This window comes from Clupea harengus, unplaced genomic scaffold, assembly GCF_900700415.2.
Source record: "Clupea harengus unplaced genomic scaffold, Ch_v2.0.2, whole genome shotgun sequence".
NCBI classification, from domain to species: Eukaryota; Metazoa; Chordata; class Actinopteri; order Clupeiformes; family Clupeidae; genus Clupea; species Clupea harengus.
The window spans coordinates 1-111,555 of record NW_024879657.1 but is presented as its reverse complement, the minus strand read 5'-3'; the positions used below and the strand labels follow the sequence as shown (position 1 = coordinate 111,555).

Here is a 111,555-nt window from a genome sequence, read left to right as displayed (position 1 = left end):
TTTACAATGATTTTTGGGCGGGACAACTTTATGGTAGGGGGGGACACGTCCCCCCTGTCCCCCCCGGAATCTCCGCCTATGGACAAGACACCGCACAACAACCTAACATAACATAACATATAAATACTCTGAAGATATATTAAACCTATAATAAACATATAATAAACCTAAACTAACGTAGAAAACTATAAATATGCTAAATATGCTAAATATACATATATACAGTGGCGTTTCTCCATTAGGGGCAGGTGGGGCACTGCCCCACCAGATCCAGATGACGCTGTTGTGCAGAAAGCTCAATACATTCGTACTTCGCGGCAAAATATACATATATTTTTTTTATGCAAAGTAGCGTGAATATGTGTGTGAATAAACTTGACTCACAAGCATTATAGTCTTGTTTTGGAGTAATTTGATTCGTGTGTTTTTTTGTCTGTGTGCTTGCTCTGTGGGATGCTGCTCTCTGCTGTCCCTCCCTTTCCTGTGGGCAACGGCCCAAGCTGCCCCACCGTTACCATGGAAACACCAATGAGCGTGAACCACACAGGCCAAAGTTAACATTGAGCGGTGGGGCACTTTCAGATGTGGCCCACGAAATCTGCCTGACAACTAGACTCGAATAATGCGAAAACCGCGAGATCTGTAAGGAAAAAATAAAATCATACAGTCAGATCAATGCCAATACGGGTCAGTTCGCTATCGCTAGATTTCGACAACTTTGGAAGAGTTTTTTAAGTAATACAATGAATAACATAGATTATTTGTTGAGGGTGCAATTTAGCACATTGCCGCTGGAAGAAAAATTGGAAATAAAACGTTTGCGGCCACACAGACGACTTGATCCTAGGGTTGCCACCTGTGTCTGACAAAAAACCTGGACATATCGATGACACGACATACCACGGCCCACCTGCATCTGTGCACTGACTTTGTTCCCACAGTCAGTTGACAGGTAGCTGTGACCATGTCGCACACCATGATAATTAGCTGTTAATTCGGCAACAGTAACTATGTGTAACCGGCAGAATTATGGCAGCTCCGGTCCTGCTCTTGCCACGCCCCCGAGTAGCACTCCGTGGCTGTTCATTCATTAGCCAAAGTGCTGCTCGTATATAACCAGCTCACCAGGTCTCTGGGTTTTCTGCCTTCTTACTCTCCATTTTTATGCTGCTGAAAGCCATGTGTGGGTCTACATAATACAGTGTATGGAAAAGTTACTGTAAATAAAACATGGAAACATTCAGCTCCACACACACATAATGAAAGGAGTAAAGAGGAAATAAATCCTTTATTTTCCAGGGTCTCTGAAACATATATTTTATGGTGTTTTTAATATTTATTGTTCGTTATTGTTCGCTTTTTTTTCTTTGTTCATTTATACTTAATATTGTATTATTATTAATTATATACATTTTCACCAACATTTTACATCCTTATACATGTTACCAGTGCGTAATGCAAGTCATTATTAGTAGGCCAAGACATTGTTAAACTTGAGAGCCTAACAGTGCCATGAACAACTTCTGATTAGCGGCTGATATTTTAATTAGACTATGTCAAGGACATGGTTTAGAAATTCCTAAAATTTTAAACATTTTATGTTATTTTCTTAATATCCACACCCAGTTCAAGGGCGTAGGTTTGCATATGGTCCATAGGGACTAGTCACAACCAAAGTTTGGGAAAGACACAATATTTTGTTAATTTGAATTGCCTGTTAGAAAAAATGATTGCGCCCAATATATTTGCAAACTCATTCTTATTATTATCTATACTATGTGAGTCGCAGACAAGAGTGAAAAATAAATGTCCAAGTTTTCCAATGCGCCCGCGAGCCTGCAAGACAAGATGCTGTCATTTCATTGGCTGAAGAGGCTCACGTTCTCAGCACGTGAAAGCAGAGCTTACGGCTCTGCGAGCAGTATCAAAGCGCTTTTTCACCACCTGGTGGCCATCTAAGGTCGTGGCAGAGTCAGAAACACCTTGTGAATCGTGACTTAAGCCTGGTTTATGCTTAAGCGTTTTCAGAGAAACGCACAGACACGCAAGCTTTTTCACCCCTTGCAAGCCTCTTGCAAGCTTTTTCACCCCTTGCGTGCGTCGACCGATTTTTCTAGACTCGCGTCAAAAAGCTAAACAAGCCTCACGCAGCCTGCAAGGCTGTGATTGGTCTGCTGGTCTGTTGACTACATCCTTTCGGGAGTCTCACATTTCTGGTTTTCATAGCATAATAACGCCATTTTTAAAAGCCAAGTTAAACCCAAGAAGAATTTGAATCATGAATAAGCAAGAATAGTGTGTGTCCGATGGAATGTGGATCAGGCTGAATTTTTCTGTCTGAAAGAATAGTGATCGAGCCCGACAGCCATTCAAATATATTGTCCAAACCCACCGGAGCCCGACGGAGTCAATGTCTCAACTGTTCATACTAATGACACGTTTTTTATGAATATTCTGCAGACTGTCTCACAAGCTTATTCTGGTTGATTATGAACAAACATAACAGAAGAGGTCTGAAGATATGAGCACCTTTACAACCCCTCCTTAAACACGTATAAGGACGTTCAAATGACAGCAAATTCATGGAGAGAATAGGCTACTATCCCATTTGCAGGAGACTTCACCTGCACAGCAATCGGGGCATATTTGTCAAACGCGATAAAAGATACTGCTCTGATCTATTCCCATTCCATACTGAATATTCTGTTTAGATCAAAGGTTTGTTTCGACATACCGTGATATTTCAGATGATAGAACAGTTGAAATGAATGCATGAATCGGAGGATTAAAGATGAGACGTGAAGGGTGTCAACAAATCCACATAAATTGCAACATAGCCTACTACCTTCTCAGAGGCTATTGTCCGACGATAGTTATGTGGTATGCCACTGTGTTGACATACAACTTTAACTGTGATGTGTTTTTGTTTCATTTCGCAACTTATTTACTGTATAATTAACGGTAGCAGGTGCCCGTTTGTAAACATTCCACATTTAATTTGCTTAAAACACACAGCAGTAGGCTACTGTCAAATTAGCTGTCACTTGGCTATTACCTGACCAATACCTTTCAAACTCGGTGATAGTAGTCACAACTAATTTGTCCTTCATTCTATCAAATATGATGAAATTTGGTATTGCACCCGTGAGGCAAGCGTGAGTAGTTTTGTTCGGTTATCTAGCGCTGCCCTCTAAAAATCGATTTTCCGTTTGCAATGCCTTCCTTTATAGACAATAATGATCATACACTCCCATTGCACTGAAACAACCACACTCAAACGAGGAGATATTGTATCAATTAGCCTATTAAGTATTGTATTGTATTAATTGCACTGAGTTCAACGTTACAGCAACATAACTTTGCTCTAGACGCTATCTGATTGATCCGTGTGCATCACCGTTCTCCCTCTTTCTCTCTCTGCCACATCCACCCTGTAACCTACGTGTTGCTCAATTATACATTATACATTATAGGAGCAAGACTAATATAGCCTACAACACTGTATTAACATTAGATGGGGGACCAGGATGAAAATGTGACCTGGAATCATAGTGCAAACATTTTGATTGACGTCGGCAAATTCATTGCAGCGGGACAACTTACCGGACTTTTACCGGAACAGGAAAGTGGGTGAAAGGCCAATATTGACGTTAGGATACATTTGTGACACGAAATACAACGGTTGACGATTCAGTAGGCTACAAGTGGCAAAAAGACAGCTGATCCACCAAAAAATCAACCTAAAAGAAAATTGACATGCTTGGTTGGTCAGTAATCAGTCTAGAGAGGGCAGATAACCGAACAAAACTCTACTGACGCTTGCCTCACGGGTGCAATTACATATGCCGTTTAATCATATTAGGTAGAATGAAGGACAAATTAGTTGTGAATACTATCACCGAGTTTGAAAGGTAGCCTATTGGTCAGGTAATAGAGTGACAGCTGATATTCTTTCTGATTTGACAGTAGCCTACATCTGTGTGTTTTAAGCAAATAAAATGTGGAATATTTACAAACGGGCACCTGCTGTCTTTATACAGTAAATAAGTTGCGAAATGAAACAAAAACATATCACAGTTAAAGTTGTATTAGTATTGATTGATTCACATTGATATGAATGGATGACATGAAGTGGCGAAAAATGAATATGAAAGTATTTGTTCGGTGAATTAGCGCGCGTTCTCTCCAAACAGACGCAGTAAAAGTTTTTTTAATGTCATCCTCTGAGAATGTAGTATGTTGCAATTTATGTGATTTCTTTGCGGACACACAAGTGGTTCCCCAAGGGTTGTGCGTGTTGCAAAGCAATTCAACGCAAGAACTGTAGGTTTTATTTTGAGTGAAGTAAGCATATTTATTGCAGCGGGAGAAAGGAAAAAACTTACCGGAGCATGAAAGTGTAGTGGGCGAAAGGCTTAATGTTATGAATAGGCTACATGTGTTACACGAAATACAAAGGTTGGCAATTCAATACCAGTGGCGAAAAAGGCAGATTACATGATGCAGAAGTTCGTTTATTGATACATGTTTTAATGACGGTGACAGCGCTTTAAAACGACGTGTTTGTAAGTTACATTATTCGAAGGTGAAAGATAGAAGGCGAGAGAATCGCCAGGTGTAGGCCTACCTGTGAAGTGGATTTAACTTGCGGCCCACACCATTGTATTACAAACACTGACAACACACACACATAATGAGAAGGTACACCAGGCGATTCTCGAGCCTTTTATCTTTCACTTTTGTATGTAACTTATAAACACGTCGTTTTAAAGCGCTGTGGCTGTCCTTAAAATATGTGTCAATAAACGAACTTCTACATCATGTGAAGCAGACATGTTGACTTCACTTCTTATTAAGATGTTTTAAATATGAAATGTTCAATGCCTTATCGTGCTGATGGCTGACCTGAGCCCTAGTATGATTTCTAAATATTTGTCGAAGACGGCCTGGCTGGTCGGGTCCAGTTGGAAGAGGTGAGGAGATATGAACATTTATACAACCCCAATGATCTCGGTTGCCATCATTCACTGTGTAAGTGGACAACAAGACCTAGTAAATAAACAAACCAACGACTTCCACACACAAAGACGTAATTCTCTAGGTCGTCTTCGACAAAAAACGTTACTCCACCTATTGTTCTGGCGGTGAATTGCTTTGCAACACGTGCAACCCTTTAGGAACCATGAATTGAAACGAGTACATCGACACAACAGCGTGAAAAGCCGCAGCCTTTGTTGCAGAAGCATGCTGGCGCCTTTACAGAAAGAGAGCTGGCAGTAGTCTGACACGGTAAGCTACTAAATACACAGGAAATAATAAAGCCTCATGTTAGTATTTCGTTTGGTCTCAGCATTGATATTTTTTAAACTTTTGTGCTTTGAAGATAGAAATATGCCACCAAAAAAGAAAAGAGACACTATCCGGAGAAGTAGCTATCAAGAAGCCCAGGTCATTGTTAGTAAGCTAGTAGGCTAACTACCCACACAGCGAAAACCTGCTAGCCTAACATCGCCACCCATTATACAAAACATGTTTCGAAAGTTGTTAGTGTACAGCATGTTCATTTTGCTTGTATTAAATCTATCCCTAGCGTCCGCAATCTTTCGACCAGTGTGTTAGCAGCAGCTGGTCTTGTTGAAGCCAGAAGGATAAAGCTAACCTGCCCACATAATGGTACCATTATCACCATCATATTAACTGCTGATAAGTAGGCCTTGTTGTATTTGAACTCATTCATGAATGTAATATTAAACAAGAACTGGACTGCGGAAGTTGGAACATGGAACACCTCAATAGACAGAAATAGTTACACAGAACGGCTGCCCATGTGGGAAGGCTGCCACAAGGCAGAGAGGCTTCTCAGAAAGGCCACTAGACATAGAGAATCTGTAGGCCTTCTCCTCTGAAAAGGTCAAGACAACCGTTTTCACAGGAGAACAGTCAGCAGTGTGAAAACTGTCCAGGCTCCTCTGAAAAGGGCAAGACGACTGTGGTCACAGCTGAACAGTCAGCAGTGTGACAACTGCCCAGTCTACAAATTGTTCAAAACTTATAGACAGTCAGCAGTGTGAAAACTGTCCAGTCTGCAAATTGTTCAAAACTTATCAGCAAAAGAGTTCGATGTGGTTAATTCTGAGAAGTAACAAGGACAGAGGTGCAAGGAAGAAGAGATGTGGTTTGTCCTCAGTTCATCTGCCTGATCGCTCTTGCCTTATGCTTAGTTTTTGAGATGCTCCATGGACCAGCTCAGCAGCAGTTAACTTCTCTGAAATAAACCGTTCAGTATCTTCACACCTGTTTGCCTTGAGAAGTTTCTTGAGAAGCTTTTAGAACATTTCCACGACATATGATATGATCTCTTGGATAGTAATAAGGCTATCTCTGTTCCCTGTAATCTCTCGACCAATGTCAGCATTCAACTAAGCATGGTTAGTGTCTGTATTAAATTGATGAATTACTGTGCAGGAAAAACAGCAGCCTGAAGCTACAGATGTAGAGCTGGGTGATGATTAATCAGCATCAGGGGTTCAGGTGAGACGTTGAATTGTCCATTTTGGTAAAGATTATGAGGGATATTTGTTATGTTAAGATGAACATGGATTAACTCCTCACTATGAAAGTCTCACTTTTGGAAGGCAGACCAGGCGGGAAGCAGTAACTTAGCTATTGACATGATTAACTGACGTTAAAGTCAGCACTAAAGACATGACACAGGCACATTCCAAGAAACCCCCAGTGAAGAGGGGTCTCAGGGGGGCCACAAACACACAGGGGTACCCAAGAGGTACATTGGTACCCAGCAAAGAGGGAATAGTTAATGCTGATTGGTTTTGGCAAACAGCCAAACAGAACAGACCACATGAAGATATGGGCCTTAAAAAGGCATGCAGGACGTTCACACAATGAGATGATCCATAGGCATCCCCTTATTGTAGCTTATCGATTACAATAAAACTTCAGATTCCTACATCCAGTCTCCGGTCTTTTAATTGAAAAAAAGGTGCAGGGAGACCCTGTCTCGCGGCAATAATTGTATTAAATTGCTGTTTTTTAAGGGATGTTTACACAATGTTACCCATGTTATCATTCACACTGGCTATTTTGAGAATAAATGTTATACTTGTAAGTAGTATAAAGGTGCTATAAATTGGGATGCCCAAACGTATACATCATATAATTCATTGTGATATTTCATACTTTATGATGAAAATGCAGTCTAAATCAAAGTCAAAGTCAAAGTAAAGTCAAAGTAGCTTTATTGTCAATTTCTTCATATGTTAAGACATACAAAGGAATCGATAGGACGTTTCCCACTCTCCCACGGTGAAACATATAAAAGTGCACAGGCACAACAGATAAGACAAGACATTTCCTAATACTAAGTAAACATAAAGATTCACGTACAGTTGTTTAAAATACTGTATATATAAATACTATAAATACTATATATATATAAATAATATAAATACGTAATACAATTTTAAACAAGTGAATACAAGTGATTAAAGTGCAGAGTCTTGAGTTATTTTTTAGGGGGGCGGGGGGATTTTCAGCTTCCTGTCAGACTGGAGGATATGGCTGGGGGGAGTGAGGGGAGAGAATTTAGCTTCCTGACAGCTTGGTGTATGAAGCCATTTCTGAGTCTGGTGGTGCGGCAGCGGAGGCTCCTATACCTTCTTACCACCATCCACTCCTCCATAGGTACGAGACACACATCATCATCACCATCCACTCCTCCATAGGTACGATACACACATCATCACCACCACCATCCACTCCTCCATAGGTACGATACACACGTAACCATCTGTGCCTCGGTAGAAACGATACATCAGAGAGGGGTCCTCTCATCACCTGACTTTATGACCCCCTGGCCAAAGAATCAGAAATCATCTGCATCCTTATTTCTTTATCGGCCAGATTTCACTGACAGCCCTGCCAATTTCAGATCTAGAGCGCTTAAAGATTAAAGACTTGTGCCTCATCTGCTGTGTGTGTGTGTGTGTGTGTGTGTGTGTGTGTGTGTGTGTGTGTGTGTGTGTATGCGCAGGCATGTACCTGGTGTCCAAGTTCATCCGTGAGAAGACAGACAGTGTGGTCATCTTCTCCGGGGAGGGAGCAGACAAACTCACTCAGGGATACATCTACTTCCACAAGGTACAAAGGAGACGCACACATTCAGACACTAATACACACATCCACATGTTGTGGTGTAATGGTGTGTGTAAGTTTTTTGGTGTAATGTATGTATGTGTGTGTGTGTGTGTGTGTGTGTGTGTGTGTGTGTGTGTGTGTGTGTGTGTGTGTGTTCTTCAGGCTCCCTCCCCTAAAGCAGCAGCTGAAGAAAGTGTTCGTCTGATGAAGGAGCTCTACTTGTTTGATGTGCTGAGGGCAGACCGCACCACTGCTGCTCATGGGTAAGAGGAACACACACACACTCACTCATACTGACTCATACTCACGCATACATACACACACACACACACACCATGTACAACACACACACACACACACACTCACTCATACTCACGCATACATACACACACACACACACTATGTACAGTACACACACACACACACACTCACTCATACTCACGCATACATACACACACACACACACTATGTACAGTACACACACACACACACACACACACACTCACTCACTCATACTCACGCATACATACATACACACACACACTATGTACAGTACACACACACACACACACATACACACACACACACTTACTCATACTCACGCATACATACATACACACACACACTATGTACAGTACACACACACACACACACACTTACTCATACTCACGCATACATACCATGTACAGCACAGCCACCTACTCACAGAAGACCCACACACTTAACGCTCAGAATGCTCTACACACACAACACACACCATGAATTCACTCATGCACACCTTTCTGTGTAATGAATAGAATAATGGCATGTATCGACCCCGTTCTCATTCCTTCTCTCCCCCCTGTGGTCCTCTCATAGGCTGGAGCTCAGAGTGCCTTTCCTGGACCACAGATTCACTGCCTACTACCTGTCCTTACCTGAGGAGATGAGAGTTCCCAAGGTGAGTTTTACCTGTCTTAACCATTAGAGATTACTAGTGTTTTCTCTGTATGAGAGTGAGTGTGTGTGTGTGTATGTCAAGTGTTTTATCTATGTGCGTGTGTCTGTGTCCCCAGGATGGTGTGGAGAAGTTTCTACTGAGAAGTGCCTTTGCGGGTGAGAACCTAATCCCAGGCGATATTCTGTGGAGACGCAAGGAAGCCTTCAGCGATGGCATCACATCTGTCAAGAAGTCCTGGTACACCAGCCTTCAGGAGCACATCGAGTCTGAGGTACACACACACACACACACACACACACACACACACACACACACACACACACACACACACACTCGTTTGCACACACGGCCTCATGTGTGAGTCCTGATAAACCAGGAGCACATTGAGTCAGAGGTTCATTCTCTCTCCCTTTCTGTCCACCTGTCTCTCTCTCTCTCCCTCTCTCTCTCTCTCTCTCTCTCTCTCTCTCTCTCTCTCTCTCTCACACACACACAGGTGAATGACTCCGAACTAGAGATGGCTGCAAAGACATTCCCCTTCAACCCCCCCAAAACCAAAGAGGGCTACTACTCCAGGCAGATCTTTGAGGAGCTCTACCCTGGAGGCTGCGAGTGGACTCCCCACTACTGGATGCCCCGCTGGATCAATGCCACCGACCCCTCCGCCAGAACCCTGTCCATCTACAAACCCAACAAGGACCAGTAGAATCCATATGCCAGAACCCTGTCCATCTACAAACCCAACAAGGACCAGTAGAATCCATATGCCAGAACCCTGTCCATCTACAAATCCAACAAGGACCTGTAGAACCCATACGCCAGAACCCTGTCCATCTACAAACCCAACAAGGACCAGTAGAACCCATATGCCAGAACCCTGTCCATCTACAAATCCAACAACGACCTGTAGGAACGCTCCACTAGAACCTTGGCCATCTACAATTCGGACTTTAGAACCCCCCGCCCAGAACCCTCTCCATCTTCAAACTAAACAAGGAGTGGTAGAGTCCACTAGAACACCCTTCATCTTCTCACACACCCGTGTTCCAGATCCCCTTCTTCTTGTCTGCCATCTTTTGTTCTTTTCCTAAATCACCTGTAAGATCCAGAGCTGTGCTATTGTGTGAAGGAGGGGATGAATCTGGACCTAAGCTGACTTAATTGCAGAATTGTAAATATTATATGCACTATTAAAACCAAGATGCCTCCAGGAAGTAAGGCATCACTCCCTTAATAAAAGCATAGTAAATGAATGTATTAATAATCAAATGTTTAGAGAGGAGGATGCATCTCCAGATAGAAAGAACATTTGGCCATGGAGATCTGTAGAAAAAAAATTTCTACATAGGAATGTTGTGGTGTCCACTGAAAAATAAATCGTTTTTCTGTAGCTCTCAGTGATGTCTAACGTAATTCTTACTAATGTAAACGTCTCTATAAACCAAAACCCGTTTTGAAAGGTTGTGAGAAGTGGTTTACAACAATGAGGTTTAGTTCCATGTTATGAAAGCTAGAGAGACCAGCAGCCTGTTTGCCCCCTACTAGAGGACCCACAGTTTTGCTGCTTATGGCCCTGGTGTCTCCTGCATCAATGCCACCAGCCATAAAGGTTGCGGTGTCCTGAACCATCTGGAGGTCTTCTGTGCCAATCTGTTCCTGTCAGGACTGCTGGGGGAAGAGGACACACATGACACAGGAGGCAGACGTAGGGCACACCCAGAAAGAGACTCTCTATTAAAGGAAGAGTAAAATAAACAAAAAGAGGAAGTGAAAAAACTCAAGTGGTCCACAGAACAAACAAGCAGGTAAAGCAAACGGGGGAAAACACAAACAAGCAGGTAAAGCAAACAGGGGAAAGCACAAACAAGCAGAAACTTTGACACAGCAGCGGTCAAAACAGACTAAGACTACATGAACTGAATGAGCACATGAAACGAGACGATCTGACTGAAGCACAGACAGAGCAGGCAGCGAGCCTAAGTAGACACAGACAGAGTAGGCAGCGGGCCTAAGTAGGCACAGACAGACTAGGCCAATTACACACAACAAGAAACCGGTGAGCACAAGAAATGGAGGGAAACTAAACAATGACAGTAAGTAAGGGCAGGGCAACGAACACATGGTAAACCAAAACAAATGAAAGCACATGTCAACGTAAACAAAGAGCACATGGAACAAAGTAACAAAACAGAGAAAGTCCCGTCTGGAAACGCCCTACAGAGACCAGAGACCTGAAAATCCAACCTGCTGCCACCTGAGGGTTCTACATGCCGCAGCGGTCGTCAGGGGGGCTCGTCTCCCCAAGACCTCAGAGACTTTGCCCGACTGTTGGCTGCCTTCCTCCGGTCCACAGGGGCGTGTGCTAGGGGCGACCGAGTCAGCTCCATCGTTCTGGGGTCCGCTAACCACTTGGGGTGGGAGGGCTGAGTGGTGTTGCAGCGCTGCACGCTCTGATGTTCGGGTTCCGTGGGTGGTGTGTTGCGGTGCGAGTGAGGGCTGTTTCGTTGTAGATCGGGAGTTCGTTTTGGAGTGAGCTTGTGTGTCCCTGCCTTTGTTGGTGTTGACATGCATCTTCTGTTGGTGATTATGAGGATGGGGTTGCTTCTGGTTGCTTCCACAGAAGAATAGCTACTTGTTTTGAGGAAAGGTGAGACTAATGCTAATGGTGTAAAAACATACTAAGTATAAAACACAGGAATAGATGTTAAATTCCTTATGCTATTGGTTGTGGATTTCCCACAGCGGCCAATCCTCTCACTGCCACATGCAAGTACTCATACCCAACAACCTAACCTGACCAATATAACAACTGACCAACCATAGATCCAGGGGGGTATTCGCCGTAGCTCGCTAAGCGGTATAGCGAGCAAATTTTCAGGCTAAGATAAAAAACGCCCCTCTTTTTGGTTCGTGGAAGCAACTTCCGATAAATCACCATAGTAAAATATCAATTACCACTAACCTGCTCCAGCGCAGGCTAACTTAAGTGTAGCTGGATAAGCTTGCCACACCCCCAGAAAAAGGAGGGATCCCATTGACCAAGGACTGATATTAGATAGTTAGATTAGCGTAGGGAGAGAGTTCTTTGCGATAGCCAAGATCCATTATTCCATCATGATGAGTTCTTGTATGAGCGCTACCGATTCAGCCGACAAGGAATAATTAATTTACAAGACCTTCTCAGTCATTTATTGCAAACACCACAGTCGAACATTGACTGTCTTGCGCTTTTTTGCGAGTGGTACATTTTTGTAGTGTCGGTGATGCGGAGAACAAAGCACTCATAATTATATGAGTGTTATTAGTACACCATAGCATATCATTAAAATTATTAAGGTGGACTCATGATAAGAATAGAGAGAAATACAGACAATTTATTTTCACTGCTTCAATTTATTGCATTTGTTATTAATACATTTAGTCATTTAACAGACGCTTTTATTCAAAGCGACTTACAAGGAAATGTAAAACTACAGCGAGGAAGGAGGTGAGGGGATTCGAACTAGCCACCTTGCAGTTACGAACCGGTAGGGGTATACTCTTTACCAGTTCACACTTGTCGTCAGGTATGCATACATAGATATCATCCTATAAACATCCCAACACACCTTGCTCTCACAGTGGTGGCGGTGTTGAATTGTGCCATGATTATGGTCTTGTATTCTTCATAAGTGTTCATGTTCATCTCCTGCTCGCCAGCGGAGAAAAAAAGAGCCCTTTTTTGAGTTTAGAACCATTATACCGTTAGAAAATCATTGTTTTGGTGATTGACCTTTCCTGCCTTTTGAAGTAGGACGTGCACACGCAATTGCCCTGATAAGTTTAGCCTGGTTGAAATTAACCACATGATTTGGAGGCGGATGAGCCGTTGACGAACCGATATTTGCTGTTCTCAATCAGCTCGCTAATGTTAACTAAAAGGACAATTGATTAACTTAGCTTCAACCCTTACGACGAATGGGGCCCTGAGCAGCAGGATACAACAACAACAACAACACACAACTGGCTTGTGACAGCTGCAACACATGCCACATGAAAAAGAAAAACTAAGAAATGAGCCAGTGAATAAAAGATGGCCGAAAGTAGACATAAATTCACAGCAGCACAACTGTCTCTTTTCTTTGAGCCATTAGTTCCTTTTATCTCAGCGATCCTTAGGCAGTCAGATGTCTCTGCATCTACAGAGAGTCCAAACAACAGAGCTCTCTTTTGAAAATGAGATACTTTGCTTCCCAATACTAGTACGTACCTGTGGTAGAAATACAGATTAACTGAATGCCTGATGAAAATAATATGTGTGCTTGACTAACTTATCTCAGTTGAGTTGACTGATTGGAGGAGGGGAAACTTCTGAGATCATGAGTATTGGGGGATTTAAAAATCTTGATTGGTAAAGGGGATTTGTTTTTTGCCTTTTCCATAAATGATAGATACTATTAAAAAAAAACTAAGAGCGAGCATGGTTATAAGTTAATTAAGTGTGAATAATTCATGAAAATAACCTTTTACTATTTTATTTAACAATCTGTTTTACATTCAACCACTGTCTAACCACATAAATAATCTTTAATCAATAAAATCTCAGCCTTGTTTTCAGGCTCACCATAGCACTGAAACAGCACAGCAAACAGCACAGCAAATGACCCTCTCCAAGGACTGTGTAAGGCTTTAGTGTTTCATTGAGCCTTTTTTAAAGTTGTGCTCCTACACAGTGGCGGCTACTGAAGAAATTCTCAGGGGGGGCAATTTTTTTGATAGTGATAAAGGCGACCCATTTAGTAGGTACATTAAGTTAGCTGATTAACTCATACAGCAATACCTTTTTGTCCACTATTGGCAGGACACAACAGTAATATGTCCCCTCTTGCTACATAGCTAGAGTAGCAAGTTACAGGTGGAAAGCTATGGAAGAAAGTTGCATCCAGGAGCCTTCATAAGCAAACATGATGTGGCTCCACATTAAATTATCCCACTTTTTCATTATCCACGTGTCTCAAATGTTGTATGATGTAAGTAATGCTTAAGTGATGCTTAACAGGACACATGATATGTCCAGTAACAACATAAAGAAGGGGTAACATAAGTCAAAACCAACAATATTTATTGACTGATCTTGAAAGTATTGGCTTACAAAAGCAAAATAAGTCATCATAACAAATTATTCAGTGTTAGTGCAAGAAGCGAACTGTGAAACACACTGTTAAACCTATGAAAAGTGACAGTGATATATGAACTACAGACCGCGTTAGCCACTTCACGACCGTGAGTTTCTTTCGTTCCAATTCTTGGATGTAGGATTTCCCTCCCTTTGTAGAAACCTGTTGAATGGATACATTTGGTCTAGGAAGTCCTAATTGTTTTGTTGTCAATGCATCTTCATTAGTATGCCGACTAAAAAGGCGTTTCTTTCACAGAGCGAATCGAGTTATTGCACTGAACAGAAGCCATCTTGACAGAATATGCCTCTGTCGAGCTGTATGACGTTCGTATAGGCTTTTACGTCCATTACTTATGACACGACATGGAGGGGCGAGCCCTCCCGGAAGCCATAGAGAATGCTGTCGCTACACGATGGTAGTCCTTTGGGGGATAGTAGTCCCTCACATTGCGCATGCTCAGACACAAACGGTTTATGGCATAAGGCTCAACATAATCGCGCATGCTCAGACAACAAAACGGTTTACAGCATAAGGCTCAACATCAACATCAACATATCTGGCTTGTCTTAACGCATAATGTAGGTTTATTTAACGTAATATTTAATAATGTTGTAAACGGTTTAAACGTCAACATATGGGGCTTGTCTTAACGCATAATGTGGGTATATTTAATGTTATATTTAATTATGTTGTAAACGGCTAACAGCATAAGGCTCTACGTCAACATATGAAACGAAACTGGGGAGAGACTTTTTGATCCTCCACCTCATCTGTTTTGTCCACTGTGACAACATCTTCTTTGTTTTTAAATAAATGGTCATGTTTTTAAAAAACTGGCTTTCGTCGCTTTTCGTCATGATTGAAAACGGATCTGTCGTTGTGACGCATGCGCGGCTTTGCTGTCGACAGCAGTCGACAGTGTCGCAAAATGACGCATGCGCAATGTGAGGGACTACTATCCCCCAAAGGACTACCATCGTGTAGCGACAAATGCATCTGTTTTGTGAAAAAAAAAGGATTTAACATGGGAGTCAATGGGAGAGGTCTGGGGCGATTTTCATTTCGCCCTAAATCGCCCCAGAAGGGGCGGGGCCATCTGAAGCACGACTTTAGGCTGACTGAATGACTGTTACCTGATTCGACAATGACATACAGAGGCAGATCAGACGGTCTAGTGGTAGAATCCGACAGAAAAAAAAATATTACATTTAAATTTACATGTTGTCATTTACGCGACTTACAAGGATATTGCGTTTATACATCAGGAGGTTTTTTTTTTTTTTTTTTCTTTTCCCCTAGGCAGTGCGTCGCCCCAATCGCCCTTATGGACAAGCCGCCCCTGCTCCTACACCTAAAATACAGGTAAAGTTAAGATGGTGGTTGACAACTCAGACAGCTTGAAAGGGGTGAGTTTGAAGGTGACATCGACCATCAATCGAAGATTTCTTTCCTTTATGGAGGCCCTACTGGTCATGAACCTTTCTTGGCAGATGTGTGTTGTGGGATTGACACACTCACAGGAATGCAGATGGGTGTTGTGGGATTGACACACTCACAAGAATGCAGATGTGTGTTGTGGGATTGACACACTGGCAGGAATGATTTGGAGCTGTTTTTGGAGAGGCTGAGCTGAAGGTGCAAGTGCAGCTAGAATACTATTGTACTGCTGGCGATATTGGAGCTTGCCTCTACACGTGCCTCTGTGAGCCTCAGGTTTCAATTATTATTCACTTAGACATAAACATAAGCCAGTCAACAGTCATTATGCGGCTTAACCAATTGTAGTTGCAGATACAATCACATTCAATAATCAGTCTCGTAATACTAATTGCACCTTATATATATTTAATTTTTTCAATAAAGGTCCTTTGAGAAGTTTAAGGTTGTGATAATGAGTGTATTATTCTTCCACTATGAGGAACCCATTAGTTTACGTTTTACCACTTTAGTTCTGAATTGAGAATGTACTTGTGCTTCCCCGTGGCATCGATATGACAACATTATTGTTGACAGCAGGGGGCTATCCGGTTTGGAGGCTCCACATCCCTGCTGCCGCCTGAGGGTTCTACATGCTGCAGTGGACGTCAGGGGGGCTCGTCTCCCCAAGACCTCAGAGACTTTGCCAGACTGTTGGCTGCCTTCCTCCGGTCCACAGGGGCGTGTGCTAGGTGCGACCGAGTCAGCTCCATTGTTCTGGGGGTTAACCACTAACCACTTGGGGTGGGTGGGGGGGGGGGGGGGGCGGCTGAGTGGCATTGCAGTGCTGCACGCTCTGATGTTTGGGTTCCGTGGGTGGTGTAGTTTTCCCATGGTGCAGTGCAAGTGAGGGCTGTTTCGTTGTAGATGTTGAGTTTGCTTTGGAGTGTGTTCGTGTTTCCCTGCCTTTGTTGGTGTCGCTGTGCATCTTCTGTTGGTGATCATGAGTCTGTGTGTTCTGTGCATCTTCTGTTGGTGATCATGAGTCTGTGTGTTATGTGCATCTTCTGTTGGTGATTATGAGTCTGTGTGTTATGTGCATCTTCTGTTGGTGATCATGAGTCTGTGTGTTATGTGCATCTTCTGTTGGTGAGCATGAGTCTGTGTGTTATGTGTCCTGTTTAGTTTTCCTGCTGTATTAGCGTCTGTGTCTACACTCACATTGCCAATTACCACTTATTCATGTGAAAGCTGTTTTTTGGCATTACGAAGGCTCAAACCCCGACCAAATCCAATCCAGCATGTCTGACGAGAGACTGTATAAGAGACTTGCTCTTATACATGCATACTAAGTATAAATACTAACATACTGAGTATACATTTTTTACAGTATTGAGAGTTTTTGAGTAAACTTTACTAATGACGGGAAGGATTTATCCATTCAGTGTTTGCTTATTAATAATACAAATAATATTAATAATGCATTTGATTTAATGACACTCAAGGTCACCTTACATCCCATAAGATTAATGAAACATACAATAGCCATCAATAAAACATACAGTAAGCAACAGATTATAGCTCAGCAATGATGTGCAGTTAGAGTAAGCTTGTTTAAAAACAGATGGGTTTTATTAGCAGTTTTGAATCGTGAGATGGAGTCCAGTGCGCATAGCCCATGTGAGGGGAAGTGATTTGGTGGGTTAAGGGATATCTTGAGGATTTAAGCACACACCCCCATGGATGTGACGAGCCAGCTGGATGTCCTTCGGCATGATGGTGACTCTCCAGGCATGGTTGGAGCACAGATTGGTGTCCTCAAACAGACCAACCAGCTAAGCCTCGCTGGGCTCCTGAGCAGCCATGACAGCAGAGCTCTGAAGTACAGATCAGTCTTGAAGTCCTGAGCGATCTCTGACCAGACACTGGAGAGAAAGCTCGTGGATCAGCAGCTCGGCGGACTTCTGGTAGCGACGGATCTCTCAGAGATATGGTACCAGTCTTGAAGTCACTCATTACGTCATTACAGTTAGTGATGGGAGCCCAAGCCCATCTCAGAGAATGCCACTGTAGGTTGAAGGCTGCTATCTCCACCTGAGGACTACTGCCCTTATGCTGTATCTATCTCAAATTGTCCCACAAGGGGTTCCAATATGTGTACATATACAAATTATTTGACTTATTTCAGTGCAGACATCTACAATATCTTCTGAATATTGTGAAGGCATGTTTCTCAGGGTTATGACTATCACAGCTATAGCTCTCCCACTGAGGACTGAGGTTTGGGTCAGCTATGTCTGGGCTCTTTAAACATCAGTAACAGATTACAGGATCACAAACAATAACAGTTTAATCATATTTCAGAGGCAGAGTCAGCAATATTTACAATCCACACATTTGCAGTAAGTGCTGTTATAATATTATAAACCTTTATCTGTTCAGAAAGATGTATCAGACACCGGTACCGTTGTCTTCTGGTAAATGGTCAATGGCCTGCGTTGGCCCCATCTGCCCCTGATGTAGAGACGCCACTGGTAGTGTCACTCTCTTGCTCTTCCTGGTCAAGTGCACTGCCACCATCTGCCCCTGATGTAGACACGTCACTGGTAATGTCACTCTCTTGCACTCTCTGAGCTGAGGAGTCAGGCTCCTGTTCTTGCTTTCCTGACCACAAACTGGTCACGAAACTCGAGACAGCACCGGCACCGGGCAAATTGGTCATGACATTCACTGCACCACTGGTAAGTGTTTTCAATAAACCATGGTCCAATCTGTAAATGAACAAAACAAAAACGATATTTCAACTTTTGTTGCTTTTTGATCATCTGCTCTTTAATGACATTTGTTGTTGTGTGTGTGTGAGACAGAGCATGCATTTTTATTGAGAGTGGGAGCATGCTATTGTATTAATATTGTATTGTGATTAACAGTCTCTAACAGTCCATATTCCAGGACAGATATTTCTATATTTGCTCTAAGGGATATCTAATTAGATGTGATGTGTGGGTAGTGATGATTTGAAACGATTGAAAGTGGATGCCTGCTTGTACAATTTAGGCAAACCAGCCAATTCACAAAATTATTAATACATATTTTTTTATTATTATTATAAATATTTTACTTATCTTTCAACACTGAAGCCCATAAAAACACATGGCCTTCATGACTGAGGTGAGTGGAGAATGTACTGTGATAATCTCCGTCATGTCTGAGGTGAGTGGAGAATGTACTGTGATAATCTTATGACTGAGGTGAGTGGAGAATGTACTGTGATAATCTCATGACTGAGGTGAGTGGAGAATGTACTGTGATAATCTCATGACTGAGGTGAGTGGAGAATGTACTGTGATAATCTCATGTCTGAGGTGAGTGGAGAATGTACTGTGATAATCTCCGTCATGTCTGAGGTGAGTGGAGAATGTACTGTGATAATCTCCGTCATGTCTGAGGTGAGTGGAGAATGTACTGTGATAATCTCCAGTATCAAAGGCAGGATGGAGCTGCTTTAGTTCACCTTAAGGAATAAGTTACTCACACTGTACTTTACCTGCCAGACCACTAGAAACTGTTCTTTGTTCTCGTATTTTAATATTGTCAAATCTGTCTTTCAGTACCAAATTACTGTATGTTCAAGAAATGCCCTTACGGATACAAATATCCTGTCCAGATATGAGTAATTCCTCAGCCATTAAACAGAAATGAGCTAAATTAGTATAATGCCCCTGGTGTTTGGGAGTTGTTACTGCCCTTGATCGTAAGAATGCTGGTACTACACATCCCTCTGTGTTCCTTGTGAAGTCTCTAATTCGTTTTAAGCTACTGAGCCATGTTGATCCTGAAAATATGTGTTCCTGTTTACTTCATTCTAGGCATCCCTAGGTCCTGTTTGGTTTCCTCTGTTTTTACCTTAGCCTGTTTTTTGTTGCTGTTTATCAACGTTCTTAGTCTTGCCTTCAGCAGTTGGGTTACTGTATACCCCAAATGGTCCATCTTGTGACTTGGATTTTGGATAAAGTTCCAGATTCAAATGCACATTCATCTAGCACCTCTCTGTATGAGACGTTAGTCTCTGAGCACTAAGTGGACTGTCCATCAGTCTAAGGTGGACAAGTGAAGACGTTAGTCTCTGAGCACTAAGTGGCCTGTCCATCAGTCTAAGGCATCGGTTCCCAAACTGGGGTACGCGTACCCCCAGGGGTGGTTCAGTGGGGTACGCGGGGAGAACATTTCCGCGATAACAGAAAACGGACGGAATTCGCAGAATGTACCGTTTGAAACATAATTGCAACTTTCAGACGGAAACATCCTTTTTCAGCTGGAGATTAAATGTCTGAAGGGGTACGGGACTGTAAAAAGTTTGGGAACCACTGGTCTAAGGTGAACAAGTGAAGACGTTAGTCTCTGAGTCCTTACAAAGCTATAGACACTAGACTGCATTTTTGCATCACGGTAATAAATGTTGTAAGTAAATATATTCTTTTACATATAAGGCACATATAGGGGAGAATTCCAATAAATTAGAATGGCATGTGTGGCTTGGGTGATAGAAGTTAATATCAGGGTTGACTAAGTCTTGTTACACAGGCAGCTGTGCTAGAGCCCTACAGTACTGGATGAAGAAATGTGAAACTCTGACTATAATTTTCACCTACTGTACTATTAAAGGTTATGTTTACATTGAGAATATAAACTGTCTTGCTGTTTGATTCACATATAGTTTCTGTCTTGCTGTTTGATGCACATATAGTTTCTGTCTGGCTGTTTGATGCATATATAGTTTCTGTCTTGCTGTTTGATGCAAATACAGTTTCTGTCTTGTCAATGTAAAATGTCTACAGAGATTGAGTCCGGGTTAAAGGGTTGTACACCGATCACTCTAAAAAATCTATTATCATCCATTTCTGTTCACTTTTCCATATTCCATTATATCAAAATGTTTTCACTCACTCCAGTTTCTCAAGTTTATAGTTTGGATCCACCAAAAGAGCAGACAGCAGCTTCACTGAGTCTCCTAGTTGATTCCCTTTCAGATGCAGCTCTGTCAGGTGTGAGGGGTTTGATGTCAGAGCTGAAGTCAGAGTAGCACAGCCTCTTTCTGTTATACTGCTGTCATTAAGCCTTTAGGGAGAGAGCAGGAAACTGAGTAAAGATCTTGAAATGAATCACCCTTAAGGACAACCTTATTCTGGCTTTGAGATTGAGATCAACTGCTGAAACGCCTAGGTACACACACACATATACCCAAACTTACACACGCACACTGAAAGACTCTTGCATGCACAGCTGTCTGTTATATCTGTGACATTGAATTGGTCTGTGAGAGGAATGACTGTAAAAATGCAATTCAGCTGACACCAGTGACCAAAAAACAGTCAATCCAGCAACTCATCCACTTTCTTACTGGTACCGTCACAGAAGTAAGGCTCCATAGAAAGTTTCAATCCTGCTCTGGATGCTACAGGGATAGTTACAGTTGTTATGTTATTAAATGGAATGAGAGAGAGACAGGGAATAATTATTTCTGTACTAAAGAGTGCAAAGAAACCAAAAAAAATGTTGGCTTGTTTTTTAATTTTAGTTATACACAGGAAAAGATGTTACATTCCTTGTGCTATTGGTTGGAGACTTCCCACAGCGACCAATACTCTCACTGTCACATGCAAGCACTCATACTCAACAACCTAACCTAACCAGTATAACATCTGCCCAACCATAGATTCTGAGCAGTGAGATACAACAACAACAACAATAAAACAATAGTTTTAACAGTCTGTTAACAAAAACTATTTCTCAATTATGACTATGCTTCATCATATACACTTTGTCAGTTTACTTACAGTAGTCTCTGTAGTTTACAGTTTGGATCCTGTAGTAAAGCAGATATATAATCCACTCCTGAGTCTCCTGGTTTATTCCCACTCAAATCCAGTTCTATCAGGTGTGAGGGGTTTGAGCTGAGAGCTGAAGTCAGAGCAGCACAGCCTCCTGCTGTTATACTGCTGTTATTAAGCCTGTAGGGATAGATAATAATAATAATAATTAATTTTTATATAGCGCTTTTCTGAATACTCAAAGACAAACACAACAATACAACAGCAAAGATATAAAAGACAGAGGATCAAACAAAACAAACAAACAAAGTAAAAAGCTGTGCGAAATGAGTCATGTAGTGGAGGGTATGGAGCAGGGGTTAGCAGGTGAAGGCGAGATTGAAGAGGTGAGTTTTGAGGGTTTGTTTGATTGATGCTATGGTGGGAGTCTGATGGATGTGGATGGGGAGGGCATTCCAGAGGGAGGGTGCATCAACAGAGAAGGCCCTGTCACCCCAGGTCCGGCACTTAGTCCTGATGGTCTTCAGAGTGTTTGCGCCGGCAGACCTGAGGCAACGGGTTGGGGCGTGGAGGGGGAGGAGGTCTGAAAGGTATGGAGGGGCCAGATTGTTTAGGGCTTTGTAGGTGGTGAGTAATATTTTGAAGTCTATCCTGTACTTGACCGGGGGCCAGTGGAGGTTTCGTAGGACCGGGGTGAAGTGTTCATAGCGGCGGGTGGAGGTGAGCAGTCGAGCGGCAGAGTTCTGAACATATTGAAGTTTATTGAGGACTGTGTTGGGAGAGCAATAGAGGATGCTGTTGCAGTAGTCGAGTCTGGAGGTTATGAAGGCATGGATTTTAATTTGGGTGGTGGCAAAGGACAGGGAGGGCCGGAGGCGTGCAATGTTCTTGAGGTGAAAGAAGACAGTTTTGGTGATGTGATTGGTGTGGGGTAAGAAAGAGAGGGTGGGGTTGAGGATGACACCGAGGTTGCGGACCTGGGTGGAGGGGGTGATGATGGAGCCGTCAATGTTGGGAGAGAAGGTCTGGGCTGAGCGGGTGAGGTGTTTAGGGCCGATTATGAGTATTTAAGATTTCAGATGGTCTCCATGGTGAGGAAAATATGGTATCATTTTCCTTGGTTAAATAACCCGGTTAGGTAACATTACGTAAGTACTGGTGATTGTTGAAAGTTGATATTAAAAAGTATCTGGGTTAATGTAGCACTGTATTAGTATTGATATATAGTACTGGACTAATATTCAGTGCTCTTTCATGCTAATACTTTATGTCTAATGCATATGAAAACCTGTGCCTGCTCTAACAGTGCAGTAATGCTTTTCTAGCCATCATTACATTAGAATTAAACACAAAGGAAAGTCCTCTTCTCGTGTCACATCTAGAATATTTTTCAATCCTAAGTAAAAAATAAAGAAATAAAGAAAGAAATCAAGACACTAACTTAAGTGTCGTCAGTTTGCAGTGAGAGTCCTTCAGTAGAGCACAGAACTGCTTCACTCCTGAGTCTCCTGGTTTCTTTCCACTCAGATCCAGCTCTGTCAGGAGTAAGGGGTTTGTACCCAGAACTGAAGTCAGATAATCACAGGCTTCCTCTGCAGCATCACTGTTCAACAACCTGTAGAGAGAGGAAGAATATTATATCAGTGTTTCCCCTACCGTTATATTAGGGTGGCGCCCCGCCCCCCCCAACGGCACCCCCGCCCCCCCTGGAAGGTCAAGTTAATTTTGTTCAATTTTATTTTCTATAAAGCGCCAGATCACAACGGAAGTAATTTAAGGTTACCTTTCCTATAGAACAGGTCTATAGCTTGTTCTTTTATTAAACAAAATAAATAGCCTTATGTTATTTATCTTATTTACACGACGGCATGTCATTTCTGTCTCTACATGGTCGCGCGTTACAATTCTCTGTATCACGCATGGCAGAGTTCCGCCGCGAGCACGCTCCCACCAGCGGACAGAATTGGGCTTAAGAACCAGTGCACAGCTACGGACACTTTTAAGCTTTAAAAAACTAATATCCAGGCGTTCATGAATCCGGCAGAGATCTTTTCCTTGGTAGGGTCGACAATGAGGCCCAATGAGAATGGCTACAACAGACGTGGAAACAGAACGTACGTACAGAATGTCCGCACCGAAAATTCAGAAATAGATCTGGCTTCCATTTTTTATCTTTTTCCGCGAGTTGTGCGTGGCCCTTTTTACATAGAGTCTAGTAATAAATCTATGAAATGTAACGAAAATTATTTATTTTGCTGTGAATAATGAAGGAAGCAATAAATCCGATTATTTGCCAAACCCTCAAGAGCTGTTGCCATGGAGATTTAACGTTACTTTCTGTTTGAAGACAAGGTAGCAGCTAGTGTTGAAGAATGGATGACTTGAAATTGGACGACTTTAAATTAATATATGAAATTGAACATCAACACCTATACGGATAAAATAAATAAACAAGGATAGCAAAACAGATTGATAAGCAATGAGAACGGCAGGACACACAGGCAGGACGTCAGATGACGAGACAGATCATAGTGACACAGGCTGTTTTTTTTTTTTTTTCGTCATATGAAGGCTGAGACATTCATAACATTTTATTCAGTCGTACTGGTCCTTTTGTAATGCCAACATGTGCACTTCGTTGTGGATAAGTAAAGCCTATTTTGCTACATTTTTGTAGTCCTGGTAATCTTTTGTTTGGCATATTGGTGAGGTTATTAAGAGGACCATTTCTCAATCGTTTTGTTCTTGATGAATTAATGTTTGTTTAATAATCAATTATTTTTCAACAAATAACTCAATTATAATTACAAAGAGGACAATTCATAACTTTTTATCGCAACTTTCACTTGTTTCGCCAATTTCATTGCAACAAAAACCTAAAAATAAAAACTTTCATCGCAACTTTTTGGAAAAGCTCCTGCGAAATCAGGAATTTTAGGCCGCAAATATCTAAAAAAAAAATCTTCCAGAAGCCCAGAAAGATACACCACTGCAGCGACAAAAGCTGCACACTTTGTGGATAATTGTCATAAAAAGACATGTTCCGATGTTTAGTTGTTATATTGACTGCTGTCATTAAAAGAAACACATGAACACCATGATTCCTTTAAGCGTTTGTGTCGGTGGCCACGCCACGCCGCGCCGCGTGCACCGTGCCGTGTGCACCGTGTCGCAGCCCCCCCCCCCCCCCCAAAGCTGTAAACCTAGGGGAAACACTGTATATGATGTTATAAGCGACTTTGGGTATATAGAAAAGCGCTATAAAAAATTGAAATATTATTATTATTATTATTATTATAAAATGGTTTATTTATGTGAAGTTATTATGACAAACAAAATTCAGCTCCTCCTGACCTGAGCACAGGAAACATTAGGAAATTTCAAACTGCATTAAGAAATGTTTTCACCTCAGTATCTCTTGTTTATATTTTGGATCCTTATACATGTAATTTTTATGTTGAAAAAATTAATTATAAATATGTGTGTGTGACTGTGTGTGTGTGTGTGTGTGTGTGTGTGTGTGTGTGTGTGTGTGTGTCATTGCTGCTCCTATCCCCTTTAGAGTCTCGGGTTTCCCCAGATTAGTTTACAATGAACATGACTAACTCTTCACTGGAATAACTGATGATTATTAACTCTAACCTTGCCAGTCTGGTGTGGAAATCAGTGTTCTATAGCCCTATTAAGGCTACAATAAATTAGATATAACTTCTGTCTTCTTCTCTAGATATGTATTAATGTATCATATATAATTATTTCAACAAATCAGATTCAGCTATTCAAAAGGTGAACAGAATGCTGGACACATGCCGAGATATTATGCTCTTTTGTGAAGTTCTCTCACCTCAGGGTCTGAAGTTTTTTAACATTAAGTAAATTATGTAAATCAGTGAGGAGCTTCACTCCTGAGTCTCCAGGGTTATTCCCTCTCAGGTCCAGCTCTATCAGGTGTGAGGGGTTTGATTTGAGAGCTGAAGTCAGAGTTGCATATCCCTCTCCTGTTATACCACAGTCAGAAAGTCTAAAGAAAAGAGAAGACATTGTTGTCATTGTTGTGGCAAAAATGCATCACTGGGAAAAAAACAGTTGATAACTTTTCATTTTGGCCTTACTGGAAGGAGTTTAACAGTAACATGATGAATGTCAAACATTTATTCACTTAATTAAGATTGGACTTTTATACCAACCCCTCCTACACTGTGTTAGTAATATAATCAAAATAGAAGAGATCTGTATGATTCATTCACAATATAATTTTTTATTTGAGTTCAGCTCCACATCACTTACAGCAGTTTCTCCAGTTTACAGTGTGGATTCTCCAGTAGAACAGAGATGTGCTTCACTCCTGAGTCTCTTAATTTATTCCCACTCAGATTCAGCTCTATCAGGTGTGAGGGGTTTGATCTGAGAGCTGAAGTCAGAGCATCACAGCCTTCTGCGGTTATACTGCTCTTATTTAGCCTGTAGAGAGAGAGAGCAGGAAACTAAATACAGTTTTAATTTTTATTAGTTTAGTTACATAGATGAACTACAACAGAAACAAGCTTATTTGGCTTCACTGAATTATTAGACTTGGACACCTTATTATGTAAACAGACACACACACTGACATAGTCATAGATGGATCCTCTCAGTGACTCACTCAGCACAAGTGATTAAAAAGAAAGGGTTTACTAGTTACTTATGTGCCTTATTGCTGACATTACAGAATTAAGACTAAACACTGAGACCCTATTCTGCCCTGGCTGACACTGGGACAGCTGTGCTTAAATGGAATAAGAATACATAAAGTAATGAGAAACTACAGAAAATGTGTAGGGAGTTAGATACATGTGTGGTCATTTAGGCTCATTAAACCTGAAGATTGAGAGAGAGAGAGAGAGAGAGAAAGTGGAAAATGTGAAATAGTTTCGATTGAAACAGTGTTCAATCTACTGAAGCACTATAGAGAGATTCATAAATGTGTATGTAGCATAGGTACCAGCCTCACACAGGCACCAGAATAATGTAGGTACCCTACATGTAGGTACCCTACATGAATAAATGTGGGTGCAATTGTGCATAAATAGTAAGAGAGGGCGACCAAGATAACATTGGTACCATCCTGACAACAGCACCAATGATATGTTGGTGATCTCAACCAATTGGATAGGCATCAACCATTCATGATGAATTCAGATTGTGGGGTCTACCATAGTGGTCAAAATAAAGATCAGTCACAAATCAGTCTACTGAAGCACTATGGAGAGATGTCATGATGGATTCATAAATGGTTGCAGATTATTTAATTACTGAGTGACTTAAGACCACCTCAGAGGAAAGAGGACTTTATGAAGAAGTATCTGGGAAAAGGCACTGGGCAAGTTGTGCTTAAATGGAATAAGAATACATAAAATTAATGAGAAATAATAGAATGTGTAGGGAGAATGTGTAGGCTCTTTGCTGACGTCTGGCGCTCTCGGACGAAATGGGTTGGAGAAAAATACGGAAAAAAACGTGTAATCAAGGGATCAGCCTAGGCCTAGTAGAAGGCTAAAATAACAGTCAATACTACTTATATTAAAATTACAAGGCTTTGTGGCAAATACGTAGGTATATCTGAGTGATTTAATTTAACTTTCTACCTCACTTGACTACGTATCCATAGCCTGCACAATATTGTTACATTCGCGGCTGGTTGCCAAGCCAATATCAAACAAAATCACAGATTCCCTACATTTTGGTCAACGAGAAAACTTTCATTGTTAAAGTTGATAGGCTAGAGAAAAATGTCGAAGAATGTGTTAGGCTCGTTAAACCTGGAGAGAGAGAGAGAGATGGAGATTCTTCATGTACTAAACTCAGATCTAAAACACAAATGCTGTTTTGTATTTAGAACAGCAGCAAACAGTTCTGGGAAACACAGCTGTTATACTGGTAATATAGTTGTGTATATTCCTTTACTTTATGTTACAGTTAAACTGTATTTTATAGAACATGTAACTCTGTGACTATTTTTTGTATTTTACTACATCACTAAACTGCACTAAAGGATAATAATCGGTTTACTTACAGCAGTCTCTGTAGTTTAGAGTGTGGATTCTGTAGTAAAGCAGGGATGTGCTTCACTCCTAAGTCTTCTAGTTTATTCCCACTCAGATTCAGCTCTATCAGGTGTGAGGGGTTTGATCTGAGAGCTAAAGTCAGATCAGCACAGCCTTCTGCTGTTATACTGCTGTCATTAAGCCTGGAGTGAGAGAGAGACAGAAGAGAAAAGTCGTTAATGTATTTGATGAAGTGTCAAACTCTTGTATCTAAAAGAGAAAAACTTTGGGTTTATCTCAACAATAATTTGCGTCAAATGCTTTGCAAACTGGATAAGCCCACCTTTTTACATGCTATGTACATCTGGCCATTACAAAAATATATAATAATACTACTAATGATAAATATACAGTATATATTATCCATATTTTCACAGAATGTGTGTGTGTGCGCTTCTTCAACGGATGTTCTTTTAGTATAGTTAAATGACCAACTCACTGAGAGCCCTACACTCTCCTAGCACCAGGGGGCAATAACACCTTCTATTGTGCTTTTGCTGATTCTCCATTTTAAAAATGGAAAGTCACACTGAATAGACGGGCAAAAATCCTTTAAACATTCCGGTGGCATGTAGAACGTTATCCTAGTTCACGACTAGTTTGTGCAGCTGTAGATATATCTATGTTGAACTGTATAAAGCACCTTATTTACAACCTAACTGATTTATTTACAGTAAATTCCCCCATATTAAAAGGAAATAATATAGGTTTGGGATGATGACCAACACAGCAGAATTGGGAAAGGGGAACGTTGCATTTGGGGTGGGGGGGTGAAATGTCCATGAAACACACAAAACCAGGCTGTCACGGCTAATATCAGCTCTCTGTAAACACCTTTTTTTCTCTATAATCATTCAGCATGTTTTTATTTTGATTGCAAAGAAATGCTGAATCAATTGAAGCCTGGCTGAAGGCTGGTCAAATCATTTTTTTTATTTGTTCATGTATTCATGTACTCAAGTATTTTCAGCATTAAGGATCTGATGGTGGAGAGAACAGGTGCACCTCATTCCCAACATTTCCCAGCACCCTTGAATGTATTTTTGTCTATAGTCCAGCACTTGAATCATTACCAGTCAACAGCTACAGGTCACCAAATCTTACAATTCTCCTATTTTTCATAGACATTTTCTAAACACACATCATATACTGTATATAACATATGACTACACTGTAAGCCCCAATAAGTTGAGTTTACTTAAAAAATGTGAGGAAAGTGGTTGCCTTAAAAACCTCAAGTAATGTGTAATGAAAACTTGAGTACATTTAACTTAAAATCTATTGCAATATCAACTGCTTTGCATAGTTCAAAGTTCAAAGTTCAAAGTACTTTATTTGTCATTGTCACAAAAACAACGAGACAGTAGAGGCAGCAACAGACAGCTAAACACTTAAGTTGCTGTGGACATTAACTGCCACAGCTAAATAATGATAAATAACAATTAATAAATAGATAAATAAATATCCCTGAGTAAATAAAAAAAAAAGAATAAGAAATATATATATAAATTGAGGTGCATTAATAGTTGCAGGGTAGAGTGTTAAGAGTGCAGTCCATGGGGGCGGGCCGGGCCGGGCCGGGCCGGAGGTCTGTGTATGTGTGTCCGGAGGGGGTGGGGTGGTTTTGGGTGAGCTGTTGAGAAGCCTTATTGCACGAGGATAGAAGCTCTTTGCCATTCTGGAGGTGCGCGCTTTTGTCGATCTGAACCTTTTCCCTGACGGTAGTAACGGGAACAGATAATGGGCAGGGTGGGAAGGGTCCGTGAGGATGCGATTTGAACGCTGCAGGCATCGGGAGGAGGAGATGGAATAGATGTCGGGCAGCTCTGCTCCGATGATCCTTCCCGCTGTTTTAATCAGCCTCTGGATGGCTGCCTGCTCCGCCTTTGTGCAGCTGGAGAACCATACGTTCAGGCAGTATGTCAGCACACTCTCTATAGCGCAGCGGTAGAAGTTGCTCAGTAGTCTCTGAGGAAGGTGTTCTTTCCTCAACTTCCGGAGGTAGAAGAGACATTGCTGGGCTTTCCCAAGACGGAAGCTGTGTTGTTGTCCCAGGAGAACTCCTCCGTCAGCGTTAGACCCAGAAACTTAAAAGAGGTGACTCGCTCAACCTCTTCACCGTTGATGTGGAGTGGGAGATGGTGATTGTGCTGGGCAGACTTCCGGAAGTCAATGATCATCTCTTTTGTTTTCTTTAAGTTGAGACTGAGGTTGTGCTCAGAACACCAGACTGCCAGGTTTCCCACTTATGGCCTGTAGGCAGCCTCATCGTTGTTGGAGATGAGGCCAAGCACTGTTGTGTCATCTGCAAATTTGAAGATGTAGTTGGATGGGCAGGAGGGAGTACAGTCATGGGTGTAGAGAGTGTATAATAGTGGGCTGAGCACGCAACCTTGTGGGGCGCCAGGGCTGATGGTCAAATTCGACGAGTGGTGCTTCCCCAGTTGTACTCTCTGTGTGCGATTGGTCAGGAAGTCCAATACCCAGTTACACAGTGTAGCATTGAGGTTTAAGTCCTGAAGTTTGGAGATGAGTTTGCCTGGAAGGATCGTATTGAAAGCAGAACTGTAGTCTATAAAGAGAATACGGATGTAAGTGTTCTTTAGCTCCAGTGCAGTGTGAAGCAGCAGGGCTACTGCATCCTCTGTAGATCTGTTCGCTTTGTAGGCAAATTGGTGTTGGTCAAAGGAAGCTGGTGTGATGCCTCTTATGTGTTTCATGACCAGCCTTTCCAAACATTTAGCAGGTATGGGGGTGAGAGCCACTGGCCTATAGTCATTCAGGCATGTGACCGCAGTCTTTTTTGGCACCGGTATGATGGTTGATACTTTGAAACATGGGGGGACATGTGAAAGGGCTAGAGAGCGGTTAAAAATGTCTGTAAAAACCTCTGTCAGCTGGTCACCGCAATTCCTTAGTACGCGGCCTGCCACACCATCTGGTCCTGCCGCTTTCCTGGGGTTGATGGTTTTCAAGCAGAGTCTGACCTCGTGGGGGCTCAGAGTGGGTGCAGCATCGTCAGAGGGTAGGGGCAGAGGCAGCTGACCACTGTTGTCCCTGTCAAACCGTGCATAGAACTGATTCAGCTCTTCAGACAGGGTAGCACAGCTGGTCGGGGGGGATGACGCAGTCCCTTTGTAGTCCGAGATTGCCCTTATTCCCTCCCATACTTGTCTCGGATTGGTGTGAGTGTGGAAAAGTTGCTCAACATGTTGCCTGTGATTTTATGCCTCTCCTCAGTGCTGCCCTGGCTATGCTGTACGCTGGTGCATCACCTGATCTGTAGGCTGCATCTCTGGCCTTCAATAGTGTACGCACCTCTCTGCACATCCATGGCTTTTGGTTGGGGAACACTCTCACAGTCCTCCTTCTTGTGACATTGTTCACGAAGAAGTTGATGTAGTCCATAACTGAAGATGAGTATTCCTCCAGTGCCATTTTTGGGTCAACAGGAGCTTCCAGGCTGTTAAATATCGTCCAGTCCGTGCTGTCAAGTCCTGTAGCTGAGGGATGGCATCCTCATTCCACACTGTTATGGACTTGGTGGCAGGCCTTGTCGCTTTGATTCTTTGTTGGTATGAGGGGTACAGGAACAGTGAGAGGTGGTCAGACAGGCCTAGGTGGGAGTCAGACTGTACTTTGTAAGCCTTAACAACATTAGTGTACACCTGGTTTAGTGTCACACTGCCTCTTGTTGCACAGGTCACGTTTGGATGGAATGTGGGGAGCACAGATCTGAGATTAGCACGGTTAAAATCTCCTGCTACAATGAAGGTGTCAGGGATTGAACCCAGGTCGCTGGATCGGTAACCCCGCGCTCAGCCCAGTGAGCTAGTTAGGACTCAGTTGCAGAGTAGTGTTTCTTGATTTGTTTATTCTTGAAACAATGATATTTCCATACAACGGGAAATGAACACACAGAAGATAATCCAAGGAAACAGAGGATACGACCGAACAGATTACAGTCCAAAAACACAGGAGATACTTGCAAATGATTTAAATCCAAAAAACACCAACGGTGTATGGTAATCCAAAAAGGCAAACTAAAGTGGCTACTAAATGGCAGCGTGAGAGCTGCACAAAGAACCAACCTTAACTCGTGCTAGGCCTAGGGGAATACTCGTGATTGCTACTCTCATCGAGTTAACGGAAATGACGCAATAATGTGCCGACCAACATAGCCGGGTATTTATACCCTTACTAATCAGAGTATAAATGGGACACAGATGAGTAACACAGTTAGTGAAGATGGGACACAGATGCGTAACACAATCATTATAGATGGGACACAGGTGAATAACACAATGACACTTGTATAACGATAAGACTGTCCAATTGTCCTTTGGCCAGCAGATGGCGCCAATGTCCCCAAACTGTGACAATCATAGTCCAAAGTCATGACAGTAGGCGCTGTCTGGTTGTGTGGCCAGTCTTTTACTTATGTAGACATGTAGCTGTGCTAATGCTAGTTTAGCATTAGCGTCCAGAGGGATGTACACAGCACAGATGTAAACAATGCTAAACTCCCTCGGTAAGTAGAAGGGCCTGCACTTCAGAAGCATAAGTTCCAGTTCGGGGCAGCAATACTTTTCGACAATGCGTGCACCGGCAGTTATTTAAGAATACACACAGACCGCCACCAGACTTCTTATCCGAGTCAGCTGTTCTGTCGGCCCGGTAGACGGTGCGGCCTGCAAGCTGGGTAGCTGCGTCTGGTGTGGTGCTGTCTAACCATGTCTCCGTGAAAATCATTCAGCAGCAGCTTGTCAATGTCCTCTGTGCCGTGAGTCGTAGTCTGATCTCATCCAGTTTATTTCGTATTGAGCGGACATTGGCGAGGAAGATTGAAGGAAGCGGTGGTTTGGATGGGTTAGCCTTTAGCCGAGCTCGTACACCGGCCCGCTTGCCTCGTTTCTGCTTCCGCTCACAGCGTCTCCTCTGCCGGCCTGTTGAGGCAGAGCTTTCGCTGGGTAAACTGTGGATCTCGGGAGGAATGGATATCTCGCTTGACAGTCGATGTAACTCGCGATTTATGTCCAGGAGCTTGGCACGGCTGTACTGTTGTGCCAGTGCAGGGCACATGAGTGCTAACAAACAAACTATTATTAAAACTATTATTAAACAAAATCTGTTAGTCTGGAGAGCTTTGTATGCGTCGCCATGGCAACCCAACTAAACAATTTCACTAAAACTAAATTAAAACTATAACTATACAATTACTGACAAAATCCTATGGTCTGGAGACCCCCGAGATGCTGCGTGGCAACCTACTACACAATTAAACTAAAACTAAACTAAAACTACAACTAAACAATTACTAACAAAAACCTATAAGTCTGGAGAGCTCCGAGCCGCTGCGTGTGTACGCGCCGCCAATGACTACACTTAAAGCATTAAGTTCAATGATCATTAAAATTCCAAGTTGATTTAACTTAAAATCTATTGCAATACACTAAGCCTAGATAAATTGAGTTTACTTAAAAAGTTTGAGGAAAGTGGTTGCCATAAAAACATCAAGTAATGTGTAATGAAAACTTGAGTACATTTAACTTAAAATCTATTGCAATATCAACTGCTTTGCATAGTGATTAAACTTAAAGCATTAAGTTCAATGCACTTAATTCGGAAGAAAATATTTTGCAATAATAATATAATAAATATAGCTGCAAGCAGCGATGCGGATTCCTCCAAAGATTGCAAAACCAGGGGAAAATGTATATTCTTCACAATTTTGGAAAGAAAAGTAAAAGAAGGAAAGAAGAGTGGAAGAAGGAAAGAATAGAGGAAATAAGAGTGAAGAAGGGAAAGAAGAAAAGAAAGAAGTGTCTTGCTAAAGGACGCTTTGACAGGGAATTGAACTAACAACCTTCTGATTAATAAATTACTTCTCTACCCCTGTACCACTGACGCTCAGGTTTAAATGTCAAAGATTTGCATAGATATTACTTCACTTCCTGTTTTGGCGGCTTTTTTCTGCTGAATTTGAGTGGCTGTACCGGACAAACGGTTGTGAGGATCAAAATTGTATTTATACGTTTTGTGAGGCTTGGTCTGAAGATCATCTCTAGTGATTTTGAAGAAGATTTGACCAAAATTGTAGGAGGAGTAGGCTTTCAAAGGTTTTTTGATAAAACCCGGAATAACAGAAAATCTATACAACCGAAAATTGTCGCCATTGAACGTTGAATTCGTCTTTATCCAAGGAATCCAATGGTACCTCATTTTTGAAAATCGGTCAAACGGTTCAAAAGTTACAGTGTTAACAAAAGTCAAACTTTGACCCGTTGGTGGCGCTAGCGTGGTCTAGTGGGAGACATGAAACTTGGTGTGAGTAAAGAAGGGACTGTCCTTAATGAGTGTGCCAAATTTCAGAAAAAGTTACCATATGGGATTTGAGAAAAATTGTAGGAAGAGTAGGCTTTCAAAGCAGTTTGATAAAACCGGTAATAGCGTAAAATCTATACAACCGAAAATTGGCGCCATTGAACGTCGAATTCATCTTGATCCAAGGAATCCAATGGTACCTCATTTTTGAAAATCGGTCAAACGGTTCAAAAGTTGTGTGTGTTAACAAAAGTCCAACTTTGACCCGTTGGTGGCGCTAGTGTGGTCTAGTGGGAGACATGAAACTTGGTGTGAGTAAAGAAGGGACTGTCCTTAATGAGTGTGCCAAATTTCAGAAATAGTTACCATACGGTTCTAGGGGCTGCCATTGACTCCCATGCCATTGACCTCCCTGACGGAGGAATCCTAATTGCCAGGTTTTAATGGCACACACTGGAACACACACGTGCATATATATGGAGGCGACACAGGACACACAAACGCACACGCAGGCCTGAGGTCGCGGTGAATTTATTCTCTGCCTTTTCCCATCCTGGACCGTCCTTCCTCTAGGACCCCCCAGGAGCAGTGGGCAGCTTGTAAGCGCCCGGGGACCAAGTGAAGTGAACTGTCCATCTTTGGTCAAGGATGGACATGTGTTCTGTTCTTTTTGCATGTTTTTCTGTTGGGGTTCTTAGTGGAGGAAACCCCTTGTGAACACGGGGAGAACATGCAAACTCCACACAGAAAGGCCCGGGAGATTGCCCACCTGAGCACTGAAGGTCTGGGGAGGACCTGCCCCCCAAAGCCAACGGCACCCCATGCGGGAATCGAACCCATGACCTTCTTGCTGTGAGGCGACAGTGCAAGCACCTGAGCCACCGTGCCATAACAATTGCTTTGCATAATTACTACACTTAAAATGTGTAAGTTCAATGCACTAAATTACAAGTTCAAAATCACTTGTAATATTAATTTCTTTCCTTATTGTCCAATTCATATTTTGAAAGGGTGAACAACATGTATGTTATTTCTATTGTTTTTATTTATCATTTCTGTAACTGATGAAAAAAGTGAAAAAAAGAAAAACAGAAAAATCCTTTTTTTCATTGCAACCAGTTAGCACCTACTCGCAAGCTGCAAGTTGATTTTTCAGCGTCTGAATTTTTGGTGGCAGCTTGCATTTCCCCAAATTAAGCATAACCTGAACGTACACAGACATTCCTGATATAAACAGGGAAATGGCCCTGTTCTCGCATAACTTCTATGTTTCAGTCTATAATGTTTAAATAGCTGTGCTCTCTTTTCACAGCTATGAGGACAGTACTTGCACTTCCAAAACATTGTACAACAACAAGAACAGCGAATCAATTTAACATGCTCCGCATTTACGTTGTGACCACGTTAGGTTAACCACGTTAACCACGGCTGATTTGTAATTCGTTTCTTAAGAGTATCCACATAAAACGTCAGTATCTCTTACTATGTTCAGCTGGAGTAGATCAACACATGATTTGAAGTGTTTCTTTCTCCACTCTCCATGCTGTTCAGCTGTCAAGAGCATTCACATTCCCATAATGCACTTTGGTCATGACTGAAACTCAGTAATTGAAAGCCACTTAACTTAAGTTAACGTCTCGGTTACTTACGTAACCTCGGTTCCTTAAGCAGGAACCAGATATAACAGTATGGTACATGACACTAGTCATGGGCCTAAATCGAAGCATTTATCCATTCACGCCTGAAAGGCCGCGGGATTTGTCTGCGCTTACTCCTGAGCCCGCCCCCTCAGGAGTCTATAAATGTAATCAATCACGCAGCACAAATCACCCTTGGAAAGAAAAACTGAGCAAGAATATCAAACCAAGGTAACACTGTACACGCCAACTTGGTTACTTAAGCAGGAACCAGATATAACAAAGTCGTTCCTTATCGCAGTTTACTGCGATATAACAGTATGGGACCCTATACATTCCCGCGTGATAATACAGTGGCAGCCAATCACACACACCAGCTTTATTGAAGCCTTTGCCCTCCTAGAGGTTCATACGGCAGCTGGCGGTGAACATTTTAACAGGGCAACCTTTATCATAGGCGGCATGGATCCGTGATCCTGCGCCCGTAGGAAACCACCCTGGAATGTTTCAAGTGCAACATAACATGTAGACACCAATGAACACACTCATCATATATATCGTTCTCAGGCCAGAGGATTCAGAGATCGCTCGCCTGCAGAACGCCATGTAGAAAACTAGGTTCAGCCACATCTAACATATAGAATCTAATGAAAGTGTGGCGAGAACTCCAGCTTGCAGCTTTGCAAATATCTTCCACTGAGACGCCCTTTAGTAAGGCCCAGGAAGACGAGACCCCCCGCGTAGAGTGCGCATGCAACTTCTCCGGGGGATCTAAAGACAAGCTCTTATAAGACAACACGATAGCCTTTACTATCCAACGGGAGAGGCTCGGTTTTGATATAGGTCTGCCTTTTGCACGTGCACCAAAGCACACAAATAGCTGATTTGACTGTCTGAAAGCTCTAGTGCGCTCTACGTAACAGCGGAGAGCGCGCACTGGACAGAGCTTATTCATACGTTCTTCCTCTGCAGACGCCAAAGGAGGAGGCGAGAAAACTGCTAATTCAATCACCTGATTGCGGAATGGGGTTACCACCACTTTAGGTGTGTAAGCAGCATTAGGTCGCATAACCACTCTGTCACCAGCGATCGAGAACTGAAGGCACGATGGGCTGACTGACAGGGCTTGCATGTCACATACGCGCTTTGCTGACGTTAACGCCAGTAGCAGCGCGGTCTTTAAAGAGACAAACTTTATGTCCACCGTCTCCAGGGGCTTGAACGGAGGCCCTGTGAGAGCACGTAACACAACCAGCAGATCCCAAGAGGGTATGAGGTGTCTCTCTGGCACCCTGAGCCGTCTCACCCCCGCCATAAAGCGTGACGCTAGCGGGTGACTGCGAGGAGAACTGCCATTAATGCCTGCATGGCAGGGTGAAATGGCAGCCAGGTACACTTTGAGAGTGGAAGCCGCCTTCCCCTCATCAAATAACTGCTGTAGGAATTCTAGAATAACGCCCAGCGCGCAGTAATGGGGTCATGCTGACGCGCAGCACACCACCGTTCAAAACTGCGCCACTTCAGCGTACACAGAGCCCGTGTCGACACAGCTCGGGCACTCTGTATTGTAGCCACCACCGCATCCGACAAGCCTGACGATATGAGCCTGCACCTTTCAGGTGCCAGGCTCTGAGACGCCACCACTCCGGATGGGGGTGCCACACTGTCCTGTGCACCTGCGTTAGGAGGTCTCTCCGCAGAGGCAGCTCCCAAGGCTGTTGCACTGACATATTGACTAGATCTGCCGCCCACGGCTGATTGGGCCAGTGGGGGGCTATCAATATCAATTCTCTGCCCTCGTCCGCTACCCTGCACAGCACTTGCTGGAGGAGCGGAATCGGGGGAAAAGCATATAAGCGTAGATCCGGCCACTGGTGGCCCAGCGCGTCTATGCCCAGTGGGGGGTTTTCTCCCCCTAGCGAGAACCAGAACGGGCAGCAGGTGTTCTGCCTGTTTGCGAACAGGTCCACCTGCGCCCTGAAAAAACGCACCCAGATCTGTTCTATCACCTGTGGGTGTAGACACCAATCTGCTGCTCGAGGATCGCCCCTCGATAATAGGTCCGCACCGTAGTTGAGGTGACCTGGAATATGAACTGCCCTGAGGGAAAGGACGTGACTCGCTGCCCACAGGAGCAGGCGAGTCGCCCAATGGTGCAGTGACTCATTTATATGAGACACGGCCTCTGTCACAGACCAGAGACCGTTCACGCCTCTCCTCTGAATTGGTACGCTATTCCTCCGAATGCATACCTCAGATATCTCCGATGTCTGTGGTGGATCGGAACGTGGAAATATGCGTCTTTTAAGTCTATCGTGATAAACCAATCGTTTGGCCTTATAAACTGCACAAGCCGGCGTGGGGTCAGCATTCTGAACCGTAGCGGCATGAGTGCTTTGTTTAACACACGTAGATCTAATATTGGCCGATAATTCCCGTCCTTTTTGGGGACCAGGAAGTAACGGCTGTAGAAGCCTGAAGCTTCCTCCTCGGGAGGAACTATGCTTATCGCTTCTTTTCTGAGCAGGGAGACCATCTCTTCCCGTAGGAAGTGAGACTGTCCCCGCTGCACCACGGATTGGATCACTCCGCTGGATGGCGGAGGGGGACGGGCAAATTGCAGCACGTACCCCTTTGTGATCGTTCTCAGCACCCATGGTGAGACTGCGCATGCGCGCCAACTCGCCGCACAACCAGCCAGGTTGTGCTTTGAGTTGAATTGGTCGGGAACTAACCCACTCATGGTCAATGAGTCTAAACCTAGTGCTGGAACACCTCCCTGCTTTTCTGCTGCTCCTCAAACCTGGCAGCCATCGTGTCCACTGCTTCGCCGAAGACGCCCTGGACAGAGACCGGGGCGTCGAGGAGCGGTGCTTTCTCTCTGTCCGAGAGTTTAGCCAGTGACAGCCACAGAGACCTCTGGGTAGCCACTGCGGTACCCATCACCCTCCCCAGTGCCTGTGAGGTGCACCGGGTCAGTCGGAGCGAGAGATCCGTCGCCCGACGGAGCTCCGCAACCGACGGGTGATCCTCCCCCAACGACAAGGCTAGCTCAGTCAGGAGCTTCGCCTGGTAGCACTGTAGCAGCGCCGCCGTGTTGGTCGTGCAGGCAGCCTGCCCTGCAGCCAAGTAGGCCTTTTCCGCCAGCTGAGCCTGGTGCCTGGCCACCCACGTGGGCAGGAGAGGCTTCTGGCCGAGGCGCATCGTGGGGGAGGCGGGCGAGAGGTAGCCCGCTACTGCATCCTCCACCTTAGGGAAGGAGAGGTAGCCGCTCTCACTAGCCCTGTGGAGTTGCATGTATGGCGCGAACCTCGGCACCGGGTTAGGGGGTCGCCCATGTCGCCTGCAGTTCCTCGTGCACCTCCTCGAAGAAGGGGATGGAACTAGGAACTGGTGCGGCGGGGCCAGCGTAAAACTCCCCGTCCAGCAGCGAGGACTGCACACTGGGAGGGGGAGGGAGAGGGAGCCCGAGGCAGCTGGCTGCTCTCAGCGCAACCTCGTGGAGTTGCTGGCCCAGAATCCGTGATGTAGTCGGGGGTGTCTCCCCCCGCGGCTTAACGTCTTGGCTAGTCTGCATGTCTTCCGCGACTGAGCTGTGCTCGTCGGAGTAGTCCAGCAGGCTATCATCATCATGACCGAGATCCAGCTCCAGTTCGGGCAGGTCTACGTTCAGTGGTAGCTCCACCGCCTCTCAGCCCGCGGGCTATGGGTGAAGCTGCGGCTGCAAAGCGGCTGCTCACACTCACAGTGCCCACGGCTGGAGGCGCACTCGGTCCTACAGGGGCGTTAGCCCCGGATGGATCCGGTGCAGCCCCCTCAGCATTCTTGCGCTCCCATAGCGCAAGGCGCCTGGTAGCCTTGGCTAGCGTCAGGCTAGCACAAATGCCACAGACAGGGTCGGCGCCTGAGAGCGCGACCTCTGCGTGGGTCCTGCCGAAGCAGGTCACGCACCGACGGTGGCGGTCACCCTGGACACGGGTGTGCCCGCAGTCGGGGTAGTGTCTGGACATTTTTTATCTGAAAGTAGAAGAAAGTATTAATATACAAGCACACTATTCGCAACGAACACGTTGTTAGCAAGCTAGCAGGCTAGTCAGAAACTTAGCCAGCTAGGCAGCTATGATAGCGGCTACTACTTCCAAAATTAAGTTGAGTCAACAAATTTTGCAGCGCCCTGAGCTAGTGAGCGTTAAAGAACCCGAATAACTCACCAACCCGTAGAGAGCAAACAGCACACAAAACTCTTTGACTTGTTAGCGTAGAGGATGTACTCGGAGCTGGCACTTCGTCTTGCGAAGTTTTTCAAAGAGGGTGATTTGTGCTGCGTGATTCAATTTATAGACTCCTGAGGGGGCGGGCTCAGGAGTAAGCGCAGACAAATCTCGCGGCCTTTCAGGCGTGAATGGATGAATGCTTCGATTTAGGCCCATGACTAGTGTCATGTACCATACTGTTATATCGCAGTGAACTGCGATAAGGAACTAAGGTTATTTACTCATTCGACTATATCTACAAAGTAGTAGAATATACTTAGAATTTAGAATTTAGTAATGTCATCACACTTAGTAGAATATACTTAACATTTAGTAGTAAGTTCATAAAACTTAAATTCTTTAAGTGAATAAAACTCAGTAATTGAAAGCCACTTAAGTTAACACTTAGGTTATTCACTCATTCGACTATATCTACAAAATTTTGTAGTAATGTCATCACACTTAGTAGAATATACTTAACATTTAGTAGTAATGTCATAAAACTTCAATTCTTTAAGTGACTAAAACTCAGTAATTTGAAGCCATTTCACTTAAAGTTATTCACACAATCGACTATATCTACAAATTGGTAGAATATACTTAGAAATTTGTAATAATGTCATCACACTTAGTAGAATATACGTAACATTTAGTAGTAATGTCATAAAACTTAAATTCTTTAAGTGCATTGTAATTAAATTGTTTAAGTACAGTAGACTGGATAAGAAATCGGGGCTAACAGTGTAGTGACTAGTGTGATAATAACTTCCAGCAAAACATATTCAAAATGTCACTTTCCAAGTAGATGGATGAAAACATGGCAACACTCACTTAAGTTTCTTCAGTTTGCAGTGTGAATCCCCCAGTAGAGCACAGAACTGCTTCACTCCTGAGTCTCCTGGTTTCTTCCCACTCAGATCCAGCTCTGTCAGGAGTAAGGGGTTTTTACCCAGAACTGAAGTCAGATAAGCACAGGCTTCATCTGCAGCATCACACTTCAACAACCTACAGAGAGAGGAGAAAACTATTTATATAAATAACAGTCTACTGGTACAATATGCACAAATATTTGGGAGAGATATCGGGCCAGGTAACAGAGACTACAATGTGTTCAACATAAAACCTTACATCATTTAATCTACAGTGACAAGAAAAAGTAAGTGAACACTTTGGAATTACCTGCCTTTATGTATAAATGGGTTAAAATATGGCCTATATTTATATATATATATGGTGTTTGTGTGTTATCAGACCATATTTTATATATATATATATATATATCTTACATACTGCCATCTAATTATTTTCTTAGAGATCCTTCTTCTAAAATAAAGAAATAATCTCAAATGTACTTTTCATAACTAAAACTATGTGTTTATTTCTTTATTTTTAAATCTGTTTTCTGTCACCACAGTGTCATACATTGTACATTATTAATTTGGTTTATAATTTCTAGTAGTCATATTCTTTCACCTCAACGACTGAAGTTTACATTTTTGATCATCAAGTAAATTATGTAAATCAGTGAGCAGCTTCACTCCAGAGTCTCCGGGGTCGTTCCCTCTCAGGTCCAGCTCCACCAGTTGTGAGGGGTTTGATTTCAGAGCTAAAGCCAGAGCAGCATATCCATCTCCTGTTACACTACAGTCTGACAGTCTGGAGAGGGGAGAGAACTTCTTATTGCTCTTTTATTTTCAAACATTCACTTACTGCTTATTTTAAAAGCTGCTGATTTATTGATTACTTACTAAGGTAACTAATGTGCAATTATATCATGTGAAAAGTACTAGTATCTTTTCTGTCCTTTAATGTTTTTCAGACAGAGAATACCTGTGTCATCAGATCTTCCAAACAAAGAACATAAATAACAGCCGATAAAACAAATCCCTTGGCAAGGATGAATATCCAAACTACAATGCCGATTGTTTAGATGATGCTAATAATCTGATTGCTATTTTACTCCATAACTCACTCTAGTTTCTCCAGTTTACAGCGTAGATTAGTCAGTAGGGATGAAATCTGTATAACTCCTGAGCGTCCTAGTTTATTCCCACTCAGATTCAGCTCTATTAGGTGTGAGGGGTTTGATGTCAGAGCTGAAGTCAGAGCAGCACAGCTTTCTTCTGTTATGTTGCTATCCTTAAGCCTGTAGAAAAAAGAGCAGCGAGAGAGAGAGAGAGGGAAATGTCATTCATGTCTTTAATACAGTGTCAAACTCTTGTGTCTCAAGGAGTAAACACTTTTTTTCTGTCTGCTCACTCATCTTGTTTTTTATTCTGTGTTGGTACACCTGGAATTCATTCATTGTGTCATTTATTCAGGAACTTCCGTAAATTGTCAAACCTCTCCTGTAGTGGCACTCCGTTTGGTTCAAAGTCTTCTGTACCACAATTTTGAGATCAGTCTAAGCAACTAGTAATTGAAACGCGAGTGAGACAAGAAAATCTTCTATAAAAAATCTTTACTTCAAAAACGTAGAATTACAAGTTCACACGGTCAAAAAACTATGTCGCTTCCAACATCTCTGAGCTCAAATCTAAACTAAAAGTCCCATACGCAGGTATTACAGCATCATCTGATTGGAAGCTTACTGTAGGTGCCATATGCGTATTTAATGATTTTGGGATACAGGCCTCAATACATGATTGTTTATGAAAGGTATTTAGTATTAAGTTCATCATTTGATAATCGTTATTTACATTATTGTATAGTAATTGTACTATTCAGTATTAATTCATTTAATTATTTACCTCCATTGATATATAGATTTAATCGATTAATTATATGTGCCTGTAGCTTTAAGGGCATTGTTTTGGGTTAACTGCGCTGCCGTAGCTAGGCAGTATATGACCTGTGGATGGCACGAGAAGTGAAGGAGTCTCACGGTTTTCTGACCGTGTCGTGTGAACGTGTCTACGTGTTAAGATAGAGTTAGTCAAGGATACAAGTTTTACATTACATTAGGTGGATTATTTAATGTTTGTTAATGTCTTTGCTACAAATAAATATTCAAAAATCATCTCCGTTGGAAGACACACCTTCTTTAGATTAGAACACGCATCAGACATAGCAACTCTAGCAACTCTCTGGCAACTCTAAACAGCTTTTTACCACCATAAACCCTCCTGAAGCCACAACCATCCTCTTCAACTGAGGCTACAGAGGAGCAATGCAACAGCTTCATTGACTTTTTCAGATCCAAGGTCAACAACATTCGCTCTCTGATGTCCAGCTCTCCATCTGCCACCAACACCTTATCTGCAAGTGTGCTGTCTCCTCTACATCTCGCTGAGGTTCGGGAGAGCCATGTTGAGGAAATCCTCAGAAAAATGAAATCCTGTACCTGTACCCTGGACCCCATTCCCACTGCTCTGCTCAAGTCACACATCCCCACTCTCAGTCATTTCATCACCAAAGTTGTTAACCTTTCCCTTCAGTCTGGCTATGTCCCACCTGCTCTCAAGGTTGCTGTCATCCGTCCCCTTCTCAAGAAACCCACCCTGGACCCGGAGGTTCTAGGCAACTACAGGCCTATCTCAAACCTTGCCTTCCTGTCCAAGGTGTTAGAGAAGGTAGTTGCTTCTCAACTTCAGGACCACCTCAAACACAACAACTTGTTTGAAAAATTTCAATCAGGATTTCGTTCAGCCCACAGCACTGAAACAGCTTTGCTCAGGGTGACGCATGACCTGCTGATGACAGCCGATGCAGGATCACCCTCACTCCTCATCCTCCTGGACCTGACTGCTGCATTTGACACAGTGGACCACACTATCCTCCTAGAGCGCCTCCACACCACCATTGGACTATCAGACTCTGCACTCAAGTGGTTTCAGTCCTACCTTTCTGGCAGAACTGAATATGTCTCACTGGGAAGATGCAAGTCCAGACAGCTCCCTGTCTCCTGTGGTGTTCCGCAAGGGTCGGTCCTCGGCCCCATCCTCTTCATTATTTACATTGTCACCCTCGGTCGTGTCATCAGCAGATATGGGATGTCTTTCCACTGTTATGCTGACGACACACAGCTTTATATCAAAACTGCCCTAAGCCCCACTGCAGCCATGTCATGTCTCACCGCCCGTCTTGGGGAGATAAAGGCATGGATGAGCAACAACTTTCTCCAGCTAAACAGTAGCAAAACCGAAGCCCTTCTTGTTGGCACTCCACACCAGGTTCAGTCATCCTCCTTAACTCATCTCACCTTCGACAGCCAGGTCATCCCCCTCTCCTCCACAGTCATTAATCTCGGAGTTAGGTTTGACCCTCACCTGACCTTTAATGACCATATAAAACACCTGTGCAAAACCTCCTTTTATCATCTAAGAAACATCTCCAAACTCCGCCCCACTTTAACCCTATCAGATGCAGAGAAGCTTGACCACGCCTTTATCTCCTCAAGACTGGACTATTGTAATTCGCTTTTCTATGGGATCACTGGCAAGAACATCCAGAAGCTGCAATACATCCAAAACAGCGCTGCCAGGATCCTGATGAAGGTCCGGAAATATGAGCACATAACACCAATATTACACTCACTACACTGGCTCCCTGTCTCTTTCTGGATTGACTACAAAGTCCTTATACTCACCCATACATGCATAAATGGGCATGCACCTCCTTACCTGCAAGAACTAATTACTCCCCAAACCTCCACCTGCACCCTCAGGTCTTCAAACAGCTCTCTCCTCCGCGTCCCCAAAACCAAGCTCCGCACCATGAGCGACCGGGCCTTTTGCTCGGCAGCACCACGCTTATGGAACAGCCTCCCTGACCACCTAAGGGCAACGCAGATGCTGGACTCCTTTAAAGCTGGACTAAAAACATTTTTATTCAGGAAGGCATTTCTGGCCTTGTGTTAAATCTTATGTTAAAATGTTAAAAAATTTCAATTATGCTTATGTTAACTCATTTTTGTTTTATTGTATTATTATAGTTCGTTTCTAATATGTTGGCACTCTGAGATTCTTCTGAATGAAGAGTGCATTACAAATTAAATGAATTATTATTATTATTATTATTATTATTATAGGCTCCATTAAGAAAATAAGAAGAGTTTTACTGGAAAACCCTACACTTACATTCTAAAGTTCTTCAGCTTTTAAATACAGTACTAAATTATATATTTTAACCTAAACATTCTTTCAAATCATAATGAAATTATTTATCTTCAGTTACCTTTTTTAATCTTTTTCAACTAAAGTGAAATCATGAATTTGGCTCTTACATCTCCTCTAACTGTAGCTTGATGTTACCTGAACTACGCCTCTTTTTTTCTCTCTGCTCTCAGGAGCTGCAACTCTCTCTCTCTCCCTATTCTCACAGAGCAGGCCCTTGCTCTCTCACTTGCAGACGCAACAAACTATTTGTCTTACACCAGCGACTACCTAAGATTTCTCATTAGCCAAGAACGCATCGATAACCGAGAGTAAACAAGTTTAGCGTGAGCAGCTGCAACAGAAAGTCTAGAGGAGCAAACAAAGCATGTAATTGTGAAGACACTCCACGCACTCTGAACAAAAGGAGCGACTGGTTTCTCTGATCTGCACAGCAACGACGATATTCGACATTAGAGCTACAGCCCTTCATTCACAAACTCTCTTCAGCCTGGCTTATCAAACATCGTAAGCCCCTTTCCCCCAAGGACTGGTAACTTTGACCTTTGTCAATGTACATGCATTGATTTGATTTGTTCACTGAACATGACTTTTGGGATATATATTCATGGTTATTTGGTAGTTGGCTTTGCCACACCATACAAGTGTTAATGTTAGTGATGCTTCCCAGAGACATAGGGTCTTGCATGCATTACTAACCATTTTCCTCTTCTAACTTGGGTAATCACACCAATTACAAATACATTGACCCTAAATAAAGCCACACACGCAAAGAGAAGACTCAAGCTTCACGCTTCACAGAGGCTGGTTCTTTCTGGTGTGCACACTCGAGCACACACGCTTGAGCACTCGCACACACTCACTTTCTCTCTCTCTTTCACACATACACTCCCATTAAGTTCATTAGTTAGGTACATCTAGTTAGATTACATACTGTGTGTTTTACTAAGGATGATTTTGCAAATACATTCATTTAATTGTATATGCTGGTATATTTAATGTTGCACAAGAGTGAATACTGCCACCCTCTTCTATTCAGAACTCCTAAGACCTTGTGGTGCCGCCATGTGTACAACTTAATTGATCTGCTGTTGTGTTGAATGGTTGATGGCTGTCCAATCGGGTGAAATCACCAACATATTATTTAGGGTTCTTGTCAGGATATTATCGACGTTATCTTGGTGGCCCTCATGAGGAGTATTACTATTTATGCACAATTGCACTCACATTTATTTGCCGCCCGTTCACAAGGTAAGGTACCTACATTATTCTGGTGCCCCGCTGCAAGGATAGTTATTCTGGTGCCCGTGTGAGGATGGTACCTATTGTACCGACATCTGATAGCAAAAAAACATGTTAATGCCACAGTTCTCAAACTAATTCTAACCCAGGGTGACCCCTCAAAAATGTATTTTTTAATACCTCAATGTGTTAAACATTATTTTATCTTAATATTAATATCAATGCTCTGCCTTTGGCCTGCTTAACTGAATTTACACAACATTTCATTCTGAAGTTACACTATTCCTAAAACACTCTCATAAAAGACATTCAGAACCTATTTGTGGAATGTCCATGTCAATCAATCAATCTTAATGATCTGAATTCAATGTGTCCTTTGATTCAAAGCCTGTTTTGTAAACCTGTGTGCCAGCAGCCAATCACATGACATAGCTCAATAAAACTGATGTGGTAAGAGAGGCAGCCAGCCTAATGCTTCTGAACGGACAGTCCTCTCTTATGCTCCTGCAGAGTAAATGTCACAGGATTTCTGCCAAATTATTAGAATAGGGTACCCAGAACTTAACAAGAGAACCCTATTATTGCTCCTCCCCATAGCCTACCTCTGAGAGTTATCATTCTCTGCTATGACGACAATCAAATCAAAGTAGGCGGACATTTAGCGCCACTTAAAAAATAAATTAAAAAGTAAAGCTATGGTATGTTAAGGACAAAAAATCCAGAACTAGTAGCAGGTTGTGTCCATGGAATATGCCAAAAGACAAAAAAAAAGCCATCGGTTTGGGAAGGTATGGATGGATGAATATGTATGGATGTTTAATTACTATCAAATTCAGAATGGAAGATCATTGAAGATAATTCATTGCAAGGAACAATTGGCATGTTATGCTAGCCCAACTCGACTGTTGTGCTTTGAACATTTATTTATCTCAGCTATTTATTTAAATAAATGAGATGCATTAGCTTGCTATGATATCTATAACATTCTTGGCAGGTTTTATGCAATTTATTGCAGAGCTATCGACCCGATAGTGGAAACGCAAGTGTTTATTGTTCTCGTGGCTTGAGGCCCCAGGCCATTGGCCCTGGTCTGCCTAGCTCACACGAGCTGGTCACTGCAAAGTTCTCATCCAACAGATCAATTAAAGTTCCTGCACTCTCATTTATGCATTAACTCCTAGAAAGTTTTCAGACAGACTATAGATGAGCAGATACAATTATAATATTATAACTTAGTCATACATTTTAACTATGAATGCAAAAAATAACAGAAAAAGAAAGAAAACGATCTGCCTAAGATAACCAATATTAGTTGTTATGAATAAAAAGGAAATGTAATTTTCCAAGTAGAGATATGGAAAACATGGCAACACTCACTTAAGTGTCTTCAGTTTGCAGTGTGAATCCTCCAGTAGAGCACATAACTGCTTCACTGTTGAGTCTCCTGGTTTCTTCCCACTCAGATCCAGCTCTGTCAGGAGTAAGGGGTTTGTACCTAGAACTGAAGTCAGATAAGCAAAGGCTTTCTCTGCAGCATCATTCTCCAACAACCTACAGAGAGAGGAAAAAATATTTATACTCAATTGTACTTTCAGTATTGAAAGATGCATGTAGTTATTTGACTTCTTTCTTTATTTTCAAATCCGTTATGTCACGAGCAGTGAATTTTTAAATTTTGTATTAAATTTGTTAAAATTCTCACCTCAGTTTACAATGTGTTTTATTAAGTACATTATGTAAATCAGTGAGGAGCTTTACTCCAGAGTCTCCAGGGTCATTCCCTCTCAGGTCCAGCTCCACCAGGTGTGAGGGGTTTGATTTCAGAGCTGAAGTCAGAGCAGCGTATCCAACTCCTGTTACCCTATTGTCTGAAAGACTGTGGATTGTAGAGATGACATGATGGATTCATAAATGGTGATCATTTAATTACTGGGTGGCTCAAGACCACCTCAGAAGAAAGAAGAGGCCAAGAGGGAGCATTTTATGGTGTTAAATTAAATATGTTTACGATATGTTAAACTTAGGAGAAAACATTTTACCTCATTCCTGAACGCAGTTAAGAAAAAGTTAAGAAGAAATTTCCTGAACGCATTTAAGACATTTCCTGAACGCAGTTAAGAAAAAGTTAAGAAGAAATTTCCTGAACGCATTTAAGACATTTCCTGAACGCAGTTAAGAAAAAGTTAAGAAGACATTTCTTCTTAACTCCACTTACGAAGTTCCCGGAAAAATTCTGGCATTTCTGAATGGTTTTACACCTGGGATTCGTTCTTAGCTAAACGTGGAAACGTGGAAAAGCAGTTGTAGATTGGAGTGCGCCCATGTTCTTAAGGGCTGAATTTGTGGGAAATTATTAGTGATTGCATTCACATCAATTGTACAGACATCCTGGGAGTTCAATAATTATAATAATAATAAATACGAGAATATTTGTATCATTAACAATTACGTTTCACATTTAAAGTTATGATTCTACGAGGCATCGTGATGTCCTAAAATAAATAAAAACACTACACGAATACTGCAAATGGCAGTAAATAAATAAATAAGCACTAAACTCAATTGTGTGGATATAGCCATAGTGGAATAGAATGGACACATCTACATTCTGTAAATAAACATGTGAATATCCATAACTAAAATATATCATATGGGCCGACATAATATAGAAAGGGTCTATCAAGATCCACAAGTAGTCTACTCATTAACTCAACTGTACAATTTAATCTGCTCTCAGCACATCCCTTTCCTTTCATGTAGGCTATATATTTGCCATTTTCTATTAATAGTCCATATACTGTCTTGTTCTCTATTGTTATTTTTAGTGTTGGTTTTATTTTTTCACCTTGCTTAGTGTGCACATCATAAGAGCCAGTGGAGAAACATTCCACTGCTCATCTTCAACTTGAACTTGCTTTTGCATTGCCTGTGGATTCTGTGTGCACACGGTCCTGTGGTTGCATGCCCTTATAAGGAGCTGGCGGGGCGTTTATGTATGCAAAATCAGGTGTACGAGAATGCGCGTTTTATTTAAATATCAGTGGCATTCTTCATTCAGGGGAGCACAGCTGAGAACACTTTGTCGGATTAAGAACACATTTCCACGCGTTCATGAATCCGGTGGGGATCTTTCTTAGGGTGGTCTTACGAAGTTCATAAGAAGACACTTTATAAAATGTTCCAGAATGAGGTCCAATGCTTTTTTCTTTTTTGTAATAAAGGTAATTAAGATAAACTAACTTAAGTTTCCTCCACGTGCACTGTGAGTCCTCCAGTAGGGCAGAGATCTGCTTCACTCCTGAGTCTCCTAGTCTTTTCCCACTCAGATTCAGTTCTTTCAGGAGTAAGGGGTTTTTATCTAGAACTGAAGTCAGATACGCAGAGGCTTCCTCTGCAGCATCACTCTTCAACAACCTGTAGAGCAAAGAGATGAATCATATATGCATGCTAATAGCCATCACACCGCTGCTGCTTACATTTTCTTCCTGAATGCTGTTCTCACTATCCTCAATCCACTATCCTATTCCAGGACAGTATCATGTGGTGTTTACAAACAACTTCATGTAGCACATATGTGTTTCCTATATTTCCTATAAAAACACCACTGTGCTTTATGTATATATTAGTTAGTCTCACCTTAGTCTCTTCAGTTTACAGTCAGGATCCTGTAGAACATCAGTGAGGAGCTTCACTCCAGAGTCTCCGGGGTTGTTTCCTCTCAGGTCCAGCTCCACCAGGTGTGAGGTGCTTGATTTCAGAGCTGAAGCCAGAACAACGTATCCATCTCCTGTTATTTTACAGTCCGACAGACTGTGAAATGGAGAGATGACATGATGGATTCATTAATGGTGATCATTTAATTACTGGGTGGCTCAAGACCACCTCAGAAGAAAGAAGAGGATGGATTACAGTGATACACAGCAACAGCTAGTTCAGCTCGACATTAGCCTTGTGTTGTGGAAGTGAGTCCCAGATCTGTTAGAGAGAGCAGCCAGCCCGGTCACAAGCATCGGTTCCCGGATCATCAGTACCCGACACAGCTGTGGACTGCCGCAACGACATCTCCACTCCAGCCTCGCCAACACCGCGAGGAGGACGACGCGTGAGTTGTTTCTTTTGTGTGGTGCTTTGGGTAAGGTGACCAGACGTCCCCGGTTTCAGGGGACAGTCCCCGTTTTTGGTGGCCTGTCCCCGGCTGGAGCTGTCCCCGGAAATGTCCCCGGTTTTCACTGTGACCAACAACAGACCCGGGATACAAATTAAAAAAAGAAAGAAAGAAAACAATGACCAAACGTTTAGTTGCGTAGTTTAGCGAACTGTGTTTATTGTAGGTGTCATTGTTTATCATCTATGTCATATATTATTTAACCTATAATATGTATGTAGCCTATGATCTACAATTTGCAACAATGTGAGTGTTAAGCAGGAGCTATCTGTCGGTCAGGTGTCAGCCACAGCTCTACTTGCTAACTAACTTTGTTAACTTTTTAACATTAGCAGTGATACTAACTACAGTACTATGACTGTGGCGTTCGTCGCCTAGACGAATAACAGGACCCAATAGTCACTGTGTTTCAACAATGAATGGCTATTTATTCAGAACATGTGTAGCATCTCTTAAGTGCAATCAAAATTGTCACGGCGCGTACATGCGCATATGGTTTATATAGTGAACGTAACAATATCACGCATGACATCACATGACAATGACATTTCCGTTTCATTAGACTGGGTTACTATTGAGAGGTAGTTAGCAACTTGTCAATAAATTAAACCACTTGAAAGCAAGACAATACTCCTTGAACTCGCTTTCCGTACATCCTGTTGCGCTTCCCGCTTACGTCTGTCTCGTTGTTTGTGTGACAATGACAATAAAGTACTTTGAACTTTGATAATTCTGTGGAAGCAAAAAACACTCTCACCAGTTCAATGTTAAGCAGTGGGTTTCAATGTGCTAAAATCTTTAAATGAGTCATGTGCTTAGGCTAGATAGATAGACAATTAGAGGTAGCCTAGTGTTCTTGTGGTGGTCTCTTAAAAGACACTAATGAAATGTCTTTTTCCCACATTAACTTCACATATTCTTTATCAACAAATATGTCAACTGGTAGTGTGTCACAGAACTTGTTATTTTTTAGATTATTCAGATCTCCCTCCCTCACCTTGACATTGCTTGGATTTCATTACATTTTTTACTGAAATTGTATTTTGAATCTTTTTGTTTGTTTGTTTGTTTCTTAAATCACGTTTGGTATAGTAATACCTAAAAAACAATTCCAAAGATCCTGGAGTCTATGGGCCTGATCTGTATGTTCATAGTTCCAGCTGATTTTCACACAGAATATAGGAATACAATGCATTCAGTTGCCTCAATGGCCTTAACATTTTCTATGCTAGAAAAACTACACCTGTCACCCATCCGTGCAGACCAGTCACTTATCAGCCAAACACAGAGGTTAGGCCTACTGGGAAGCTTGTGCATGACGTCAACAAAGTTCTTATCACTGATATTGGTTCTTATTATCTGGCAAAAGGTTGTTATCTTTACTACTCTTCATTTCAGCCACTTTGTAATTAGTTTTAAGAAGAAAACTCAAACTTGACATTCCCCTTCTGATTTACAAGAACAAGGGTAAGATAAACTGCTTTTATGAATAAGGGCCTAGTCAGTGTCCCCGTTTTTCGATTACAAAGACAAAAACATGACATGTTTTGGAGGTGTTAACGTGTCTGAACTGAAAATGTCCCCGGATCTGGTCACCTTAGCTTTGGGCGCGAAGCAGCCATTTTTTCAAGGCTCCACCGCTCTCCAGCAACAAAACAGGCCTGCAACGCTCATGGGACAACTGGTTGGGTACCCACAATTATTGTACATGTTAGGTTATTTACATGCCGGCCTAGGAATAATAGGTTTAAAGGAGTGATTTGGTGTGTATGCTATTGGAATGCTAGGCTATACTATGCTTGTGTGTATGCTATTGGAATGCTAGGCTATGGTATGCTTGTGTGTATGCTATTGGAATGCTAGGCTAGGCTATGCTTGTGTGTATGCTATTGGAATGCTAGGCTAGGCTATGCTTTGCTTATGTGTATGTTATCTGAGGTGATCTGAAGTGACTGGATGCAGTAATACATAACGTAGTTGTTTGTGATTTATATTCTGGGTACCTGTAAATTTATACTCTTTTCAGAATCATATATTCAAGTAAATGGTTAAATGTATTTCCTGGTATATTTTTGCATTCATCATGTTTGTTAAGGATAATAGTAGCCTACCAGGTTAAGTTTAAAATTGATAGGCATTCAAAAGTTAACCTAAGTAGATGTGTAAAAAGTTAGACACTTAATTGATGTAATTGGTATTAGGCTATTGAACGGTATTCGTTATCTGCTTAAATAATAGTGTTAGCTGTTTACTTTGACCTATCATTAATTATATATGAATAAACAGTTTAGGAATTCGGGACTCCGCACTCCAATAAAATAGCCAGGACTAGCTATGGGGGGCTACACACTCATTCACGGTACAACACGCTTTGTCTGTAGCCCACTCCTGCTACACACAACAACATGGCAAGCAAGGAAAGGTGGAGAATGTTGCGATAGGTGGTTTTTTGATGCATTATTCATGACTATGGGATGCACTAAAGAGGAATGTCTCCAGTCTTCTACCGCTGCACCATCGAGAGCATCCTCACCAACTGCATCTCAGTCTGGTATGGCAGCTGCTCTGTTGCAGACCGCGAAACACTCCATTATTATATATAATTATTATAATTATTTAAATCTGAGGATGTCAGAAGAATTGATCACGCAATCAACAACGATTTCTCTTCCATGGCTGAAGTAGCTAGTATAGCATTGGCCATTGAAATGAATGGCGTAGTTAGCATAGCATTGGCCATTGAAAGGAATGGGAGTTGTAATCTGTCATTCTCTCCAGGTCTATATAATACATCCATGTACCTCGGGGCGTTTTTTGTGAGAATACAGCCTGATTGGCGTTTTGCTATGCAGGCTTTGGCCAATGACAAGCTGTCATTGTTCTGACTGAGATCGAATGCACCAGGTCAGCGAGTGAGTTTTTTGCGTAGCAACTTAACGGAGAGACAAACGCTTGTGAACCAGTTCCTAACTTTTAATCCGGGGCAGCGACCGGTTCATGTCATTTTAATACCGATACGGGACTTCACGCATCGATGTAGACGTATCTTACACGCTAAAAACGGATATCGATACACTACCGTTCAAAAGTTTGGGGTCACTTAGAATGTTCCTTATTTTTCAAAGAAAAGCACTGTTTTTTTTCAATGAAGATAACATTAAATTAATCTGAAATACACTCTATACATTGTTAATGTGGTAAATGACTATTCTAGGTGGAAATGTCTGGTTTTTAATGAAATATCTACATACTGTAGGTGTATAGAGGCCCATTTCCAGCAACTATCACTCCAGTGTTCTAATGGTACATTGTGTTTGCTAATCGCCTTAGAAGACTAATAGATGATTAGAAAACCCTTGAAAACACTTGTGCAATTATGTTAGCACAGCTGAAAACTGTTTTGCTGGTGAGAGAAGCTATACAACTGGCCTTCCTTTGAGCTAGTTGAGTATCTGGAGCATCACATTTGTGGGTTTGATTATACTCTCAAAATGGCCAGAAAAAGAGAACTTTCATGTAAAACTCGCCAGTCTATCCTTGTTCTTAGAAATGAAGGCTATTCCATGCGAGAAATTGCGAAGAAACTGAACATTTCCTACAACGGTGTGTACTACTCCCTTCAGAGAACAGCACAAACGGGCTCTAACCAGAGTAGAAAGAGAAGTGGGAGGGCCCGGTGCACAACTCAGTAAGAAGACAAGTATATTAGAGTCTCTAGTTTGAAAAATAGACGCCTCACAGGTCCTCAACTGGCAGCTTCTTTAAATGGTACCCGCAAAACGCCAGTGTCAACATCTACAGTGAAGTGGCGACAGGATGCTGGCCTTCTCGGCAGAGTGGCAAAGAAAAAGACATATCTGAGACTGGCCAATAAAAAGAAAAGATATGGGCAAAAGAACACAGACATTGGACAGAGGAAGATTGGAAAAAAGTGTTCAGACGAATCAAAGTTTGAGGTGTTTGGATCACACAGAAGAACATTTGTGAGACGCAGAACAGGTGAAAAGATGCTGGAAGAGTGCCTGACGCCATCTGTCAAGCATGGTGGAGGTAATGTGATGGCCTGGGGCTGCTTTGGTGCTGGTAAAGTGGGAGATTTGTACAAGGTAAAAGGGATTTTAAATAAGGAAGGCTATCACTCCATTTTGCAACGCCATGCCATACCCTGTGGACAGCGCTTGATTGGAGCCAATTTCCTCCTACAACAGGACAATGACCCAAAGCACACCTCCAAATTATGCAAGAACTATTTAGGGAAGAAGCAGGCAGCTGGTATGCTGTCTGTAATGGAGTGGCCAGCGTAGTCACCAGATCTCAAGCCCATTGAGCTGTTGTAGGAGCAGCTTGACCGTATGGTACGCAAGAAGTGCCCATCAAGCCAATCCAACTTGTGGGAGGTGCTTCAGTAAGCGTGGGGTGAAATTTCTACAGATTACCTCAACAAATTAACAGCTAGAATGCCAAAGGTCTGCAATGCTGTAATTGCTGCAAATGGAGCATTCTTTGACGAAAGCAAAGTTTGCAGAACAAAATTTATATTTCAAATAAAAATCATTATTTCTAACCTTGTCAATGTCTTGACTATATTTTCTATTCATTTTGCAACTGATTTGATAAATAAAAGTGTGAGTTTTCATGGAAAACACGAAATTGTCTTGGTGACCCCAAACTTTTGAACGATAGTGTACGTATCAGTTATTTTTTACACCCCTATCCGAGAGTTATCATTCTTTGCTATGACAAGAATCAAATCACAGTAGGATGACATTTAGCGCCACTTAACAACAAAAACTCCAGAGCTAGCAGCAAGTTGTGTCCGTGGAATATGCCAAAAGGGTTGAGTTATGTGTTCTCATCCATTGTTTTTGTACTATATTATTATTTGTATTATTTTGTGTTGCTGATTTGTTTCAGCTATTCCCATTCTGTGTTATGTAAGCTAAGGGGAAATACACCTATGAAACTCCTGTTTGTTTCCTGCGTTATTAGAAAGTTTTGAGCCTGCCACAGATACTGATGCTCTGTCGGTACTGTGAGATTCAGTAAGCTAATAAACAACTCTTAATGTACATTTCTACTTGAGTGACCTTTATTAGTTATGAATGGATGACAGAAACATACTCTACATCAATATGGATCGAGTGGAGGAGAACTTAACAAAAAGACAGAAATTGGCTGTGGCAAAATCCTGTGCGACACTATTCCTAGAAGAAACCAGTTATGAAAAAGTAAGAGGGTTATTTCGTCAAAACAGATTGTTGGCATCCAGAGAAATTACCCTAGGTCAGCTTACCTAAAGGGTAGCAATATAACATTAAAAACCAAGAACTAAGGCTGAGTTCCTAATTGAGTGGACTAATATTAATTAAGTTTTACCAAGACAGGGTTATGCAGTTAGCTGGGTCATGTGATATCGATTGCTAAATGAACTATCCCAGTACATTTTAAGCGATAGAGGAGTCTGTTTACATTATGAAGGATACGTTTTATTTGTGTTATAGCATTTAGCATTCCACCAAACAAAGATCAACAACAGCAAACTAACAGCCATCATATTCCTTTTCTTAACTCAGTACTTTTGCTGTAGATCGTAGGTGCCTGGCATCCAGACTTTATCGCATGATACCAGTTACATCTGTCTGACTCTCTTATAACATCTCTGGCAGGTTTTAGGCAATTTACTGCAGAGCTATCGACCCGATAGTGGAAACGCAAGTGTTTATTGTTCTCGTGGCTTGAGGCCCCAGGCCATTGGCCCTGGTCTGCCTAGCTCACACGAGCTGGTCACTGCAAAGTTCTCATCCAACAGATCAATTAAAGTTCCTGCACTCTCATTTATGTATTAACTCCTAGAAAGTTTTCAGACAGACTATAGAACATGTGAGCAGATGTAATTATAATATTATAACTTAGTCATACATTTTAAATATGAATGCAAAAAATAACAGAAAAAGAAAGAAAACGATCTGCCTAAGATACCCAATATTAGTTGTTATGAATAAAAAGGAAATGTAATTTTCCAAGTAGAGATATGGAAAACATGGCAAAACTCACTTAAGTGTCTTCAGTTTGCAGTGTGAATCCTCCAGTAGAGCACATAACTGCTTCACTCTTGAGTCTCCTGGTTTCTTCCCACTCAGATCCAGCTCTGTCAGGAGTAAGGGGTTTGTACCTAGAACTGAAGTCAGATAAGCACAGGCTTTCTCTGCAGCATCATTCTCCAACAACCTACAGAGAGAGGAGGAATATGTTTACATCAGACAAACAAATCAGACAAAATAACAGTGAATGTAATGCATTACACATTTAACCCTCAAACCATAAAAACAAAATCAATCAAATTCAGTCTGTAATCTCAATTATACTTTCAGTATTGAAAGATGCATGTAGTTATTTGACTTCTTTCTTCATTTTCAAATCCGTTGTTCACTTTCTCTCACCATGGTGTCACGAGCAGTGCATTTTTTTAATTATTATTTTAATAATCGGTTAATATTTGTTAAAATTCTCACCTCAGTTTACAATGTGTTTTATTAAGTACATTATGTAAATCAGTGAGGAGCTTCACTCCAGAGTCTCCAGGGTCATTCCCTCTCAGGTCCAGCTCCACCAGGTGTGAGGGGTTTGATTTCAGAGCTGAAGTCAGAACAGCGTATCCAACTCCTGTTACCCTATTGTCTGAAAGACTGTGGATTGTAGAGATGACATGATGGATTCATAAATGGTGATCATTTAATTACTGGGTGGCTCAAGACCACCTCAGAAGAAAGAAGAGGCCAAGAGGGAGCATTTTATGGTGTAAAAGTAAATATGTTTATGATATTTAGGAGAAAACATTGGACCTCATTCCTGAACGCAGTTAAGAAAAAGTTACAAAGAAATGCCTTCTTAACTCCATTTATGAAGTTCCCGGGAAAATTCTGGCATTTCTGAATGGTTTTACACCTGGGATTCGTTCGTAGCTAAGAAGAGGATTTAAGAACTTGGAAAGCAGTTGTAGATTGGAGTGCATCCATGTTCTTAAGGGCTGAATTTGTGGGAAATCATTGGTGATTGCGTTCACATCAATTGTACAGACATCCTCGGATTTCAATAATTATAATAATAATAAATACGAGAATATTTGTATCATTAACAATTACGTTTCACATTTATAGTCATGATTCTACGAGGCATCGTGAAGACCTAAAATAAATAAAAACACTACACAAATACTGCAAATGGCAGTGAATAAATAAATATAGTGCCCTCCACAATTATTGGCACCCTTAGTGAATGTGACCAAAACAGGCTATGAAAAAATATGTCTTTGCTGTTCATCCTCTTGGTGTTTCACTCAAAATATTCACAAAAATCTTACCTTTTCATTTAAGGAAAATTATTGAAAAGGGTTGAAGCTAAGTTAATCAATTGTCCTTTTAGCCCGTTAACATTAGCGAGCTGATTGAGAACAGCAAATATCGGTTCGTCAACGGCTGATCCTTATCCAAATCATGTGGTTAATTTCAACCAGGCTAAACTTATCAGGGCAATTGCGCGTGCACGTCCTACTTCAAAAGGCATGAAAGGTCGATCACCAAAACAATGATTTTCTAACGGTATAATGGTTCTAAACTCAAAGAAAAGGGCTCTTTTTTTCTCCGCTGGCGAGCAGGAGATGAACATGAACGCTTATGAAGAATACAAGACCATAATCATGGCAAAATTCAACACCGCCACCGCTGTGAGAGCAATACAAGAGGCGGTGTGTGAGGATGTCTATATGCGATGATATCTATGTATGAATGGGGGACAGTAAGTGTGACTTGGTACAGAGGATACAGCTGCCGGACAGTATCTGCAAGGTTGCTAGTTCAATTCCCCTCACCTCCAAACTTGGTGTAGTTTTACATTTCCTTGTAAGTCGCTTTGAATAAAAGCATCTGTTAAATGACTAAATGTAAATGTATTAATAACAAATGCAATAAATTGAAGCAGTGAAAATAAATTGTGTGTATTTCTCTCTATTCTTTCATTTTCTACAATAATTATATGCTATGGTGTACTAATAACACTGTCATATAATTATGAGTGCTTTGTTCTCTGCATCACCGACACTACAAAAATGTACCACTCGCAAAAAAGCGGAAGACAGTCAATGTCCGACTGTGGTGTTTGCAATAAATGACTCGAGAAGGTCTTGTAAATGAATTATTCCTTGTCGGCTGAATCAGTAGCGTTCATACAAGAACTCATCATGATGGAATAATGGATCTTGGCGATCACAAAGAACTCTCTCCCTACGCTAATCTAACTATCTAATATGGCTCCTTGGTCAATGGGATCCCTCCTTTTTCCGGGGGTGTGGCAAGCTTATCCAGCTACACTTAAGTTAGCCTGCGCTGGAGCAGGTTAGTGCTAATTGATATGTTACTATGGTGATTTATCGAAAGTTGCTTCCACGAACCAAAAAGAGAAGCGTTTTTTATCTTAGCCTGGAAATTAGCTCGCTAAACTGCTTAGCGAGCTACGACGAATACCCCCCAGCTCTTCCCACAGATTTTCTAGGGGTTTAGGTTGGGGGACTGTAATGACCATGGCAAAACCTTTATTCTGCGTTCGGTGAACAATTTTTGTGTTGATTTTGAGGAGTGCTTCGAAACATTGTCCTGCTGGAAGGTCCAACCACGGCCCATTTTAAGCTTCCTAGAGGGAGCTGTTAGGTTTTCATTTAATATCTGCTGGTATTTGATGGAGTCCATGATACTATGTATCCTAACAAGATGTCGAGGGCCTTTGGAAGAAAAACAGCCCCACAACATCAAAGATCCGCCACCATACTTCACAGTGGGTATGAGGTGCTTTTCTGTATGGCTATCTTTCTGTCTACGCCAAACCCACCTTTGATGTTTGTTGCCAAAAAGCTTTATTTTGGTCTCAACTGACCATATAACTCGGTCCCATTGAAAGTCTGACTTACATTTGGCAAACTGTAGGCGCTTTAGTTTGTTGTTGATTGACAGCAGAGGCTTTTTTTCTAGCAACCCTTCAAAACAACTTGTGGTGATGTAGGTGGCTTCTGATGGTAGTTCTGGAGACTTTCTGACCCCAGGACTCAATTTGCCTCTGCAATTCTCCAGCTGTGTCCTTGGAGATTCTTTTGCCAGTCGAACCATCCTCTTCACGGTGTGTGGGAACAATTTACAGAGAGGTCCTCTTCCAGGCTGATTCCTTACATCTCCTGTCGCTTTGAACTTCTTAACTATTGCCCTGATTGTGGAAATGGGTATTTTCAACTGTTTAGATATTTTCTTATATCCTTTTCCGGATTTCTGCAGCTCAACAACTTTTTGGCGCACTTCGACACTGTGTTCTTTTGTCTTTCCCATCTTGATGAATGACTAAGGGTATTCGGCCTGTGTCACCTCATATTTATATCCCAGTGAAACAGAAAGTCATGGTTGACCACTAAAGAGTTCCTAATCAAACAGGTGAACTTAAAAATGTAAAACATGACTGGTAATTTACTTCAGTTAGATTTCAATTATAAGATTTTCTAGGGGTGCCAATATTTGTGGCACCCATGTTTTGGAGAAAAATATTTTATTTAATGTCAAAAAAATAAATCTTTCAATAATTTTACTTCAATGAAAAGGTAAGATTTTTGTGAATATTTTGAGTGAAAGACCAAGAGGATAAACAGCAAAGACACATTTATCATAGCCTGTTTTGCCAATATTCACTAAGGGTGCCAATAATTGTGGAGGGCACTGTAAGCACTAAACTCAATTGTGTGGATATAGCCATAGTGGAATAGAATGGACACATCTACATTCTGTAAATAAACATGTGAATATCCATACCTAAAATATATCACATGGGCCTACATAATATAGAAAGGGCCTATAAAGATCCACAAGTAGCCTACTCATGTATTTAACTCAACTGTACAATTTAATCTACTTTCAGCACATCCCTTTCCTTTCATGTAGGCTATATATTTGCCATTTTCTATTAATAGTCCATATACCGTCTTGTTCTCTATTGTTATTTTTAGTGTTGGTTTTATTTTTTCACCTTGCTTAGTGTGCACATTATAAGAGCCAGTGGAGAAACATTCCACTGCTCATCTTCAACTTGAACTTGCTTTCGCGTTGCCTGTGGATTCTGTGTGCACACGGTCCTGTGGTTGCATGCCCTTATAAGGAGCTGGCGGGGCGTTTATGTATGCAAATTCAGGTGTACGAGAATGCGCGTTTAATTTAAATATCAGTGGCATTCCTCATTCAGGGGAGCACAGCTGAGAACACTTTGGCGGATTAAGAACACATTTCCACGCGTTCAGGAATCCGGTGGGGATCTTTCTTAGGGTGGTCTTACGAAGTTCATAAGAAGACACTTTTTTTAAATGTTCCAGAATGAGGTCCATTGCTTTTTTCTTTTTTTTAATTAAGGTATTGAAGATAAACTAACTTAAGTTTCCTCCACGTGCACTGTGAGTCCTCCAGTAAGGCAGAGATCTGCTTCACTCCTGAGTCTCCTAGTCTTTTCCCACTCAGATCCAGTTCTTTCAGGAGTAAGGGGTTTTTATCTAGAACTGAAGTCAGATACGCAGAGGCTCCCTTTGCAGCATCACTCTTCAACAACCTGTAGAGCAAAGAGAAGAAGAATATATGCATGCTAACTAGGGATGAGAATTGATAAGATTTTAACGATTCCGATTCCATAACGATTCTTTCTTATCGATTCGATTCCTTATCGATTCTCTTATCGATTATTTTTGGGCAAGGAAAAAAAAAAGAGTACAAACGAGTTTATTTACATTAATTTTCTTTTATATAACATTCTCTACATATACAGTATGTAAGTATACATTTACATGTTTTAAATAACCAAAAACAAACCTAAGAATAGGTCAACAAACTCTCAAAGTAAGGTCCAGAGACCCATAGCCTAAGGATCCTTTTCCTTGATGGGGTGCCAGGGGGTCCCAACAAATTTGACTATAATTCCAACCATAAGTAATAGAATGTATGACTGATTTGGTAATGGGTTTCATACAATTTTTGTAATAAAACATCTAAACTCAAAAAATCTCATCAGATGGGGGAGCCTGGAAAATAGTCTTATCAAATAGGGATCCCTCCCTGGTCTAATTTGTGGCAGTTTAGGTGTCCTTGATATACCAAAGTTTGAGAACCGCTGTGGTAAATAATATTTGAACATGCCAATTACAGTGGCGTTTTTTTTTTTTTTACAAGTGTATTCACCTTGAACTGAAAATAAAACTGACATAAACAAAAAGTGAAAGCTGGTTTACACAATGAAACAAATGGCACTAACACAATAGACTGTTCGAGTTTACCTTCAATATTAACAGATGAAGCGCTAACGTTAGCCGCGATGCTGTTGCTTGGTTGAGATTCATTAACGTTATCTTCACTCCATAGCGCTCAAAAACGCGACATTCCTGCAAAGTTATTGCATGCAGTATGGAAAAATGTTTCGGAGTAATGGTAGTTTTCCCCCCTTTTGATGAAAGAGACGTTTTGCAAGCACTGCAAGTGTCCCTGTGGTCGTCTTTTTGCGTGAAATATAACCACACTTTTGAACGCCTCTGCCTGGACGCCATGTTGGCTGCAGTCTAAAACAAAACAAAGCTGCGTGCGCGTGACATACCTAAACTGCACTTACATCGATACTGGAATCAAAAAAAAATCTAAAAATGAATCATTTTTTAAGGCTGTAGCGGAATCGGAAAAAAAATCGAAAAATTAATATTTAATTTTCAAATTTTTTTTTAAGTATTGATAGCGGAATCGAAAAGGATTTTGGCTAACGATTCCAAGGAATCGGTCTCGATTCCCATCCCTATTGCTAACAGTCATCACACCGCTGCTGCTTACATTTTCTTCCTGAATGCTGTTCTCACTATTTCTCACTAAATGTACCTAAATTTACCTCGGGATTAATAAAGTATCTATCTATCTATCTATCTATCCTCAATAGTCCAAGACAGTATCATGTGGCATTTACAAACAACTTCATGTAGCACATATGTGTACTTCTTTCCTATAAAACCCCCACTGTGCTGTATATGTATATTAGTTAGTCTCACCTTAGTCTCTTCAGTTTACAGTCAGGATCCTGTAGAACATCAGTGATGAGCTTCACTCCAGAGTCTCCAGGGTTGTTTCCTCTCAGGTCCAGCTCCACCAGGTGTGAGGTGTTTGATTTCAGAGCTGAAGCCAGAACAGCGTATCCATCTCCTGTTATTCTACAGTCTGACAGACTGTGGAACGGAGAGACGACATGATGGATTCATAAATGGTGATCATTTAATTACTGGGTGGCTCAAGACCACCTCAGAAAAAAGAAGAGGCAGAGAGGGAGAATTTGACGGTGTAAAAGTGAATATGTTGTCATGAGAGGCTGCCTTGCAAGGTGTATGGGAAGTTATTTGCATTTAGTTTTGATGAGTTATGTTGAGTTATGTTGACTGGCTTGGTGCATTGGGGAGTTTTAGTTATACAAGCATAGTAAGGGTGGTAGGATAAAATAGCAGTGCACAACTGGCTGGCAACAGCTGCAAAACGCGCCGTATGCTGTACCCGGGATCCTTCACGGTACAACATGTGCTGTCTGTAGCCCACTCCTGCTACACACAACAACATGGCCAGCAAGAACAGGTGGAGAATGTTGCGACAGGTGACAGGTTTTTGATGCATTATTCATGACTATGGGATGCTCTAAGGAGGAATGTCAATAGTCTCGATTTGAATATGGAAAGGATGTCTGCATCTCGGATGGAAGCAGGAAGATTATTCGACAGGAGGTGGGCTCGATAGCTGAAGGCTCTGCTTCTTATTCTGCTTTTTGATACTCTTGGAATTACCAGGAGACCTGCACTGTGGGAACAAAGTGATCTTGGTGGGCAATAGGGGACAACTTATTCCTTGAGGTACCTTGGAGCTAAGCCATTTAGGGCTTTGTATGTTCCGGTGGCTGGAAACCATCAGGAACGAAGATCTCTGGAGGTGGGCCGAGCAAGAACCGGTATAGAAGCTGATTTGTAAATGGAAGTGGACATGGATTAGGCACACACTGTTAAAGGGAAGTAGCAACATGAAGAAGCAGGCTTTGGAATGGAATCCGGAGGGTAAGAGGAAGCGTGGAAGACCCAGGCACACATGGAGAAGAGGAGTGGAGGCGGAGTTGAGGTCAGAGGGACATAGCTGGAGGACTTTGGAAAAACTTGCACAAAATCGAGTCCAGTGGAAACGATCAAAGCGTGAATGCTGCCAACCTCTTCTATTTGCTGCGCTGCCATGTGTTCAACTGTTGATCTGTTGTTGTGTTGAATGGTTGATGCCTATCCAATCAGGTGAAATCACCAACATATTATTTGTCACAACCTCTGCTGCACACTCCTCTGTTCCTGTTCCTGCTCTTGCTCCATATGCTACTCCAGTCCGTTCATCCTCTCCTGTGTTTTAGTATTTCCCTCACTTCTTAGTTTTCCCTCCATGTTTGGTTCTCACCTGTAGCCAATGTGTTAATTGAATTTAGTTCTCACCTGTAGCCTATGTGTTAATTAGATTTAGTTCTCACCTGTAGCCAATGTATTCACTGAGCTCATATGTAAGCCTTGGGCTTTTTCCTTTGTCTTTGTGTGTAATTGTTTGTGATCAGCAAGATGTACTAGTCTCCAGTCCTGTGATCTCTGCCTTGTTTGCCCATCGTGGCACTTTGATTTATCTCAGTAAAACACGCCTTGAGCGTTTGCATCCTATTTCTTTGTTTCAAGTCTCCAGTTTGTGACATTATTGGTGTTCATGTCAGGATGGTATCAACATTATCTTGGTGGCCCTCGTGAGGAGTATTACTATTTATGCACAATTGCACTCACATTTATTTGGCGTCCACTCACAAGGTAAGGTACCTACATTATGCTGGTGTCCCGCTACAAAGATAGTTATTCTGGTGCCCATGGGAGGATGGTCCCTATTGTACTTACATTTGATAGCAAAGAAACATGTTCATGCCACAGTTCTCAAACTGTCGTTCGGTGTCTGGCCTCGTTGGACAACGGACGTGCAATCCTGCGACAACGGCTTTTGACGATTCCTTGCTCTACTCAACACTCATGCTTGATCCCCAGTTCCCGTCCGGTATTGTACCGAGTATTTTCTGTTCTGCGCCCCCTGCTCTTTTGTCTTCCTGAATTTTGACTCTTAGTTCTCAGTTCCGAGCCCCTGCGCTTCGTTTTCCAGAGTGTGACTCTTAGTTTTCTGTTACGCGCCCCTCTGTTTGTTTTCCCAAAGTAGTATTCTTAGTTATAGTTCATGACACTGCTTTGAGTCTGAGTATCCTCTGTTTTTGGTTTGTTTATATCTTTTGAGTTATCCGCTAAACTATAGTCCAGAACGTTACCCTAGTTAGTTTGTTTATCCACCTTGCCTGTTTTCCCATATTCCCTTTTCCCCTGGCTGTATCCACAATAAGAACTACATCTGAACTAACTTTACCTCTGCGTCCTGAAGTCCTGTGACACCTGCAGAGTAAATGTCACTCTGGGCACCCAGAACTTAACAACAGAACCCTGGAAATGTTATTACTCCTCCGCACACCCTACCTCTGAGAGGCATCATTCTCTGCTATGACAAGAATCAAATCACAGTAGGATGACATTTAGCGCCACTTAAAAAATAGCTTAAAAAGTAAAGATATGAAATGTCAAAAAAAAAAAAACTCCAGAACTAGTAGCAGGTTGTGTCCGTGGAACATGCCAAAAGATAGAAATTGGCCATGGCAAAATCCTGTGCAACACTATTCTTAGAAGAAACCAGTTATTAAAAAGTAAGAGGGGTTTTCGTCAAAACAGATTGTAGGCATCCAAAGAAATGACCCTAGGTCAGTTTACCTAAAGGGTAGCAATATAGTAACATTAAAAACCAGGAACTAAGGCTGAGTTCCTAATTGAGTGGACTAATATTAATTAAGTTTTACCAAGACAGGATCCTTTAATAAATATTATATTGCAGCAAAGCGCTGAGAGACGAACACACAGAAACCTTCGTCCACGCTCAGTTCAGCCATTGGTTTGGGAACGTGCACAAGCACAATATGTACAAGCACAATATGTATGGATGTTTAATTTCAATCAAATTCAGAACAATTAGCATGTTATGCTAGCCCACCTCGATTGGTGTGCTTTAAACATTTACTGTATTTATCTCAGCTATTTATTTAAATAACTGAGTTGTATTAGCTTACTATGATATCTAACAGCAAACTATGCCTATGCAGTTAGCTGTCTCATGTGATATCGATTGCTAAATGAACTATCACAGTACATGACAGTTTTAAGCAGTAGGAGTCTGTTTACATTATAAAGGATACGTTTTATTTGAGTTACAGCATTTACAGCATACAGCATTCATCGCATGATACCAGTAATATCTGTCTGACTCTTATAACGTCTCTGGCAGGTTTTAGGCAATTCACTGTAGGGCTATTGACCCGATAGTAGAAACACAAATGTTTATTGTTCTCGTGGCTTGAGGCCCCAGACCATTTGCCCAAGTTGATCCTAAGATATCTCTAGCTCACACTGGCCCGATAGTGGAAACGCGGCTATTTTGTTCTGAGCTGGTCACTGCAAAGGTCTCATCAAACAGATAAATTATAGTTCCTCTCATTTATGCATAAACCTCTCCTAGAAAGTTTTCAGACAGACTACAGAACATGTGAGCAGATACAATTATAATCATTAGTGCTGTCAAACGATTGAAATATTTAATCAAGATTAATCACATTTATGTCATAACTCAAAATGAATCACAATGAATCGCATTTAATGCTCTTATCAACATGGAAAAGTGGATTGGCTTGCTTTATGCAAATTTTTAATTTTATTGAAAAACAACTGCCAAACAGGGCGGTACAAAATAAAATTATAAAGTGCACATTTCAGGTAAACAAGGACTCAGCCTATAGTGCAGTTAAACCATGGCTTAATATTTTCTTTTTTTCAAGTCAAGACACATACCACTTTGGTCTTGTCAAGGGAACCATCTGACAACTTTTTGAAAGTAAACTTTCCATTCAGAAGCTTTTTATCATCCATTTCGCCGTATCGCGCTCACCATTCACTCAAACCGTAACATTAGCCTACTACTATTGGCCGGCTTCCAAGCCCAAACAGCGTGCCTATTGTTTTGCTTCCGGTCTAGCTAGATCCGGCGTGGTGCTGTCGTTTTTCTAAGGTTACTAGTTGTTGCAACAGCATGTGAAAAAAACGACACAGTTTGCGAGGCCAAAAAGAACGTTAATCTCGCGAGAAAAAAATTTACGTCGGTAAAATGGGTTTGCGTTAACGTCGTTAATAACATGTTTAATTGACAGCACTAATAATATTATAACTCCTAGTAGTACATTTTAACAATGCATGTAAAAAAAATAAGAGAAAAAGAAAGAAAACGATCGGCCTAAGATACCCAATATTAGTTGTTATGCATAAAGAGGAAATGTAATTTTCCAAGTAGAGATATGGAAAATATGGCAACACTTACTTAAGTGTCTTCAGTTTGCAGTGTGAATCCCCCAGTAGAGCACAGAGCTGCTTCACTCCTGAGTCTCCTAGTTTCTTCCCACCCAGATCCAGGTCTGTCAGGAGTAAGGGGTTTGTATCTTGAACTGAAGTCAGATAAGCGCAGGCTTTCTCTGCAGTATCACTCTTCAACAACCTACAGAGAGAGGAGGAATATGTTTACATCAGACAAATAACAAATTAGACAACATTTACAATGCATTACACATTTAACCCTCCATAACCTCATCAAACTATAAAAACCAAATCAATCAAAATCAGTCTGTAATCTCAGGTATACTTTCAGTATTGAAAGATGCAGGCAGTTCTTTGACTTCTTTCTTCATTTTTAAATCCGTTGTTCACAATCTCTCACCATGGTTTCACGAGCAGTGAATTTTTTATTATTATTTTAATAATCAGTTGTATTTGTTCAAATTCTCACCTCAGTTTACAAGGTGTTTTATTCAGTAAATTCTGTAAATCAGTGAACAGCTTCACTCCAGATAACTTCTTTCCTATAAAAACACCACTGTGCTTTATAAGTATATGAGTTAGTCTCACCTTAGTGTCTTCAGTTTACAGTCAGGATCCAGTAGAATATCAGTGAGGAGCTTCACTCCAGAGTCTCCAGGGTTGTTTCCTCTCAGGTCCAACTCAACCAGGTGTGAGGGGTTTGATTTCAGAGCTGAAGTCAGAACAGCGTATCCATCTCCTGTTACACTATTGTCTGACAGACTGTGGAATGGAGAGATGACATGATGGATTCATAAATGGTGATCATTTAATTATTGGGTGGTTCAAGACCACCTCAGAAGAAAGAAAAGACAGAGAGGAAGCATTTTATTGGGTAAAAGTAAAAATGTTGTCATACATTTTTTTTAAAAATCACTGAATTTAGAAGAAAACATTGGACGTCATTCCTGAACGCAGTTAAGACAAAGTTAAGAAGAAATTTCCAATTCCAATTCTGGCATTTCTTAATGTTTTTCATCTGGGATTCGTTCTTAGCTAAGAACTGGATTTAAGAACGTGGGAAAGCAGTTGTACAGTGCCCTCCACAATTATTGGCACCCCTAGTGAATATGAGCAAAACAGGCTATGAAAAAATATGTCTTTGCTGTTTATCCTCTTGGTCTTTCACTCAAAATATTCACAAAAATCTTACCTTTTCATTGAAGTAAAATTATTGAAAGAAAAAAAATTAAATTAAATAAATATTTTTCCCCAAAACATGTGTGCCACAATTATTGGCACCCCTAGAAAAATCTTATAATTAAAATCTAACTGAAGTATATTTCCAGTCATGTTTTACATTTTTAAGTTCACCTGTTTGATAAGGAACTCTTAAGAGGTCAACCATGACTTCCTGTTCCACTGGCGTACAAATATGAGGTGACACAGGCCAAATTCCATTAGTCATTCATCACTATGGGAAAGACCCAAGAACACAGTGACGATGTGCGACGGAAAGTTGTGGAGCTGCACAAATCAAGAAAAGGATATGAGAAAATCTCTAAAGAGTTGAAAATACCCATTTCCACTATCATGGAAATAATTAAGAAGTTTAAAGCGACAGGAGATGTTAAGAATCAGCCTGGAAGAGGACGTGTGTGTACATTGACCCCACGCACCGTGAGGAGGATGGTTCGACTGGAAAAAGAATCTCCAAGGATCACAGCTGGAGAATTGTAGAGGTGAGTTGAGTCTTGGGATCAGAAAGTCTCCAAAACTACCATCAGACGCCACCTATATCACCACAAGTTGTTTTGGAGGGTTGCCAGAAAAAAGCCTCTGCTGTCAATCAACTACAAACTAAAGCGCCTACAGTTTGCCAAATGTAAGTCAGACTTTCAAAGGGGCCGAGTTATATGGTCAGATGAGACCAAAATAAAGCTTTTTGGCAACAAACATCAAAGGTGGGTTTGGTGTAGACAGAAAGATAGCCATACAGAAAAGACCCCCATACCCATTGTGAAGTATGATGGCGGATCTTTGATGTTGTGGGGCTGTTTTTCTTCCAAAGGCCCTGGACATCTTGTTAGGATACATGGTATCATGGACTCCATCAAATACCAGCAGATATTAAATGAAAACCTAACAGCCCCCTCCAGTAAGCTTAAAATGGGCTGTGGTTGGACCTTCCAGCAGGTCAATGATCCGAAGCACACCTCAAAATCAACACAAAAATGGTTCACCGACCGCAGAATAAATGTTTTGCCATGGCCATCACAGTCCCCCGACCTAAACCCCATAGAAAATCTGTGGGATGAGCTGAAGCCGAGTCTACAAACGTTGACCTCAGAATCTGAAGGATCTGGAGAGATACTGCATGTAGGAATAGTCTCAGATCCCGTGCCATGCGTTCACCAACCTCATCACGCATTATAGGAGAAGACTCAGAGCTGTTATCTTGGCAAAGGGAGGCTGCACAAAACATTAAATTAAGGGGTGCCAATAATTGTGGCACACATGTTTTGGGGAAAAATATTTATTTAAATGTCAACAGTTTTTTTTTCTTACAATAGTTTTACTTCAATGAAAAGGTAAGATTTTTGTGAATATTTTGAGTGAAAGACCAAGAGGATAAACAGCAAAGACATATTTTTTTATAGCCTGTTTTGCTCATATTCACTAGGGGTGCCAATAATTGTGGAGGGCACTGTAGATTGGAGTGCGCCCATGTTCTTAATGGCTGAATTTGTGATAAATCATTGGTGATTGCGTTCTCAGTTCTACAGACATCCTTGGATTTCAATAATTATAATAATAATAATAAATACGAGAATATTTATATCATTAACAATTACGTTTCACATTTATAGTCATGATTCTACGAGGCATCGTGATGTCCTGAAATAAATAAAAACACTATACAAACACTGCAAATGGCAGTGAATAAATAAATAAGCACTAAACTCAATCGCGTGGATATAGCCATAGTGGAATAGAATGGAGACATCTACATTCTGTAAATAAACATGTGAATAACCATAACTAAAATATATCATATGGGCCTACATAATATAGAAAGGGCCTATCAAGATCCACAAGTAGCCTACTCATATGTTTAACTCAACTGTACAATTCAATCTGCTCTCAGCACATCCCTTTCCTTTCATGTAGACTATATTTGAGCCATTTTGTATTAATAGTCCATATACCGTCTTGTTCTCTATTGTTATTTTTTTGTGTTGGTATTATTTTTTTACCTTACTTTGTGTGCACATTATAAGAGCCAGTGGAGAAACATTCCACTGCTCATCTTCAACTTGATCTTGCTTTTGCGTTGCCTGTGGATTCTGTGTGCACACGGTCCTGTGGTTGCATGCCCTTATAAGGAGCTGGTGGGGCGTTTATGTATGCAAATTCAGGTGTACGAAAATGCAGGTTCAATTTAGGAATCAGTGGCATTCCTCATTCGGGGGAGCACAGCTTAGAACACTTCGGCAGTTTAAGAACACATTTCCACGCGTTCATGAATCCGGTGGGAATTTTTCTTAGGGTTGGTCTTACGAAGTTCATAAGAAGACACTTAAGGAAATGTTCCAGAATGAGGTCCATTGCTTTTTTCCTTTGTTTAGGAAAGGTATTGAAGATAAACTAACCTAAGTTTCCTCCACGTGCACTGTGAATCCTCCAGTAGGGCAGAGATCTGCTTCACTCCTGAGTCTCCTAGTCTTTTCCCACTCAGGTCCAGTTCTTTCAAGAGTAAGGGGTTTATTCTTAGAACTGAAGTCAGATATTTACAGGCTTCCTCTGCAGCATCACTCTTCAACAACCTGTAGAGCAAAGAGATGAATCATATATGCATGCTAATAGCCATCACACCGCTGCTGCTTACATTTTCTTCCTGAATGCTGTTCTCACCATCCTCAATCCACTATCCTATTCCAGGACAGTATCATGTGGCGTTTACAAACAACTTCATGTAGAATATGTGTACTTCTTTCCTATAAAAACGCCACTGTGCTTTATATGTGTATTAGTTAGTCTCACCTTAGTCTCTTCAGTTTACAGTCAGGATCCAGTAGAACATCAGTGAGAAGCTTCACTCCAGAGTCTCCAGGGTTGTTTCCTCTCAGGTCCAGCTCCACCAGGTGTGAGGTGTTTGATTTCAGAGCTGAGGCCAGAACAGCATATTCATGTCCTGTTACACTACAGTCTGACAGTCTAGAAAAAGAAGAAAACATATATTTCTACTTTGGAAAGATATTATAAAATCATATATAAAAATATTAGGGCTGGGCAACGATTACAAATTTTAATCGCGATTAATCGCATGATTTCCCTGATTAATCACGATTAATCGCATTAATCGCAAAATCCAATAATTAATTCAAAAGTAGTGTATAGCGCACTTTTATTTTAAATGTTCTGCCATACGAAAGTGCCATAACATTTGTTGTGCATTTGTAATGCAATTTCTGTGGCAACAGCAGAAACATTGTACTTTCTTCATAGAGCAGCATAACCAGTCTAGTACCAAATGTCCCTGTTAGAGTGAGACACCAGAAAACCCTTTCAGTGCAGTTTGTCAATTCCTAGAACTTGACACTTATTTTAAATGTACTGCCATATGAACTAAAGTGCCATAAAATCTGTTGTGCAAACAAACATTTAACATCAGCATTTGTATATAATAGCAGTTAAATAAAATAAATACTTTGTGTAAATCTCAACTTAAACAATGTCATCAAAGCAAACACAAAACTAAAGCTTATTGCCACTGCCAGGGTGTGGTGAAGCACCAAAAATGTGATTACATTTACGTAAACCAGAAAACGACAAACATAGAAGGAAACTAGTCAAGGTGTATTTAATTGTAAAGACATTTTGTATTTTCTAACATAGCTCTTCCCTTTGTACAGTCCTACAGTAGGCTATGAATGAGATTTACAGTTCAATCAGATTAACTCAACCAACAGCAAACGTGGAGGGTAACATGGGTTTCATGTGTAAACGAACCAGCTATTAACAATGCGCCATGATTCAGAAACCCGTTGGCCTAATTTAATTGAGAAAACTACGTTGAGGACCTAATCCTGAAAACATCAGCCCTCTCCTCGGAGAGAAAGAGCTAAAAATAACCTAACTAGCTAAAACTAACCCAAAAAAGAACCAGAAAACACTTTCAGTGCAGTTTGTAGATTCCTAAAAAATTATGTTTTTTACTCCTCTGCACTAAACCAGTTGCTAAGGCACACCAGATTATTAACATTTTCAGATGATAAAGAGCGGGTGCACGTTGTAGAGCTGTAGCTTTTGCAGTCCTCTCCTTTTCATACAACTCGTGTATTCGCCGTGTAATGGTGTGTCTTGAGGGAATCTCATACCTGCCGTCTCAAAATGTTTCTCAGACCGACATCTTCCACAATACTAATCGGCCTGCAGTCTGTGGTAACCACTTCGCTATGGCATTGGTTAGCTTCTCTTGCCTTTGTTTATCTATACTCCTCCCTGCATCTAAGGTAGTCTGCCGAAGCCTCGCTCCACTGTGTGTTTGGTTGTATGATTTGCTGGCATCAACGGTGTGTTTAGCATTTAAATTATATTTAAAACTGGAAGTACTCCGGTGATAAGACAATTCATCTTGGCAGTGGTTACATATGACTTTGTTTCTGTCGACTCCGCCGTCTTTAAGAACTTTAAATTGAAAATGGCCATTTAAAATCTCCGTACTCTTCTCCATGTTTGTTAAATGACTTTCTTTTCCGGTTCCGCAGCAATAAGCAGCAGACTTTTACAAAATAAAAGCCTGTGAGCAACAGACTTTTACAATAGTAAAATAAATAATAAAACCTGCGTTAACGCGCGTTAACGTGCCCAGCCCTAAAAAATATATAAACATTGTGAATTTTAAGGCTGCTGTGGGAATTGTAATGTAATTATGATGTTAGATTCGATTCAACTCAATTTTATATGTATAGCACCAATAACAATTGAAATTGTCTCTAGGCGTTTTACCGAGCCAAGACCCTGAACCCCCCTAGAGCAAGGGCAAGGAAATCTCCCAAGCAAGCAGATGGATTCATACACGTACTAGAGGATAAAACATATTAGCACACATGCGGCATATGCACATACTGCATACATGATTCCATGAAACGTAGAGGAAGGTATATACATAAAATATACAGAATTCCTAGCAGATAAAAATAGAAAAAAGATAGTATTTAATGTACTCGTTATAGAACAGCTTAGTGGGTATAAAGTATCCTCATAAGGTTACTACTATAAGGATAAACAGCGCAATGAAGCAGAAAGGAAAAACTCCCTGTTAATCGGGAAGAAACCTGGGGGGGGGATGCAAATCCAGGTGCACTAGAACGCACTTTCAATTTAAGATCTCATTCGGGGGAGCACAGCTGAGAACACATTTTCAGGCGTTCATGAATCTGAGATTCTGTTCAAAGAGATATTTTTCTTACGTAGGTTTTCCGAAGTCCGTTAGAAACCTTTCAGAAGAAACTTCAGAAAATGTTTGAGAATGAGGCGCATTGTTTTTATTGTCCGTGTGGATGTTAAAGTCTCCCAACGTTTGTGTGTGGCTAAGTATGGGTAATGAATTCATTGGGACAGCTGCGATTTGTATAGGGCAGTAGTTCTGCCTCCTACTGTTAATTCTGGATTTCATCAACCAGCCTCGACTAGGTAATGTGTTAGATTTCTAGAGAGGAAAACAGCATCCTCCCAGGAGGGATGGGTACCATGTCTCTGCAGAAGCCCCGGCTTCTGCCAGAATATTAGCCAGTTGTCAATAAAGCTCATATCATTATATGAACACCATTCTGAAAGCCAGCAATACATCACCACAGTAAGTGGGTATGGGACCAGAACATACTACGGAGTCTGACATTTGTCAGGGTAAAGTAAACACTGAAAATAAATTTAGCTTAGTGATCTCCGATTGCCGCAAGCGGACATGGATAATAATTTCAGTTTATCGGTGTTTACATTTTGCTGTCAGTTTTAGGTGTGATTCGATGTCGCCAGCTCTAACTCCAGGAATACAGTTGACAGTGGCCGTAGGACTTACCAACTTAACGTTTCTCAGAGTAGAACTACCAGAACCTTATCATCAGCATCGGTGTTGCTAATGGGGGAGACTCTATTAGAAATGGGAATGGTTTGCGAGTGTGCCTCCTTATTCCTCGCTTTACCGCGAACCCATCGGTCTTGTATTTCCCGCTGCAGGATTATAGCCGAAGGTTTGCTAGAAGGCTGAGTAGGATTGGCTACTGCAACTGCATCTACTACCTGAGTTTCACTAGCTAATGTTAGAGAGCCAATTTGGTCTACATCAGGGGTTTTCAACTGGTTTTGTCCCAGGGACCACCATTCTGACCAGAAAGTAATCCGCGGCCCACTGATGTGCCAGTGATTCCCAAAACATTTTACAGTCCCGTACCCTTCTTTTTCATGTTTGTAACCGCCGCCGCCGCCGCGCCCCCTCCCCCCGCACACATATTCTGCCTATAATACTTGTCAGTGTAATTTCTTCGCTGAATATGGGTCTACATCAGTATTTTGGGAAATGCGACTTGGCTATTCAGACATAAATATGTCGACGGGCCCAGGTATATTTATAAAAATAAAAAAGTCAATGGTGAACTGATCAATATAGGCTCATGTCGCGGACCCCCTGCAATGCCGTCGCGGGCCACCAGGGGGCAACGGACCCCTGGTTGAAAATGAAAATGAAAATTTACTTATTTTTACATGCACTTTTTACATTGTTTCTGGGTCCTAATCGGCCCCTTAACCTTTCTCAGACACAATCAGGGTTTTTCTAACCAAGACTATATACATTTGTTACGTGGGGAGCCGTATTGTGCACATCTGTGCGCTTGTTCTCCCTACTGTCCCGCTCTCTGTCCCCCTCTACAGGTGACCTGGTGTCTGATTGGGCTGCGTTTGTGGGTTGGCCTTCGCCTATAAAAGACGGCAATTTCACATACCATCACTCTCTCTGGCTCGCTGGCTCTCACCCTTTCATTCCAGCCACACCCCGTCTCTGCTTCCGGCCGGACTCTGCGTTGGGCCTGCTGCACGGTGCTCCGCTGGCGCCCCGCTTTATCATTGTTTGTTGTGATCCTTAGTTTTGGACGCGGACTGCTACCCGGTTGGGTTTAATTAGGATTCCTCCGTCAGGAGGAACCCTATTGTTATTGTAGGTATTATTATTATTCTTCTGCAATGGGAGTCAATGGCAGCCCCTAGAACCGTATGGTAACTTTTTCTGAAATTTGGCACACTCATTAAGGACAGTCCCTTCTTTACTCACACCAAGTTTCATGTCTCCCACTAGACCACACTAGCGCCACCAACGGGTCAAAGTTGGACTTTTGTTAACACTGTAACTTTTGAACAGTTTGACCGATTTTCAAAAATGAGGTACCATTGGATTCCTTGGATCAAGACGAATTCGACGTTCAATGGCGCCAATTTTCGGTTGTATAGATTTTCTGTTATTCCCGGTTTTATCAAAAAACCTTTGAAAGCCTACTCCTCCTACAATTTTGGTCAAATCTTCTTCAAAATCACCAGAGATGATCTTCAGACCAAGCCTCACAAAAAATATAGAATAGAATTTTGATCCTCACAACCGTCCGGTATAGCCACTCAAATTCAGCAGAAAAGCCACCAACAAGGAAGTGAAGTAATATGTAAGCAAAACTTTGAGATATAAACCTGGGTGACATTGGTACAGGGGTAGAGAAGTCGTTTAGTACTCAGAAGGTTGTTAGTTCAATTCCCTGTCAAAGCGTCCTTTAGCAAGACTCTTCTTTCCTCTATTCTTTCCTTCTTCCACTCTTCTTTCCTTCTTTTACTCTTCTTTCCAAATTTGTATATATATTTTCCCCTGGTTTCGCAATCTTTGGAGGAATCCCCATCGCTGCTTGCAGCTATATTTTAAAGTTAATCTTTTACTTTATGTTTATTGTAGAGCTGGTGGTGTATGGTGGTGGGTTTTTGCACGCTTTAAGCTTAGTTTAAGTTCAGAGTAGTAGGAAGATTCCCCGGAAGACTCACCACGTTCCGAGGTCCTTTTGTTTGAACGGGAGCAGTTTTTTTATTTCTATGCAGACCATGTGAGGGTTTGTTTTCTCTTTTGTTAATATAATATATTTACATTTCACCGTCACCATTTCTCTGGGCTTGTTTATGTTATGTTTGCCATTTCTTTAAGTTGATGGTATCGTAACAACATTCAATGTACTTTTCCTGATAAACATTTTAGTAGGGTAGTAATCTTATTATCTCACACCACAACTTACCCCAGTTTCTGCAGTTTACAGTGTGGATTCTTCAGTAAAACAGAGATGTCCTTCACTCCTGAATCTCCTAGTTTATTCCCACCCAGATTCAGCTCTATCAGGTGTGAATGGTTTGATGACAGAGCTGAAGTCAGAACAGCACAGCCTTCTTCTGTTATACCACTGTCATTAAGCCTGTAGAGAGAGAGAGTACTACCACTGTCGTTAAGCCTGTAGAGAGAGAGTTCAACAAAGCTCAAAGATCATGCTTGTTTTTTTTATAGTAACACAAAGAGATATGTTTGATGGGACCTTTTTTTCTCACTAACTATTGTACATTAGAGGCAAGTTTTAACAAAAAACTGAATTGCAAAACATAAAGTCATATTCAGGGCCCCGTTCGTCGTAAGGGCTGAAGCTAAGTTAATCAATTGTCCTTTTAGCCCATTAACATTAGCGAGCTGATTGAGAACAGCAAATATCGGTTCGTCAACGGCTCATCCGCCTCCAAATCATGTGGTTAATTTCAACCCGGCTAAAGTTATCAGGGCAATTGCGCGTGCACGTCCTACTTCAAAAGGCAGGAAAGGTCGATCACCAAAACAATGATTTTCTAACGGTATAATGGTTCTAAACTCAAAGAAAAGGGCTCTTTTTTCTCCGCTGGCAAGCAGGAGATGAACATGAACGCTTATGAAAAATACAAGACCATAATCATGGCAAAATTCAACACCGCCACCGCTGTGAGAGCAAGGTGTGTTGGGATGTTTTTACAGTGATATCTATGTAAGAATACCTGACGGCAAGTGTGAACTGGTACAGAGGATTTTTCTACCGGTTAGAAACTGCAAGGTTGCTAGTTTGAATCCCCTCACCTCCTACCTCGGTGTAGTTTTACATTTCCTTGTAAGCCGCTTTAAATAAAACCGTCTGTAAAATGACTAAATGTAAATGTATTAATAACAAATGCAATAAATTGAAGCAGTGAAAATAAATTGTGTGTTTCTCTATTTTTATCATGAGTCCACCTTAATCATTTTCTACAATAATGATATGCTATGGTGTACTAATAACACTCATATAATTAGGAGTGCTTTGTTCTCTACATCACCGACACTACAAAAATGTACCACTCGCAAAAAAGCGCAAGACAGTCAATGTTCGACTGTGGTGTTTACAATAAATGACTCGAAGGTCTTGTAAATTAATTATTCCTTGTCGGCTGAATCGGTAGCGCTCATACAAGAACTCATCATGATGGAATACGCTAATCTAACTATCTAATATCAGTCCTTGGTCAATGGGATCCCTCCTTTTTCCGGGGGTGTGGCAAGCTTATCCAGCTACACTTAAGTTAGCCTGCGCTGGAGCAGGTTAGTGCTAATTGATATGTTACTATGGTGATTTATCGAAAGTTGCTTCCACGAACCAAAAAGAGGGGCGTTTTTTATCTTAGCCTGAAAATTTGCTCGCTAAACCGCTTAGCGAGTTACGACGACAGGAAAGGAAAGGGAGGTTGGATATAGGCCTGTTATTAGCCAGGTTATCGGGATCAAGGTTAGGTATTTTGAGAGATGGTTTGATCACTGCTATGGTGAATAAATGTGATACATATCCTAATTACTTTAAGTAGTGTCTCATCTACTAAAGGGAAGTGTGTGTTTAAATAGATTTGTAGGGATAAGATCTAGTAAGCACGTTGATGATTTAGATGAGGAGATCAGGGAAGCAAGTTTAGAGGTCAATGGGGTGTGAAGGATTCTAGGACACCAAATTGTGGGGGTGTTACAGAGTTACAGTATTATAGTCAAAGTGTTTCCTGACAGGACTACAGGGTCAGGGAGGGGGAGGAGATTTGTGATTTTTATCTCTTATTGTTAACATTCTTTCATTGAAAAAGTTCACAAAATCATTACTGCTACAGGTTATAGGAACAGGGTGTTCGACTATATTGTGTTTTTTTGTTAGTCTAGGACTGGTGTTGAAGAAAAGAGAGTTTTTATTTTTGGTATAAATAACCAAGAATAATAGGCTGATCTGACATCAGAAAGTGCTTTTATATAACTTACAAGGCTATCGTACCAGGCCATGTGAAATACCACAACCAGTGGTAGAACCATTTCTGTCTTTTCTGTTTTCCTTATTCTCTTTTTTCGTGCTGCTCCTGGAGGAAAACCTGAGGTGAGTGCAGCTGGTAGTTTTGACATGAACTCTGTTGTAGTCTTGTAAGATAAACAACGGCTGTAGTGAATTGACTCCGATGGTGTGCAGAGTTCTAATTGCATATTGAAAGTAATTTGGTGATGATGTGATAGGACAGTATTTTGAGGTAGTACTAGCACATGGTCAATTTCTAAACCAAATGTTAATACAGCTCAACGGTGTGGTTGTAGTAAGGAGTCGGTGTCACGCCAGAGTGAGATTCTGCACCTGCCACGCCCCCTCCCACTTCAACTCGCTCAGCTGCACCACTTACACAATCACCTGAGTACTGATGGCCAGCACCTGTCACGTCCACACTTAAACCCCTAACTCCCTTTACTCTGTGTCTGGCCTCATTGGACAACAGACTTGCAATCCTGCCACAACAGCTCATGACGATTCCTTGCTTTACTCAGCACTCGTGCTAGATCCCCAGTTCCCGTCCGGTATTGTACCAAGTATTTTCTGTTCCGCCCCTGCGCTTTTGTCTTCCCGAGTTGTAACTCATAGTTTTCACTTCCGCGCCTCTGCGCTTAGTTTTCCAGAGTGTGACTCAGTTTTCCGTTCCGCGCCCCTGCGCCTAGTCTGTTCAGTTTAACAAAGTTTGTATTCTTAGTTATAGTTAATTCCAGCGCTTCGAGCTTGAGTACCCTCTGTTTTGGTTTGTTTATATCTTTTTAGTTATCCGTTAACTACAGTCCTGAACATTACCCTAGTTAGTTTGTTTGTCCACCTTGTCTGTTTCCCATTTCCCCTTCTCCCCTGGCTGTATCCACAATAAAGAACATCATCTAAACTAACGTTACCTCTGCGTCCTGAAGTCCCGTGACAGTGGGCGTGTTGACATGTTGGGAAAAGCCAATAGACTCTATCAGTGATTGGAATACGATTTCAAACCAGTGTTTTTACAGTCCATGTGGATGTTAAAAACTCCCGCCGTTAGTGTGTGGCTAAGTATGGGCAACAATTCAACAGATATTTGTATAAGGCAGTAGTTCTGCCTCCGAGTGTTAATTCTGGATTGTCAGCAGCCTGCCTCGGCTAGGTAGTGTGTTCAATTTCTAGAGAGGAGAATGCCATGTCTCTGCAGAAGCCCCGGCTTCCGCCAGAATATGTGCCAGTTGTCAATAAAGCTCACATCATTATATGAACACCATTCTGAAAGCCAGCAATACATCACCACAGTTATGGGACCAGAACATACTACGGAGTCTGACATTTGTCAGGGTAAAGTAAATACTGAAACGAAATCTATCTTAGCGATCTCCGATTGCCGCAAGTGAACGTGGATAATAATTTCGGAGTTTCTGAATTTTGCAGTAGGTTTCAGGTATGATTCGATGTCGTCAGCTCTAACTCCAGGAATACAGTTGACAGTGTCCGTAGGAGTTATCAACTTAACGTTTCTCAGAGTAGAACCGCCAACTACAAGAACTGTAACATCAGCATCGGTGTTGCTAATAGGGGAGAATCTATTAAAGAAATGGGAACGGTTTGCGAGTGTGCCGCGGACCTCTATTTATGACGACTAGGTCCTCGTTTTACCGCATCAGTCTTTATTTCCCGCTGCAGGATTATTGCCGAAGGTTTGCTAGTAGGCTGAGTAGGGTTGGCTACTGCAACTGCATCTTCTACCTGAGTTTAACTAGCTAATGTTAACGAGCTAATTTGGTCTACATTATGAAGAAGCAATTCAAGTTAATTTATTCTCGTCTCCAGTAACCTACTTTTGTTGCGAGAATTAAGACCGCTAAAGGACGCTAAGGAGTAGCTAAAAATATTGCAAGCCTGACAACCGATAGGGACATTATATCCGCTGAATAGTACAGTGTGACTATGAATGACATCTGAAATTTAAAAGACAAAATTCACTTGTTTTTTAAATGCCCTTTTTACTTCGTTTCTGGGTCCCAATCGGCCCCTTAACCTTTGTCAGACACAATCAGAGTTTTCTTACCAAGACTATAAAACAGTAGCAAGCACATTCAATTTACTTTTCCTGATAAACATTAAGATTCAAATACAACTTTTAGTAGGGTAATGATCTTACATTATCTTACACCACAACCTACCCTAGTTTCTGCAGTTTACAGTCTGGATTCTCCAGTAGAACATAGATGTGCTTCACTCCTGAGTCTCCTAGTTTATTCCCACCCAGATTCAGCTCTGTCAAGTGTGAGGGGTTTGATGACAGAGCTGAAGTCAGAGTAGCACAGCCTTCTTCTGTTATACCACTGTCATTAAGCCTGTAGAGAGAGTTAAAGCAAGCTCAAAAAAGATCATTCTGGTTTATTTTGAATAGTAATACAAACAGATACAGTGCCCTCCACAATTATTGGCACCCTTAGTGAATATGGGAAAAACAGGCTATGAACAAATGTGTCTTTGCTGTTTATCCTCTTGGTCTTTCACTCAAAATATTCACAAAAATTTTTTTTTTTTTACATTAAATAAAATATTTTTCTCTAAAACATGGGTGCCACAATTATTGGCACCCCTAGAAAATCTTATAATTAAAATCTAACTGAAGTATATTACCAGTCATGTTTTACATTTTTAAGTTCACCTGTTTGATTAGGAACTCTTAAGTGGTCAACCATGACTTCCTGTTTCACTGGGGTATAAATATGAGGTGACACAGGCCAAATACCCTTAGTCATTCATCAAGATGGGAAAGAAAAAAGAACAGTGTCGAAGTGCGCCAAAAAGTTGTTGAGCTGCAGAAATCCGGAAAAGGATATAAGAAAATATCTAAACAGTTGAAAATACCTATTTCCACAATCAGGGCAATAGTTAAGAAGTTCAAAGCGGCAGGAGATGTAAGGAATCAGACTGGAAGAGGACGTGTCTAAATTGACCCCACGCACCGTGAGGAGGATGGTTCGAGTGGCAAAGGAATCTCCAAGGATCACAGCTTGAGAATTACAGAGGTTAGTTGAGTCTTGGGCTCAGAAAGTCTCCAAAACCACCATTAGACGCCACCTACATCACCACAAGTTGTTTGGGAGGGTTGCCAGAAAAAAGCCTCCGCTGTCAATCAACAACAAACTAAAGCGCCTACAGTTTGCCAAATGTAGGTCAGACTTTCAATGGGACCGAGTTAAATGGTCTGATGAGACCAAAATAAAGCTTTTTGGCAACAAACATCAAAGGTGGGTTTGGCGTAGACAGAAAGATAGCCATACAGAAAAGCACCTCATACCCATTGTGAAGTATGATGGCGGATCTTTGATGTTGTGGGGCTGTTTTTCTTCCAAAGGCCCTGGACATCTTGTTAGGATACATGATATCATGGACTCCGTCAAATACCAGCAGATATTAAATGAAAACCTAATAGCCCCCTCCAGGAAGCTTAAAATGGGCCGTGGTTGGACCTTCCAGCAGGACAATGATCCGAAGCACACCTCAAAATCAACACAAAAATTGTTCACCGACCGCAGAATAAAGGTTTTGCCATGGCCATCACAGTCCCCCGAACCTAAACCCCATAGAAAATCTGTGGTATGAGCTGAAGCTGAGTCTATAAGCGTTGACCTCAGAATATGAAGGATCTGGAGAGATACTGTATGTAGGAATGGTCTCAGATCCCGTTCCATGTGTTCAACAACCTCATCACGCATTATAGGAGAAGACTCAGAGCTGTTATCTTGGCAAAGGGAAGCTGCACAACACATTAAATTAAGGGGTGCCAATATTTGTGGCACACCTGTTTTGGAGAATAATACTTATTTAAAGTAGCATAACGGATCAATTGCTGATCGCTAACGATATGCTAGCGGCTAAAACTAACGAAATCTCTTGAAATGTGCTGACTTTGACATTATGACAAACTAGTTAGTCAACAACTGTCCTAACACAGTCAAACATCAAGCAAAAGCAACACAAGACCAAAGCAAGATGGCAAATAAGCTACTTACTAGTTCGGCAGACAGTAGAAACCGGGCGGCTTCAGGCAAACCTACATTTAGCAGTAATATGCCTACGGATCATGGTATGGCAATGGCACGGAGGCGATTCTCCATATTAAAAGTCATTGTAGGGCCCCAATTTTTTTAAAGCTGTTATTTTAAAGTAAAACTGCTTATCCTAACCCTAATCCTGAGGTACAATTACTGCATAATGCCACTAATGTCAAAATGTTTTATTCTTTTTCAATAATTTTACTTCAATGAAAAGGTACGATTTTTGTGAATATTTGGAGTGAAAGACCAAGAGGATAAATAATAAAGACATTTATTTGCATCTCGTTTTGCTCATCTTTACTAAAGGGTGCCAATAATTGTGGAGGGCACTGTATGAATGATGGGACTTTTTTCCTCAATAACTATTGCACATTAGAGGCCAGTTTTAACAATGTCTTCATTGCAAAACATAAAGTCATATTAATTTACTTGCGTTCAGTGGTCACAACACTGAACCTATAAAAAAATTCAAATTCATGTGGAACCTGTATAAAATGTTAAAAAGACAAGCTGAAATATCTAAATACGTTGTTGTAACAAATAACTGCTATCTTTTGTTTCAGGGAATTGTGTTACAAAAACATTTTGTAGAAGTATTGAAGAAAGCTATTGTTGAAATAAATCAAAATCCCTACGTTATTTTTCCCAGTCTGCAGTGTGAATCCTCCAGTATAGCAGAGAGCTGCTTCACTCCTGAGTCTCCTGGTTTCTTCCCATTCAGATCCAGCTCTGTCAGGAGTAAGGGGTTTGTACCTAGAACTGAAGTCAGATACGCACAGGCTTTCTCTGCAGCATCACTCAACAACCTACAGAGAGAGGAGGAATATGTTAATGTTAATAACAATTGTTCATTAACTGTCTGCTTCTACAATCTTACAATGCTCACAGGTGGGGGAGGGTGAGGTTAAAAAGAGAGGTTTTTGTTGTATTTTGTGATGGTTTTCATATGAACTACATGTGGTTTAAAGGAAGCAAAGAAGGGAATAGAAGCGGGAAAGGGAATGTAAAAATTTAACAATAACAAATTATTTTGTGTACAGATGTACAAGCAGGCTAATTAGGTTGCAAAGAAAAAGAGTGGCCCACTCTAGATTAGAAAGGGTGATGGAGAAATGTGAAACCCTGTGAGCTGAGCTGAGCTTGTGAGCTGAAACATGATGTTTCTGTATGTGTTTATTTCTTAAGTGCTGACGTTTCTAACTCTGTGTGTGTGCTTACTAGTATTCCTTCTTTTCTGCCTTGCTGATGCATGACGTTGCAAAAAGCATAGCAAGATGACGTCGGATGTGGGAAACCCACCATGTGGTTATCTCTGCTGACATAATGCTTTGGCGTTAGAGAAACGCTAACTTCAACCTATATAAACCTTGTGTGATGTGAACTTTGCTTCTCTCTCATCTGCTACAGTCTGGGAGTGGGCCCGGGCTCACACTCTCATCCTCCAAGATGTTTCTACAATCTTCCTACGAGGCTCAGAGAAGGGCCTGTTGTACTTTCAGAAAGTGCTTAACACAAGATTAGCATTTTTATTGTAGGTGAGGCTTAGCTGAATGTTTGTTAGTGCAGAAGCTTATTTTAACAAATAACCTGTTCTACCAATTTTACCTTATTAAAATGTAACAATAACAAATTAATTTGAGATGTATAGATGTACAAGCAGGCTAATTAGTGTAATATTTGTAGGTGAAGGAAGGGCACACGGAGACAGAGAGAAGATACGTCTGTTTGCCATTTACTTATAACTCGAATGCCGGTATACAGATAGTGAAGTGGCTCATACAGATACCGTAATTACCTTAATACTATTACCGTAGTATATGTGAACTACTACACTCCTCCCTCCTAGATTATAACATATAAAGCCAGACTACATACTTCATTGCATTAGTCATTCCTTAAATTACATATGCAGGGTTCAATTAACAGTAACATACCCTAAACTTCATAATCATAACAGTAAGCAGTCTGAACATAATTACTGACTAAATAAGTCATTATCTCTACATGAACATTTAGAGATTCAGTCTTTCTGGTGCTGTTCGCTGTCTTTCAGGATAGCGGCGGAATTTCCCCTGGAATTTCTTAGGATGTCTGAAATCTCGAACTAACACCCGGAACATCCGGAGAGGCTTTGCCCACTTGTCATGAGCCTTTTTCTGTTGTAGCTGATGCTTGACCACCACTTTGGATATGTCCGGCTTCAGTAATGATAGGCGAGTGCGTGGTTGTCTTTTCAGGAACAATTCAGCCGGGGTGCGTTCAGTGACTGTGTGAGGAGTGTTTCGATATGTGAACAGGAACCGAGCAAGCCGTAGATGGGGTGACACAGACTGTGCTTCCAGTCGCGTCCAGGCTTTCTTGAAAGTCTGTACCGCTCGTTCCGCTGCTCCGTTAGACGCAGGATGGTAAGGTGGTGTGAGAACATGGCGTACTCCGTTATTCTTGAGAAACTGCTCAAACTCCGTCGATGTAAAGGGAGGGCCATTGTCTGACACGAGCACCTTTGGCAGACCATATGACGCAAAGAGGTTCCTGAGAAGATTTGCAGTTATCTCTGCTGTTGTCAGTTGTGTAGGCAGGACTTCTAGCCATTTGGAATAGACATCTACTACCACCAGGTAGTGCTGCTTGTTGATTTCAGCGAAGTCCACATGTATCCTTTCCCACGGTGTTGTAGCCCATGACCAAGGATGAAGAGGTGCTGCAGCAGGTTTGTTCAGTGTAGTCTCACACGCTGCACACTGACTCACGTGATTCTCTATCTCTTGGTCTAGTGCAGGCCACCACAGGAAACTTCTGGCTAATGCCTTCATCCGTGTCATTCCTGGATGTCCCTCATGCACATCTGACAGAAGACGCTGCCTGAACTTCGGCGGTATAATTACCCTTGACCCCCAAAGAATACATCCCTGGTCTGTAGACAACTGGTCCTTCCTCAAGTAAAATGGCTTGAGCTCTGGATTGGGCACAAACTTTGGCCATCCTGACAATGTCAGATCCAGGACCTTAGAGAGGATTGGGTCAAGTCTAGTCTCTTCTGCTGTCTTTGGCACACACCGGCAACTGCTCAACATGGGACACACAGAAGGCTTCATTCTCATCTGTGCTTTCATCAGCAACATGCTTGCATGGAAGACGTGACAGCGCATCTGCATTGGCGTGGTCACTGGAACGTCTATACTGGATGTCATAGTCATATGCCAGTAGGATTAATGCCCAGCGTTGCATGCAGAGTGCAGCAAGAGTTGGAACTGCTGATTTGGGGCCTAGTATGGTCAAAAGTGGCTTGTGGTCGGTCAAAAGCACAAACTTCCTTCCATACAGGTACTTATGGAATTTCTTGACACTGAATATTATGCTCAATGCTTCTTTTTCAATTTGAGCATAATTTCGCTCACTTGATGAAAGAGTCCTTGATGCAAAAGCAATTGGTTGCTCTTCACCAGAGGGTAGCACATGCGAAATTACTGCACCAACACCATATGGACTGGCGTCACATGCTAGCCTAAGAGGCTTCTCTGGGTCATAGTGTGCAAGACACTTACTGTTCAGGAGACGCTGTTTGCAGGCTTTGAATGCGTCTTCACATTTCTCTGACCATGTCCATGGTGTGTCTGTGTGTAGCAGCTGGTGAAGTGGATGCAGTAATGTAGATACATTTGCCAAGAACTTTCCATAATAATTAAGCAATCCCAGGAATGATCTTAGCTCTGTAACATTCTGTGGAGCTGGTGCGTTTACTATGGCTTCTACCTTGCTTGCTGTTGGGTGAAGTCCTTGTGCATCAATTCTGTATCCGAGGTACTCCACTGAATCTTGCAAGAATGCACACTTTGATTTCTTGATCCTTATTCCATGCTTTTCCAGTCTTTTCATGACTTCATCTAATATTGCTAAATGTCTTTCTTTTGTAGGCGCTGAGACAAGGATGTCATCCATAAAGCACACTACATTCTCCATTCCATGAAGGATTTGGTCCATTGTGTGTTGGAACACTGCCGGAGCTGTGGAGACACCGTAGGCCAGACGGTGGTATCTGAAGAGGCCTTTGTGTGTGTGTATCGTCAGATACTGCTCTGATTCTGGATCAAGCTGCAATTGTTGATAAGCGAAGGACAGGTCAAGTTTACTGAAAACTATTCCGCCAGCCAGAGTAGCAAATAAGTCCTCAGCGTTTGGTAGAGGATATTCCTCTGGGAGTATGCATCTATTCACAGTCACTTTGTAGTCACCGCACAATCTCACAGTCTTGTCTTTCTTTGGTACTACGACGATAGGTGCAGCCCAATCACTCCTTTCCACTTGTGTAATGATTCCGTTCTTCTGTAAGCGCTCAAGTTCTTTTTCCACTGCTTCCCTCAACGCATAAGGTACTGGTCGTGACTTGTGGAAGATTGGTTTGGCATTGCTCTGCACTCTAATCTTTGCTCTGAAGTCTTTAATCTTCCCATATCCATCCTTGAACAAGTCTTTATGCTTTTCAAGCATGTCTTGCAGTGTGAGTGGTTCAGTTCTCTGAAGGCTGAAGATCTTGCCCCAGTTCAGCTTTATCTTCTGCAGCCAATTTCTTCCCAGCAATGGCGGTTTACTGCCTTTAACCACCACAAGTGGCAACTTCCACTCTTGTTCCCCATACTTCACCGGCACCAGGACCTTCCCCAGCACAGGTATGATATCTCCTGTGTATGAAGACAGGTGAATGGCAGATGGTTTTAGTGGGCAATTCTTCAGTTGCTCCTGATAAAGGGACTCTGGAATCAAAGATACTGAAGCACCCGTATCCACTTGCATTTTCACTGGTTTCCCAGATAACTCCATGCTGACAAAAATGCCGTCTTTCTTTCCTTGTGCAGTGTATACTGTAAACAATTCCAGCTCATCGTCCTCACCATCTTCTGAGTCATCCGTTTCCCTGGTTGCTATGACCATTTGCGCTTTGTCCCTCTGTCTTATTTTCTTGCAGACTCTTTTCAAATGTCCAACCTTCCCGCATCCATGGCATGTTTCAGTGCGGTAGTGGCATTCAGTTGGTTGATGGTTATCTTTGCCACATCGATAGCACTGCCATTTCTCTGAAACCCGTTGTTTTCCTCTAGAATCATCCTGCCGGTCGTAACGTGAACTTTGACCTTTCATGTGATGTCGTCTTTCACTTGAAGTATTGAAGACTTTGTTAACTGCACCTTTTAGTTTCTCAGCATGTTCTCTCAATTCTTTCGTGTCCTTGTAGGCCAATTCTAGAGCAAGTGTAATTTCACAGGCCTTTTGGAAAGTGAGTTCTTTTTCCGAGAGTAGCCTTTTGTGATACCGCTCCCCTAAGAGGCCACATACAAACTTATCCCTGAGTGCATCATTGAGAAATTGTCCAAAGTCACAAGTGCTCGCTAGTTTCTTCAGTGCAAGGATATATTCAGAGACTGATTCATCTTGCTTTTGCTGTCGTTTGTAGAATCTGAAGCGTTCCGCTATCAAGATAGGCTTCGGCTTGAAATGCAGTGACATGGCTTTCGTGAGGTTATCGTAAGTCTCCTCACTGACTTTTTTCGGTGCAACCAAATTTTTTAGTAATCCATATTCGGTCGGACCCAAAACACTCACGAATACATCAGCATTCTTCCCTGCATCAATGTCATTTGCAGACAGCCATCTTTCAAACCTTTCCAAATATGAATCAAAATCTTCTTTCTTACTGTCAAATTCCGGAACCTTTCCGATATATGCCATTTCTGCAGTTGTAGTCTTATTTGAATGTCTCTGCAACTTTATAATTCCCCCTCTTTCAAGAAATCCTTCAGTTGACTTCCCTTTCAGTTAATCTCCGTTTTTCTTTGTCAATTTAAACCACTTCCTTTTTGTCTTGAACACAATTTTCCCTTTTTGTTACAGTCACACACCACAGGAGGGCGCTCTTGCGCTTTCAAATGTTGTGCCTTGCTTAGCATCGAAAACTATTTCAGCAGCTAGCATTTACGGTTTCTTCCGAACCAGAAAACATGCGAAATCTTGCATTTAGGAGAAGTTATACTCATCAAACACCTTTAGCTTTCATCACAGATGTGGATTCACTTCGTTACCTCGTCGCCACTGTAATATTTGTAGGTGAAGGAAGGGCACACGGAGACAGAGAGAAGATACGTCTGTTTGCCATTTACTTATAACTCGAATGCCGGTATACAGATAGTGAAGTGCCTGGTAGTTTGCAACGCGCACAGTAAATCTGCCAGATAGAGCCTGAATGGGTCTCTCTCCTTCTTGATCATACAGGAAAAAAAATATGAGATAGATAACACATTTTCAGTCACATTCAGTCTTCCATAATGATAAAGTAAGGGGTGTCGTGTATTCCTAGCAGACTGTATTTAAAGGGACGCTATGGAGCACGAACCTCCGCAAGAGGTGTGCTAAGTCTCAAGCCAGTTAACCTGGCAATGAACTATCCTAGCTATCTCTAGATTAGGGAACCATCTTCACAATCCATAGTTGCTAGTGTGTGCAGTGGCGTTTCTACATTAGGGGCAGGTGGGGCACTGCCCCACCAGATCTAGATGACGCTGTTGTGCAGAAAGCTCAATACATTCGTACTTCGCGGCAATATATATTTTTTTTTTATGCAAAGTAGCGTGAATATGTGTGTGAATAAACTTGACTCACAAGCATTATAGTCTTGTTTTGGAGTAATTTGATTCGTGTGTTTTTCTGTCTGTGTGCTTGCTGTCTGCTTGCTGTCTGTGTCCCTCCCTTTCCGGCGGGGCAACGACCCACGCTGCCCCACCGTTACCATGGAAACACCAATGAGCGTGAACCACACAGGCCAAATTTAACATTGAGCGGTGGGGCACTTTCAGATGTGCCCCACGAAATATGCCTGGCAACTAGACTGGAAAAATGCGAAAACCGCGATACCTGTACCCCGTGACGAAGAAAAAAAAAAAACATAGTCAGATCAATGCCAGTAACGGCACTGCTAGTTAGCTATCGCTAGATTTCGACTATTTTGGAAGTGTTTTTTAATTCATACAATGAATAACGTAGATTATTTGTTGAGGGTGCAATTTAGTACATTGCCGCTGGAAGAGAAATTAGAAATCAAACGTTTGGGACCACACAGACCAGACGACCTGCTGCAGCCTGATTAGAAAGCGACTCGAACTTTCAAGACGGAATGGTATGACAGAAAGACATGGCTAACAGCTAGCACATCAAAACGAGCACTGTTCTGTTTCCCATGCCTTCTTTTTGGAATTGGTACTAATGCAGACTCAGTTCGGACAACGGATGGATTCAAAGACCTGAAGCATCTGGCAGAAAGAACAGTGAAACACGAAAGCTGTAAACCCCATAATCATCTATTGGGGCAGGTAAACATCATGGCACAGCTAGATGCATATCAGCGGAACATTTTAGAGCACATCAAACAGACGGAGGAGAATCGTTATGTACTGGGGAGGCTGATATCGTGCATAAAGCTCTGTGGGAAGTGCGAACTTTGAGGCGATGTGCGAGGGCGACACCAGGCTGCAAAGACACTACGATTCTGTGAGTTTTTTTTGGAGCTGATGGATGTATCAATGCATTCTGCAAGAACAAAGTTTTGTTCATTTAGCAGCATGTTTTGTTGCTGTTATTTGTTTCAGTTGTGCCTTTTGCTTCATATTGTGTACCACACGTGTGCCACAAGCTTAATAAATTATGCAAGTTATTTGAGCTATGTGTCTGTCTAATCTTTTTACTTTGTTGCAATCATTTTACTTTAATGCTGTATTATAGGCAACATCTTTGTGTCGCGCTGAAGCATGTGAAATGTATTTGAAATAGGATTTCTGCTCCCTGCTGGCACTCAAAATGCAGCCCATAGCATATCTTACTGGTCTATATAGGCCTACTGCTTATAATAATCAGCTACCTCTATTTTTGTGACGGTGACATGACGTCATACAAAATTGCCCGACCAGAAATTTCAGGCTAAAATCGCCACTGAGTGTGTGTAATATTAACTCATTTTAATATGAATCTGCACAGGCACCCAGAGGTTTTCAGTTTCAGATCAGTGGTAACTCCAAAAACACAGAAGATAAGGTGCAGGGCAAAAGGCCATAAACTAAAGAGGTAACAAACTAGCTTTCAGGCGGACCTGATCCATAGCTATCCGAGGAAGGCTTCAAGAAGGACCGCAACGAGACACAGAAGGGGCGTGAGAACCGCAGCAAAACACCAATCGGAAACTAGCTAGGGCTAGAGGCACCTGAGTGCTTGAGAGGGCTGCGTGTTTATGTTCATTTTTTATGTTTATTAAGGATCCCCATTAGTCTACACCGTAGTGGAGACTATTCTTCCTGGGGTCCAGGCAAAAAAACATTACAATACAATACAAATACATAAAATGCAGTACAGCATGATCAATTATCAAAAAAACACAGACTTAGAAAACAACATTTACATTAAAAGTAAAATAATAACAAAATACCTAAATACCTTAAATACCTAAAATAATAACCTAATCTACTATAATTTCCTTTCTGATTATTGCTGCCTTAAGTTTCCTTTTGAAATCACATTTATTTCTTGTTAGAGTCACATATGAGGGGAGCACATTCCAGTATGCAATGGCTCTGTACATTACTGTTTTCTTAAGTGCATTGGTTCTGGGTAGAGGAAAAGTAAAGTGACCACTTAGTGCCTGTCTAGTATTATAACCATGTTTCTCATTTGCCGGTGATAGCTGTAAAGATAAACTGACAGGTTTCTGTGGGGAATACACATTATTTAAAAACAGAATAAGGCTACATGCCAGTCTTTCATCCACCCTCATCCATGACAGCCTGGCATGCATAGCATCCACACTACTCCTAACAGAGCAGTGAAGTGCTAGTCTTGCCGCTCTGTTCTGAGCAAGCTGAAGTTTACTGAGTTCTTGCTTTGATGCACTAGACCAGATAACAGGACAGTAGTCCAGATTTGACAGAACTAGAGATTGTATGACTAGTTTCATTGTTGTACTAGTTAGCAGATGAGCACTCCTTCTAATGGCATAGATACCATTAATCATTCTCACCACTGTATTATTAATCTGAGTGGACCATGACAGTGTTTCGTCAATAGTGACACCCAACAGTTTGACTTCTTTTACCTGTTCCATAGTAGCACCCTTTAAAGAGAGGCTTAATTTCTTATCTGTCCTGAGAGCATATTTAGAACCTATTACCATGCATTTAGTTTTTAAGACATTCAACTTCAGCTTATTTTCCATGATCCATTCAGAAACCAGCTTTAACTCTAGTTGAAGAACCTCATTAATATGTTCAATGCTCTCTGATGATACATACATAGTCGTGTCATCCGCATAAATCCCCATTCCTGCATTTTTTAATACATATGGCATGTCATTTACAAAAATAGAATAGAGAAGGGGGCCAAGGCAGCTTCCCTGTGGAACTCCACACTGAAGTGTCTCAATATTTGAAAGGGAGCCATTGAACATAACACATTGTTGCCTGTTCACTAAATAGCCCTTCAATAAATCAATAGCGGAATCTTTGAATCCATACGCCGATAGTTTCATGAGTAGTAGCTCATGATCTATGATGTCAAAGGCTGCACTGAAATCCAAGAGCACCACCCCAACAACTGACTTCATGTCAATCTGTTTGAACCACTCGTCAGTAAGACATGTCAGTGCAGTGCTTGTAGAGTAACCTGCTTTGTATGTATGCTGTATATCTGAGTTAATGTTGTTCTCTGCAAGATATTGCTGGATCTGCTTAAATATAATTCCCTCCAAAAGTTTACTCAAGACAGGTAAAATGCTGATAGGCCTACCGTTTGGACCTGTAAATGGCTCCCTACTGTTTTTTGACAGAGGAGTAACCTTTGCAATTTTCCACAAATCAGGATAAGCACATTCCTTAAAACATATATTGAAAATATGGCCTACAGGCTTAGCAATTGATTTAGCTGATAACTGAAGCAGCCTGCCGTCAATATTATCAAACCCACAAGGTTTATCACACTTAATTGTGTGAAGTATCTTAACCATAAAATCAGCACTGATTGGCTTGAAATCAAACACACAATCCTTACCACACATATTATGATTTTTTTATTATAGCTTTGGACAGCCCACCACTCACAGGCAGCATTTGATTTCTTAGTGTGTTCACTTTACTGAGGAAGTAAATAGTTTGCTATATTAGATGGTTTAGTAATGAATTCTCCATTCAGTTCAATAAATGAAGGTGTTTTGGCCATTTCACTTCTGCCCATAGCATCATTAAGTACTCTCCAAAGTGTTTTACTGTCTCCATGGCACTCCTCAAATTTAGAATGATAGTAATATTTTTTCTTTTGTCTATTTAATTTAGTTATTATATTTCTTAGTGAGCGGTAAGCTTGCCAATCTGCTACATTACCTGGCAGATCTTTTCAGTAGGTCCCTTTCTCTCATCAAGTTTCTCAATTCCTCATCCAGCCAAGGTGCTTTAAGTGATCTAACAGTGAGCTTCTTAATTGGAGCAGGTTTATCACACACCGCAGAAAATAAATTCATAAAGTAGTCCAGTGCAGCATTTACATGCATCTTCTCAAGCACAGTATCCCACTCAATATTTTCTACATGAGCAATAAAATAATTTTCTAAAAAGGTTTTATATGTTCTTCTATGAATTACTTTAGGCCCTGCTTTAGGAACCTTTGTTTTCACAGTTAAAGCGACAATATTGTGGTCACTGAAGCCCAGAGGTATCGACACAGCTTTAGAACAATTTTCAGAACAATTTGTAAAAAAGTGATCAATGCACGTTGACGTGACCATTCCGTCCCTATTGACATTAATTCTTGTGGGTACACCTATGACTTGAGATAAGTTGCATAATGTGGCTGCATTGCTCAACTTCATTTCCAATGTACAATTACTGGACAACCAGTCTATATTCATATCACCAAGAATGTAAATATCATTGTCATTATCAGTTACATTCTCCAGCAGCATGCATATGTTATTCAGATAATCAGCATTAGAACATGGTGGCCTATAACAACAGCATGTCAATATGGGTTTCAGATGTGGGATATGAACTTGGAGCCATAAGGCGTCAGAAATCCACCACGTGGTTTTCCCTGCTGAACGCTCAACTTCCGTCTATATAAACCTTGTGCGATGTGTTTATCATTGCTTCACTTTCAGCCTTGTGCTGGGAGTGAGCCCGATTGCAATTGTTGTTTGTCTAATAAATATACTTATATGCAGCTCCGGAGTCCTGAGCTAACTAGGGTGAATTTTCACCTATCATTTTCCAACGTGACAAGACTGTCACAAATGGTGCGCATACCATTTTCAACGGTGTTGTGGTCACCAGAGACTTTGGATACATTAGCTTTAATCTCATCTACTTCTCGCTGGGTGTAATGAATACTGTCCTTGATCTCCTGTACATTCCTGTTCATAGAGTCAAGACGCTCGTTGATGGAGTCCAGAATCACCCGGACAAACTTATTAAAGGTGTCAATTTGTCTGTCCAGTATCTCCACGTAATGAGTGATGTTACAAATGAACCCGAGGCTTCGGAGCGTGTGTCGCGAAAGTGAAGCACTTCCAGATGGAGCGCGTATCGAGGCTTGTATCGTTTTGCTGGAATGACGTCACTGGTGACGTCCGAAGCCTCAATTGAATGAAGTGCTTCACGAAGTGATTCGTTCGTTCACTTTTTGGCGGGACGCTTCGACTTTATAAGATGTCCCAATTCCCATCTCGTATTCGTGGTTGTCAGTGAGACAGAGATACTTAGAGACTTAGCGATAGTTAGAGACATAGCGATAATTAGAGACTTAGCGAATAGTTAGAGACATACTGTAGAGATAGTTAGACACATAGAGATAGTTAGAGACAGCGATAGTTAGAGACAGCGATAGTTAGAGACAGCGATAGTTAGAGACATAGCGATAGTTAGAGACATAGCGATAGTTAGAGACATAGCGATAGTTAGCGGTAATTGGAGATTTAGATTGTTTGTAGTAGTATAGATTATTTGAGATAGAGTTATGGAGCCAGTTAGGAAGAGAAAGTCGTCACCCGTGTGGGAACACTTTGATTTGATTTCTCCTAATAAGGTCTGTTTTGTAGCTTGTATGACTTCCCTGACATTAGCCTATTATTGGGTTATTTAATGTTGTCACGGACCTTTAGTATCTTTTTTCAGGCATGAAAACGGGTCAGGGGTGAAAAAGGTGAGAAGGATATTACCCCTCTAGGGGGGTCCGGGGGCATGCTCCCCCGTAAGAAAAATTGTAATATTCCATATTTTAAAGCATCAATCTGATGCATTTAGAGATGCTTTTTTTGCCAACCTGGGGAGAGCTGGAGAAACTTAACTTCAGCCATGAGTCCAAAATTATTATGGCCTCCTTACTAAGTATTATGCACTGATGTCACTGGGTCTAACATACAGTATAAGAGGCACAATGTGGTAAGGGCACCATAGCCCCCACAATAGATGGTGGACATGCTGTAACTTAACTGGTCTACTCTTCCATCATGATTGACAGCCAATACAATGTTATGTAATTCAGATTTTAATTAGGGCTGTCAATAGATACAAAAAAAAAATACTAATTAATCTCACATTTTGAAATGCATTAATCTAAATGAATCGTGATTAAAAGTTTGTTTGACTTCTAAATACTAAATCTTATAAATTAACGAGTAATCACTTTCAGACAGCGTGTATTTTAGACACTGTTGTTTAATTGTATTTTTTTTTTTTACACAAAACTACACTCAGAACTGTGTTTTCAAAGAGGCTCAGGCCTATAACTCATACCTATAAAGTGCCAGCCAGGTACAGACTGTGTGCCGCGCAGGGTAGATGTTAAAATGGAAGTAGCCTAGCAGCTGCCAACATAATACGGGCACTATCAGTGCCTAAAGTGGTCAGTTTGCCACTTATCTCCCATCTGTTTGAGACGTCGATTAATTCCTCTGCACACTTCCAATGCAAAAGATCTCAATTTCCATACATTGTCAATAAAATGACCTGTGACACCCAGGTAATTGTCATTTCTGACTGACATCCAGTTGTCACCAGTAAGGGCGACTCTGGCAGCTTGTTCGAGGAGCTGAATTTTTCGTGCTCTCTCGCCGTCATACAAGGAATGTATGCGACGGTAAATCGTAAGAATTGTCCCCTGAAGGAATTCGAATCACCTCAGACAACCCACCGTCCTCAACTATGTTGATGGGCCGACAGTCACCGGCAATCTAAACTGCGTAAGCGTTGGTAACCTTTTCACGGACTGGTCTAGTTATTTTAGTGAAGTTGTGGAGTGTGGGTTAGCGACCATCTAACCTGGGACTGCTTTCTGTCGGGTGATAACTTAAAGACGAGCTGCTTCTGTGATAGCTAAATTCAGCTTGACAAATGCTACATACAACTTTAGTTTTGTCGGTTGTTCCGTCATTTTTACTCTTAAACAAAAACTTTCCGCCCAACAATCCCTCTGCTCTCTCCATCTTCAACTACCGTCTCGGTCTCTCCTATTCCTGACTGCAGGTACGCGGCGGTTTCGTGTCATGTGTCAATGCACATCGGAAATATTAAAATATTTTATCGCATTAATCTCGGCCACAATAATCTCATAGATTAACGCGTTAACTTTGACAGCCCTAATTTTAATACATTTTATTGGCAAAGATAACAATTTACATTACAGTTCGTAATACTCTCAGAACCAGATAATTTTTTCTTCTTTGCCTGAACCACCAGTGTCTTCATGGCCCGCTTTCGCTGTTTTGCCACGTCTCAGCCTCGCCCCTTTGTCTTCTTCAGCAGGCGTGCTTTCAGCTTCTGATGTGATGCAACAAGGCAACTTCGCGTTAATATTTCCATGCACTCGCGCTCCCTTCTGGCACGCGCACCTGTTCGCAATTCACTGAATCTCGCGCTCCCTTCTGCCACGCGCACCTGTTCGCAGTTCACTGAATATGAATACCTACACCCCCCCCCCCAAAAAAAACATTTCTCATCGAATCTACACGATTCACGTAGGTCGCCTATTTTGGTTTCAAAACGGCGAATTTCGTCGAAAGGTGAGGGATTTTCATGCCTGTTTTTTATTCGTAGGTGAAATGTATGGTCTGTGACAAGACACTCAGTTATAATAACAACACCTCCTCCATGTTGAGGCATTACCGTGCCTTGCATGAGTTCAAGGAGCCTGACGCTGGACCTAGCCAAGGTAGGGCATGTGTTTTGTCACTTTGTGTGCGCTTTCATTTAGGGTTGTAATATTGTATACATAGGCTATTTTTTGTTTTGCTTAGGTTCCAGAAAACAGGAACTCGATGAGGCCATGGTTGAGTTGATTGTGAAAGACAGCCAGCCATTCACCCTCGTCAAGGATGAGGGGTTCAGAGGGTTTGTTAACAAGCTGGACCCCACATATGTTCTGCCCACAAGACAGGTATGTACGTGCACAGGATATTTGTCCATTTACATGTGCACAATATATTATTTCACAGCTTTCATTCAATATGTAATCTTATTTCTTCAGGCCTTAAAAGCCATGGTGGAGCAGAAATTCCTAAAGGCCAAGGAGGAAGCCAAGGCCAGAGTGGAGGAAGCTGCTTCAGTGAGCCTCACGGCAGATATGTGGACATCCATCCACATGGATGCATATCTAGCGGTCACCTGTCATTTCATCAATGACAGTCACACACTGAGCACAGTCCTTTTAGCTGTGCATAAATTCCCCCAAGCCCATACTGCGGCAAACTTGGCAGCAGCCAAGGCCTCCATTATGGAGGAATGGGGAATCACCTCAAAAGTTACATGTGTGGTGACCGATGCAGCAGCAAACATGATTGCCTGTACCAGGGAAATTTTAAAATGAAAACAATCTCCCTCCAGACAGCATTATAGCTCTGTATCAATACGGAAAAACTCTTCCAAAAAAGGGTCAGGTGATAGGAGCATGACGAATCAGGGAAGGATACATTAGTAGTATAGTTTTCAAAAGTCTCTTTTTTTTAGGGTCTTGAAAACTCAGGAGTAGTATGGATGACAGGCCTTAACATAGCAAAAATGACAGGCTGGAGTCAGGGATTGAACCCAGTGTTCAGCCCACTGAGCAATGTACGACCCAAGTACAGAGGCAGTGTCAAAAACTACCGATTTATTTTGAAAATCAAAATTCCAAGGAAAGCTAATGCAAGAAACAGTCAAGGGCAGAAAACAAATAAAGGCAGGAAGTCAACACAAAAGGTGAGAGGTTGGGTCTGAAGCACATGGACAACAAAAATAAACACAGAGCACATGGTCAGCCAAAAACAGTGCACTGAAGGAGTCCTTGGCAGCCCCTAAAGGCCAAACTAGTGACAAAAAGTGATACATTTTAAAACTAAACTGTATTTGTGTGGATGTAGCTTTAGAACCAAAGCGAACAAACCAATGTGGCTTGTAGTACAGATATGCCTTTTCATTAGTTTCCTATGTGTGCTCCCTGGGAGGCAAAGCCATAATCTTGGAGTTAGCACCTTGTTCTACCAGCACATGCTTACTCATGGCAATGCACTCTGTATCCAGAGAACGGTACCACATTATGTTGCCAACCTCCTCTGCCCCTATCCCTCTAACACATGATGCTTAATGCTTGCATATCATAAAAATCACTCCAGCAAGGCCTTATATTCTTATCAAAGCAAATTAGGCATCAAGATGGATGAAAGGGGATTAAAGTGCGTAGGCATAAATGAAATCTGTGTTAATTTGTGAAAAGTGAGGTCTTTGTTGCAGTATGCGAGTATGTTGCAAATGGGTTATACTGTATCTTCAATTTCTCCATGACAAGTCCATAGCACAATATTATCATTAGGTGTGTTTGGCAAAATGTTACCTGATTTTCTTTAGTTTACAGGCTGGTTCCTTCTGTAAGTCCAAGAGCAGCTTCACTCCAGAGTCTCCAGGGTCGTTCCCTCTCATGTCCAGCTCCATCAGGTGTGAGGGGTTTGATTTGAGAGCTGAAGCCAGATTGGCATATCCTTCACCTGTTATTCCACAGTCAGAAAGTCTAGGGAAAGAATATAAATTTGCCAGTTTGGATGTAAGAACAGCATAACATGAAAATGTGTTATTCAAACAATGAAATACTATATAAATGATTCTATCGTAAAATGGAAAGCACAACTTTACCTGTATAACTGCGTGTGTAGTTATCTGTGTTAAGGTTTAACTAGACAGTTTACCTAGCAGTAGGGCTGGGCGATATGGACCAAAAATAAAATCCCGGAATGTTTTATGCTGAATACCAACATATCTGTAATTTATATCGGTATTTTCTACAAAGTGGGCTTTGCTGAAAGTGATTGAACTGCATCGATAGTTTTGATTTTATATTATTTTCTTTTTTCAATAACGGACCCATTTTAAGCATTTACATTACATGCATAATATGATTAACAACCTGTTCTTTGGAAAATATACATATATTTATATTATAGTTTATATAGTGTTTATAGTGTTCAATGTGGCGACTGAACAGAGGTTCAGAGAAACGCAGGCTATGTCCCTCTCTCACTGCTTTGTCAGTCTAAGAATGTTTTGTCACTGCTATTCTTATGTGACTTATCAAGCTAAGTAAGGTAAAGTGACAAAGGGTGGAAGGTGAACTTGTGGCTAATTTTACCTCAGGATCTCCAGTTTACATTGTGGATTGTGCAGTTGGGTAGCAAGAAACTGCACTCCTAAATCTTGTATCTTATTGTTGTCCAGGTCTAGCTCTCTCAGACTGGAGGAATTGGAGCTGAGGACTGTGGCAAGAGCTGAACAGCATGCCGGTGTTAGATTGCAGTTGTCCAGCCTTAAATTTAAATAAAGTTAGACACATGGTTATTATTTTTCCACGTACAATCCACAAATATAACATCAAGTGTGTACTGACATCACACCACGATGATCTTGTCTATAATGACAATGAATTAAATCTGGACTTCATAGCTGCCTAATGTACCTCTGAAAACACATGGTAGCAATCCATAGTGATAGGTGTGGTACTCCTCTGCAACATTAGTTTTATTATTGTCAGAGAGGCAAATAACCATCTACTGCATGAGATATAAGTTTAGCCAATAAGGATGTTTGAAATAAATGTTTAACATGACATTTATATTATACCTTTATATACATATTTCGCTTTGTATTTGATTTTGTGTTCCATGTTTAATATATTTTCATTTAACATATATTTCAGTGTAAAGTCTGCTTGACCATTAAGACAACACATTATTACTCAGCAGTGTGGGCAACTGATTGTACTTACAATGCTTTTGTGGCTGTTTTGACCACTGGCAGGAGTCTCCTAAGACATTCATCTGACCTGATGAACTTTTTAAGGTCAAACTCTTCCATCTGCTCTTCTGATGTCAGCAACACAAAGACCAGAGCTGACCACTGGGCGGAGGAGAGCTGGGTGCTAGTGAGACTTCCAGACTTCAGGTGGTTTTGGATCTCCTCCACTAGAGATTTGTCATTTAGCTCATTTAGACAGTGGAACAGATTGATGGATCTCTCTGCAGAAGGATTCTCTTTGAACTTCTCCTTGATGTATCTGACTATTTCCTCTTTGCTCTGTGAGCTGTCTCCTGTCTGTGTCAGTAAACCTTGTAAGAGCTTCTGATTGGACTCCAGTGAGAAACCGAGAATAAAGCGGAGAAAAAGGTCTAATTGTCCACTGTCACTTCCCAAAGCCTTGTCCACTGCATTCTTGAGCAATCCAATCACTGTGTTACTTTCTTTCTTCGGTGATGTGTTCTGGTCGACAAAAACATTTCTTTGGTGTTTGTTGATACACATGTGTGCATATAACGCTGCAAAAAACTCCTGAATGGTCAGATGTACAAAGCAGAATGCAGTGTCAAGAAACACTCCTAAGTCCTCTTTAAAGATCTGTGTGCACATTCCTGAGTACACAGATGCATCCTCCACAGTAATGCCACACGCTTTCAGGTCGCTTTCACAGAAGATCAGATTGTTTTCCAACAAGTTTTGAAAAGCAAGCTGTCCCAGAGCCATAATGCTCTTTTCATCCCACTTTGTGCCCAAATCATATGTCTCACCATACTTCTCAGTCTTTCGTCTGGTCTGAAAGATCAGAAAGTGTGAGTACATTTGTGTCAGTGTCTTCAAGGTTTGCTGTTTGTCAGTACTGATTGTTTTCTCTGTTTCCTCTGTAGCCCCTTTAGCCTCCTCGACCTCTGTAGCCTCCTCGACCTCTGTAGCCTCCTCGACCTCTGTAGCCTCTTTGACCTCTGTAGGCTCTGTGGCTTCTGTTTCCTCTTTAGACTCTGTAACTTCTTTAGCTTCTGTTTCCTCTTTAGCTTCTGTAGCCTTGTTGACCTCTGTAGCCTCTGCAGCTTCTGTTTTCTCTTTAGCCTCTGTAGCTTCTGTAACTTCTTTAGCTTCTGTTTCCTCTTTAGCTTCTGTAGCCTTGTTGACCGCTGTTTCCTCTTTTTTCTCCAATATTCTTTCAAGAACAGTGGCTGCGATCCAACAGAAGACTGGGATGTGGCACATGATGTAGAGGCTCCTTGATTCTTTGTGTCTGATGTGTTCTATGACTCTGTCAGCCAGATCCACGTCTGTGATTCTCTTTCTGAAGTACTCCTCTTTCTGTTCGTCATTAAACCCGCGTATCTCGGCCACCTGGTCAATACAGTCAGGAGGAATGCGACTGGCTGCTGCTGGCCTGGTAGTTATCCAAATGAGAGCAGAGGGAAGCAGATTTCCCTTGATGAGGTTTGTTAGAAGTACATCCACTGAGGTTGGTGCGGTTATGTCAGACCAGATCTCATTTTTGTGGAACGCAAGAGGATGTTGATATTCATCCAGGCCATCAAACACAAACAGGACTTTGTAGTTTTTATTTTTGGTAAACATCAATCCCTTTGTCTCTGGGAAAAATTTATGGAGAATGTCCACAAAACTGACTTTCTTGGTCATCAAGTTCAGCTCCCGGAAAGGAAGTGGAAAAATCAACCCAATGTCTTGATTTGCATTTTCTTTCACCCAGTCCAGAATGAACTTCTGCACAGAAATGGATTTTCCCACGCCAGCGACTCCCTTTGTAAGCACGGTTCTAATGGGCTTGTCTTGTCCAGGTAACGCTTGAAAGATATTGTTGCACTTAATCGGTTTCTCTTGTGTTTCTGAACTTCCAGCTGCTTTCTCAATTTGTCTCACTTCATGTTCTTTATTGACTGCACCAATTCCACCCTCTGTGATATAGAGCTCTGTGTAAATCTTTTCAAGGAGTTTACGGTCTCCTTGCACTGCTATTCCTTCAGATACACATTCATAGCTCTTCTTCAGATTTAATTTAAGCTCCCGCTGACACATCTCAATTGGACCTAATGAATATGTTTAAAACCAATATGTTAAATGGAGCATTACGGCACCATCTGAAACACTGTGTCTGGAGTAGACATACATTATGTTCTACTGTGCTGTGAGACAGAGATAAGGTATGATGCAGTGAGCTAGTATTTGATCTGTGAATCTGATCTGTGCAATCTGTGAAATAGTCTGAGATAAATTATGACCATTGTTTATAAAACTATAACTTATTATTCTGTTATTGAGTTATCTGAGTTGAAGAAATCCCATTTCTGGTCTCTGAGTACATATTAAATGGGTTTCTTACATTTCTCCAGAGTATTTGCAAGGTCATTGTGGTCCATCTTCTTTAGGAAGTGCAATGCGATGTCAAGAGCCCCCTCTCTGGCTCTGTAGTTATCATCTTGACTGTCATAGCATTTGGTAGTTTCTTTTCCCAGAAGTTCCTTAAACTTTTCCAACTCATGCTTCATGAATGCCATTACTTTTTCCTCAAGATCCTTTGACAAAACACAGGGAGATAAAAAAAAGCAAAGGAATGATCAGGAACAATTTAATTCACATCATTGAGGATGATAACTTTAGCCTTAATACTGCAAACAGTTGAAAGCGAGTGAAACCCTAAAAGGAATGTTCACATTTAACCCAAGTATATGGTCTAAAATCATCATTACACCGACTTACAGAGAAGATATCGAATAAATTCTTCAACTTGAGAGCCAGATCTGTCATGCCTTGAGTTTCCTTCTTCAGCGGTTTTCTGGAAAGTAGAAAAACATTTTTTTAAATATATTGCGTGGTGCCATGCAAAATTACTGAGGGATCAGACAGCTAAAATCAGATACAATTTTTCAACAATGAAGGTTTTAATTTAATGACGTTTCTGATTCTGGACAACTGATATATGTTTTACATCTCTCTGAAATGCATTGGCTAGAATGGGGTGGATTAACTGTCTTTGCATAGGTTATAATATGATTAGGGTTGATAGTAACAAGTTCATTCGCATTAAATCACAGTTGTTGCGATTTTATTAAAATGTTTCCAGTAAAGTTGCCCTGAGGACTCTTAGTTTTCAACCCACAGCTGTTCACAACTCTTCTCTTGATTAGGATATTTCATAAATGTGCTTACAATACGCATAATGAGTTTGGTTGGAAACCCAGCTAGAGTCTGTGTGTGTAGGGAAATGTCATATGAAGAGAGAACTTGGGTTTGGAATGAGCAGGTGCTTTAGTTGATGTCTCAGGTACCAGATGTTGGGCTTTCACCTGTTTTTGAAGCTTTCTGCATAGTTAGATCATTTAAATGTCAGCCGACTGGAGACAAATGTAGACTTCACTTCCAGTGTATATGGTTAGTTGGATAACAGGTGGGTGGTTTAGGGTTATGAAACCACAGTTATATCCTTGGAGACATTGTTCAAGCACTATCCAAGGTGCATTAAGAGTATATAATTATTAGATCAATAATACTAAAATGTTTCTCTACTTTTTCTGGGTTGTGACCTATTTCGAGTTTTCATCAAGTAAGTTCCTATAACAAGAATAAGCTCATGCCCAACTGACTACAGCTGTCCTGTCTACATTACACTGATGCCTTATGATATATACATTTAGACATTACATTTAGTTATTTAGCAGACACTTTTTTCCAAAGCCACGTACAAGGGAGAAAACGATCAAGCTACGAGCAGATTTTTTATTACTTGTATTTGAAATACGTATTTCAATTACTTTTGAGTATTTTGTAATTTGTATTTGATAGGGCCGATAAAAAAATCGAATGTAATTTGTAACAAAATACTTTAGAGTGGAGTAATTTTGTATTTAAAATACTCAAAGTACTTTCTCCACGAATCAAAAAACAGTTCACAAGTTCAGTCTTCAGATCTTGAAGTTCAACGGATTGTCTGTCAAGGTAAATATTTAACCTGAGTGTGACAGATGTCAACTAGCTTGATGTATAATTTATGTCTGGGTCTGGCTATATAGCCTATTGTATATGGTGATGGTTATAATATCAAGCTAGCGATCGATGCTAACATGCTAATTATGCTAGCATGCTGTCTAGGCTAGTGCATAGTCAGTGTTTAGCAAGTTAACTTATCAGTCGAGCTAGCTATAGGAAGAGGGAGATTGGGAGCTTGTATGTTCATGATAACCTTATCAAGAGACGTCTGACCATCTAATCTAATGGGTCTCAAGAACCAAAATGGAAGGATTATTATGTCATAAAGATGCCAGTGTGAACCTGTATGAGACAATTAACACTGTAATATAGAACTATGTGGCCTACCATGCCACTGGCCAATGTAAGAGAGAAATAAGTAGGCTACCATGCCACTGGCCAAGGTACAGTAAAAGAGAAGTAAGTAGGCTAATCACTTGTTAAGTTACCTCTTCACTTTTGTATTGATTTACTATTTACCTTTTATTTGTATTACTTTTTCTGTGCAGAACTTGATGTACAGTAATGTATTTAGCCTCTTTACCTGTGTACAACTGGTTTTAATTCTATATTTTGCTTTTATAGTATACAGTTGCAATAAAAAATATTCAACCCCCATTGCACATTAGGTTTATTGGCAAAATAAACCTACAATTCATCAGCTGTTTGCAATAAACAAATTACACAAGAACTGTATAAGTAGTTCAATGAAACTAATATTACAAGGGTTTTTATCCAAATTCAACACAAAATGCTACTTTTAATGACTACTGCAGTCTCAAAATGATTCAACCCCTTCATGACAAGCATCTTCAGTACTTAGTAGAGCACCCTTTTGCTGTTATGACCTGCTGCAAACGTGATGCATAGCCAGACACCAGCTTCTGACAGCGTTCCTCAGGAATCTTAGCCCATTCCTCATGGGCAATGGCCTCCAGTTCAGTAATATTCTTGGGTGTGCGTTTTGCAACCGCCTTTTTCAAATCCAAACAGAGATTTTCGATGAGGTTCAAGTCAGGCGACTGTGACGGCCACCTCATCGAAAATCTCTAGAATCTTCCATTTCTTCTTCTGAAACCAAGCCTTGGTGGACTTTGAGGTATGCTTGGGATCATTGGTAGGGATGAGAATTGATAAGATTTTAACGATTCCGATTCCATAACGATTCTTTCTTATCGATTCGATTCCTTATCGATTCTCTTATCGATTATTTTTGGGCAAGGAAAAAAAAGAGTACAAACGAGTTTATTTACATTAATTTTCTTTTATATAATATTCTCTGAATAGACGATGCACAGCATATACAGTATGTATGTATACATTTACATGTTTTAATAACCAAAAACAAACCTAAGAATAGGTCAACAAACTCTCAAAGTAGGGTCCAGAGACCCAGAGACCCATAGCCTAGGGATCCTTTTCCTTGATGGGGTGCCAGGGGGTCTCAACAAAGAAAAAAAGTATTTGTTTTGACTATAATTCCAACCATAAGTAACAGAATGTATGACTGATTTGGTAATGGGTTTCATACAATTTTTGTAATAAAACATCTTAACTCAAAAATCTCATCAGATGGGGGAGCCTGGAAAATAGTCTTATCAAATATCAAAATGGCGACAGTGGTACAGGGGGTAGAGAAGTCGTTTAGTAATCAGAAGGTTGCTAGTTCGATTCCCTGTCGAAGCGTCCTTGAGCAAGACACTGAACCCCTAATTGCTCCTGATGTGAAGTGTGCCATCAGTGTAAATGTAAAATGTGTATACATTGTAAGTCGCTATGGATAAAAGCGTCTGCTAAATGTAAAAGTAAATGTAAATAGGGATCCCTCCCTGGTCTAATTTGTGGCAGTTTAGGTGTCCTTGATATACCAGAGTTTGAGAACCGCTGTGCTAAATAATATTTGAACATGCCAATTACAGTGCTGTTTTGTGTATTCACCTTGAACTAAAAATAAAACTGACATAAACAAAAAGTGAAATCTGGTTTACACAATGAAACAAATGGCACTAACACAATAGACTGTTAGAGTTTACCTTCAATATTAACAGATGAAGCGCTAACGTTAGCCGCGCTGCTGTTGCTTGGTTGAGATTCATTAACGTTATCTCCACTCCATAGCGCTCAAAAATGCGACATTCCTGCAAATGTATTGCATGCAGTGTGGACAAATGTTTCGGAGTAATGGTAGACCCCCCCCCCCCCCCCTTTGACGAAAGAGACTTTTTGCAAGTGGCCCTGTGGTCGTCTTTTTGCGTGAAATATAACCACACTTTTGAACGCCTCTGCCAAGACGCCATGTTGGCTGCAGTCTAAAACAACTTCCCGAACGCGAAGACTTTCCGAACGCGAAGCAGCAAATGGGCCATGGGCCATCTTGTGGTTTTTTGAAGAATCTCATTTAAGAAAACTCTCCGTGTTAGAAGTGTTAATGAATTTGTGATAAATCGTTGGTGATTGCGTTCACATCAACTCTACAGACATTCTCGGATTAAAATAATTATGATAATAATAAATACGAGAATATATGTATCATTAACAATTACGTTTCACATGTATAGTCATGATTCTACGAGGCACCGGTATGTCATAAAATAAATAAAAGGACTACACCAGAATGCTCCGCTCGTCTAGCGTCATTTGGCACTGCCGTCTGTGCAAGTACGGCAATCCAGACTATTTTCATTTGTAGTTCCACGTTGGTGGAACGAACTGCCTAGCACTACCAGAGCAGGGGCGTCTCTCTTTACCTTTAAGAAGCTTTTGAAGACCCAACTCTTCAGAGAGCACCTCCTTTCCTAACTGGCACTTCGACTAGTGCTTAACTTGCACTTACAGCAGTTACATTCCTGCACTTCTTTTTTATTTTCTATTTCATTTTTCTATTTCTTATGTAAAGTAGTATTTATTGTTACACTAGGTCTCTATTGCTCGTAGCTTGACTGTTCTCTCCCTTGTACGTCGCTTTGGACAAAAGCGTCTGCTAAATGACTAAATGTAAATGTGAATGTACACAAACACTGCAAATGTAAGTGAATAAATAAATAAACACTAAACTCAATTGCGTTAAAATAGCCATAGTGGAATAGAATGGACACATCTACATCCTGCAACAAGTACCTCCACCTTTGCACCGGTTAAGTTAGATCTGCGTTTACTTGTGCTCGCTTTCCGCTTTGACATGACTCGCTTACGAGTTGCTTTCGTGTGGACTCGGTAGATTCCGACAGCACACGTCACTACAGTTGCGTGCCCTTATAAGGAGCTGGCGGGGCGTGTATGTATGCAAATTCATACGAGAACGCGCTTTCAACTTAAGAAAACTCTTCTGGTGGAGCACAGCTCAGAACACTTCTGCTGCGTAGGAACACATTTTTAAGCGTTCATGTATTTGGCGGAGGTCTTTTTCTTACGTTGTTTTTCCGAAGCCCGTAAGAAACATTTCAGAAGAAACTTCAGAAAATGTTCGAGAATGAGGCCCAATGTTGGAAGGTCTAATGACGCCCAAGCTTCAGCTTCATCACAGACGGCATGATTTCCTGATACTTGACTGAATCCATTGTGCCCTCCACACGCTGCAGGTTTCCAGTGCCAAAGGCAGCAAAGCAGCCCCAGAGCATCACTGAGCCACAGCCATGCTTCACTGTAGGCCGGGTGTTATTTTCAGCATATGCTTCATTCTTCTTCCTCCAGACATACCGCTAATCCATAGGCCCGAAAAGTTCACTGAACAGAATTCCAAAACTTTGGTGGCTTATTTATATGGTTTTCAGCATATTGGAGCCGACTTTTCTTGTGCTTTTGGGTCAGTAGTGGTGTGCGTCTTGGAGTCCGGGCATGGAATCCTTCAGTGTTTAGTATGCGCCTTACTGTGCAAACTGAAATCTCAGTGCCTGTTGCCACCAAGTCTTGCCGCAGGTGTTTTGCAGTCACTCGAGGGTTTTTGACCACTTGCCTCCTCAGGAATCTGGTGGCAGCCGCTGATAGCTTCCTCTTTCTGCCACGTCCAGGTAGTGTAGCCACTGTTCCTTCAACCTTGAACTTGCGAACTATGCTTCCAACTGTAACTCTAGGGACATTCAGTGCTTTTGCTAATTTTTTGTATCCTTTTCCTTGTTTGTGCAAGGCAATGATCTTATCTCTGAACTTTTTGGACAATTCTTTTGACTTAGCCATATTTCTAATATGCGATTATCTCAAGCACACCTGAACTAATTAAGCCCTTGATTAGTTGCACCAGGTGTGCTTGAGACAGGGGGTTGAATAATTTCAGTACTGAAGTACTGAAGATGCTTGTCATGAAGGGGTTGAATAATTTTGAGACTGCAGTAGTGATTAAAAGTAGCATTTTGTGTTGAATCTGGATGAAAACCATGGTGATATTTGTTTTATTAAACTATTTCAACTGTTCTTGTCTACTTTGTTTATTGCAAACAGCTGAAAATTTTTACAATTTGCCAATAAGCCTAATACGCAATGGGGGTCGAATAATTGTGATTGCAACTGTACATAAGCCTAATGTGTGGTGCTATTCATATGTGATGAATATGTTCTTGTTGATACAAAGCCAAATGTTATGGCCTGTTAAGTCCCATTAATACAAATATATACTGTATATATACATAACCAATGAAGTTGTTGTCTATTAATAACTTTGCTTAGTTACACTGACATTCTGTGACTGTTGTTCCTTTTTGTGGGGTTCACGAGAGCTTTGTGTACATTATATAGCCCAAACCTGAATGTTCTGCTATACCAAATTGTGAGAAAACAGAAAATCCCTAAAAAGTATTTCCTATATTTTAAATACAAAATACATCTATTGTATTTTGTTACATTTTCTGGCACCAGTATTTTGTATTTTATTTTAATACATTTATTTGAGGGGTATTTTGTATTTTGTATCAAAATACATTTTTAGTACATTTTTACATTTTTATGTATTTTTGCCCATCTCTGGCTACGAGCAATTGAGACCTTGTGTAACAATAAATACTATTTTACATAAGAAATAGAAAAAAGTGCAGAGATGTAACTACTGTAAGTGCAAGTAGAAGTGCAAGTAGAGGTGCTCTCTAAAGAGTTGGGTCTTCAAGAGCTTCTTAAAGGTAGAGAGAGACGCCCCTGCTCTGGTAGTGCTAGGCAGCTCGTTCCACCAATGTGGAACTACGAATGAGAATAGTCTATATTGCGTAGATCAGTGGTCTAAACTTAGTGAGTACTATGCTGTAAAATGCAAAACCATATTATTTAATTTTGTGGCGCACTATGGCCCAGATTTATGATAGGCTACTGGATAATTTTATTCACTGGCGTTGAGCATAGCTGCATAGCCTACATAGCCATTTGGTACCATATTGTTTTGAGTTAAATGATCGGTCAATTTACTAACTGAGTGGTTAATGTTATGCTGTCAAACTTGGCTTAGGTCTGTGCACATGTTAAGAAATTACAAACTGAATCTGCACAAATAATCAAAACAGCTTTACGCCATGCCCTTCTATGTTGTGTGTCAGAACCTGCAGTGTGTATCTGTCAAATTAGGACCCAAAGACTGACATCAGACAGATAATTCACTCACTGACGTGGTAAAAGTGCGTATAGGAACGTTCCCCTTCAAAGCTACGTATGTCTGTATGAGATGAAACAGTCACAATGCACAGTTAAAGCTAGTTTGTTCTGATGAGTCTTGAGTAAAGGAGCTCCAATTGCTCTGAAAATCCTGTTCTGAGTTAGTTCCATGCTCAGAAAATGCTAGACCGTTGACCCCGTTGCTTCTGGACGATTTCAGAGTGTCTCTTGGACGTGTTCACATGCAATTGCTTTAAAATAACACTCGATTTGCGCTCTGAGACATCGGTGCCAATGACATGAAATACTATGATATCATCGCTTTACCCAGCAGCTCCACTGCAGCCAGAGTAGTGAATATCCTTCACCGCCCCCCCCCCCCCAGAGTAAGATAAGCACACCATTCCAAAAACACGTCTTTTAGATGTTTCTGCTTTTTCTGAATCAGAACATGTTGGGCAACTGCTTTCTCTACTCAGGGTCGATCGCTCCAAACCATCTGAGTATGGAAATGACACATTCGTGCTTTTGGGCAATCTGCTGCCTTTTTTTAATATTACAAATAAATGATCTACTGTATAAAGAGATTAAGAAATTCATTGGATGGTTCATTATAAGAGTTTGTGTTGCTGTTGTATTGAACATGCAGTCAGAATATGACCAGCCCTATGAAGAACATACGTAATCTGGGGATGAGATAGTAGGAGTAGCTCAAAATACCTTTGCTCAGAGGGTTGCTCTCCCTCTCTGAAGTTGGGTGGGTTCAACTCATTTGATGCATCACTCTTCATGGACACACAGCTCTGTGTAGGTGACTCAGATCTCTTCTCTGTGACACTAAGGAACAGCAAACCATTTGAAAGCTATAGTGTGTTGTAGTGGGTTAAGACAAAGTGCCCTCATTTCATAGGGCAACAAGCTGTGAGTTACCGTCATTTCATGACTATCAACCATGGTTTATTCATTGAGTTTGTCACATTTCTGCAGCCCAGCGGTTAACATTCGGGTTTGGTCTATACATGGGAATGCATATTGTTTTACGTCTTGAAGTTGATTAACGTGCACAGTAATTCTGCCAGGTAGAATTGATCTTTCTCCCTCTTTCACATGTTAGCCACAAAACATTTAATTAACAGTGAAAATTATATCAATATTTTATAGAATTATTCCATTTGTAGAAAGAGAAATTGCGCTCCTTCTCACTTTAGGCCTGTCTTAAATGTCACTATACTGAGAGATGTTAGGATATTTTAGGAGAGGAAATGGGAGAACATTGCGTAGATCAGTGGTCTAAACTCAGTGAGTACTATGCTGTAAAATGCAAAACCATATTATTTAATTTGTGGCGCACTAAGGCCCAGATTTATGATAGGCTACTGGATAATTGTATTCACACAGTTGAGCATAGCTGCATAGCCTACGTAGCCATTTGGAACCATATTGTTTTGAGTTAAATGATCAGTCAATTTACTAACTGAGTGGTCAATGTTATGCTGTCAAACTTGGCTTAGGTCTGTGCACATGTTTAGAAATTACCAACTGAATCTGTACAAATAATCAAAACAGCTTTACGCCATGCCCTTCTATGTTGCCTGCCAGTTCCCTGCAGTGTGCATCTGTCAAATTAGGACCCAAAGACTCACATAAGACAAGTAACCCACAACAGATAATTCACCCACTGACATGGTAAAAGTGCGTATAGGAACGTTCCCCTTCAAAGCTACGTATGTCTGTATGAGATGAAACAGTCACAATGCAGAATTAAAGCTAGTTTGTTCTGTTGAGTCTTGGGTAAAGGAGCTTCAATTACCCTGAAAATCCTATTCTGAGTTAGTTACTTGCTCAGAAAATGGTACACCGTTCACCTGATGCTTCTGGCCGATTTCAGAGAGTCTCTCTAACACGTTCACCGATGCAGCTGCCTTAAAATCTCAGTTATGGGAGCGACAAGCTACTTTATTGTTGGCTCAAACTACACTCGGTTTGCGCTTTCACACATCAGTGCCAATGACATAAGATACAATGATGCCATCACTTCACCCAGCAGCTCCACTGGAGCCAGAGTAGTGAGTATCCTTCAAAACCCCCCAGAGTAAGATAAGCAAACCGTTCCCAAAATCCCATCTTGTAGAGGTTTATGCTTATACTGAATCAGAACAGGTCAGGCAACTGTTTTCTTTGCCCAGGCTCGATCGCTCTAAACCGTCTGAGTATGGAAATTACACGTTACAGTTTTTGGGCAATCTTCAGCCTTTTCTTAATATTACAAATAGGTTACAAATATGAGCAAGCCCTAAATGGTACACTGTATAAAGAGATGAAGAAATTAATTGGATGGTTCATTTTAAG

The 111,555-nt window shown here is 41.3% G+C and overlaps 2 protein-coding genes across 7 annotated transcripts; one reads left to right on the top strand and one right to left on the bottom strand.

Annotated features, from left to right (window-relative positions):
* Positions 1–7,766: 7,766 nt before the first annotated feature.
* Positions 7,767–9,272, top strand: LOC122129487 (asparagine synthetase [glutamine-hydrolyzing]-like; the record flags this gene model as incomplete). The annotated part of the gene is made up of 4 exons (XM_042704410.1): positions 7,767–8,157; positions 8,317–8,417; positions 9,013–9,094; positions 9,210–9,272. Coding segments are annotated over exons 1-4 (351 nt in total), but the record flags the coding sequence as incomplete, so codon positions are not given.
* Positions 9,273–17,278: 8,006 nt separating this feature from the next.
* LOC122129486 (protein NLRC5-like) lies at positions 17,279–111,549 on the bottom strand. 6 transcript variants are annotated; one of them, XM_042704403.1, is made up of 32 exons: positions 109,927–111,549; positions 102,373–102,448; positions 101,996–102,188; positions 100,585–101,702; positions 99,617–100,548; positions 98,984–99,157; positions 98,195–98,368; positions 82,948–83,118; positions 80,423–80,596; positions 76,170–76,343; positions 70,888–71,061; positions 70,497–70,670; positions 67,453–67,626; positions 66,872–67,045; positions 62,416–62,589; positions 60,771–60,944; positions 56,831–57,004; positions 56,373–56,546; positions 49,790–49,963; positions 49,394–49,567; positions 47,856–48,029; positions 47,531–47,704; positions 41,770–41,943; positions 41,271–41,453; positions 40,629–40,802; positions 27,553–27,726; positions 25,788–25,961; positions 25,345–25,521; positions 22,942–23,115; positions 21,507–21,680; positions 20,617–20,787; positions 17,279–18,440 (listed from the first exon to the last, which is right to left on the bottom strand). In XM_042704403.1, the coding sequence occupies exons 1-32, from the start codon at positions 109,995–109,997 to the stop codon at positions 18,155–18,157; spliced, it is 7,206 nt and encodes a 2,401-aa protein (XP_042560337.1). In that variant the 5' UTR covers positions 109,998–111,549; the 3' UTR covers positions 17,279–18,154. The 6 variants fall into 6 exon arrangements, with proteins under 6 accessions (XP_042560337.1, XP_042560338.1, XP_042560340.1 ...); XM_042704404.1 differs by lacking the exon at positions 25,788–25,961; XM_042704406.1 differs by lacking the exon at positions 76,170–76,343.
* Between the last annotated feature and the right edge of the window lie 6 nt (positions 111,550–111,555).

Excerpts from the sequence above, each read along its gene's own strand:
- LOC122129486 (XM_042704403.1), bottom strand. The coding sequence starts at position 109,997 with ATGAAGAGTGATGCATCAAATGAGTTGAACCCACCCAACTTCAGAGAG. Across the intron at positions 80,597-82,947 it reads TGCAGACTGGGAAAAATAAC|GCTTAATGACAGTGGTATAA; the intron begins GTAGGGATTTTG and ends CTCTCTCTACAG. Across the intron at positions 41,454-41,769 it reads TGTAAACTGGAGAAACTAGA|ACTGTCAGACTGTAGTGTAA; the intron begins GTGAGTTATGGA and ends TCCCCTCTCCAG.